Raw genomic sequence first — 144,179 nt, 5'->3', positions numbered from 1 at the left:
TCTAAATTAAAATTCAATCTTTTATCAATATTAAAAAATATTTATAGAGAAATGAAGTGAATTATTTTCAATTAAGCTACTAACGGGATTTTATAAAATTAACAAAAAATTAAAAGTACCTATACGTTTAATAGATATACTTACAAATTTAGGAATAGATCAATATGTAAATTTCATAATAATTACATATTCCATACAGTGGCTATCACCAGTTGTATGCTCGAGGCTTCGATGATACATTGGAAAAATGTACAATTATTCAATAAATTGTATATACACGTTTTGAAAATGTTTGTTGAACTCATAATGGGATTATAAAGGAACTATATTCAAAACAGTTTGAGCCATTTTGAACGTATATTTTTGTACTGAAATTACTTATATAATTTAATAGTGTTGCCAAATTAAAAATACTATTAGACAGCAAACTATACATGCCAAATTTGAGTAAACATTTTTAGAATCGTAGTACCCAAAACGTTATTCACAAATTGAGTATTTCTTTTCACGGAATATAATATACTCGACATATATATTTAGCCATAAACATACTTTTGGTACAAACTAATTAGGCAATAAGAGTACCTTCTCTAAATCAAAGTCGGCCACACGCGATACAATCGGGCAGTAACCCATTGACATTTTCTGAGGAAATGTAAGTGGAACTTGCAGGAAAAACAAGCTTAAAGCTGACATAATACGTATGCTCATGTATCCATTAATCATGTTGAAAGTTAATTACTGGAAACCCTATATCAGTGAATAGTAGAACTTACAGAGGAGGACTGGACTGAAGAGAGAATATATCATATCGGTGACACAATCAACGCGCGGTAAATAGTTCTCATCATATCTCAGTCATCAATCGCTCTGAGTGTCATCATGCCGAGATAGTATCATCATTAATCACGTTATCAATATACATCTAAGAATTTAGTACGGTTCATAATGTCAGTTACTTATCCAGGAAGCCAAATATGGAGTTCTGAACATCTTAAAATTGATTTATATAATAGTTGAACGTTTATCTGAATTTGTTAACAAACAGAACACAATCTTATGAGGTTTTAACATGTGAAATGCCTACAACACCATCTTTTGGTAACTTGGCGTGTATACTTTTATCGTATTTAAAAACTGCAATGAAGCGCAACTTAATTAATCAAATTATCAATGTACCATGTTACAAGATTTTTAGTGAAAGGCTTCGTCTGTAGACTTTCCACTTTACATAAAACCTCATTTCTACATAGACAAGAATGAGTTGTCTGTGTATCTATGATGGCGCATGCTCTGTCATGTCATTTGGCTGTGCATCATTGAAATCTATCACTAGTAAGCTGACACAATTTTTCTTTTGTCTGCCGGAAGTGTAACAATTTCTTTTCTGTATGATTGTCTGTACTGTAGGACATCTCTAGAATGAAATGATGTATACAGTTCAAATTTTACATTCAACCTCAGCGATGGCTTTTAAGCAACACGTGGTGTAGATAAAAAAAAATGTGTATAAAACAATTGATCCTTTTAACTGACTTCGAATAGAAGTTAATGTCGAATTTGTCAAGAGCAATAAAAGAGGTTCAGTGCTGAAATTTAAATTTTTGAAATCACCATTTTAAACCTCATAGTTGCTGTAAGATTTTCAGGATTCCAAATGACGTTCATATAGGAATCATTTGAATCATGGCCCGGACCAACGAGACGGTGATAACTGAAACATAGACTTACTTACTGAGATGAGACGTTGTCTTCTTAACTCACCGATGCAAGAGAATACACTTCACGTCCATACACACTAATCGTTGAAGTGAAATTTATATTGGAACGAATGGGCAATCTGTCTTATAGCAGTAAGATAGGAGGGAGTCTAGAAAGTAAAACTCTCAAATAAACATAGCTTACCCCATAGACACGGCATGTGTTTCTACTTGTATCAGGATTCCTCCAAGAGGCGTTTGAAACATGGCAAAAAGCAAAGAGATAGAATATATTGCCGACCTTTACTTTTTAAGCTATTGCCACCGATTACCTCACGGATGCCAAGAAATTAAATCAGATCGGAAGAAGTCTAGGTTCTTAGCCTTGATGAAATGAATGAATCAGTAAGCATCGGCACATTCTTTTGTAAAATAATATATTTACTAATTATTGGAGTCACTAAATAAAAAATATTACAATTTTTTAAATAAAATTAAATATACTTGCACTAAAATCAAAGAACTAAAAAGTAAAAAATAATTTTAATTTCACAAATTGAAAGTTACTCAAAGCCAATACCACAATTTTTTAACACGGCGCCAAATTTTAAATCTACTAAAAAGTAATTATGTAATAGAAAATTAATTTTCTAAACTGGTCTACGTATATACAATCAATTTTCCAAAACACTCTATTCTCTACAAGATAAAATTCCTAACGTGAACTGAGATGAAATTGAAAAACGTTCAACAATAACGCATTATTATAATATGACATATATAATGCCTTGATTACGTATACTATCTTATTATATATCCTGAGTTGCATATATAGGAACTATGACTCATACAACCTCAGCTCCTTCGATAGCTCAGTTGGTAGAGCGGTGGACTGTAGAGTGAAAGCGAAAGCAGACATCCATAGGTCGCTGGTTCAAATCCGGCTCGAAGGAATTATTTTTGTATCTCCAATGAATATTTTTATTTATTAACATACACCTCCCTTTATATTTTTTTAATGCTCTACATTTACAAAAATATAATTATTAGAACAATGTGTAACAAACCGATCAACATTTTTATCACAAAAATGTATTAACTTTTACTAAAAATTAAATTGTTATGTTATACAATTGTTTAAAAATATTTAAAAAATTAGATTTTCGTAAAGAAGTAAAGAGTTTATAACGGCAAACTTTGCATAAATATGTAATGTTATACAACTTTATTAGTTGATAACTTAAATGCTATTAGATATTTTAGTGTTATTTGTATAAAAAATTCGTTCAACAGTACAAAAGTGAAACAAACATGTCATATTATAATGAATTAAAACACCGTCATTCATTGGGCTAGTAAAAGCTGTACTAAGAGAGACATTGCATCCATATGGGGCTTGTTATAATTGAAGCTTTATCCAGTAAGACTAGTTCTATTCGGTAACGCGTACATAGCGCTGCCGTACTAAATCTTTGTTTTGAGCTGCAATCGACTTAAATTTCCTATTAATGTCTTCATTTTGATGAAGTAAATTTCAAATACTGGAAAAATTGTGTTACTGTTAGAGTTTACTCAGTGTGAGATTTTTTTATCTGTCATATATTTCTAATCAGTTTTTTTCCGCATGATAGCACGCAACCGCAACGTTTCAAGTGATAGCATATTTTATCTTCGGATGCAATATTATAGAATGTTACATAATTAAGGTGCATTGTTGTCCCAATTAAGAAAGGATACACATACGTTGGTCTTGAAAGAAAAACTATATCAGTCAAAAAGCGAGTACTTCCGGTAATTTTAATCTAGCCAGTGCAAGGTATTTCCGGTGTATATAGTCTGTTGAGTGTATAATAAACACGCGTGTCCAAATTTCACCTTTTTTGAACGTCGGGAAGTTGTAAAAACAAAAATATATTTCTTTTAGGGGTTGCAACCACATTTCAACCTCTTTGAATTGTATATATCCATGATTTTTTTTATTTGTCCGTTGAGAGTATAAGAAGTGTGTGTGTCAAACTAAGAAATTGAAATATACAGTGTGTTCCAAATTGTATCGAAATTAGGCTTTTAGTAAACTTTTTATTTAAAAATGCAATGTACTTGAATTATATATAATTCATTTTCAACTATATTTAATAAAAATACAATTTACTTTTGAAATTAATCATAAAGAAGGGAGCACTCAAATAAACACTTTTTTAAATCATGTTAAATAGTATAGAGCATTTCAATACTACGTTAAATTGCTAAATGGTAGACACAAATATGCGACCACTAATTTATAAATATATTCTTAGTAAATAAATCGAGTCTTTCGTTTGCATAAATGTTAACGGATCATTGAATGACTCTGTATTCCCTCTTACAGTAATATTAATACCCAAAGAATATTTGCTTATTGTACACGATAATGCAGTAAAGAGAGGGTTTGAAATGTATTTACACATTGTATGATAATAAGAATAATATTTAATACTATAATACTAACAAATATACAACGTTAGCAAGAATATGTGGATTACAATAATAGTAATAATATTAGCATTTTCCTTTCATACTAACATTTCCTTTAGTATTAACAAAATAGCACCTGTCAAAACATTTTAGGCTAATAACAAAAATGGCTTTAAAAATTTACTGCATACCAACTATTTAAGAATTTATATTGAAATTTCAACGGTTCTTTTTCAACGCAATCCGCCTATGTATAAGCGAGCACGTTTACTTTAAAGGCTTGCACAAACCGGGAGCATCTGTCATTAATTATAATTTGAGAGGCAACAGCTGTTATAACCATATCGTCAGGTGCAATTTTGTTAAGATTAAAACAAATCACACAATTATGATTTAAAGTTTCCATTTTTTTATCACAACCCATGTGCAAAATTTGGTATCTGAACTTTACTAGTTTTAGAGGTAATATTTTTTGTAAAAAAAATACAAAATGAAGAGTAGCGGCTAAACGACACATTTCTCGATATTTGCTTATATGACATTTTTTGTTTAAATGATAAGTAATATCAGCCACAGAAGTTTGTTACACCCTTTTCTGAACACCCTGGGTTCCCTTACTTTAGGGCTCGACCGTCTTCAGAGATTCAGTGGCAACTTTAAATCTGAGGAACTGATTCGATATAAAAAATGTAATAAAGATAGCTGAGGTTAAACAAATTATAAAATCCATGACATAAAATAGTCAACAAAAATCAAACCCACCTATACTACCTGCCTTCGATTTGTACACCTGAAGATATAAATATATATTTCTGTAATTCCTTGAATGTATTATGTATAGATTTATGTAAAAGGAAAACTAAACTAATTGGTGTTTTCCTATTTGTATTTTTGGAGATTTGTATGTGTAGAAGCTGCAATGCATATACAATTTTAATAATGTTACGGCTATTAAAATTATCACCGTACGAGTATTTACAATGTTCATTTATGTAAGAATATCGACTTACTCTACCTCAGCTCCTTCGATAGCTCAGTTGGTAGAGCGGTGGACTGTAGAGTGAAAATGAACGCTGAAATCCATAGGTCGCTGGTTCAAATCCGGCTCGAAGGAATTATTTTTGAAAGTTACATGATTATTTTAATCGACCCCCATAAATGTTCTATCCCATAAAAAAAATATTACTTTTGTTAACTATAAACACGATTTTGTTACCTTTTCAAGTAAGTAGCTACAATTAAAACTAGTTCTAATATAATTAAAGATTGTTAAATATAATTAATACGTTGTAGGTATTTAAGAAATTGGATTTTGGTAACAAAGAATAGAGATCACAACAAAGAAATAACGAACATTGTGGGCAGCCCCACACCTACAATGTACGGTATCCTGACTGATTTAAGGCTCTGTTAAATCGACTGTCCCTAACATATTCAATAGAAATCTTTGAAGTCTCTCATGGAAAAAAGTACCTCAACACAAAATTCATGACTTTACGATACAGTTTCACTTTCCGTCTTTCAGATTCTGCCTCCTTGACCTTAATTAGGTAAATTACTGAAACCCCAGGAACCACTAGGTGATAAATGGAAATAAATGGTTTGACATTTTTGGCAAACGTTTATCGGGTTACTTGAAATAAAACTCAATAGATTTGTTATTGCTCTCTAGATTTAGGGTCAGACGCACTGATTGATTTTAAGTTTGTCTGATGACATTCAACCTCCGTGTCAAAGGTAATACAGATATCTTCAAAGGCCAATTAGGAGTAACTGAGGTGCCGCTGTCGTTTCAAAAGATTTGTGTACTTATAAATACCAAGTCAGCCAATTTAAAATAAAAAGAAATTTACGACGGCTTTATTTATATTTTGTAGTTTCTAAATGACAATATTTAGTGAACTAAGAACGATTTATTATATTAATTTTTGTAGTTTTTTTTGCTGTTTACGTTGAACGGGATGTGTCAGAAGAGGAAATCATATCAGAAACAATCTCTTGTAGAGACTTTCCAATCATTAGTGCCCACAGGATTAAACACGAATAAGTGGTGATTTAACTGACACTCAGTATTTTACAACCAATTTCGTTCAGACAGTTTACCCGAATCAATATTGCTGAACTATGTTAGGATCAGAGTAGAACCATGTATGATTCCAGTCAAGCGATATTATCGATGCTTTGCTGCATCATGCAGATGCTTGTGTACTTCCAAAGAGGTACGTCCATTGTAGTGGTCCACATAGCAGCAACTGGAAACAATAATATTATACACTTGTATAGCACCAATAAGAAAAAATAAAACCAGAGTTTTTGGTTTGAAAATATATTTTATGGTGACAAGGAAAATACTATTGTTTGCGGGAATTTTAATACCCATCACCCCTTTTGGGGTTGCATTAAAGCTAACAGTAGGGGTAATGATATATAAAACTATTACAATAATTCTTTATTCATACCTGCAAACTCAAATAGCCCCACTACAATTCAAGATCTACACCAATATTGTGTTATAGACTAAATTATACAAAACCATGCTTAGTTGGTGTATAGTGCAGGACCCAATGGGAGAGTAATTATTTTCCAATTACAATGAACTTTCAAATTAATTACATATATTCTTATTAAAATCCTCAAAAGAGGTAAACTAGATATGTTAGTAAAGCTAATTGCGAAATTTATACAAAATACATACAGTCTGTTCTAATATGCTAGACCATACATCTGTACAAATAACAGAATTATACAACTTGATGAATGAGACAATAAAAATTGCAACTCTTTATATAAAGGACTCAAATATAACGAAAAAATTGAGTTTTGTTTCAAAAACGTGTTGGATCGAAAAGATCGTCTTTTAAAATAATTAAACATAGTATAACTGAACTTAATTATAGAAGTTACGAGATTGCTCAACTCAAGACTAAGGAAGTAATCCAGCGAGTAAAAAAACAAGGATTCTCTCTCTCTCTCTCTCTCTCTCTCTCTCTCTCTCTCTCTCTCTCTCTCTCTCTCTCTCTCTCTTTCTCTCTCTGTCTCGAGAATAATTTTAATATAAAAGGACTTAACAATGCTATTCTTTGTAAAAAAGATACATCCCCAGGATTAGATGGTGTCACTTAAACTAAGATTAAAAACCTCCCGTTTCGCGCACTTAACATTCTACTAAACTGCTACAATGATATATTGAAGCAGCATTTGTTGGAGTTCATTTATACGAGCCTCAGGAGAGATAAGGATGATACTTAGGTTATCGGGGTACTGGGCATTTTAAATAAAATATCATCCCTATAGTTAATAGGATTAAAGTAAAACCAGCATCAAGCCCAGTACAGCAGCGGCTCTGTTATATAATCTAGTGCGTTTGCAGACATAGGACTCAAACCGGTTTTCACTCATTGCATGTAGAAATTTAAACACAAATGGCATCCATCACGAAGATAAGATAGTAAGATAACGAATCAAATAAATTGAGTAAGATCTGTGGATTAAAGAAAATAAAGAACATCATAGTCTAACTTAAAATTGCATCATTTGCAGACCATTTTTTCAAAACAAATTTTTATTTCATCAGAATTATTGGGATGGCAGATAACATGTGCAGATAAATAGTGTTCAGTCACTCAAAAAGTTTACCGAATACATGTATAATTAATATGATACGAAGACACAAATGACGAGAAGAAAAAATATAAAACTGCCCTATCTAAACACAGGAAATTAATCAGAACTTCAAAGGCCAACTGGTATAGTAGAAAGATTGGTGAAGCTAGCAATAAGCCTAATGAAATCGAATCAAAGTAGCATTTTTTCCTAAGGGATGCAATGTGCCAATAGTTAGGCCTAACTTCGAAAAAGGATATGATGTGGAGGTGTGCAACTATCGCCCAATCTCAATATTGCCTATTTTCCCAAATTGTTAGAAAAGACATTCTGTGACCAACTTGTGGTATACCTGGAAAATGCCAGTATGGGTTCAGAAAAACCCAAAGAAAATTGACTCTCTTTGATTTCATCAATGATTGCATTGAAAAAGTTGATGCTGAAATTGAATAGCAGCATTTGCAGACTTTAGCAAGGCATTTGACTGTGTTACTGCAAATTTCTTATTCAGAGAACTTTGTGCTTAAGAAATTGTCCTTGCCTGAGTTAGTACATTTATGAGCAATCGATCATCGATCATCTACTGTGGTTGAATAAGACGTCTAAATTAAAATGGTCTAAATCACGACCATCAGATCAAATAAGATATTGACTAAATGTGGAGTTTTCACAAGGTAGGCTACTATTTTGGGGCTCCTTCTCTTTCTAGCGTACGTGTATGACATTACACGGTGTGAAGGAAATGTGTTTGTGTTTGCAGATTTACAACTGCTATCAGCAAACATACACATTGCTGTACTTGAGATGGATAGCATTGTTAAGTTAAACAATTTGGCCTTATATTTTTTGTTGTAAATATACTTAAATAGAATTCAAACATGCCAACAAAAGAATGAAAAGTATTTCCGAGAGCCAGACATTTTTTAAGGCTATTTTTCAGAGAGTTACATATTTCAACTGTTCCCAGCCTGTACACATTAGAAATATATATATATATATATATATATATATACTAATCATTGTGTTGAATAGCAGAAAACAAAAGAACCATTTTTTACTTCTATATTTCGGGGGATTTAAAACCCCCGTCTTCAGGAAGTTTGAAATAAAAATTAGTGCAAAACTATAACACGTAAACAAGAATTAAGAAAAAATAAATGTAAACACAGTGCATAACATTTGATAAAGTCCAGCTGACGTGACATTTTTCACGTTTTTAATCTTAATTTAATCTTGTTGGAACAGTTGATTTTTATAAAGGATGGAATACAACTTGTAATTTATGACAAATTTTGAATCTATTAAAATTATTTAAAACGTTATCTTAAATTTAGACCAAATGGATTTTTTCTTTAATTTTAATCTGTTGTAGTTTTCATCAGAGCATGGTGGTAGTTGTTGTATTCCTTTTAATTTAAAATACTCCTCAATTTTGTCTTGTTCATGTTCTAGACAATGTCTTGCCAATGGTTTATCTTCATCTTTATGGAATATGTCAAACTTATGCCCTGTCATACGAATTCTTAAATGGTTCGATGTTTGGCCAACATATTGTTTGGAGCAAAATTTAGAATTAATTTAGTATAATAGATTTTTTGAATTACAGTCAATGTTGCCAATTATAGGATAGGTCATTCCAGTATTACTACTATTGAATTCTCTTGAAGAACTCATAATTTTACATGTTCCACATCGTGGTTTTTTACATGGATCGCATCCATTTCTTTTATAGTTGATAGATTTTAGAACTAGTGTGTTAACAAGCTTGTTTTTAAAATTTGGAGGTCTTCTAAAAATTACTCTTGGTGCTTTTGAACTAAAATTTGAAGTGTCAGGGGAACTTTGAAGTAAATTAAATCCAATTTTTATAATAGAATTAATTTTGTGTAGACCAGCGAAGAATCGAGTAATAAATTTAGGTTCTTTTGAATAATCATATGAATTTTTTAACATTATGGTTTATTAATTTGATTTTTGACAATTTTTTCGGGGTAATCCAAATCTTAGAAGGTTTTAAACCCAATTTTTCACTGTAGTTTAAGAAATCAGATTGGCTGCTGCATAGTTTCTCTGCTGTTACTGACAAACTTTTTGGAATGGATTTTTTGACGTACCTTGGGTGACAGCTGGAGAAATGTAGGTAATTCATAGTGTTAGTCTCTTTTATGTGTAATTTAGTTTGGAGAAATCCAGATTCAATAAAAACATTTAAATCTAGAAACGTAAATTTAGATTTTGAATATATCCAAGAAAATTTTAAAGAAGAGAATTCTTGTGATAATTAAGAAATTGTGTTAATAAATCGACTCCATGATCCCAGATGAACAAAATATCATCTATATAACGTAGCCATTTCAAAGGTATTAAGCGTTGTGTATCTAAAAATTCTTTTTCAAATAAACCTATAAATAGACTTGCGTAAGATGGGGCCATTCTAGTTCCCATTGCAGTACCAGAAGTTTGTAGATAATTTTGATTATTGAATTTATAATTGTTCATAGTAAGTATCATTCTGATTGACGTAATAATAAATTGTGTTGTAGGTTTAGTATTGTTTGGTCGTGAATTTAAAAAATATTCTGCTGCTTTTACTCCATCTTCATGTGGAATGTTAGTGTATAGGAAATTGACATCCACTGTTACTAAAATAGAGTCATCAGGTTGGTTGATAGAGGAAAGTTGATCAATGAAATGCAATGAATTTGTTACAACTGATCATCAACAAAAAGACTATATTTTTTCAGTCGGTGACCAGTAACTGGATACAATGCGTCTCCCAGGGGAATTTTTGGATACTCTTATGAATTTGGGGGAGTGTATAAAAAATGGGGGTGCGAGGTTTTTTTTTGGTGAAAGCAATGCTATGTTGTTTGGAGATATATCTTTTTCTGAACCATTTTCCTCCAAATATTCTTTGATTTTATCATTAAATTTAACGGTTGGGTCTTCATCTAAGGTTTGATATGTATCATGGTCTGACAACTGCTTTTTTGCTTCTTTGATATAATCTTCTAAATTTTGAATAACAATTTTGTTCCCTTTATCGGCAGGTACAATGATGATGTCTGTATTATTTTTTAATGACTTTATTGCTTTAAATTGTTGTGGACTGAGGTGTTACTTTGTATTTAATGACTTTTTAAACTCAGGGTTGGATAAATTAAACAGAAATAGGTTGATAAACTGTTCAACAGGGTGATCCGGAGGTAGAGGAGGAGGTTCCCAACTTGATTTTGATTTGAATTTTTTCAAAAATGGAATAATATCAGAGTTTAATGTTTCTTGCTGTTTACTGAAGAAGTATTTTATTCTTACATCTCTAGCAAATGCTAAAGCATCATTCAATAAATTATTTGATTAAATTGAGGGCTCGGACAAAAAGTAAGACCCTTTGCCTTTTTTTGGAGCACAACTTGAAAGGTTTACAATTAAGTGAGATTTTTGTAGATTCGCTTGCTGCTCATCGTTGAGATTAGATGACTTAATTTGCAGTTGTTCGTAGTTAAAATATTTCGATTCAGTTTGTGACATTTTATTATTTAAATCACATTATGACATATATTTCCATTTTGTTGGTATTTCATTAACCTAATTCTATGTTTACGTGTTCTATATATATTAAATTGCACTCACCTGACTTTACAAACACATACCAAAAATACGAGCATAACATCAGGGTTGGATAAATTAAACAGAAATAGGTTGATAAACTGTTCAACAGGGTGATCCGGAGGTAGAGGAGGAGGTTCCCAACTTAATTTTGTTTTGAATTTTTTTTCAAAAATAGAATAATATCAGGGTTTAATGTTTCTTGCTGTTTACTGAAAAAGTATTTTATTCTTACATCTCTAGCAAATTCTAAAGCATCATTCAATAAATTAATTTGATTAAATTGAGGGCTCGGACAAAAAGTAAGACCCTTTACCTTTTTTGGAGCACAACTTGAAAGGTTTACAATGAAGTGAGATTTTTGTACATTCGCTTGCTGCTCATCATTTAAATTAGATGACTTTAATTTGTAGTTGTTCGTAGTTAAAAAAGATTTCGATTCAGTTTGTGACATTTTATTATTTACATCACATTGTGACATATATTTCCATTTTGTTGGTATTTCATTACCTAATTCTATGTTTACGTGTTCTATATATATATTAAATTGCACTCACCTGACTTTACAAACACATACCAAAAATACGAGCATAACATCAGGGTTGGATAAATTAAACAGAAATAGGTGTTGATAAACTGTTCAACAGGGTGATCCGGAGGTAGAGGAGGAGGTTCCCAACTTAATTTTGTTTTGAATTTTTTCAAAAATAGAATAATATCAGGGTTTAATGTTTCTTGCTGTTTACTGAAAAAAAAGTATTTTATTTCTTACATCTCTAGCAAATTCTAAAGCATCATTCAATAAATTAATTTGATTAAATTGAGGGCTCGGACAAAAAGTAAGACCCTTTACCTTTTTTGGAGCACAACTTGAAAGGTTTACAATGAAGTGAGATTTTTGTACATTTCGCTTGCTGCTCATCATTTAAATTAGATGACTTAATTTTTAGTTGTTCGTAGTTAAAAGATTTCGATTCAGTTTGTGACATTTTATTATTTACATCACATTGTGACATATATTTCCATTTTGTTGGTATTTCATTACCTAATTCTATTGTTTACGTGTTTTATATATATATATATATATATATATATATATATATATATATATATATATATTAAATTGCACTCACCTGACTTTACATACACATACCAAAAATACGAGTATAACATCAGATTTAAAAATAATTATTATGAAAGCCACAAACATACACTTTTTTGAAACTGAACCAAGTAATTTAGGACATAAGATCAGCCTCTCTTATTGTAAATAAGATCTTAGGAAACATTTGTGAAATCCGAAAATGAATTGGAAGCTTTTTTTAAATTATATTGTATGACCTTATATGACTCAAACGCTTAAGGGCCATTTGGAAGAAGCACCAAGTGCCAAATAATAGAGGACAATAGTTTTTGATTGAAGATCTCGAGAAAATTTCTCAGAGAGACAAAGTTGTTGAGATTTCATCTGTCTCAATTTACTTTGACAATGTAATATAATATGGTGAGTTCATACATTACTGTTAAATTTATTAAACTATCTAGGAATACATATGAACAATGACTCACTTAAACCCAGCTCCTTCGATAGCTCAGTTGGTAGAGCGGTGGACTGTAGAGTGAGAGTAAAAGCTGAAATCCATAGGTCGCTGGTTCAAATCCGGCTCGAAGGAAATATTTTTTAAAGTTAACTTTACTTTTATTTAATGCAAAAACATCTTCTGTACTATATTAAAACGTTAATTTACCTAAAACAACATTTTGTTCAATGTTGAAACGATTAGCTATTTTTAATTTGGCATGATATATGGCGAGTTCACTGGTGGTATTCATGAAACTGGTTATCGTCGTTAATATACAGAGGTCTTGACAAAAATTTATTCAAAAGAATACAGCTTCAGAAATTAATTTCTATAATCGAGTAGAATTTTATTTGGGGTGTACTAAAACAAAGTTGTATTATTTTGGATAACGTATTTATTATAAAAAAGGGTTCTAAGAATGCTTTCTATTCTTTCTATTACTTCCAGTTTAAACTGCTTTATCCTGCAATGTTGCTTTAAACCGAGTTTTTACAAAATGTATACTTATACTTTCACATTTTTCATTTATTCAAAATATTTAGACCATTTTCACGGGAGTATGAATAGTAAAAGATTAGATTACGATAATGGTAGTTAAACTTGTATTGAACGTAAAACTTCGCTCCATATTATTTGCCGAATTTGATACGGAAAACAAAAAAAATATATCTTTCTTTACGCACATACTTGGGACGGTTTAGGTTACATATGTCAGTGACAACTTCCAAACACTGAGAAATGAATGAGTAAACACTAAATGAATAAGTAAACATTATTATAATTACCTTAAATGTTTTAATATCCATAGTATTTTAATAAGTTAAATTAATTCCAAAGGGCAAAAATCAGAATTTTACGAAACAGATTTTATTAATTGAACAAAGAAGTATTGCATATTTAACAGCTTTACTTGTATATAATTTAAACTTATACACTAAAAACAACTATTAATATAAAACCTAAAACTTATAATCTATTTGACTGAAAATAAATATCTCACATAGAGCAATAATACACAATAAATACTAAATAATAAAATAAATAAACGTTTTACTACGCTAAATAAATAATATTTATGTACAAAAGTTTGTTAAACGGACAGTTAAGCTACTACAAACTGCTATATTCCTTCAGATCTACTACACATGTATCCTCATACAAATGTTGAAAATATCAATATGTTTAAAAAACTCGGAAATAACCAATCAAGTAACCAAATATTACAAGTAACCAATCAAGCTATGAGAGTAGATGATACAAAACACTTTGTCAATTATAATTAAATAATTTTTCTTTTGCACATTCACGTTTGCTACAGTAATTGCTACAACTAGAGTAATTAACTAGAGTACAATTAATATGCTGCACTAACACAAATTATATGTTCCTTACACTAATACTTTGTCTTGAAATATTCCTTAACACGAACACTAGAACTTGGAATAGAAATGAACATCTGGGGATATTTTATAATCGATAAACTAATTGCTGTATATAAAATAAAATTATAAAAAGTTATGAACATTCTTTACAAATGAATAAACTGTATATTTAGCCCTTCTAAAATGGATTTCTATAATTTCAGTGCACATTGATCCAGCTATCAGGGAAGTAATTTATAATTTTATCATTTTATTATTTATAATTCTCACGCAGAACTGCGTTTTAAAATAAACTGCTGCATTTTCTTACTTTATTACAGAATGTTGATACAAATATTCGTTCCGTCTTGAGCATGCCACAAATAATAAATTATGTATGAAACTGAAGGAAGATATTGAACTTCCCGAGATCACGCCGCCGAAGTGGCTGGTGCGGGAGTCTGCTGCTCGTCCGTGCCGCCGTACTCCGGACAACTACGGTCCGAGTGATCGACCCTGATAAAGTACGCCCTGCTTATGTTGTTCTTGTCTATGACGGAGTACGCCTTCTCCATCACCTCCAGCGTTGGATTTCGGGCCCTCGTCAAGATCCATGCGTTTCCTTCAACAAAACATGGTTTTGGAGCGTTTTACTCTTGAATATATTTCTGCCAACACTGATGGCGCACTAAACCGTCCGTTCAATTAAGTATTCTTGAATTAATGCCTGCTAATCGTAAAACTGTCAGTAGTGTTGGAAAATGTTTAAGGGAATTTTTTAGAAGAATTATCAATTTCCATCAAACATGTGCGCCTTCAGTTTTGGATACGTGTAATATCTGGTGCGGATGAATTCTGCCTATCGAGGAGTGAAGGCATTCGAACAATACATTTTATAATTGAAAAGTTGAAAATAGACTTTTTGAAGATTTAAAGTGGGTGAATTATTACAACACAATTTAATTCAAAACAGAATAAAGATACTATTTTGGAATGAAGTGTAATATAGATTATAAAGAAGTCCAAATGCTAGTTCATCATTAACAATAATACAAAAACTGTAAAAACTAAAAAAAATACATATGGTTTTAACAAAATATTAGTATTTTTTTAATCTGTACATATTACCAATTTCGAAATTTCTAGAAACAGAGAAGACGAAAGAAAAGTTAACTTACTTGTACTGAGAACAGAACCGATGATATCCACGCAGGAGAACACCACTGCGTAGTTGTCGTAGTCTGTATCCAGAACCCAGTGGTTTACAGTCAGATCCACTGTAACATACATGTTATGTAGACTAACATTAAACCCTTTCATATCCTCGCAGGAAGAAGAGGCCTGTAACGTTGAACAAGTAACAATTCCTGATTCCCACACTGTTACGATGAAAGTGTAACACTATGTCAAGTAGTGAATAGCCTCTGCCAGCTTCACGGTCCATCATCTTGTCAGGTTCATAACAAGTTTCTTAAAAATCTCTAAACAATTACAGTGAATAAAAAAATGAATGAAATATTTAGGTAAAATGAAGGTGTTCATTTTGGAGTAAAAAGAATGTAATTACTGTATTCTGTAATTTACTTTACATTGCATTTTTACGTAACTTTGAATTTTATGCTTTGAGCTGTAATTTTTAGATGTAACACATAGATTTTATGGTCCTTATTTACAAATATTTGACTACTTTTAGGCTCATTTAAGGAAAAATGATTGGATACAAAAGCTTTATAAAAATAATGTGATGTATGAACTACTTACACGTGTGCCTAATTTAATGAAATTTAGACTAATAAGGAAGTTTCTCACAATAAATGACCACGGATGGAAACCTCCCCCCCCAACACACACAGAAATACACAAAAAAGATAAGTTTTGCAACATCGTACGATTTTCTTCCATACCTTATATTTTTTCTACCAGTATTATGTTCAATAAAGGATAATAAAACGAAAGCCAGCTGTTTCAGTTTATTATAATATTTTGCTATGCTTATTGCACAGGATTCTAAGAGTAAGTTTAGAGTTAAGTATTTTGTTGTGTAATAATATAAAATATGATATTAATAATAAAGTATAAAATATAGAAAAGTATATTACATACAACTATTAATGGAACAAATGTAACTTATTTACTACATTGTTTCTTTTTAAATTATTAAAAAAATTAAAAAGGAATCTAAATTTTAATGAACCAACGTTTAAATAGTTTGGACATCAAATTTAAGGCAAAACGTAGTAATAATTGGTGGTGAAAGTCAATTTTCCTATTATTTTTGCCTAAAAAGAAACTGTCAAATTTAACATGATTTATTTCTTCTCTGTACTCATATACAATACTGTCTTTGCTTTGCTCAACTAAAAACAAGTAGAGCTTGAAAACTGATTTTGATGGAAATAATTTGTGGACATAATTAGTGTTAAGTTAAAAAATAATACTAGCCAGGCTATAAATTAATAGAAATTAACAGATTCTTTGCTGGTATAATATACATTTTATTATTACTATCTTACATCAATAAAGAATAAAATTTATAGATTACGCTTACTAAATAGAGAACAATAATTTAATGTGTGAAATTTACTAACAGTTATCAGCGTTACTTATCCACAAAAATGATTAACATTAACTTTCGCTCACATTTGGTATATATTATTTAAGATGTGACTGTAAATATAATATAATATAATGTTCGCAGCATCAGCATGTATGTAAGCTATGACTCATACTCATTCAGCTCCTTCGATAGCTCAGTTGGTAGAGCGGTGGACTGTAGAGTGAAAACTTAAGCTGATATCCATAGGTCGCTGGTTCAAATCCGGCTCGAAGGAATTACTTTTTGAAACGTGAATGAAGGAATTTAGTTCAATATAAAAAGTGTATTATCTTAATAAAAATCTTTTTACTGTTTCAGGAACGGCTTTTTATTTATTTATTTTTAAAAGAATAAATTAGTTAAATATAATTAAAATCGATGGCCTTACGTATTTAAAATATAAAATTGGATACAATACATAATTTAAAAAAAAAAATTTCAGCAGTATTTAGTGTCTGAATAAGTATACATATCTGTCGGCAGGAATATAAAACAACAGTGCGATGATGTGCTTCAATGTCATAACATCATTGTCAAAGTAATAATTAGAATGTTTTAACGCTGGGCTTCGCCAACTGGAATTTTCTTCAATGGATGGCCTTGATGAATGAAAGGTCTCCAAATACATATGTGTTCAAAAGTTAGGAAATTAGAGCTGTAGTTTTGACATAAAAGAGATAGATCTCAATCTACATGAGGGGTATGTGGCATAAACTTAGTGCGGTGCTTTGTAGATAGCAATCTCATGCTAAATATTTTGTTTGGAGTTGATGTAATTTATTTCAATCTTCAAGTAGTGACCACATTTAAATTTATTTTTTGGGTTTTTTTGCCAGACTGTACCCAATATAACATGTTTAATACTTCTCTGTTATATGTGTATATCCACTGTTCCTGTAGTTTTTTTCTAGATAGCGTGCATAACTTGAAAGATACCATATATTTTTTGTATACCATTTTGAACTGAAAATTTTCAGCAAATTTCTTAGTATCTTAGAGATATAAAAATTTTGAAAGTATTATTTTAGTATGAGTTTAGTTACGAGTACAAGCTACTCTATGACATAATGAGTTTCCTATTATTTTTATGCCAATATATATTTTCTCTTAAGACTTTGAAATATTAATGACATAAATTTTAATGTATTTATTTTAAAATTTAAAATTTTTTTATTTGCCGATTAGAAGATAATTCATTTGTAAGACACTTACTTGGAAGATATCGCATGTACATTTTGGAGACGTCACTCCTCTGGTCTACAGGCCGCAGTTGTCCCCTCATCGATGAGTGTATTTCAGTTCTGTCAAAACAGAAAACAAATAGTCATCATATTTATTTGAGACAAGTTCACTTCAAATTAGTTGAAACGACCATGTATGCTAACTTTCGTCTAGACGAATTAAACTTTATTTTCTCCATCGTGGTCGATAAAGAATATCCAAACAATATTGAACCAAAATTTTAAGTGTTACCAAATGATTTAAGTATCAAAACAAATAATATTACATAAATAATTCATACTGCTACCGCAAATAGCTTTTTGTAAATAATTAATTTATACGTTTATTATAGAGCATATATATATATATATATATATATATATATATATATATATATATATAATAACGACTTAAAAGTAAAAAATATTAGTTTTAACAGTGTTTAACGAATAAACCGTCAAATATATTAATTAATAAACCTCAATTCCATACGTATAGTTGACAGCTCCGTATTAAATCCTTTCTTCTAGGTGATGTAATCGTAATAACATTACCGTAAACATTTGAATATGTTTTCAGTAGTGTACAGTAATAGATAAAGAACAACGTTACACCGGCGGGCTGAATTAATACTTATTTACAGTGACCCAAACGCGTCGTTCCTCGGAACAAACTCAACATGAATCAGTCGATATTTTTAGATTTCCGTGATACAACTAAATAAATAATTTACAACCAAATATGCTTGTTATATATGTTGATAACTGTGAAAATGTATACCGAAAGTGTACCAGGAATGAAAGAGATCATTGTATGTTGTATGTATCATGTATTTTTTAAACATAACTTACAGCCAGCTCGTCTGGTCCGTGACCACTGTCAACTGAGTGGAGTTCTCCGCGCTAGAGTCTGAGATGTTTGCGACCACACACTTGCCGGCGAACTCCATCAGCGAGAAGTATCTCTCCGCCTCGAACCACTTGCCCAGGTACTACACAACAGGAACATATATAATCGGTCAAACATAGTCTGGTCAGCTGAGTAGAGTTCTCCGCGCTAGAGTCTGAGATGTTTGCGACCACACACTTGCCGGCGAACTCCATCAGCGAGAAGTATCTCTCCGCCTCGAACCACTTGCCCAGGTACTACACAACAGGAACATATATAATCGGTCAAACATAGTCTGGTCAGCTGAGTAGAGTTCTCCGCGCTAGAGTCTGAGATGTTTGCGACCACACACTTGCCGGCGAACTCCATCAGCGAGAAGTATCTCTCCGCCTCGAACCACTTGCCCAGGTACTACACAACAGGAACATATATAATCGGTCAAACATAGTCTGGTCAGCTGAGTAGAGTTCTCCGCGCTAGAGTCTGAGATGTTTGCGACCACACACTTGCCGGCGAACTCCATCAGCGAGAAGTGTCTCTCCGCCTCGAACCACTTGCCCAGATACAACGCAACATGAACATGTATAATCGGACAAACATAGTCTGGTCAGCTGAGTAGAGTTCTCCGCGCTAGAGTCTGAGATGTTTGTTTGATAGCCATCTGTAATGTTTTGTCATTACTAATGTTAAGTTTGGTATTGCCTACATTATGAACACACATTTTCTTCCAAAATGTTCAGCAGAAAAATATGTTTTTTTTTTAATTCATTGTTTAAAATGCATTGACCACAGTTATTCACAAGAATTAATTCAATATGGCACCTTGATATAATGAATTAAGTATCTCAAAGTGTAAGTATTACAAATTATGTAATAAATACATACCAGCACGATATTGTTAGAGTAAGTAAACTCACTTTGTAAACAAGACATGTTGGCACAAACTTAGTATTGAGACATGAATGTTTCTGAGATGTAACCTCTGATTATACGCTTACCCGTGTGAAGTTGAAGTCCTTTACAGTCGTGACCTGTGGACAGGGTCCAAGGAACGGCACCTGGGCGGCAGCCAAGTGTATCGTGCCCGACAAGACCGCGATTAGCACCAGCATGATGTGACTGGGACAACAGGAATCAGGTAGTGTCATTAACCACAATGTAACAACAAATAGCAACTGTTGAGCAACTGTATTGAGTAGTTTTCTGAGTTTTACAGAGTAAAATGGTTTGAGTTTCTTTTTAAAATTTACTTCAAGAATCAGATTTTGTGAAACGAACTTGAATTTCACCTTACAAGACCAATGTGAGACCTTACACAACTTTACGCGGATGTTTTTTGGCGTACAATCCTGGTTGATGTAGGCTATCATTTTAAAAATGCAAATAATATGCATCCAAATGCTTTTAAATTTTTCTTTTAAAGTATATATATATTTTAGTGTAAAAAATGCGTTTTTTAAGAGACTACTAATTAAAATATAGAAACATCTAAAACAGCGTTTGGATGCGTATTGATTTTATATCTTTAAAATGAGACATTTCTCATAACGTTACGTACGTAAAATAATATCGTAAGAGTGTTTGTGATTTTATATTGTATTGTTCTTATGGGACTAGAATTAAGATGGATGCCAGAACAGCCATTAAATGAAATATAAATATTCAACAGAGTAAATTTGAATACATATTTGACAAACTGTTATGGATTCTGTAATTGTGTTGCACCCATTTATCAATTTAATGTGTGATAATAAAAACCTCAAGTTTTATTAAATTTTCTGTTTAAAATTGAAAACTTACACTATTATAAAACTGTTACCGATAAAGAGTTGTTATTTCTAAATTTATGCTCAAGAGTATTTACAGTGTGTTTTAAAATCTTCGATGCTGTAGTTTAAGCTGTTTAAAAAATAAAAATTACGAAAACATTTGAAGAAACAGATAAAACATTTTTGAAGAAACAGATAAAACATTTTTGAAGATAATCAAGGCATTTGATTTTTCTTGTTGTGATGCCCTTACACCATTTTTAAAAAAAATATTGGTTATCCGTTACGGAACGCCCTGAAAACATTATTTAATAATAGTTACTTAGCCGTAGTTTCTTTAAAGTGTTACTAAGCATTTCAAAACAATTCTGGGTAGACATTCCTCACAACCATAAAACGTATCTTGTAAACCAAATGGGGTAGTTATGGTTGGAGCGATAACTTCGTTCCTGTTTCTTCTAGCTGCTGGAAGTGTCAGTGACCTGAGGCTACAACAGGACGAACAAGGGACATCGGATATGCGAGCGGACACCCATCATTCTTACCATCTCCTCTAGAGAAAGTGACAAAAACTTTCATCGGCCCAGTTCCGTCATTCCAATCAAGGCCAAGTTCGTTGGAACTAACGACTTGTTTAGCAGTAAAAACTTCTACAGCACTGCGATCAATTTCATAGATTAGGTTACAACTTATAATTACTTTTAAATTGTTACTAATGATTTTTATTAATTTATATTTTTAGATCAGTTTATAAGACAATTATTTTAAAAATTTTCCTACATTTTGATTTTATATAATCAAGTATCCTATATGAATCCCTGTACCAAAAGTTAATCGCAAGCCATCCATGTGGCCATAAAGATCCCTATCTATTTGGAATATTAAAGAGGAAATTTAAACTCCACATGATTTAATTGTAACAAAGTTGTAGAAAAGTGTACATAAATACCAAATGAGGTTACAAAAGAGTTGTATTATCTGTAAAAATAAGTAACTATTTACCCATAGTAAAGAAATACCAACATATTACCATTATAATAAACATAATGGTAATAATACTAATAACATAAACAAAACTATAATTTTACAGTTATTTATATTATTGTTCAAGAAAGTTTCATAACATAATTACTTGTATATTCCAATAAGAAACGTTCTTCACTGCCAAAATCTAATACACACTATTGAATAAAAATACTCAGAAACAAGACATAAGACCAAACCTAAATCCACCAAACAACCTTTACTTCTTAAGGGGATTAATAAAAATATACGACACAAAAAATATCAGTCTAATTTTTCCTACCTTTAAAATGAAATATTCCAGAGTAATCTAGAGATAAGTTAATGTTAGGGTGAGGTGATATAAGGCAAACATTAATGTTGGAATTAATGCCTCTTCTGGGAAATTTCCAACTTGGGTATTTATGTAGATTAGGTCAGGTTATTATGTAGGTTAGTTTATACCTAATACTGTATAACGGATCTTGTGAAAAGTTCAAACTAGAATATGTAGAGCGCCGTTTAAAATATTTCCGTTACATTTTATACACAGGGTGTGCCAAAACTGGAGTTCCCGTGCTCGTTGGACAACAGACTGTGTTAACCCCATTGATCTTCAGTGTTACAGGTGTCTGGATGTCTTCTCAGGGATCAACGGGACACTGATCAGCATATTCTCTAGACATTTCTGAAAAGTTTCAAATGTATACCTGTGTCACATAGTACACAGCTTAAAAATGATGGACCATAACATAAAAAAGTTGGGTTTTAGACAGTCGTTGCGTATGTTTTAGAAATAGACTAACGAATTTATTAATCTGCAAGTTACTTCAAAATGACATTCCACATAACATAATACCTAAAATTTCCTTACTTCAAAAAATAAAGGTATTTTAATTGTAAGTAAAAATGTTTAAGTAAATTTACCCTATGTGATATCCATTTCAAATTACTTTAAAACTTGTAGTTTACTTTTAAACTATGTCATTTTCTAACAGTTTGTGAGAGAAAGATCTAAAGTTGTATTTGAGTGAGTACTGAACATTAAAACTCACCAGAAATTATTTTTACAAATTGTAAGAACAAAATTTGTGACAGTATGGTTAATACTAAAAAATATTAAAATATTTGTGATATTCAAAACTAGCTGTAGATAATAATTATAGTTTTTATATTTATGAAGTATAAGCATCATTTTGGGGCGATAAAAATTCCAAATATTTTAAATTGGCATTAACGGTATCTAAAGAAAATTTCATAAATACATATAAATTTAATAAAATGGAAATCAGCCAATTTCACGGGATCGAGTCTCGGGGAGGTCAATAAAAACTTACAAATAGGTTTGGATCATTTCGCCTGAAAACCGTTTACTTAAAATGATTGAAATGCATCGAGCGTAGGTAGAACACCCGTAAATACAGTTGTAACTAATGATAAATCAATTTTTTAATAAGAAGAAAGTAATTTAAAGAGTTAATGCCTAAATACTTGTATATTATATTGTATTATTGTATAATGTAGCTAGAGTTGTGTACACGGTCGCTACCGAAAATTAACGGTATGTTGTGTTGAGTATGAAACAACGAACTGCAATTTAGCTGTTCAGTGGTTTTCGTATACAGTCCATTTAATTTTCCATACAAAATGAATAGTGACAATGGCTTAGGTGTGTTAATTTCAATTGTGTAATTTTTAATAAAGTATACCAGATGACTTCGACCCTATAAACCCAAACGTGACGTGTATATTGCAATTATTGAGATAAAAAGCGTCTGGTTACGTGAAGTAGAAAAATATTATAATGAATATTTAGTATATCTTGATCCATACGAATGCTATTAGCTGTCATTCCAAGTGATAAACATAAGCAACTTACCAGTAGTAGAGACAGAGAGTTCTCAGAGGGCAGAGGTACGCGGTGGCGCGGCAGGCGGTCTGAGGCGAGTAACGGCGGTTTGTAGGTCAGCGGAACATTCTCTCACAACACATCATGGTGGGTGTCCCCTGGTGGATCTGGATCACTCTTCAGTAGAAATATTGGTGATGGGTTTAATAAATATGCTTTCCTTACTCAGCGGAACATTCTCTCACAACACATCATGGTGGGTGTCCCCTGGCGGATCTGGATCACTCTTCAGTAGAAATATTGGTGATGGGTTTAATAAATATGCTTTCCTTACTCAGCAGAACGTTTTCTCTCACAACTAGTGGTGGGTGTCCCCTGGTGGATCTGGATCACTCTTCAGTAGAAATATTGGTGATGGGCTTGAAAAATATGCTTTCCTTACTCAGCGGAACATTCTCTCACAATACATCATGGTGGGTGTCACCTGGCGGATCTGGATCACTCTTCAGTAGAAATATTGGTGATGGGTTTAATAAATATGCTTTCCTTACTCAGCGAAACATTCTCACAACACATCATGGTGGGTGTCCCCTGGCGGATCTGGATCACTCTTCAGTAGTAATATTGGTGATAGGTTTGAGAAATATACTTTCTTACCCAGAAGTTTTGATAAACAGTTTAAATTAAAACCTACGTAACCTTTTGATGTATTTTTTTCCAACTTCTTCAATGTAGGCTGCACATAAACATTATAAATAGGTCAAATTGTAATATTTTAGCGATTATTTGTATCACTACTATTCAAGGAAATAAAGAGAGTTGTACAAGAACCAATAATTTATTAGGCGTTATCTTCATTCAAATTGTAACAAAGTGTTTTAGGGAATAATTATCTTCTGTCGTTTTTTTTTTTGTTTTTGATTTGAATAATCAGTTAATTAAACTTATTACAGAGTAATAAGAAGTATATAAAGTCAATAAATATACCGGGTGTCCCAAAAGTCCCACCCCCCCCCACCCTTCTAACTTTCGAACGGAATTAAACAAACCAATATCCTTTGGGGGGTAGTTATATATAAATGTAGTCATTATAACGACAAATGATGATTTTTGCGCTACATGAGACCTTAGCCCCTCAACCCAAAAAATGGGTGGTAGGGGGTCAAGTCAAAAGTTTTAAATGCAAATCCACATCAAATGACACTTCAATTTAAAGGTCTTTATAAAAGAAGACCAATGCCACAGACTAGAGGTCTCTATCTCAATCCAGTACGAAACAACGGCCTGTCAAAGTTTTATTGAAAAGTTACGCAAAAAAAAAAAACACTATTTTTCTTAACTCATCTGTTCAGACTTATTCTTAATACTAAGTAGTGTTAAATTAAACTTAAAATAATTAAAATTACCGTTGAAATCCTACCTCAACCTTTTTTAAGCTCAAAGTAAATGCTCAAAAATGGCCCCCATTTACTTCTTGGCCAAAATAAAGTCTTAATTCAAATACAAAACAACGACTTGTCAAAATTAATAAAAAATACAATTCAAATCACTCAATTCAATTATTTTTGCCAAGAAGTAAATGGGAGCCATTTTGAGCATTTACTTTGAGCTGAAAAAAGAATAAGTCTGAACAGATGAGTTAAGAAAAATAGTGTATTTTAGCGTAACTTTTCAATAAAACTGTAACAAGCCGTTGTTTCGTACTGGATTGAGATAGAGACCTCTAGTCTGTGGCATTGATGGGGGTTTGCATTTAAAATTTTTGACTTGACCCCCCAACCCCCCATTTTGGGTTGAGAGGCTAAGTTCTCATGTAGTGGAAAAATCATCATTTGTCATTATAAAACTACCCCCCAACGGATATTGGTTTTGTTTAATTCCGTTCGAAAGTTAGAACGGGAGGGGTGGGACTTTTGGGACACCCGGTATAGTATTGTTGAGTAAATAAAGTCAAAATTACATAAAAAAGTTTTATTAAAAAGTATGTTTTACAGCCATGAAAAATATCATTTACTTTTTAAAAAATATACAAAAAGTGAAAATTAAAAGCTCTTTTGTATGCTGCATATGTGCAACACAATATAGTAACGTGGTTCGTTAAATTTAAAATGTGATTTTATGAAGCTATCTAGAATTACAATATTGACAAATAGTAATATAGAAGAAATAATCACTGGCTTTGAGTGCAATTATTGATGACCCAATCAGGTCCATTAGCCGTGTTTGTATCTGACCGACTGTGCGATAACTCTTTATAGATACGCGATAGATGCTTTAAACTGGGTGCATAGGAAGAACTGAATTAATATTGGGATACAAGAGTCAAAATTTATGGTGGAAATAATCCTAAAATTTTACACATGTATTATACGTAGCCATAATGATAATTAGAAGAAAATTTCAAATAAACAAATTGATTAAATAAATTACATTTTTCAGTAAGATACTAGCATACAAGAAGAAATTATTTTGTTGCATTGGTTGTTAAGATATTCGTTACGTTCTATCAGGTCATTAAATATTCCGCTGAATTTATTTACATTTACGTTTATTTACATTGTATTTGGGGTTTCCAATCTTAATTTTATTTAGAAATCTGTTGTTTACCTACATAATTGCTCATTTTGGACTTCTATGTGATAATACATACGTGTCACCTACAATGATTTCTATGTTATAATGTCGGAATTGTAGGAAATCCCTTTTCTTACGATATTTCAAAAATTTCTGAGTTAATGATGGCCATTGGATGATACCGTTATGTCCGGAACCACTTCTGGATAATCGAACTTTGAAGGCCAGTGGGTCAGAGACCTGAAATTGCCAAACCTGTTTTATAGTAACAACATGAATTCTTTGCGAAATTTCACGGTATTTAGTTCAGCGATTTCTGAGATTTCAGTAATTGCAGATTTAAAAAGAATCCATAAATTTTCCTATGGTGGTTGAATCGTGAGATCGCTCCCAAACATTTCTTATTGAGTAACTTCGAGATTACGTATATTAATAATGGTATGCAAATTATAAAGCGTTTCACTGAGTAGTTTCTATGATCTTAATAGTTGCTAGTCAAGCTGAGCTGAATACAGTCATTTCTCAGTGAACAACGATGATTAACCCTTTACTTAGCATGTATCCATTTAAATACATTTTCATGCTCAGTCATGTGACTCACTCACTATGCAGGTATACTGCCAAGTAATCATTTCAACTAGTTATCATAATTAATAGTGAACATGAATATTTTTGCATAATTCAGTGTTGTTCGTTTTAGTATTTGCTGAAATTTTAATAGTCTATATTGTTAAAACCTATGAGGTCCATGAGATGAGAGTTTGCACTGTATAAGCCCACAATCTGACTTTAGTTGGAATCGATGAATTTCCTTTAAGACAGAAATCGATCTTCAGAAGCTTTAGTTTTCCTGGAGGTGTAAATGGGTATGTATTGAATTGGTTTAAAAAACAACGAAAATGTTTCTCAGATCATACTTTTACTGCTTGTCACACTTACAGCCAACCGTCAGACACCAAACGTAAACAAGCAGACTGTTTGGTGAACAGTGACAATTTTCAACCCTTTCATCAAGTTGTGTGACAGTGATATAACTATTATTTATATAGCTGACGATCGATTTTAGGTGTGTCAAGTTAAGAAACAATATGATCTGGGGAAAAAAATTATCGTTTGATATTTTTAACATTTCTTATACTCTCAAGCATAGTGCGGCTGACATTTGATTTCTTAATAGAAGAGATTTCTATACACACTTCAAGAACAACTAGATCTATGTATTTCAGAAACATCTCAGTGCTATTGTGCAAACAAATACAATTCAAATTAGCTCTCAGCTAATAGAGCATTACATATGGTTCCACGGCCTTTGTTTGAGTTTGTTTGTAATATCCAAAGAACTATGAAAGATATTAGTAAACAATGTTCACAAATTTCTTCATCTATCCTGTGTCTAATATATGTATGTGGAACTGAAATATACTTCTATTTATATCAGTAAATCCAACGAGATATTTAAGAAGATTTCAAATGTTCTGTATTTATATTCACTTTTATTTTAAAATTTTAATACAGATTTTTGAGTTTGGAACAACAGGTAAATACGCCTTTGAGTTATTCAAGAATTTGAACTGATTTCACCAAAATAGCAACTTAGTGCTGGCTGTAGTGAAACAATTGATGGGTATAAAACTAAATACATCGACGAGTGACACGACCTTAAGTTAGACCTCATAAGAACAATCTTCAAGTTAAACCACGTTTACACTCTATTTTTGTTCGTATAATAATGGGAGGTGTTTCATATTAAAGACATGAATAATATGAGTTCTTACACTTTGGAGTAAAGTGTATAATTTTGAATACTTCAAGATGAAATAAAAAGTTTCAAATAAAAAATAATCAATAGAAATATCGAAAAAAAATATATAAAACATTTTTGAAAATATATTAATGGTTTTTTTAATCAGGCACATCCCATAAATCCGCGAAGAGTTATAAGATTCTAAAAGTTTTTGAAGTTTCTACAGGGTCGACTCAACTGGAATTATTTTTTGCGCGATGGAATAGTTCATAATTTAAAACAAAATTTCACGTATTAATGGTGTAGGTTCGCACTGACTGTGTAGTTTCATCAATTATAACGGAACAATAAAGAAGGCTCGATTTGAGATGGGATGCACCGAAAAAAAAGTGCGTTTAGGTTCAGTGAAAACCTCTCCCTTCAGCAATGGATTGCAAAAAAACACCTCATAGTTTTAAAATTCTCTGTAGGATGGTCCTGGATCTTCTATTTTCTGGTAAGTATTCCACACCTCTAGACTCTGGAAGCTTTAGTTCTGACACCTCTAATTCTATAAATCAATCACTTGTTATTTCAAATAAATATTATTGATAGAAGTGATCGATAATTTATTCCTGGAATAAAACTGTTATTAAAAAATCATCACATGAGTTATAGTATACTAAGTTTTATATTGATTTGTTTCTTAAAACATTATTAACAAACCAAGATGAACGAAGTGGTTTTCAGTAAGATAACAATTAAAAAATGTAATTATAATGTTTCAAAAAGAATTATATAGAGGAAAAGGATCCTGAAAAATGAAAAAAAACAAAATTTTCCACTTTATTAAAAAAAATTGGTTCTTTAAAACCATAGTGTTTACTTAGTCGTTCAATAAGTTATAGTGAAATAACAACAAAAATATAACTTAATCTCAACAAATTAGTTGACCAATAATAATAATAAACGAACAAATGTTATAAATAACAAATATGGCATCAGTTGTTATATAGAATATAAATTTGTTTTGTACTAAACTAAAATATAAAAAAGAGGCATAGAGGTAAATCTTATACTTACACAGTCAGTTTACCTTGGTTTTAGAATTAGTGAATTTGCGATTTCAACATTATTAATTTTATTAGATTTAAGATAGGTTTGGGGTTTAGTTCTAAATAATAAACACCTTTTACGTTGAAGCAATGTTTCGCTATAATTTTGGTTTTGTTGAACTTTGCTGTGCAAATATTAGTCTCTCAGAATTTTGTTGAAAATATTTAGTCGATGATTAGTCATTTATCTCTTAAAAGAGTGTTTGTTTTGCCTATGTGGCCTCTGGAACAAAATTTACAGGTAAAATAAAAGTACAATATACTGGGACACTGCATGGCACGTTGCGTTCTGTGACTCGGTCAGCTGATATAATATTGCCTATCTAAAAAATAAATGATTTTACTTTAAATTGCTTTAAAAAATATTTATGTATTGTAAGCCTATTTCGGAATATATATATATATATATATATATATATATATATATATATATGTTTTTATTCTTCTGTCTAAGTATATGAAAATGCGTCCACATTTGTCCACTGGGTTTTGTGTGATTAAGTATAAAAATTCCAAATATCCAAGCATTTCCACAAGCTTTCGAATTTATTATGAATAGGATTACAACTGAAATATAATAAATACAACTGGTAGCTGGTAGTTGGTTTTTCGTTAAAAAAGATAAATCTTTTAACATAATTGGAGATATTTTGAAATTCAAGTAGTTTTAGAAACCTTGGATACAAGAATATGGACTGTACTTTAATATGATTTTGTATATGCTATACAAAAGTTATTATCCATATACAGTTGCTATTAAACAAGAATATGGGTATACACTACTGTACCGTTATTATAATACATATTATTTATAAAGTCTGGAGCTAATTTTCTATAAATCAGAACAACTTTTCGGAAATACTTAATTTATTCCGAAATTTAAATTTCACTCAAAATTTAACAAAGTTTTACAAAATCTTGATTTGCTTTTCTTCAAAATTTCTCTCAATCGGTCAAATCTAATTTAGAGTCTGATCAAAATTAAAAATGAAACTAAAAAGGTATACTTCACCAAAAAGGTTTAAATTAACAAAATAAAATAAAAGGTTCTTTTCTCAAAATATTCAAAATCAAAATTACACAATGCTTGATGTAAACTTTAGGATCAAAGTCTAATTTACAATACTTCAAAAGTTGAATTAATTATCAGACTCTGTTATATGGCAAAATTTAGAAAATTTAACACAACAGTATAAAACAAAAGATGTTAAACTAAACGCTGGTACGGGACTTACTACTTTGAAGACTATGGAGGCTAAAAAACTATTACGCACTAAAGGAAAAAAAGAAATTCAAAACTTGACTTAAAACACACCGGGTAAAAATTAACTCTATATCCCAAATGTATAGGAATAGAGGAAGTACTATGGCTTCTGAACTGCACGTGTAGACGCTCTGCACTCGACTTGAAGACTACTCCTCCCTCTTCAAACCAACCGGCTCGGGAACCTATCTCCGTTGACATCTCTAACAGCTGGAGAGGTCAAACCAACAAAATAATGTCCACGTACCACGTCTAGTTAACAAAGAGCGATTCAGCAGAATGTTTATAACTACGGTACACTACCATTTTACATTTTCAAACTTCGAACAAACATTTCGTACCTCTTTCCCTAATTTCTGTAATGTGTCAAGCAGATAGGAATTACTATCTCTTAAGAAAATAGGCGTCACAGTTTTTAAATACTCCGATTTGTAATAAGACCTGAAATATGACGCGAATGGAGATTATTTGTTATAGTAATCTCTATTTAACAAAAATGTCTGTTTTTATACAAATTATAGGTTACATGGATGAGTTTATATGTAAACAATACAAAAACCCAATAAAGAGTACGAATCAGTGTCCTCCTCTCAGAACGGTTCTTATTCATGCACAATCCTAAACAGCCGTTTATTTTGACATATATTTTTAAAATTTTTGCAATTTTTTTGAGATTAAGTATTTAGGCTACGATTTAAAAAATATTTACTATACGGAGAAAATTGATAAGACCATAGGAATAAAATATCTCCAAAAATAAAGAAAACTGTAACAGCTTCCAATTTAGGTTAGATGTTTTTATATTTTAGATAGGTTTAACAGTCTAGTTTTCCAATTTTATAATTGTGTTATATATTGCTTGGCGTTGATTGGAAAAGGTTAAATGACTCATACAACTATATACGAGTCGTATTTCAATAAAACTGAACGACTAAGTAATATCGTTGAAACCCAACAACACCCCGTTTGGGACAACAGCCTTATGGGATACCTACATTTCCCTTATTGTGTAAAATGTATTGGTATAATTATTAGTATTAAACAAAGAAAGAAAAACCTAAAAGAATTGTAACCTACTTTTTATATTTTATTACTCTAATGCACACGTACTGATTGGAAATAAAATAAGTAGAATACATGTTTTTGTATTTGTTATTTGTTGCTATTGTAAGTAAGTTATGTCATGGTATTATTAATTTTATGCACTGGCAATAATATTTGTTTGTAATATTCAGTTTATTATTTTGGGAAAATAAATTATTTATTATTGTATTAACAGATTGTTTTCACAGACTACTTCATCGCTTCTATTTATATAGTCGTTAACGTGTTCAACTTGGACATACGTTCTATCTGTGTTCCCTTACCGTATTCAACCCTCGATATTAAGCTCTTTATAACTTGATTTAAATAAAAGGCCATGATAAATTGTGATTTTAATTTAAAATATACGTAACAGGCTGTCTCAAAATATGTAGTACAATATGGTACGAAAATTCACATCTTTTAAATTTGGAGTAACAATGCCCATGCGTTTCAAATGTGATTTGACAAAAGTTTGTTGATTATACAGAAATTCCTAGAACAATATTATCAACAAACTGATAGACGAGTCGTATTAAATATGTGCAGTTCAGCTAACTAAAGGGCATGATATGAATGATCATTATGTAACTATCATCAATGAAACAGATGACGTTGGGAAGTGTTGGGAAATGAAAGCAACACATTTTAAAACTTAAAATCTAATTTACATTACAAAACAACTAACAATAAATAATATGCACAATAAGTTAAAATCCTGCCATTGCAAATACGACTGTCTCCTGAGGACCGCCAGGTGGGTGAGAGGGGGGGATGCCCGGAGAGAGACTATTTGCCGTCATAGAGGGTCGATCACGGACTCTTGGCAGGAACAGTCTTCAAGGGCTTTGCGGGGTCTACTTCGTTCACGGGCTGGGCTGGGGCTACCTCCACGGGCTTCTCCGCCTCGGGCACCACTCCCTCCTTCCTGACTCCATCCTCCACTTTCACGGGTTCTACGGGCTTCACCGCCTCCACAGGCTTGGCGGGCACTTCTACTTCGGGCTGAGCTTCCTCGACGACGGGGACACCCTCCGCCGACTTCTCCGACTCTTCATCCACAACGTTGTCCGCAGGCTCGGCGATCTGGCAGTCAGTCTGGTCCGTCTTCACGAAGAAGGTTCTGCCGATCTTGTATTTGTCCAGGACAGCGTAGGCCATCTGCAGCGTGGACACTGAAGGATTCCTCTCCCTCGTCATCACCCAGGCGTTTTCTAAAGAAAAGTTTCTCAGATTTATACAACGTTAACTTTACTTTATACAATATAAGTAGTTAAAAATGTTATCATAAATTGTCATACTAGTATTTAAATGAATAAGTTTATGCACGAAACCAAGATGGAAGACGAATACGTCACGGAAGATTACAATTTTATGCATAAAATAGCAAGGGTTCTAGTAGAGTGTTTATATACGTATCTCTCACTCGTATTGGGTAACGTTGGGAACAAACCTATTTAGTTTTTTATCACCTTAAACATGTGCGCCGTTAACTGAGTAATGATCTTATGCATAACTGTTACGTTATATTATAGATTTTAAAAGGTACATACATAGTACGATGCTCTAAAATCAGTCGGATAGTGATTGACTGGATGTTAATACTGACGGAAAACCGAGGTTTTATAGGTGGCGAGTCACATTTATTAAAATACTATCCTCTCACGTACCTCGAACAAAACTTTCCCTGCAATATCAAAATTTTAATCAAATAATATTTGTGAACAAATAAAATTTATTTGCAGTAGGGCACATTTTTGCAGATGTAGTTCCTGTATACTTCATACAACTTGAAATAGTTTTAACATGATAAATTTATTACCGTAGTAGTCTTCAAAAAATGTTTGTTTGCAAAGAGAGGGTGTTGCACTTACGGGTGTTGAAAAGACCGAGGCCTGAGCAGGACCAGACCACAGAGTAGGTGTCGTAATCGGTGTCCAGAACCGTGTAAGAGGTCTCCACAGGGTCTGGAACATTTCACATTATGAGTCAATTCATCTGTATTTCGTACAAAATTTATTTTACAAAATTTGCAGGATTTTTAATAAAACGCATTTTATCAACTAGCCACTCAGTGTACAAGTAAGTTCAATAACGAGAGTGGCTACCATGACTAGAAGCAGAAGTAACTCACAGGGCAGGGTCGAATACTTGACGCTCAGCTTGGAGTCTGCGCCACCCTTGGGGATGCTACGGATCTCACCGTTCAGGATTCGCTTGATACCAGTTCTGTAACAATGTCAGATTGCTGAACGTCGTTGTGGTTCTTTGTATTCTACAATTATTAACATTTAAACATTTAAATTTGATATAATACTGAAATGTGAAGGCTGCTGGAAAATAGCTTTATCGAATATATTAGATTGCCTGTAAAACTACTATTACTGTAAAACTACTGATTGACTACACTTTATCAACTATCACATTGAGTACATAACTATCGATTATCCGATTGAATGTGCAACTGTATCGACTATCGATTGACTATATAACTTAATCGACTATTCAAATGAATATACAACTTTATCGACTATCGGATTGATTATTTATCACCAATCGAGTATTGGAGTTATAAAAGGTTTAACTTCAACGAAAAAAATGTAAATATAGAAATGTGCCAATGTATTAACAACTACTTGAAGTAACAACTATTTAGCCGCTTTTATACTAACTAAATGATTTTGATGGTACAAAAAATAATTAATAAAATACAAGACATATGTGGTTTTTCGGCCTGATTCTACATGTTTTCAAATACAATTATTCAATAATAATTCCATTAATGATAAAAGTTAAATACTTTGGTATTCAGACACCTGTTTTATAAATGGATAGTTTCAATAAACACTTTATGTCTGTGAGGTAATTAAAACGCGGATTTTAACAACTAAACCTTCAATTCTAAATCAATATAGTCAAAACAATGATTTATTTATAACTAGCGGGCCCGGCGCGCTTTGCTGCGCATTTCAATAATTTTTTGCAAAAGTTGCCCGCGGCTTCGCACGCAATTTCCCGTTGAAAACAGTACACTATATTCACTTATTCTTTTTCTATCACATTCTAAACATTGCTGAGATAATTGATAGTCGTTCCATCGTGAGCCTCTTGGGCGTATTATGAAGGTATGTACCATATTCCTGCCTCTATCTAGCTGTTACCCACGGCTTCGCACGCAAATCTTAAGAACCGAAGTCCTTATATTACTTAGTAAAATTTTTTTTTACTATAATAAATTTTAGATTAAATTAGTTATATCTCCGATGCCACGATTGAGCTTGCTTTGTTGTCTCGATCGAGAGAATATGTACACACGGAGTTTTGAGAACCATACTTCTGTCAAAAAAAACAACTAAGGTTGATTTTATAACATTCTTTATATTTGTAGCCAACGTAAGATAGTAATTATGATATCTGCATTGCTCTTCTGATCAAGCATGAGCATGGTTTATATTAAATAAATATTGCAGTTAAAGGTGAATTTTTACGTCAAATTTGAATTGTATTATCTGGATAGTAAAGTCTATGTTTAACAGTGATTGCAGAAACAGTTTAAACAAAATTTGTCGTTTCTCTTAAAACTATAAGTGTAATATATGTTTACAAAGAACAGCTGATTAAAAATTTGAAAAGACGTTAACATATGTTTGCTGCAATGCATTTCTTATGGGTATTTCTGTAACCATGGGGCGGAATCCTGAATCGGGAAAGGGATGGGCATAGCTTATAAACCTTCTCTGTGGAAAAATACATATACGTACAAATTTTCATCATGATCGGTCCAATAGTTCACGATTCCATAAAGGACAAACATACAAACATTCATTTTTATATATATAGATTTCAAAATTTAAAATAATGACAACAGTATGCATCTTAAGTTTCAAATCGCGTTTTTAATTGCATGGCAGTGGTTTTTAAAGTCTGTTTATAATATAATGTTTCTTCGAACTCAATTTGTATTTTGAATAAAAAATAACTGAAGACCAGTGTTTTGTGTTTACTAAAACATTCGAGATAATTAAATGTGCTATTTAAAATACTCTTATTTAACAATGTATTATTATTGTAAAGTAAAATCTAAATTTTGAAACTAAATATGTTTTGAATTGTTGAAAAATTACTCAGTTTATTGTAGAACAGCGTTATAGTATTGTTAAGTAGTTTTGTAATACAATAATAATGTAATTTCTTTACAATTTATAATAAACATTAGTAACCGACTGTTTATTTGCGTCAACGTTTTAACATGGTGATTATAGATTTGTTATTTAAAACAATGAAATAGATTATAAAGTTTGTTATTGGCGGTTAATATTAACATTCTTGCATATTTAGTTTGACAAGTAATTATGTTAATAAAATAAAAATAACTAATATGGTTTTACTAGAATTAGTAAGACGTTAGTATAGTATATTAAATATATGGTACATATTCGTATATCTCGTTTCAAAATCATATCAATTGGCTAAATTTGTTGAAACTTGATTTGATTAGAAGTATATTGATGTTGTTGATGGACTGTCTAAATACAATTTAATCAATGCAAGGTAACCACCTTAACCATACTTAACCAGTATGGTACATAAATTCTTATACACTGTAAACATTTCTCCCTTTCCTGTTATTTGAGTTAAAATAAAAAAACCTCTAAAGTTAAATGGGAGTAATGGATGCATAAATGAATGAACAACTAATTGAAGTTAAATCGTTTAGTACTGATCGTATTATATTCTTATACGAGGTACAATATAACTGGGTACCGCCAGCCATTTTGTATTAAGCTTCATAAGGACATTATTAAACTTCAAACACGATATGCCCTTATGTTTAACCGTATAATTATTTAACATGTTTGATTTTTTTCAAGGTTTAGTTCACGTCGAAATGCTTTTTGGTTTACCAATATTTTAATTTTGTTATTCCGAAATAAAATATTAATCATTTCTGAACTTCAAGTATTCAATAAGTATAAATTGAACAAGTAAGTAATTCTGGGAAGCATTTGGTTACGTTAAACGTACCTTTAAAATGTGGCACCACCTGTGAGAGCGTAAAAGTGTTTGCAGTATAACATTGTTCTTATAGGGTGAAACTTCTGGAAAGCATTTGGTTACGTTAAACGTACCTTTAAAATGTGGCACCACCTGCGGGAGCGTAAAAGTGTTTGCAGTATAACATTGTTCTTATAGGGTGAAACTTCTGGAAAGCATTTGGTTACGTTAAACGTACCTTTAAAATGTGGCACCACCTGTGAGAGCGTAAAAGTGTTTGCAGTATAACATTGTTCTTATAGGGTGAAACTTCTGGAAAGCATTTGGTTACGTTAAACGTACCTTTAAAATGTGGCACCACCTGCGGGAGCGTAAAAGTGTTTGCAGTATAACATTGTTCTTATAGGGTGAAACTTCTGGAAAGCATTTGGTTACGTTAAACGTACCTTTAAAATGTGGCACCACCTGTGAGAGCGTAAAAGTGTTTGCAGTATAACATTGTTCTTATAGGGTGAAACTTCTGGAAAGCATTTGGTTACGTTAAACGTACCTTTAAAATGTGGCACCACCTGCGGGAGCGTAAAAGTGTTTGTAGTATAACATTGTTCTTATAGGGTGAAACTTCTGGAAAGCATTTGGTTACGTTAAACGTACCTTTAAAATGTGGCACCACCTGCGGGAGCGTAAAAGTGTTTGTAGTATAACATTGTTCTTATAGGGTGAAACTTCTGGAAAGCATTTGGTTACGTTAAACGTACCTTTAAAATGTGGCACCACCTGCGGGAGCGTAAAAGTGTTTGCAGTATAACATTGTTCTTATAGGGTAAAACTCAATGTGTATTAACTACTTAATCTGTGAGAACTCTTACACTTCCAAAAGAGTAGACGGAAAATACAAACTTACAGTCTATTCTGGATCTCGTTGGCGACCAGGATCCTGCCGTCCTTCGCTGCCGTATACTCGGTGCGGACACAGCGGCTGCCCGCCTCCAGCACGGACACGTACCTCTCTGCCTCGTACCATGTCCCCAGGTACTGGAACACGTACACCAGGCTCACTTCATGCTCTCATTATTACGTCGTTACTAATGTTATTAAACCATTCATTATGTAATAACAAGGGCAACAAAGTTGCTTTGTTAGTTACTTGTTAACTAATAAAGCAACAAAGCTTTCATTCCATACAATACGATTTGAGTTGGGATCTTACTGGAGAGTCCTATATAAGTAGCCTACATCTTGTGTTTTCAACAAGCATTACATATTCTTTTTCTTATAAATGAATTCAAATCGATATAGGTTAATACTACGATTTTTACAAATCCAATTTATCTCACCTCAAGATTGAATAATCATAAACATGGTAAAATCAACCCAAAACGTTTTCAAACTAACTACGTTTTCATCATTGTTTATGATTAATTTATAAATGTAATTAAAAATTGTTTTCGTGTTAATAACATTGTATTTAGAAAGGTAATTTAACACGTTATGTTCATAAGTCCATACAAAGTTCTTAAACACATTATATACATTAAATACATTATATTTGTTGATAATATACAGTTAATTATGTTAAACTCTTCTTGAGCTTTAAGCAAAATATATTAATAGTTTATTTTATCTTGTAACACCCAGCGGAATAAAGATTACTCTATATTATACTCTTGGAGTTCATTTGACGTATCTTGAAATTAAGGATTAAAATGTAAGAATTTAATGATAAGACTTATAAAAAATGGATGATCCTTGTATTCATATTTTGATCTGAAGAAGATGTAAACTTACTTAAACAGAATGTAGTCGCCCATTGTAACTCGTTTTCGTTATACATCACATTATTTGTTCATTTACCTCACACACACAAAAATACAAGAATATTTCTAAACTCAATTTTTGCAACAAATTAGGCTCGATATATTTTTTTAACATATGCGTACCTTGAATATTTCAAAATTAACTGTATTATACAAATTTTTAAAAGTTACAATACAACTAAAACTTGTTCACGGATCTCAGCTGCAGCGCCTGCAGTCACACAATGTCTATTACGTACAGTATCTTTATTGAGCGCTTGCACATTGCAGGCGCATTCTAAAATTAGGTTTGTTTTCAGGAGCGAAGCTATTTCCACTATATCATTGTAGACACTATTAAAATGACGAATCAACTGTTTTAGTAAAATCGGGAATAACTGGAAATTTAAATGATATATTCAACTAAATATCTTTAAAATGTAATTTATACATTTGTCAATTCAAGCTAGTTCATGTAGAAAAACAATATTATATATAGTAACTAAAAATACATACAATATAGTAGAATTCTTAAAAATTGAAAAGTAAATACAAACATGTTGGAGGATTTTTACAACAGACTAACCTCAGCATGGCATTTATCATACTCTTATAAATTCTTCATGTATCAAGAAATACTGTAGATCTGTGTGTGAATTTAATGAATTAGAGGAAATGAGAAGTCATTTATAACAATTCTAATCATCAGGTGCCAAGCTTAGGGTATAGTGGTGATGAATTCTGTTTTCCTCCAGTGCTTATTCAATGTCAGTCGTTAAAAAACGACCTACGCGTACAGTTTTCTTCTTTAAGAACAGTATTAAATCTCATTCACTTTTAAGCTTTAATTTTTGTTCGTAGCGTTATATGGTACATCCCATTTAAAAATACAATTCATAAGCATCAAAATGAGTTTTAGTTTTTGAAAATTTTGAAAATTTTAATATTTAAACTATAAAGTACAAAAGAATTTGTAATTTTGTTTACATAAAATGTTTAAAAATCTAAAAAAATACTAAAAAGCGTTTGGAAGCGTATTGATTATACAGTATATTTAAAATGAGACATCTTCCATAATTTACGACTAAAAATAAGGACGTAAAAGTGCATGAGATTTTATATTGTACTTATGAGACTACAATCAAGATGGCCGCCAGTACTACCGGCTCTTACAGTCCCCACTACCCCACAGGTGCGCGGACTTAAATGTATTTTCTCTCTAGATTACTTTAAGATATTTGAATCCAAATTTACAGTATTTTCTCATAATCTACCTTCTTAATCCATTATTTTGGAAATTATATTTGGTTTGCCTACTCTTACACTTGGTTCTTATAGCGTGTACAACTGATCAGTGCGTCTGAAGTTGTGCGAGAATGTGTCTGTTACCTTATCCATGTCAAAGTCGGCCTTAGGTAGGTAGTCCGGGCACCAGCCGAAGGCCGGGACCTGCGCCCTCACCACGGCCACAGCTCCCAGCAGCACGGTCAGTGTCCTCAGATTCGTCATCCTGAACAAACACAGGAGTCAACTCATAAGTAGCTTCTCTTCAACCCCGTTATGAGGTACGAAGTAACGCATTTTTAGAAATAATATTTTGCAATAAGGTTGCAATATAGTTTTGTTTCACAAAATATTCAAGAAAACTATTACCAAATGTTTACAAAAATATTACAGTTTATAAATTGAATTTGATAACAAAACTTACTACAATCGATTCATTATTGATAAGATGAGAAAGAGCTTTATAGACATATAGCAGAGTTCATCACCTAATAGATATAAAAACTATATAGATGGCTAAATATTATCACTATCATTAATATTGAATTTCCATTCCTTCTGTAAACGAAAAATAACAAATATTATAGTTTTATATGGCGATTTTTGTTAGTACTTGAAACTTACAAGGCAAATATAGAAGATAATCACAGTTTTAGTAAATCAAGGGATTTAGAAAACTGTTTTATATCATGAATATAAAATTTAACGATTAATTTATCATCATATAATTTGTCACACCACGCCTGGTGTGTAATATTGTCATCTTCATATTAAACAATAAGATAAAATATAAAGTTTTAGTGTTTATAGCACTAATAATATTCACTAATTTTGAAAGCAGAGCTTACAGGTGGTCTTTGCAGACTAGAGAAAACTTTTGACCTGAACTAGGATTTAGGATTTGTAAAAATATATTGAAATACAAAAGTTATCAGTTTAAATGTGTACGATTCCTAGACACGGCCAATGTATCTTGATTGTAAACACCACTCAAAAACTAACAATGGAAATTAGTTTATATATAAAAATACCAATACAATATCACTATAAACCGTACATTTTTATATTATGCTGTACGTATAGAACAAATCAATCCACTAATTTCTTTCTCTACGAATATTTTTATATTAGCACTACAGTTATTTCACATACAGGGTTGGTAAAGCTAACAATAGAAGATAGGATGGCGACCGGACGAACTAATGTACACTCACCTGAGAGCGAGACGAGTATGGCGGGGCGACCGGGTCACGGGCTTATATACCGGTCTAGCCGCCGGCTGTCACTGCAGCTCTACATGTGTCTGCACGGCCAGCCGTGGTCGTGGTACGCATGTAAACACGCAGCTCCTCAACTGTCTGGCAGAGGCCTAACAGATTTCTGGTTCACCATGTACCAAGTTAGCACATCTAAAACAGCCCCTGTGTGTTTGCTTGTCAGTACTACATGTGTCTGCACGGCTGGCACGTGGTCGTGGTACGCATGTAAACACGCAGCTCCTCAACTGTCTGGCAGAGGCCTAACAGATTTCTGGTTCACCATGTACCAAGTTATCACATCTAAAACAGCCCCTGTGTGTTTGCTTGTCAGTACTACATGTGTCTGCACGGCCAGCCGTGGTCGTGGTACGCATGTAAACACGCAGCTCCTCAACTGTCTGGCAGAGGCCTAACAGATTTCTGGTTCACCATGTACCAAGTTAGCACATCTCAAACAGCCCCTGTGTGTTTGATTGTCAGTACTACATGTGTCTGCACGGCTGGCACGTGGTCGTGGTACGCATGTAAACACGTAGCTCCTCAACTGTCTGGCAGAGGCCTAACAGATTTCTGGTTCACCATGTACCAAGTTATCACACCTGATAACAGCCCCTGTGAGTTTGCTTGTCAACATTACATGTGTCTGCACGGCTGGCACGTGGTCGTGGTACGTATGTAAACACGCAACTCCTCCACTGTCTGGCAGAGGCCTAACAGATTTCTGGTTCACCATGTACCAAGTTAGCACACCTGATAACAGCCCCTGTGAGTTTGCTGTCAGCTCTACATGTGTCTGCATAGCCGGCCGTGATCTTGGTACGCATGTAAACACGTAGCTCCTCAACTGTCTGGCAGAGGCCTAACAGATTTGTGGTTCACCATGTACCAAGTTAGCACACCTGATAACAGCCCCTGTGAGTTTGCTGTCAGCTCTACATGTGTCTGCATAGCCGGCCGTGATCTTGGTACGCATGTAAACACGTAGCTCCTCAACTGTCCTGGCAGAGGCCTAACAGATTTGTGGTTCACCATGTACCAAGTTAGCACACCTGATAACAGCCCCTGTGAGTTTGCTTGTCAGTACTACATGTGTCTGCACGGCTGGCATGTGGTCGTTGGTACGTATGTAAACACGCAACTCCTCCACTGTCTGGCAGAGGCCTAACAGATTTCTGGTTCACCATGTACCAAGTTATCACACCTGATAACAGCCCCTGTGAGTTTGCTTGTCAACATTACATGTGTCTGCATGGCTGGCACGTGGTCGTGGTACGTATGTAAACACGCAACTCCTCCACTGTCTGGCAGAGGCCTAACAGATTTCTGGTTCACCATGTACCAAGTTAGCACACCTGATAACAGCCCCTGTGAGTTTGCTGTCATCTCTACATGTGTCTGCATAGCCGGCCGTGATCTTGGTACGCATGTAAACACGTAGCTCCTCAACTGTCTGGCAGAGGCCTAACAGATTTCTGGTTCACCATGTACCAAGTTAGCACACCTGAGAACAGCCCCTGTGTGTTTGCTTGTCAGCTCTACATGTGTCTGCACGGCCGGCCGTAGTCGTGGTACACACAGCTCCTTAATTGTCTGTCAGACGTATAACAGATTACTGGTTCACAATGTACCAAGTTAGCACATCTGGGAACAGTCTCTGTGTGTTTGCTTGTCAAGGAACAATGGAATCAATTCCATTAATACCGTGAGGCTAAGGCAGAATCCGTTAGTTTCCCTTCATCATCTCTCAGTGAATCATCATAAAGCTGTGTTGACGACAGTCCTGTTTGTTACTTAATATTTATTATCTTTTGGTACAGCCTTAAACTTTGTTTCCAACACACTCAATCGCTACTATAATTTCTTTGTTTATTTTTTCTTTATGTGACTTTTCAAAATGAAGTTTGTATACTAAAGGAGCAAATGGCAGCATAAGGATAATATTAATGCTGAAATATGTTTGGTTCATTGAGAGGTGAAGTGCATGAGGTGTTTCTGCTACACTTAACATAATATTCATAGGTACTGTATAAACAAATCCCAAATGTATAGCTAATGTACTAATTTATATTTGTAAATAGCATTAAGGTGTGATTACTTAAGATAAAAATACGGTTAAAGAATTACAATTCTTGCAATAAACAGAATTTTGAAATGTTTTTGTCTCTGCTTTCTGAAGCAAAAAAGAAATGCTCCTCAATAATTGTTAGTATTTTATACTTAACAGGCCACTGTTGACAAGCTTTCAACGGGACAAAGAGCTCTTTCTTCGAGTTCAGGGTGAGAAGGATATCATTAAGTTTTCTTTCTACTGTAAATTGTACACCAAGATGTTATGGTGGTACAAATAAACATGACTCCTAAATAGAATACAAAATATATTAGTAGTATATATATTTATATATATTAGTAGTAGTATATTATGCGATGTATATATATATATATGTTTTGGTCAACAATATGACCCCAATGCTCGGGATTAAAGGTTAATCTGTGGTTGGAGTATTCTTATCGGAAGTACTTCTCTCTCTCTCTCTCTCTCTCTCTCTCTCTCTCTCTCTCTCTCTGGAAAAATGTTTAAACTTAACTCATATATAGAGAGAGAGAGAGAGAGAGAGAGAGAGAGAGAGAGAAGTACCCGATGGAGTGTGAGTTAAGTTTAAACATTTTTCTACCAGATCAGAGAGTGATGCCCGAGCATTGGGGCTCATTTGTTGACCAAACATCGCACAATGCTCAAATATGTTTATCCGTTTCTTGGTTCTTCCTGTAAGAATACTCCAACCACAGATTAACCTTTAATAAATTTCGTTACTGGCTCTGATACCCAATAGCGAATTCTGCCTTTCCATCAACTAGCATCATGTCAGCCGTCATCCGGCATCACCACAAGATCCTGACATATTTCTTAGAGAGGTGGAGTAATACACTTTTACATATACAGATTTGGTAATAACTCAAATTAAAATATTATAGTTCCAAGTGTTGCCTTGACGATCGCTGGATATCATTAATCAATAAATGTCTATTCGCAGAGTTAAAATAACCTTTTCAATAATAAATGGCTAGCCTGTATGAACATAGTTTGATAGTGTTTACAAATATAAGCGAAATATCGCAGATACATCTCAAGAAGCCGATAAGGTTAAAGGTGTAAGGCGGTTATATTTTGTCTATGAATACTGCTTTGAGGGAGAGCGTAAATTTGGACTAAGATAGAGGGTCAGGGTGTGATTTATTTGCAATTTAATGATGATTTTCTATTGTTTGGCATGCACTCTGTATCCCTGGTTTAATACTTTGCACATGCAAGCTTATGTAAGTATTCATCTCTGTAGTTACATCAAATTGAACAGAGAATGAAATGGTTCGAAATTGTCATTGCCCATTCATAATACGTAGTAGAGAGTAACTATGTACAAAATACATCGGAAGTAGTTTTGGGCAAAACAGAATTACATTTTGTGGTTTTACTCATGGGGAGCCAGAATGTCACACCGCTTTTAGTGGCACAAGATATGTTCACTCTCTTTTGAAGCCTGCACAATACAACAATTCACTCATGCGTGTTCGGACCAACTATTGCCAACAAGAGTATTCAAGACAATAAGATTTTTTAATATCTGAGACGTTTTAACAGTGTCGGATATGCAGCTCACTTAATGAAGCATCATGTGGTAGCATCAAACTAGTGACGCAATATGGGACGCGATGATTGCTATTTTATGTGACCGTGAAGTGTGGACCGTATTAGAGGAATACCGTTTATTGTTTGACACTGGAGGGATCCCGCGCCGTAGGCCCAGTATGGACTGTGACCTGTTGTCACTGTGATAGTAAATAGTAAATCCGTGAAGAATAGTTTAGTTTTCATTAAGTCTAGTTTTTTATGAACATACAGTGATGAGGAAACAACATCTAGTTGCGAATACTGCAGTCTACTAGTAACAGAAGTTATTGCAACACAACAGAGTCAAGCAACGTCGAGTGAGACTGCTCCTTAGCTGGTCTGAGCTGCGAAGACCTTAGGGGATTTGCTCGTCTGTCCACCTGTCCACGAGTTGATGTCGATAGGAATTAAAGGAGTCAGTATTTTGGGTATCGTATTTCTTTTACTCTCCTATTTATATCCCTAATTTTAAACTATGTGCTATAAATTTGCAATAAGATTGCGTTACTATAAACTTGAAGTAAAATGGACTATAATATAAATACAAGTTATTTTAGTGTGCAATACACTTTTAGAGTGAGTTAGAATTTTTGTTAAAGTTTTGTCGAATACCACAGTTTGTTTAGTATGGAATTTGTTACAACTGTTGGACAGCTACTGAGTCTTACAAATTTTGACATGAAATTTTAATAAGAATTCCTAATGTACTTTTTATATGTTTGATAAGGGATAAATATTTAATTTATTAATTTCTGATAATTTCAAAGCAAAACATAAATTATTAAACAAGTTTTTAGTAGCATTCTGTTCCCTTTTATTCACTTAATTTGAATATTTTGAAAGCAGTAGCAGATGGTATACAATTATATTTACGCAAGCAATAAAATTGTTTTAAAATTGTTTGGTATCTTGTACATTCGTTGGAGAATGTACTATATTCAAAATCATGGGGCATTCTTAAGATCCCATTAATGAAACCCAACCAAATTCCCTTAAATCCCGGTATCGTAAAAAAATTAATAAATGTATTTAAAGTCTGCAGCAGATGTTTCCATAACACATCATGAGCGATATTTAAAAATGTATTTTGGGAATTTGCTTGAACGTTTTTAAATATATTTTTGAATTTGCCAAGATTTCATTCAGTACCTGTATGCCAACAGAATGTTAAAAACTGAGACCTTGAAGAAGAAAGTGTAGTTATTCTATTAACAACTTATTTCTTTTCAGTGATTTTCAAAATCAATACATGTCATTAATCTGCATTGTTATAAAGGTGGCTGTATATTAAAGGCTGCATTTGACTCTGGGGGTGATATTATTTGCATTTGAACTTGGTCCTGGTGTTGGAGAACTGAGTGTTATTGAATCGGAACAAATATTCTATTTGAGAAGTGAACATTATACTTACTTTTGCAAGTTATTTTTATGTTGTATACACTGACTAATGGAATAACGCAGTATTTTTGGCATACAAATTTTATTGGATGTTGATACGAAAGTTTAAAGACGCATTTAAATTGAGACTAGCGTTTCACACTTAATCGAAGTGCTATAAACTCATTTTGAATAGAATGTCAAATTTCGCTTCTGCCCTAAAACATTTATTATTAGACGCTAATATTATAATTCTTTTTCTTTCTGAGGTTCTAAAGGTCTGGACTAACGGAAGTTAAAGGTGACCTGATTTCAAGATCCAGATTCCGTGAATGTTCAGATTCAGTGATCAATAAACGAGTTCAATTCACTTTAAATTTTTAAGTCAGCAGTATTTAAATTTTACAACCATAATTTACATTCAAATCAGAAATGAGTTCTTAGAGATTATGTTAACACTGGGAATTGCTGCATGTTTATGTAGCATGTAGAAAGTAGCAATTGTAGACCTCGCTTAGCATTAGCGTACCCAGCTGTTTGATGAGTTCCGTTTGGAAGTCAATTAGCATAGAGAACACAGAGTGAGCGGTTAGGCGGGGTATTGGCGCTGGAGGAGAGAGTCGAGCTGCTAATCTCGGGGTGACGACAAAGGTTTCCTCGAAAAGAAACCCTCCGGCCAACGACCAGGCTTTCAACTTGTTTTTTCTTTGCTTTCATAATAAAATTGTTTTATAACTATGTCACTTTTTAAGCCCATTTAATTTTTTAAAATTTAAATTGCCCCTTCACACAGGCTTGGCCTTGGAGGTTCAACTTGATTTTCTTTTCAAGCTTTTTTATGTTTTTATATCATTGTTACAATAGTATATTGCATTGTACTGGTCAGACTTGGCATTTAGATTAAGTTAAGTTTGTACTATTGTAATTGTTATCCAGCTCTTGTCATGCTTGTTTGGGAAAATAAATATATTATTATTATTATTAATTTGAAATTGTAACCCCATTAAATTTACGAAAAAATGTTATTACAATAGTAACTTTCACGTTTTAAATTAATCAAAAAATTTATGTATCCTATTATTAATAAGAATATTGGATTAATTTCCTTTAAAAGAAAAGAAAGTAATCCGAAAGCTGAATTGAATTTTCAGAACTCGTAACGTGTAATTGATTACGCTAAAACAAAATATTACTTGCAAGGAATGCCCATTTTTATTTGATCTGCTAAAATTGAATTTAAGGTACATAACCTGCAATTGTTTGAACCTTTTACATAGTGCATCCCCGGTAGGATCTTGTCAGTAATACTCAGATTCTGTTCACCGAGTGGAGAAAGAAGGAAATTATGTTAGGAACCTTTGCTGGCTATCATTTATTGTTTGTGAATAAAATTATAGCCCAAACTTAACTATCTTATCTAGATTTATTTCATTTTTGCTAAATTTGTTCTAATTAAATTGTACGAGTTATTAGCAGACTGTGTATGTACTAAACTTTCATAAACAAAGGTACTTAACAACAAAAATAACAATTGACAGGTGGGCCCAACGGGCTTTCTTAAAATTATGCCATTGTGTGTCCGTCTGTCTTGAGTGAAAGGTCCTGGAAACTTAAAACTTGGTACTTAGCCCTTGGTCTAAGGTAGAAGTGAAATATTGATTTTGAGTTATAAGGGTCTAAAGTATAGGTAAAATTACAATTATTGCGACATTTTTACATTTGTATTATAGGCCACCATGATATAAACGAAAAAATATTATAACAAACAAATTGGTAAACAAACCACAAACATATTTTTTCTTCTCTAATTGTTAGCTGTAGGCTAATAGGCTTTGGGAAACCCCATGCCACCTCAACGAACTATTTGATTCTTGACGTAGGAGTCTTGTAAGGATATAGTATAACTTCTCGCCAAGGGTCCATCAGGCATTCCTAATCCGAAATGGAGGACTTTGGATGAAGCACCTTATCCAGACAAATATCGCATTTCACCATGTGGCATAGTATCACATATGATGAAGTTGCTTAGTAACATAATAAATAAATCAAATTCGTTATCTATTAACTGATACTACAGAAACATTGGTGGCGCCAAAACATGATCTCTTGCATGTGAGTGTGCATCACTAAAATATGACTGACGCACAAGACATGATGGATATCCCAGTTGAACGAGTATTGTTGGATGTGATGTGACTTCACCAGCAGGACAACAATGGCCGAGTTGAGCCTAGCAATCGTGCCGATTATTACTTCGTATCTTAAACTATCGGTTCTTTTTATTGTATACATGTTTTCTTATTAGTGGGTTTGCATTGTACTGTTGCTAAAAAATAATCAATAAATTAGGTTTTGAAAGGAATACAGGCTTTTGGAAATTTGCTATAGTTAATGTTAAAAAAATAAAACACTGTGCTCTACGTATATTGATGACCATTAGATGGCAAAGTGTTCAAAAACCTGTCATCCAACCAAATCATCCAACGTCAATATCCGACATTCTGTTTAAAAAAACTTTGAACAAACAATTAGGTCTTGAAGTATAACCTAAAAAAAACCTTGAGTTACACCTTTTTTATATTGAAAAGTCTGAAAATATGTTGTTAAGATAGTCTCTTTTGTACTATATTCACTTTTTCTGAATGGCAACTTCACTGTGAGGTACTGGACAGCAAATTGTTTTCCTCAAACTCTGGAAATTAGTTTTTTTTATTCCCTACATGGATCACAAGTTTGTTTTATTCCGTGAAATACGGAATACCGGTTTACTTTTATTATATATAAGCATCGATAATTTTCTGTCTGTGTAGTGCATGTAAATTAGGTTTATTTAAAGTTAAGTATTTCAGTGGTAAATCAGGGGTCAGCGGAAAGTTAATACACAATATATGAACAGCTTGCAGGGAAAGTTATCTGCATCTGTATGTGTTGTGATGCGTCGCTCCACACCGGCACGTCAAGTATAAAAACGTGAGGTAAACAAGGAATTGGAGGAGCGGGGGGAGATTCCACGAAATGAAAAGCGAGTTTATGACGGCTATAGGCCGGGCGAGGCGAGGCGAGGCTAGTGACCGAGGTTGGCCCCTTGAACTTGCCGAGAACTGACCGGGAGAGCGAGCGGGCGAGTGGCTCTGTAGTAACGGCACCGGCGTGGGTGGGTGGGGCCACTCACTACACATAACTCGCCAACTGTGTCACCGACTGTGGGGTCTAGGCCAAGTGTACCAGGAACAACAGACCTGAGGTTGTGTCTTGACCGGCATCGGCAACTCGTATGTAAAATACTACCCGCGGTGTCAACCTCTGTGAGTTACAACACATTTGGGTCATCGGCACAATGTACTTTACACAGGCGAAACACTAAATTGACTTGTAGGCACCGTAAAAAGACTGTTGTATAATACATACATAGTCTTTTCTGCTTAGTTAGAAGAAGTACGATTTTGTGACAACTGAAATATTAATAATGCATTTCCCATTGGATTGACATGTACTTATCTTCGGGATAGAAAAAAAACGGTTTATAACAATAAGTTCAGGAAATCTTATATGCATTATAAAACAACTTTATCCATAAATAAGTGAGTTGTTTAAGTTTTTAAAGTTTGAATGTAAATCATACTGAAACAAAAAGGATATCCTAGTTGGCCAAAAAACCTAGCCGAGATATTTATAAAATAGATTGTTGTATAGAATTTCAATTTTTTTAAAATATTTTATGGGGCAGTTATCGTTTCGACAAGCCGCGTTATATATCATATATTGGGGAATCTATATACGGTACCTATACTTTGGAAAGGAGGTGGTTTTCGGCTATGTTCCGTCTCTCCACCCCCACCCCCCCCCCACCAAACAGTAATTTTGGACCACTTTCCTAAATAGAGGTACTGTATCTGTTATATTATAATACCACAAAGAACTTTGTTTTTTATAACACTAGGAAACAAAAAAATAACTTTTTTTGTTCAATTATATACAATTTTATACCGATTTACAGCAGTTTTCATCTGGATTTGGTAGATTAAAAGGTGGTTGCAGAGGATTTTGTTGAATATTTTGTTTTTGTGGGTGAGCAAATTAATAGTCAGCATGAACTCTTGAACTACATTTTCGTTTATATATTTCTCCCATACTTAAAATATTTTGGTGGAAAGTTCTCCATATTTGCCACTTACATCCCCTACGTTTTGTGGGGGAAATCCAAATGGGAATGAAAGCAATGCGTTTTGAGAGACATTCTGAAGCCAAATTCACTGCATTCTGTCAGCAGTTTGTTCACACATGCCTCACGGTTGTCGGCTTTATGGTTTCTCAAAAAATTGTTAAACCCTTTTTTCAAACATATTCAGAATTTTATCTAAATCTTTAATTTTGTTCTCGAAATTGCCATATTTAATCAACTGCCTTATCTGTGGATCTACAAAGATGTCTTATTTTATCCAGGCATTATTCTGTTTGGGAAACAAATCCTCAAAATCCCATATTCAACTTACATTGGAACCCTTATCAACTAAGTTCCAAGTTTAAGGAATGGCCACAGAAGTTCCACTTGTTTTTCCATAAGTTTAAATCACGGAAGGAGATAGTTAAGATCTTTTTTAGTTAGTAAATGAGGCTCAGTTAAATCAAAACTAGAATTTTGTATATCTTCAATTTCTTCTTGTTATTTTTCAAACATATTCTTTCCCTGGCCGTGAAGGAGAGGTTATCGGTAGATCTGAACAGTACGGGACAGGTCAATTAGCTGAGGAGAATACTATGTAACCGCAACCTCACAAAAATAAAGTGGCCAGTTTAGTAGTAGCCTATACCGAACACTGAGTATATCTGATCTTGTGAGTAAGTTGATAGGCAGGGCTCCTTATCGCCATCCCACTCAAACTATTCCTTCGTTAATTAACCAATATTGAATACATTTTCGATGTAATATGACTCAAACAAAAGCTTTCAATAGAATATTCAAATTAGTTTTACATGATTATAAATATATATGTTTAATTTACATTTTCTGAAATGACTTCAGCCTAAAAGTTACTATAACATTGTTAGATTAAATTACCCTTGCGTGATTGGAAAGTTATGATTACATTTTTGAATTCTGCTCATAAAAATACATATGATTTTGAGAAATTAATGCATAAGACGAACATGTGTCGTCCAGTGTACTTGATACTAAGAGGAAGCTAATTCTCTTGGTAAACATTTCTTATTGTGAATACACGTGATTCCGCACTAAGCCATCTTAAGTGTAAAATTAATAGCATCTAAAAAGTAAATATACGTATAAGTAAGTACACACATTTGTAACATTCAAACGTATGTCAAATTTATATTAAAGAGACAATTGTAATTTGATATGTTTTTTTATATTTTTAATTTTAATTTTTTCCAACATTTGGTTTGTTTTGTTTTTTATATTTATATTTAGAATGTATTTTATGTTTACTTTAGTGTAAACAAATATGTATAATATGTAACAATATATTTTTAGGATAAATTATTAATTATTAATACAAATAATATACGAGTGTCTAAGTATAATAATTAATTGGCCTATACTAATACATGTAAGTATAAGTGTATCAATTATATTTTCCACAGCACTCGAGGGTTCGGTAACATTCCAGTCCTGTTTGTCTGTCTGCTACACGATATACGAGTGTCTAAGTATAATAATTAATTGGCCTGTACTAATACATGTAAGTATAAGTGTATCAATTATATTTTCCCCAGCACTCGAGGGATCGGTAACATTCCAGTTCTGTTTGTCTGTCTGCTACGCGATATACGAGTGTCTAAGTATAATAATTAATTGGCCTGTACTAATACATGTAAGTATAAGTGTATCAATTATATTTTCCCCAGCACTCGAGGGATCGGTAACATCCCAGTTCTGTTTGTCTGTCTGCTACGCGATATACGAGTGTCTAAGTATAATAATTAATTGGCCTGTACTAATACATGTAAGTATAAATGTATCAATTATATTTTCCCCAGCACTCGAGGGATCGGTAACATTCCAGTTCTGTTTGTCTGTCTGCTACGCGATATACGAGTGTCTAAGTATAATAATTAATTGGCCTGTACTAATGCATGTAAGTATAAATGTATCAATTATATTTTCCCCAGCACTCGAGGGATCGGTAACATTCCAGTTCTGTTTGGCTGTCTGCAACACGATATACGAGTGTCTAAGTATAATAATTAATTGGCCTGTACTAATACATGTAAGTATAAATGTATCAATTATATTTTCCCCAGCACTCGAGGGATCGGTAACATTCCAGTTCTGTTTGTCTGTCTGCAACACGATATACGAGTGTCTAAGTATAATAATTAATTGGCCTGTACTAATACATGTAAGTATAAATGTATCAATTATATTTTCTCCAGCACTCGAGGGATCGGTAACATCCCAGTTCTGCTTGTTTGTCTGCTACACGATATACGAGTGTCTAAGTATAATAATTAATTGGCCTGTACTAATACATGTAAGTATAAATGTATCAATTATATTTTCCCCAGCACTCGAGGGATCGGTAACATTCCAGTTCTGTTTGTTTGTCTGCTACATGATATACGAGTGTCTAAGTATAATAATTATTTGGCCTGTACTAATGCATGTAAGTATAAGTGTATCAATTATATTTTCCCCAGCACTCGAGGGATCGGTAACATTCCAGTTCTGTTTGTCTGTCTGCTACACGATATACGAGTGTCTAAGTATAATAATTAATTGGCCTGTACTAATGCATATAAGTATAAATGTATCAATTATATTTTCCCCAGCACTCGAGGGATTGGTAACATTCCAGTTCTGTTTGTCTGTCTGCTACACGATATACGAGTATTGAGAAGAAACTAACCTACAGACTTGAAATTTTGTATGAACCTTAATTTCCATAGAAGAAATATTAAGTGCTACGATCGTGTCTAGGACTTGGCAATAGCAAACGTTTTAATTTCACTTTACTTCCATCGCAGGTTGGTGTTAAAGTGATCAACAGACTCCCGGAGTGCATCAAAGAATTGGCAACAAAGAAACGTTTCAAAGCTCGATTACGAGATCTTTTAGTGTCAAATGCGTTTTATTCCGTTGATGAGTTCATGGCAAATCGCTGGGAGTGCTAAAATTATTTTGTTAACTCTGTTGCCGAAATGAATAACATTTTGTGATGACAATTGTAAAAGAATGTTTAATTAAAGTTTTGAATGTTTTAACATTCAACTTGTATTAGAATAAGTTAGACGCATGCAATACAATTGTAAAAAATTGTCAAAAATGTCTTATTTTGCTAGGCGAAGTCATTTTACCAGAAACGTGTCATTATTATGAAGAACGAGATCCCAAACAGCGAAGAATCAAAAAAAATATGCTGTATAGCGAAGTAAGAAATGTCATATGGTGAGAAATATTTAACTGAAAAGGAATATTTCATATAGGGAACAATGAAATGTGTCATATAGCGAAGAATAAAATATAGCAATATATAAATCAAATGTGTCATATGGAGAATAGATAAATGTTTAATATAGATAGCGAGAAGTATGAAATGAACTAATGGCGAAAAATGAAATGAGAAATATGTAATGTGTAATATAGTGAAGAAATTTCTAGAAAAAACTAATTTTTTTCAGCAACAATCAATTTGGTTTTAGGAAAGGTTTAAATACTGAAGCAGCATTAAAAAGCTTCATGGATAATGTGTATACAGGAATAAATTCAGGGCAGAAAGTTAGTGGTTTATTTTTAGATATTAAAAAAGCGTTTGATACTGTAGATCACACAATTCTTTTACAAAAGTTATACGGATGTGGTATTCAGGGAAATATTTATTCTGGTTTGTTAGCTATTTAACAAAGAGAAAACAATGTGTCAAAATTAATAATTCTTTTATTGACTTCGGGTTTATACAATGTGGCGTACCTCAAGGGTCCGGTTTAGGCCCAGTACTTTTTATAATCTACATAAATGATCTTTGTGATTCAAATTTAAATGGAAATATTACATCTTTTGCAGACGATACAGCTTTGTCGTATGTAAAAAATAATTGGGATGATGTAGAGCAAGAGATGAATTCAGACCTTAAAGCACTGCAGTGGTGGTTTTCAAAAAATAACATGTTATTAAGCGAAGAGAAAACTAAGTACATCAATTTTAGTTTAAAACAGATCAGCAAATTTTTAGTAATTCAATTTTGTATCGATGTGTCAATTGTTTGTGTAGTAACAATCAGAGCCAACAGAACTGTGCTGTAGTATCCCAGTGCGAAAATTTAAAATATTTAGGAGTCATGCTAGATAGAGAAATCAACTGGAAGACACATATTGAAATTTTTAAACGCAAACTAAACAATATTTTTAGATTTTTTTATTTTTTACAATACATTTGCACCGAAGAAGTGTTAAGAATGCTGTACTTCTCTTTGGTCAATAGTAGGCTTGACTATGGCATATTTTGTTGGGGTGGAGCCTACGAAACAAATCTAAAGCCACTTCTAACTCAACAAAAGAAATTCATAAGGTTGATTAAACGAAAACGAAGACTGGAGAAATCGTTTCCTCTTTTTATTGATTTAAATATGCTTCCCCTTAAATATATGTTTGTTTATAAAGTTTTAAAAATATTTTATGTCATAAGTGGCAATTTACCAGAATTAAAAAATAGTTACAAAAACAAATTAAGAAACCAATACTAGTTCCAAAGCCTAACTTAGCATTTTTTTTCAAATAGTTATTGTTTTTTGGGACCTAAAATGTTTAGTATAATTTCTTCAATTATTAGTTGTGAGAATATAAAGTTATTTTCAAAAACATTAAAAAAGTGGTTATTGGGTTTTGATAAATTAGATTTTCTTCTCTGCATAGATTCCTAGTTAATTAAAGAAGGTAACAGTAAATTTTAGTTTGTATTTATTTAAGTGGATTTTCACTTGCTTTGTAACTGCAGAAGCACACTTTTAATCAATTTTTTTAGGAGCTTATAAAAAAATCAAAGTTTTGTTGAAATTTTCTTTGAGCTGAAAAAGATTTTTGTTATAAAAGGGACCTCTCCACAGGCACTTGCCTCTAGAGGCCCTAGTTATTTTTGAAAATATGTCTTTTAATTTACGAGTGTTTTTTTTAAATTTTATTTACAAGAATGTTAAATTTTTATTTAAGTTTTCTCATTGGATTTGTACATTGTGTATACATTTGGTTGTTTAGGTTACTTTATTGATTTATTACATTGGTATACCATTGTATATAATGTGTTATTGTAATATTTTCAAAAATAAATCATATTCTATTCTATTTTATTCGAATGAAATGTGTAACATATGAGACTATTTTGGCGAGCTCAATTTGATACTTTTTAAATTTAAATACATATTTAAGATACGCTTTATCCACATTCCTCGTTATTTAGCCTGAAGTGGAGGGCTTTCGGAAGAAATCTTTGCACCCTTGTTTCTCGTTGGAACAGAAAGCCTGAAACGATAAAAAAAACAGACATCCTTAACTGGACAACAAATGGTAAAGATCCACCATTGTATCATCTATGGCAGATGTATGTAAGATCCACCATGTATGGCATGTATATTGTTTTCGCATCGACGCAACAAAATGTGTTTCTGTTTCATACAACTTTAGCGTGTGAAAACTCGTATTTGTTTAATAAATTGCAGAATAATGCAATAGAGTTGAAATCTCTCTTTTGTATATTCTCTGAACCTATGTCACAGGCTCGCACATTGTCAGTAAATAAATTATATTTAATTTTTACTGTAAATGCAAAGTTCTTGCAGTGTGTTTATTTCAGCATAGACAAACTGTATACTCAAATTTAATGGTGCCATTCAATATTGTATTTACAATGACTCAGTGGGAATTAACTAACATGTAATGGACGTATGCCAAAAATCCCACACAAATCTCGACTTCCTTCTCCGTTTAACAAGAGATACGAATATCCCTAGAGCGCTCAAGATACTCTATTGTTTGTAGGTTAGATCTACCCTGGAGTACTGCTCAACTGTGGGGTCCACACACCAAGCCACGTTACAAGCAGAGCTGCAGAGTATCCAGGACCGGTTCTTCGGATGGTCGGAGTAAGACTCGGTTATTTAAATGTCCTTGATTTGATACGCCAGTCTTTGACTGTTCATCCACTTGCTATCAGAAGGAATATTCATGACGGAATCTTCTTCTTCAAATTGTTGTTCAAGGTTGTTTTCGATGCTCCGGACCTGCTTGCCTTAGCCCCTTGGGGCAAGTCCCTGGAAGGCAATTGAACTGATTGAAAAATTAAAACTGGCAATTGACATTAAAATATCGATCCGAATAAATTCCGTAGTAGCAATCGACATTTAATATCATAGATCTGACACGCACCTGTTTTGACAGTTCATATAGTGCATAAGACAACACTACTACCACCATTGATATACCATTTTAAACTGTAACACTTAATTTTACCTTTATGCTTTCTGGAATGATAAACTAAGCCAATTTCAGCAAAAGTTCAGAATAGTATTTATTTATTGTAAAGTTAATATAATCAGTGAAATATTTTCTTATCAAAATTTACATAAGAAGAAATTTACTTTTGATTTTTCGAATCCTGCCGCCCTCAACACCACTTTACGCCTGTACACTACGAGCTTACATTTTAGGACACCAAGTAATGATCATTAATTTATTTATTATTTTGCAATGCACATAATTTTCAAAGTTCTGGGTGTCTTTTGGAAACATTTAATGTAAAAATTAAATACATTTTGCTAATTTAAAAAAATGTTCGTGTCCATTATTAAAAAATTTAGTCTTTCATGTATTATTTGTGGGTTTTACAATATATTTATAATTTTGCTTCAAAAGAACTTGGACACCTTATTTGAAGAAACTAGATAACATTAAGAATAAATTGGCTATCTTAGATTCTAATATTTATTATACTATCACACTTCACCAGGTACGTTCCACCACTTAAAAATTAAAAAATAAAGAATTGGTTATTTATTTATTATTTTATAGTGTATATAATTTTGGAAACGTTTAGTGTAAGAATTATATATTGTTTTGTACATTTTTGAAAATAATAGTACCGATACCAACAGATTTAGCCTTTCGTGTACTATTTGTGGTTTGTACAATATATTACATTTTTATTCAAGAGAACCTGGATACCATTATATCGAAAACTATATAAAATGAAAAATAAATAAGCTATCTTACATTTTAATATTTTTTTATAATATTAACTTTTCAAGTTGCAGGCCCCACCACTTTTTAGAAATAAAAAATGACAAAAATGGCAGTTAAATTGTTTTAAAATTATGTATGCATAATGTTGTAAACCATGATTATCTTGTAAAATCATGTATTACACATATAGGTTTAATAATATAAATTTATTTTGTACAACATTTTTAAAGTACGGGTACAAAACAATAAACAATATCCTACCACCTGGAGGAAAAATGACCGCCAGTTCCTGGGTGAGAACCTTGTGACCGCGAAAATCTTGGTGATTGTGTGTGTCTACAATTTGATTTTTTTTGTTAAGGTCTTATAGTGTCACGAACATTTTATTAACGTTTTCCTTAAACTGTAATGTCTTAATACTTTATATATCACATATTTTGTTGTAATTATTGCTATCACTATATTTAAATATATAATATATATATATAATATATATATATATATATACTGCATGTTAAAGTTGTTGCAAATAATATATTATTCTTGCCTTTTCATGTTTATATTTTTCTTACACAAGTTTGATTATTGTTGGTCTTTATACGTTATTATTATTGCCGTTACCACTAAATATATACTCTGCTGTTTGTGGCCAGTTTATGTTATATTTATTAGTTTATTAGGTTTCATCTAACCAGTATTATTCACTGTATACCTACTTAGCTATCTTGAACGTTATTGTAATTTATTGAAAATAGTTACCGTATTCGTTGATGTATCAATAAATAATGTGTTATTACGTCGCCGTAATGGAATAAGTTAAATACAGTTAATGCGTTGTATTTAATTTGTACTTTCTAGAAAATGTAAGAGACATTCAAAATGTTATTTATGTCAAATTTAAACACACACAGAATCTGCACAATAAGGACACAGTATAAATAAATACACATAAATAACTGTAGGTAACTAATTTGGTTTTCATCCCACCACACCCATTCTTGTAAGAGCACAATAAAAATGGCTCGATCCATTACTTTACAATAATTGATGTGTTGCCATCAGTAGTGGAAGAAAGTTTTCGTCAAGCAGTGAACACAATTTGAGTTAGTTATATTTATAGATGCGAATAAAAAGGGTTTAAAATTCCCCAACCCATTTATTTATATTAAAAACGAACATTTGTAACATGCTCAGTTTTAACAGTAATGTATCCACCGAGTTTTGTTAAATTTGGTACACAAATGATAGTTTTTTTTTCTGTAAGTCCTTCCTTTGAATGTGATTGAGGAAAGGGGTCACATTATTTGTAAATAAAAAGTTGTGTTGTCATTCAGGAAACCAAAACTTTATTTGAAACATTGAACTATTTTTGCAAACAATTTTAGTTCCTAAACCGAAAACATCGGTTGGATAATTATTTACTCATAGCGTTACTTATATTGTGAACAATATAATGAATTATCAATTTACTGTATGTCATAGTAATGAGTGCAGTCTAACAGGAAGATTCCGTAGAATATGTAGGCTACCCAAGGTCGGCTAAACATCCAAAAAGGAGAGTCCAGACGCTATAAGCACACAATGCTAAGTTTATTATGTGTTGCTAAAACTGGGGTTTTTTCCTGAAAGTGGAAACGTTTTTACAGTTTCTACACAAAGGATTTTTAAATTCAACAAAAATATTTAAATACATTTGACAAAATATGTATTTTTTTTATTAAACATATAAATGTAAAACCAGGAAATTTAGAAAAATAGAGCATGAATCATGAAATCCTAGGTGGGTAGGAAGTAGACCTAGACGCAGCTAATTAAACCCGAAAATTTGGAAACTTTGGCTTTCTCACTTTTACACTTATGAGACATCAAAATTGTAAAAGTTAAAAACAATTAATATCAAACCTATTTACACACCACTTAGTATCCTCTAGTTTCACGTGAGGTATTTTCTGGATTTTAAACCTCTTACTATTCCCTAAAGTATTCTTTGTAGTGGAAATCTGCTTTACCTGATATTTTGTATGCAAAAAGCGCTGAAAACTTTTGATAAAATAAAAAATTGTGATAGTATTAGGATTTTTTATGTCATTTGTTGTATATCAATTTAAAAAGGAGATTCCAGAGATTATTATGAAAAAAGAATCACTAAAAATTACCAAAACTGTTTAACTAAATCCATTCGCACCCCCGATATTTATCCGGTGTAGTTCACAAGAGACTTGGATTTCTGAAATATCAAAACCGTGAAAGCTTCTGGATTTTGGGCGTAACCTTAGATAGCCAAATTTCTAGAAACTCCATTCTACTCTACTAACTCGCTTCGAATGGTGGCTCCTAGCTTCTTCAAGTATCTGGCCACAGAAACCGTAAAACCTCTAGCATTTAGGATGTGTGGTCTTTGGGTAAACCTTAACACTAAGAGCTTCTATGTCTAAAGCTATCAGCCTCTGGGATAAATTTATCCGTAATATTAACTTGTGAATGTTGAGTTTAGCTGCTAGTGCAGCTTCTGAAATCTGATGCTTTTAGAGAAGAGAATCCAGAAATCTGGAATCATGTCGTCTGGAGAAATCCAAAAAAGTCGACAACAAAGAAGTTTTAAATGAACTCTCTACATCATTTTGACTTCAGACACCTAGACTATAAAATATAATGTAATCTGAAATGAATAAGTGGTATCATTATCTCGTCATGTGCACAATTATAGATCTCTTCAGACGTAGATTCTACATTCCAGGAGTCAAGTCTGTGACAGCGTCGTATGTCAGACGCTGCACTCGAGGAAGGTGGACTCCAGCCCAGAAGTCCTTGTTTCTGGAACCACTTGGCCAACGAAAGCATCCTTGGGCCTTAAACCATTTGGCCTTTAAATTATTCCGTCCTTTCGACCTATTAGCTCAAGTGCTTTTTTCGAATCTCATGCGTCTCCGAAAAAGATCTTTGAACCTATATGTCTCATAATAGAAGCCGTTTGTGAATTTAGATTTACATCTTTTAGGTTGCATTTAGCATGGGAATCATGAGGCTCCGAAAGGAAACCTTTGAGCTCTAGTGGCTTAAAAAGCTGATGAACGAAGTTGTCCAGAACCACAGGAACCCATTGGCCCATGGACTCAAACAATGAGGGACCTCGCGGTTAAAGGGGCCCAGAAGAGTGCTAAAAGTAACAATTCCTTTGTTTATAATCCTTACGACAAAAAGAAATGTCCACTAAGTCTATATCTACTACAGATCTCTCAAAATCCAGAGGCTATGTCCAGGGGAGCCAATAAAAAAGGAGCAGTTTTGTTTGTGTGATGTTTGATATGCCAAATGAGTTGGAGATCTAGAGGACAAAAACAGTCCGCATATCTTAGTACCTGAGGTATATGCAATATATACATATTCAATTGTGACTAATTATACAGAAAATACAATAAATTACTAACAGTTAAACTATCGAATAATACTCAACCTATTTTCTAGAATTTTTAATATCGCTTAAAAGTCCCTTTCAAAGTTATCCTAAGGATTTGACCATACCGTCCACAATCTCAGTGAGGTGATAAATAACTGGGCTTCCAATTTCAAGAGCGTGACAGCCGAATGAGAGACCTGAATGTGCAGTGACCTTAGATCTGTGATGGATGGTGGCCGATGGCTGATATCGAGAGAGGAGAGAAGTGAGGGCAATGACTGGGAGGATAACGGGACTGCGCTAATAAGACTTGTTTATCACCGCGGGTCGGCCCGGCTCCGGCCGGCTCTCTGAGACAGGTTTAACGGAGAAGGAGAGGACTGGTCGGTCGGGCTCGCACCGTCAGCATGTACCGACTGGCTAGGACAATGGCACTCTGAGTTGTAGCATATGACGGAGATTTCCTCACAACAACACTGGTGTTATCTTTATACACAGAACTAGGATACAGTAAGTTGTTCATCCTTATTTGTACAGGATTGTTTAGTTGAAAACAACTTTGTGTCTATTAAAATAATCGTGTTTATTTTGCCACCACGGTTTATATTCGTAACAAAAATATCACTTCAAAGAGATGATAATTTATTGCTGGTACAATTTAACAGACTACGAAGATTTCCTAACAAAAAAAACTGTTGCGTTTAACTCCAGTTCACCTTCTCTTAGTGCAGAGTCTGGAATCTGACGATGTCGGACTTGACTCTTGAAATCTGGAGTCATGTTCGTCTGAAGAGATCCAAAAGAAGTCGGCGACGAAGAAGCTCAAAATGAACTCTCTACATAGTTTTGACATTAGGGACACTTAGACTACAAAACATACTATAAGTTTAGTGAAGAGGTATTCTCATTGTCTCATCAGGTGGATGGATAGTGACAAAAGCTAAATTCAACATTCACAGTGAATCAAACATCCCCAACGTTCAGCTACGTTATGGGACAAAACTGTGGTTATCTTTGCACAAAGAGTTAGAAAATAGCAAGTTGTACAAACCTTTTCCGGATGTTTTCAATCGGGAACAAATCCGTCTCTGTATTGATTGATTACTCAATCATATTCTCAACATGTTCTCAATATCGGAATGGAAAACCGTAACACGTGGTGTTCCACAGGGCTCTGTTCTTGGACCCCCTATTGTTCTCACTTTACATTAATGCCGTCACATCTGTTATAAGGCACTCTAAGTTTCATCTTTAGGCCGATGATTTACAAATTTACGTACACTGTTCGCCTGATGAACTGAACACGTTTATGGTTCTACTCAATCAAGACATTGAATCAATTGCTTGTTGGGCAAATAAACATGGGTTGAAATTAAATGAAGACAAAACGCAGGCAATGGTATTGGGAAACCCAAGATTGATCGACCGTTTGGACTTCAACGTTGCACCAAAACTTAAACTCAATAACCACGTACTAAATTTTGAAAACAAACTGAAAAACCTTGGTCTTACTATGAGCTCAAGTCTTAAGTGGAATGACCAGGTTACGGTAACGTGTAATAGAATATTTGCTGGCATTCACAGTTTAAAGCGTTTTGCTTTATATCTACCGTTCAGTGTCAAGGTTATGCTGGTTAAAACTCTCATACTGCCACACTTCAACTACTGTGACGCTGTGATCAGTGACATGACTGTTGAGCTTTCGGACAGGCTTCAACGTGCTCAAAACTATTGTATCAGATTTATTTTCAATCTCAGACGTTATGAGCATGTGACTCCATTTTTCAAACAGCTATCGCTTCTGAAACTTCAACAACTTAGCCAACTTCACATTCTTTCAACTCTACATTCAGTTATCAAAAACAAGTCACCTGTTTACCTGTCCGAACATTTCAAATTTATTTCCGATATAAGTGAGCGACCTACGAGAAGGGGATGCACCTTACTGTCAGTTCCTGTTCATCGATCGAACTTCTTCAGTAAGTCGTTCACTGTTCAGGCATGTCGCCTCTGGAACTCTCTTCCTGATGATATACATATTATAGAAGGTCGAGATCGTTTTGGGGCAAAGGTCAAGGACTTGTCGCTGGCCGGTCTGTAGGGGTGACGGGTGGCGGTGCTCGTGGCGTGCTTGTGGTCAGGCTGTGTGTTTGAGAGAATGAATGTAGTAATAACGAGAAATTCTTTAAAAAGTAATCTGTTAATTTAAGTTTTAATTTAACTTTGTTTGAATTTTTCTACATATCAAGGTGATAAGTTTTATTTTTAATTATTAAATAGTATGTATATATTTTGGTTAATTTTTAAGCATTTATTATATTTTGAAATTTGTTATTAGTTAAGATCATTCACTGTAAATATATCTGTATATTATGTGAGGTTGAGTGGTACAGAGAGCGCTAACTAGCCCTAACTCCGCCTCTTAAATAAAGGCATATATTTCATTTCATTTGATGTTTAGATTGATGACAAATTTTCACAATATTTAAATAGATATTAATTTCATTGCCGGTACGATTGAATGGGTGAATTGTATACGATATCCCCCCCCCCCACGATATAAATTTCAAACCATCCCAAAGTTACTTACAGTAATTAATACAACACTCTTGAAAATTCAGTTCACTAAATAAACTTCATAACATAACTAATCATTGTGTACAGAGTACGCAATAAGACGTAAACTATGATTGACTAAAGATTTATATTTTGGAACAAATCTAATAACATATATATAAAGCTAACGACCATTTTGTAAAAGTTTTGTAGCATTTTTCTTTTTTGTTTTTAAATTACCACTGTATTTAAATAATGAATTCAGGAAAGGGATTGAGAAATTTTCGTTCCTTCGAAGTATATAATTTTATAAAATAGATATAGATCAAAAGAAGATATAGATTAGGGAAATTTTACACATACTTTTATACTTTTTCAGGATTTCCAGGAAAATAATTTCAGTCACGTCAGGAGAAAAGGCCCATAAAAGCTGCATCTATTGGATGTAGTTCGAAGAAAGGAATGCAAGCAGTTGACATGAATATACGCAGTTTATTACCTATAAATAAACAGGTTAAGTATCTTTACCGTCATCAATCTTGTTTTAATAGACCTGATGGCCCGATTTGGAAATGGTAGAAAAGTACTTGTTATTCGTAAGAAATAGAATCGAGGACGATAAGGGTGAATGAACTGTTTATTTACAGTGAAGCATCAATCCAGGAGGCAGAACATATGTAAATTAGTTTATTAATCATCAATTATTAGTGTGTGTACTTAATATTGTTATTTAAGAACAGTATGGAGCTTCTTGTGTACATTCCTTGCGGAGAATGGACATTATTTTTTTTATATATATTATAGCGTGTAAGGTATTTAAGAATACATCAGCTTTGATTTTACGTTCTTTCATACTTTAAGAATTTTTACTGTTTGAAACACAAATCGACAACCTCTGAGATCAATGCAATTGTACGCGCCTACTCGTGAAGCCGTTATGTATACAGTAGGGAGTATAACTTAGAAATAATTTAAATGTTTGACAAAACTTGCAACTTTAGTAGTTGGTTACTACATTCTGTAAGCGTTTAAGACCAAAAATGTTTGGTAATCTTCTAGGAACAGTAAATAACCTATATTCTGTCCCTATCTATTGCACAAGATAACTAATCAGAAACCCGTTTTAAAATTAATTAAATGAGCAGTTTAAGTTCGGATACAACTATATCTTGAACATATTTAGATCCACACATTTAAAATGAAATTGGAACGGACGTTCTAGGAAACAAAAGTTAATTAAGAATAGTTCATTGGTGCCTTTTGAACCAAAAGGTTGAATTTCAGGGTACATGCTGTTTTTTGTTCTCATCTACATGGAGTTCTCATTTTCACGAATGCATTGATTTTAATTAAGAAAGGGTTATTTGAGGATTTTGTTGAATAATGTATGAAATCTACTCCAAGTTACATATTTGAGAGCTTTTGAAGCCAGGAGGCCAGAGGTTGTCATATAACTAGTGGTATTAGATATTGAGGGCTACTACAGGCTATAAGTCTTAAAAGGTCAAATGATCCATGGCGCTTACGTTTACTAGAAAGAAGATTATACATAAGATTTGAGACTCCTATATATTAGTGATCCTAGAGATAAAGGCTTGGATAGGCTCGGCTACATGTCACGGCTACACAGAGGCGGAACTTCACGTCACGTGTAACGGAGTGCTTGCTGGTTACGCAAAGGCAGAATTTCACGTTACGTCATGTAACGTAGTGCTTGCTGACTACACGGAGGCGGAACTTCACGTCATGTAACGTAGTGCTTGCTGGCTACACGGAGGCGGAACTTCACGTCATGTAACGTAGTGCTTGCTGGCTACACGGAGGCGGAACTTCACGTCATGTAACGTAGTGCTTGATGGCTACACGGAGGCGGAAAGTCACGTCACGTCAAGTAGCGGAGTGCTTGGTAGCTACACGGAGGCCGAACTTTGCATCACGTCACGGAATCGCTTCGGAGACTGCGTAGTAGAGACTGCGCTTCAACCTGATTTCATAAAACTCATATTTAAATAGTTTTTATCAATAAAAAATGCAAGTAAAAAACATCCGTCATAATAACCTTTGTGTATTTTATTAAGTATAGACCATATTTAAAAAAATCTAAGAGTGTTGAATCTAATATCCTCTGTAAAAAATAATAAATTAACGAGTAAATGTAACTAATGCATTAGATTATTTTAATATATAAATTCACATTGAAAACATTTAACGAACTACATAGTATTAGCCTAAATTATCCAAGATCAGACAACCTGCCCGAACATACCCGAAGACTGTCGGTTCTGTTCTGCTACACGCTTCTGTTATGGTGGCTTCACGGCGGTGGAACATCACTTACAATCCTGATGTAATACGTTATATCAAGTGGAGAATGCTACATGGCAGTGGAACATCACATCACGCCCCGTCCAGGTCTCGAGAGAATTCACCCAACTCCATGATGTCGCTGTATAGCCACCCCTATTTGATTTAATGTAAAGCATAACATTAGAATTTGGACGGGACTGGATGTAACGTTCTGCCACCGTGTAGGCAGGCAGGCCTGTTGGGACTAGTAAATCTACAGCATTTAAAAAGCCAGATGGGAATTCCTAGATGACAGTTGGTTTCATTTATCAGGGCTTCTAGATGCCAGGTTGTTCCAGACATGGGTGTAATATTTAAGAAATATAAGATTTCAAAAGATAAATGGTCTCTGTGACTGGTGCTCAGGCACCAGTTCCACTCAATAAAACTGGTTTCCCATAAGTAAGTAAGATGTATTTTGAACAAGTAATAAAATAATTATTATTTGTATTACAGGTAAAATAATTTAACAGCATGAAATCATATTTTTTTGTAACCCTTAAGCATGAGTGAACAATGTGATATCGTGTTTTAAAAAGAGGACAACATTTTTTTGAGATTTATTGTATAGATCAAAATATACTAGGAATCTTGATTTATGTCACAATGCTAAACCATAATCAATTTTCCCAATTTATTTTTAGTTGTGATATTTAGCAGTTTGTTTCAATCACACACATGCATATTGCTTTTGGTTATTTTTTTATATCTTTACTAAACGAAAACTATTGTTCTTAGGGAGTAAAACATAAGGTTGTTCAATACATCTGCCAATTAATTAGCAACAATGTTGCTATGGGTCAAAACACAAGATGAATATAAATGTAGGTTATATAATAACTCTTCACACCTTTAATTTCACTTCTTTACATATTACAAAAAAAATTGTACTAGTAACTGTAACAGAATAAAATTTTGTATTTTAGTGAAATACCTGTCTTAGGATTAAATTCATATGTCGTCCTGAAAAACGTTTGCCCTACAGCCATATGAGAAGCTCAAATGTTAGGTCCTGACCTTAAGCAATAACCATGCTCTGCAACAACCAAATCCCAAGCCAAATGTTTGTGTAGGATGAGAAAATGTAATTGGCCTTGTAAACTTTATTTTATGTTCTTAAGAAAATAAGAAACAATAAAATGTAAGAAATTAACAGTTGAAACTTATTAATACAAAGTTAAACTTGGTTTAACATATGGTAAGATAAAAGTTCAATTAGATAATCTGTTTAATTCAATTGGTAAAGATTAATGCAACTACTAGAAATTAATAAACCAAAAGTAAAATAAAATGAGTCATAAATTTAAAACTAAAATTGTGTCTTTTAGGCAGAAGAACCAATATTTAATTTTGAATCACAGATGCTGATGATGTGGGAGGGCTGCTCTTAGATGATGGATCCGAATCCTCAGATGGTGATATCCAATAGGGTGCAATGTGCAATGTCCTTTAGATGCAGTGGAATGATTGAAGGGAAAAACTGAATTCGTTATGATAATGGAGGTCTGGTTGATTATAATTTGTGTTATAATTAAATACTAATTTGGTTTTAATGCTTTAAAATATGCAAATTGGTTGAAAGGTAAATTCTAGAATATAAATTGGAAAAGTTGTTCAGTATATAAAGATTATATGTGTTGATCATCTATAATCAAAATGTAGAATAATTAATTGTTATCAGCTGGGTCATTGTCAACCAGTCAATTAGAAATGGATATATTATTATTTCAAGATGAATTTATATACAATATAAAAAGAGCATTCTTAAACGTAGAATACTTGTTCAGTTATTATATTAATTATTATAGTATTTATATTTTGGGTGTTATAAATCAATATTTAAATGAGAATGAAATAGTTTGAAAATAATTTTAAATATATCTTTCATCACATTTTAAAAATAAATGTATCAAGTACAAGTAAATGTGATATTACATCTGTTGTTCTTTATATAGCTGAGAGTAGAGTTGAATGTAGTAGCTATGTTCTGCGACAAGAAGTATTGCATTAATTTGAATTATACATTAGTCAGTACATATTCCGTCAAATCATGCAATTTATTTATTTTTATAATTTAGAAATTTCAAATGGAACATGACATCGGAAAGTAAGGTGAAACGAAATTTATTGAACTTTTTCATTAATTTCAGTTTTACAGTTATTCATTGTAATTATGGAGATCGTAGGCAAGTGGATAAAAATTTTCCTTTGAATATTGCAAAATCTTACGTGAAGTTGACATTTTTGGATCAACAATGTGTTTAGGCTGAAATATCAACAGTTTTTCATTAAATATCTTTCATGAAATATGGCACATCATCAATTTTAGTTCGGTTACAGTTTTAAAATTGTACGTCCGAGATAGAGCCAACCTTGAGTGGTAATTTAGTCAATAACAGCCTTCTTCAAAGGTAACATTGAGCCTAAGATGCTCTTCATCAGTGTCAAACATCTGCTTACGTATCACAGTTCAACCAAAATCATACAAAGTCTCAGCCATTTTGTCAAATACAGGATAATGCGCGACCACCTTGTATTCAGTGGCAACTTAGAACAATGTAAGTTACATTGGACATCCAAATATAGCCTTTCTATCATCATTTACCCAGGATACCACGAGATACAGAGCCCCCTCGTGAAATTGAGGCAGTGAAGTCTCAACCCTTTGTTTGTTTGTCAATCAGTGAAGTACGATAGTACACCACATCTTCCATGGATACTTTGAAAACAGTTGTTCTCCACAATCGTGAGTAAGAGCACTCATAGCCAAAGCCATCTGCTACTCAATCCATTATGAATGGAATATTATTGTAATGAAGGGGATAAAAGTGCAACTTGCCATGCATGAAACCAGGGATGTTTAAAGTATGAGAGAGAGAGAGGACGCTCAGTATATTATAGCTCAATGAAAAAGGTACATCTTTTTGCTGTCACAATCAAAGGTAAATTGAAGTATGATCGGAATAATCAAGTGATTGAAACTTATCCAACAGTTACTTGACCAAGGAAACAACTGTGATAAAGACAGCAATGAGAAAAAAAAAACTGCTAGAGTATTAAGATTTTTATTTGGTCAATATGCAATTAATTGTTACCACCCATCTTCTTCAGTACTGACTCATCTTGAAGTCCACTCTGTGGTAAACAGACATCTATAAAATAAAGATTCTTTCAAGGTGAATGTAGGATCAGAATGACCTTTGTCTTCTTAACTTACAAATGATTAGGAAGGAAATAACACAACTAAGACCAATGCAACACAAACTGGACAGGAGGAAAACTCGCTGAACCCAATCTGCCAAATGATTACTCAAAAAGTTACTGATCACAACAAATTTATAGCTTCTTTTACCAGCTCATTCTCGTCCACCAATTTGGTTTAAACTTTTGATCACCGTCGGTCACCTCCTGCATTCATATTTGTACCACAACCAGGTTTGTTTTGTGGGAGTTTCGGTTTTTGTCTAATAAGTGGGTTCTTCCCCTCCGATGCAAACAACTGTGATGTACTCATCTCTAGTATGAGAAAAACTGAGCTATGTTCAGGACTACTCTAAAACTCTGAATTGATGGAACCTATCTGGGAAAGAAGCAACCCTCCTCCTATCCTCATAATATTTGATTTAGGATAAAGTCAATGAACTGCTGTTGGACTGCAAAATGTTTCAAAACTTGTAAACATGTTATTGTCAACTAACTACTGTTCCCGCACGCGTCCTGAGAGGCGCATTGGAATCTGTGAGATTTATGTACTAAAATTTTGACTTGAATAAAGAGTTTTGAAATTGAACTTGAAAGTAATCAGGTCCAGTTAGTTCTCCTAACCCCCCAACATTTTGTCCGTCTGAACAGGATCAGGATTTTATTTGTTTGCTACCCTATAAAACACTAATTTACTATGGATCCCCAAACAAATATGACACAATAGGAAGATTTCATCCATCATTGCCATCTATAGCTCAACTTACCTGATTTTGAGCTAATGACAACTTGATCATATCAGTTAAATAGGAACAGTTAAATTTTGACCTTAACCAACCAGATATTTTTCTGTTACAAAATTGCTTATGGTACAAGATTTTTTGGCTATTATAATTTAACTGTCACAGTATTACTAATAATACAATCAATTATGAGTAGTAACATTCCATTACAAAATAAATATACCTTTAGGTATATTATGATCAGTTTCACATGGAGTGGTATGTTTAAATAACATTTGCAATTATATCACTCGTGAAAAATAAAAGTAGTACAAGGGAGATGAAGCAAGTTGTGTGGGTGTGTCTTTATTCATTATTTACAATATAAGGCAACATCGTGAATACTTAACTAAGGATGAACACATTGAAGTACGATAGTTACATTTATTTTGTACTTGTATGAATTATTTTGTATGTTTAATTTCACTGAAAATCCTACTTACATCTAAACAAGTTATTTACAACATAAATAAATTATTACAGGCGTGTTATCTTCCAAGTGTCCAAATCTCCCTTACGAAAAGAGGAGAATACTATTTAATGGACACAATCATTGAATGTTAATTGTGAAACATAAAGCTAACAAAACACAACTTTAGTAGTTGTTTATAAAACAACAATACTGTATTGATTTTCCACAAAACTAAAGCAATTCTTAACTTAGACTGGCCTACATACCCTTCTCATTAAAACTCAATTCTTTGGAAACCAGCAATAAAGAGGTATATTCCATAATACATAAATTAGATTTTGCACTATAATCTATTACAATCTTATTGTTCTTGATGCCTCATTTTCATTTCAAGTATATAATCTGCCTACAGTAAAAAATAACAATGTGTTTTAGTTTGTGTCCTGTTTTGCAATTGAAGGATACTTGGTTAATGCATTAGGATACTTTTCTTTAATCGACGTTACATTTTTCAATATGATGTTGATCATGTTTCTACATGAAATGTAAAACTAAAAGCTCCTCTCACTTCCCCACAAGAGATCATTTCCTTTCCAAAATTCAAATCGTAAATGATGGTAAAACAGTCACCACATTCAATTTCTAGCTTGCTATAGACTTAGTAAGCTACTTCTCCTGAATTGTATGTAAATAGTTTAAAAGTTACTTTATTCTATAAGCAAAAGATTTAACCATGAAACTAGTAGTTAACATTACAAATATTTAATGCTTAAAAAAACTCAGGATATTTTTGAGTTAACTTTATTTTTGTACAGCTAAAGTTAAAAGAAATGTTTATAAGTATGTAAGCTACTTATTGAAAGTGTTAGACTATTCAATTATTGTATTGGGTACAACTGGCTTCTTAGTGATTAACAATGATTGATTTGCTTTTATTGTTTAACAACTACAAAGTAACACACAAACTTTCTCCAATTTCTAAGGAAAAATATTCTTATTTTTATACAGAAAACATCTCTTCAAAATAATTTAAATTATTTTTATAGATAAGGGAATTGAAAAATTGTTATATTAACCTATATTAATGATTTTTAATAATCAATTGTATTTCGCCACGTTTGTTTAGTGTACAACTTTGTGCTTATATGCAAGTCAACATGACATGAATAGTTTAGCCAATACAAGTGGGTAAATATGGTAAGTTGTAACAAACTTACAAGTCACAACATTTCTAAAGGTGCGCCCACACAAGTGAAGACAATCGTTTCGCTCTAGATGCTTGTGACATCCCGTCTCCCTAAAAATGTATCTTCCCGTTTGAATTACGTACTATAGCTTCGTTCGGAGTGGCCACACTGATGTGGAAAGAGACTGACGTATCCTGTAGATGTAGTGCATACCACACGAGGGATGTAGCACCGCTCCGATTATTCCTTGATGCATGTGCAGAAGTTGGTTATTCCTGTGTGGGGAAATATATTTTCCTATTGTGTTGTCAATACTAGTTGACAGGTCTGTGCTGTTTTGAAGTAAATTTTTTTAATGTTGCACAAAATGGAACAGTTAATAGAATGTGTTTGAAAATGTACGTGTTTATACGAATTATCCAGTGAAGAATACCAAATATTGGTGTGGAAAGATAAAGAAAGAAATTGTTTTAATGAATGAAGAAATTAGAAGTAGCTCCTCATCACTAGAAGAATGATAAATGAAAAGAAAATATCCAAACACATATTTTATGCGATAACATCCTGGGATTTAACAGGCTAGCTATGTATCTCCAGTGTGGCCACCCGAGCAAACGGGTGTGTGCTGTACACACATTTCATCCATGGCATAGTGATCGTCTCAGCTAGTGTGGACGCACCCTACATTCCATAACTGGATTCAGACATTTAATTTAAATCCATATGTCCGTATGAAATGGTCTCATAGTTACACTAGAAGTCATAGATGATAATTATTACACACAAATTATGTTACAAGTTCTTAATTTTACAGATAAAAATAACTTTTATAAATCTTAAAAAAAAAAACACTTTAATAAATATTAGCTTGTGTTGCTCACATAATAATATCACAGTTAGGTTAAATTCATTACTACAACAGATGAAAAACAGTTTAAAACCATATATACATGAAATATATTTAAATGTTGGCAAATTTTCATACTTTAACAGTACTTTGTAAAAAATTGTAATACAAAAATATATCTATTTATTTAAGAAAATAAAATCTGAAACATTTAGTAAATATTTGTCAATAGTTTTTACACAACAGTTAATCACTGATGTAAAAGTTAGAACTACAAGCAACATTTAGTTTCATATTTTTGTCTCCATTTTGATTTTTTATGGAAGACAAATCTCTTCTCCTAAAGGTGAATGGAAATTGTAATGTCTTTAATAACAATCAAAAAAGTCAAAAGTTGTATAATTATATTTTTTAAAGATAGTCTAAATTAAAATTCTAATATCTGTGCGAAACTCTAATCATAAATTAATCACATTTATGTAAAGAAAATACATAGGTTAGCCAGTTTGAAGTGAAGTTCTCCCAACTTTTATAACACTTACTTTAAAGAATACTTTACTTTCATTTGTTTAGCCCACTCTAGTATTTCACTGTATGTACTATAACTCTACTCAGGCTTTTCCCCTTACATTTAAAATTTCTTTTCCAATCAATATTAATACATCATTCTTTTCATAAAATCAAGTATCCATACAAAATTTGAAACCTTTCATAGACACTATTAACACATCTCTAAACAAATGTTAAAAAATGTGTTTACTTTCATAAAATTAATCTACCCTAGATGATATTTTTTTAGATACATGTAATAATTTGAGTCGTACATCAAACAAAAATTTAAGAAATTATTCATAAAAGACTAGATTTGAAAACTTAAATAATCTTAGAAACATGATACTTCAAATTGCGTACTGATTTGTTGTTTATAAAAGTGTAAACTTGGAAATGAATATGATGCGTGTTAAAATGTAGTAATCAACAATTATATGTACAAATCTCTTTTTATTTTATACCATTCTGTTCATGACAATTTTAGGGCAAATGCAATAAAAAATTTGTATTTATTTGTTTAATATCTGACAATTATTTGTGAATTCTTTTTCCTTCTGAAAATTTGCTATTAAAACATGGACAAAACGCAAGTAATTTTAATAATGCATAAAAGCTAACTCATATTCTGAAGGAAATAGTGGAACAAGTATTTTTTAAGTGTAACAGAGAAAATATTAAGAAATATTTGAATTTGCATTAAGAAGGAAAATGGTTTAAGCTGGTGCCAAATGATTGGACCATTTTCATAACTTACTTTTAAATTACTTTCAGAATTCATAAACTAGGTTCCAACAACAAAATATGGGTTTTTTCCAGTGATGTGTATTTTCACAGTATTTTGAAAAGTATGCTATTGTGGAAATGTTCTTAAGAGGAAGAGGAGGTCCAGGGCATTTATTGGGAAATACTTGAAATCTATGTGCAAGATGGCGAAATTTAAAAGATGTATGGAGTCCAACTTTTTTTGTATAAATTAAAAATATAAATTTTGTAGACATGAGGAATTCTACATCTTAGCTTAAAAAAATTAATTTAACACAAATTATATGTTAAAAAGAAATATATATAATCAATTTGAAAATAATTTGTTTTCTTCCTGGACCCAAAGATGCAATACCAAAAATGTCTAGTTTTTCCTTAGTGTCATGATAAATATGAGAAAGAACAATTTTGAACTTCTTGGTCCTGTGCAATTACAATAAATAATTGTTGAAATAATAATAAATAATTAATTTTTCTATAAAAACTGAGCAAACAACTTGTTAATATTTTTCAATTTATTAAGAAATTATATTTCTCAAATACCCCATTAACATTTTTCTTCCTTGAACTTAGTTACCCTGATGACCCCGCACCCCTTTTCTTGGATTAAAAGTTCATAACAGTCAATTTCTGATAAACATTCTAGTTTTAGTAATTAAAACATTTCCCTATCGTGCTCATTAAATATAAATAATGAACACCAAAAAATGAATTAGTCTAGCTGATAATTTAAATGTACGATTCCAGGACTAAATAAAGTTGTCAGTTATGCAGTGCAAATTGTTAAGAAGTTGCTAATTTACTGATTTCATGATCTATATTAATATATGAACAAGGTACCATTTATCTTATAGCTCATTATAAATGCCCATAAATGTTCAATTTGCCAAAATGACGACTTTCCTTCTTGTGTTGAGATCCTCTAGTAAGTCATGGCTTGAGATCACATGAGAAATATACACATACTCACCTTTAATTGAGATTAAAATCCTTACAAGTCCATGAAATAGCACAGCACACTCACATTTTATTTTCTTATCTGGCATAGTATTACATGTAATGGAACTGGATTGAATATAGAATCACTTAAAACACCAAGAATTTTGAATCTAACTGAATCTAACTTTGTTATAAACTATATATTTTTGGTTTTCTTGAATTAAGTAAGTACTTTTAGAGCAAGTAAAAGATTGTGCTTTATAATACACAGATTGATCACCACTGTTTGATGTGTTTCACAAAGAAATCACACCATAACATACAAACAGTGGTGATATAAATCGTATTTGATACGTATCAATAACTTAAAAGTCAATCTTATTTTTGTTGTTGCCAGTTAAGTAAGTAAAGTGCTATTTCCTGAACTTACCACTCTTCCTGTCTTTGATTTGGTCAGTGTCATCTTGGAAAATTGAAAAAATGGAAAATTGGCTCACAGTCAATCGTGAAGGTTTTTACTAAGGAGAAGATTGTTGTGAGGTCCCGAAAGGTGTCGTATCAGTTCAGGTAATGACTCGAATGTTAATTGGCAAAAGCAACAGTTGAAATGTCCCAAATCACCGTCACTACTGGTTCCGCCACTGACCGAGATAACGTTTCTGTGCACAGAACACAAGTGTTTCAGCAAGTGTGCCTTCTGCTTGAACATGGCCACACACAACCTGCACGCGAACGGTTTCTCCCCAGTGTGCACTCTCAGGTGGGTCTTGAGGTTCCAGCTCATACCAAACTGTTTCCCGCAGTATTCACAACGGTACTCGCGTGCCGGCGCTGGTTTGCTGCCTGCCGTACCACTCGCCTCCAGCTCCTCCACTGTAAAAATACCACATACATGACCCAAATCATAAACCCAGGTTTCAAAAAAATTAAGGAGAAAAAGAAAAGCCTTATCTCTTATGTGGTTTACAAAATGATCAGTGAATCTGAAATACCATGTTATATGTCTTATTCTGAGAAAAGAACTCAACTTTTAAATACTGGTTTTACTATTCCATCTCTTTTATTGCAAGCTAAGATTAACTATGAGGTAAGAATTCATCTAAACTTTCATCTAAACATCAATAACACTCCGTGTTTTGTAACTACATATTTTATAAGTTTGAAGCAGAAGGATAACTTAACTACATACGAGATACACATAACTCGTAGATTCACTACAATATTGATATAATATTGGTATCTAGTGTACAAAAGACACATGTTATGAATAACACCAGAAACCCATTATACAAATGCATTTATCCAAATTCTGGCTTATCTGACATACATTATAAGAAATAACTTTTGTTTATTATCCAATTGTTATTGGTATAAATCTGTTCAAAATAGTTACTCACATTAAACCTTTTTTACATTACTAAAGAAAGAAACTCATATTGCCTGACTAGAACAGGTTTTTGTAGGTTTTATACCGCAGTGAACTGATGTTTAATGCTAGAAGCCACACTGTGTTGTCACCCTCATCAATGTTTTCATGCACACACTGGAATATTGATACGTTTTAACAAATGTACAAGATATTTTCTAAACTTTTAACTTTTGTACAGAATAAAGTTTAGTCTTACTACTGTATATACTATTATGCTATTAAGACTCATTCCGTTAGGAATTGAGGTACTTTGGGAACCTGTAACGCGGAGGTCATTCCATCCCTATCTACTACTTATTATTACACAACATAGTTAGGTTTAGATTAAGTTATCATAAATATGTTATGCTCACATAACCTCAGCTTGAATTTAGGTACTATCTCGAGGGATGTTTTTCTTCTTTCGCCAAAATTCTAAGGGATGGGCTGACCTCAGTTTGGGTGATGCCCAAAGAACTGGCAAAGTACCTCCCCAGGGGTGACACTCAGTTGCCACTCAAGACCAATGGGGGATCTGAATCCAACTGAAGTCCCACTGGTCGGTCCGGAATCATAACACACACTGCTTTTGCATGACTGAGGGCCCCCCAATCTCACGGTGTGAGGTGACCCATGCCAAAGAGATGCATGGCACAGTGGTAGTGTGTCACGAACACAGCCCTTGGGGGTTGGGCACTCTCCCAAGTGTAAATAGCCTTACCTGACTAGGCAGACCTTTTATTTCCTTGGTATTCTTGGGACCTATTTGGATCCTGAAATCAAGAACCCAACAGATCTTGATTTGGAAATGTTACAGCAGGCAGTTGCATGTAGCAGTTTGGCTTTGCATGTCTGTGCCTTTTCATCACGTTCAACTACCATCGACAAAGATTCAGCAGTTGGTGGTTTTGACGTAGAGGTCGAGCAGACCAGCTGAGGACACAAGGTATTTCAACTGATCATGGGAATCAAGGTCCTTCAGGTCAATCTGCAGCACAGTAAAGGTGCTTCAGCTGTGTTCTGCAGACGCTTTTTGGCAGAAGAACTTCACATGGCTCTGATACAGAAAACCTGAATTTGTAAGAATAAAATATCAGGGCTTTTCATGGCAGAGGTTACAATTGGTAGTGCCCATGTTAATAATGACAGAGCTTGTACAAGATAAACAGCATTCCTGTTTGGGGCTGGTGCTAGACGAACCCTGTTGATTACAACCACATATCTCCCGTATGATAATGTGGATTCCACGCCCTCCAGGGAGATGGCTACCTTGGTAGATCATGTTGGGAAGAGCGATTTGGAGTTGGTGGTTGACTGTGACGCTAATTCACATAATGAGGTGTGGTGCAGCATCAACACAAACAGCAGAGGCAAGTCACTTCTGGAGTATATAATGTCCCACAGTCTGGTGATTGAAAATGTGGGTTAATGTTCCTATGTTTTGCTAACTGCCACGTAGGGAGGTGAAAAATGTGATGATGATGACAGTGGTATGGTTAGTCTGATACATGGCTGGCATGTGTCTGACGAGCCTTCACTCTCTGATCTTGCTCATATCTGCTTAAAAATCAGAGACCTGGAACTTTTAAAAATTCAGTGTAGGAATCCGAGGAACACAGACTGAGTGTCATACAAGGAGAACTTAAGGGTAAAACTAGAATCTGACGCTAGTAACTAGAAAAGGATTCACAATACAGTGCAGCTGGACAAATCTGCTGATAAGCTAATATCTTCAATTGTGGCTTCATTTGATCTCAGTTGTTCTGTTATTAACAGGAGAAGACCAAACCACTTATGGATGAACCACTCAACTGTGGAGGGAGACCTGCAGGGCATGCCGTTCACTCACAATGGTTTGGCATGGAGTGAGACCTGTTTGCTTGCAGCGAGGGATATTCTCCTTCCCATGCTGTGCAGCCTATTCAGAGTCTCTGTGGCCCTCAGGTACATTCCTCTTGGGCCTCTGACCTGGGGGGGGTATCCAGGGTAGTGTTTATACCGAAGGTCTAGCATGGATCGACCTAAGTCTTTTATGATATGTCTGTCCTCCTTTCTTCTCAAAACCATGGAGAAGATGGTTGCTAGGTATTTTTAGGAGGGATTTCTCCTGGAGCGCTCTCTATATCCAAAATCAGCATACACTCCAGGAAAATCATGCGACTCAGCCCTGCATTAACTGGTATGGAGGATTGAGAAGGCGCTGGCAGTGAAAGAAGTAGCCATAGGTGTCTTTCTGGATATTGAAGGAGCTTTTTACAATATAGGCACTCAGGCGATTGTCAATGCAATCTCAAGACGTGGTATTCATGGTCAAATATGTGACTGGATAAGGACATTGCTCGAAGACAGGGTGGTTACCACCACTCTTATGGGAGCAAGCATCAGTGCAAGGACTACGAGGGGCTGTCCCTAAGGAGGCGTCGTTTCTCCTCTTCTGTGGAAACCTAGATGCGATGATCTGCTCTTGTCTTTGAATAACAGTGGTGTCTTTGCATATGAGTACATGGATGAAATTGAGATTCTTGTGAGTGGCAAGTTCAAAAACAGTCACGGAACTGACCAATGCTGCTCTGAACATGGTGGGCAATTGGTGTGAAGGGATGGGCCTTAAGTGACAACCCCACCAAGGCTGCCGTGGTTGTCTTTACTAGGAGGAGTCAGTTGGAGGGTATTGGTCCATTCTTACAGAGAGGCTTTTCCATTGAGTTGAAGTCCGAGGTTAAGTAGCTGGGTGTAAACCCTGATAGGGTTCTGAACTCGGGACCCCATCTGGAAAGGGTTATTGCCAGAGATAAATGTTCTTTAATTCAATGCAGAAGTGTAATAGGTGGGTGAGTCTTGGTGACCGAGGCTTTTGTATTGGCTTTATGTCTCCATGGTTAGATTTTCACTAATGTTTGGGGCTGTTGTCTGGTGGCCAAAATTGGAGGCCAAGATGGTGGTAGCTGGTCTGGCTAGCATCCAAAGGTTGGCTTGCTTTGCTTTCACTGGAGCTTTTCCAAATGCACTGAGCACTGCTCTCGACTGTTGCCTAGTCCTCAACCTAGCCCTCTTGGACATTGTCATTTAGGCTATGGCCGGGAGGAGTGCCTACTGTCTTCAGCAGGCAGGACATTGGTCGGCCCGGGCTGCAGCAGGGGTAGTGCAGAATTAGCATCCTGATTCAGGGAAAATCTCTGCACATGATATCGGATCAGATGCCACAAAGATTTTCCTCAACAAACCTTTCAGGATTGTCATACCTTCTAGGGAGGCTTGGTCGGAGGGAAAGAAACCTCTTCCACCAGCGGAGCTTGAATAGTTTACAGACAGCTCTAAAACAAAAAGTGGCACAGGTGCCGGAATTGTGGGGATGAGACCATGTAGGGTACTGGTTGTCCCTATTGGTCCTTATGCCATAGTCTTTCAGGCAGAAATCACAGCCATTATGGAGTGTGTTCGTGAGAATCTTTGTCTGCGGTATTAGCATTTTAACAAATAGCCAGGCAGCATTGAATGCGTTGGACTCTTGTGTGTTCAACTCCAAACTTGTCTGGGATTGCTATCAAGTACTTTCTTCCCTTGCCAGAATCAACAATGTGTCTGTTAGTTGAGTTCCTATTCATGAGAGAATCTCTGAGAATAAAAGAGCTGATGTCCTGGCTAACATGGGCTCTGAGTCCAATATGATGGGCCCTCAACCAATCTGTAGCCTCAACCATTCTGTAGCATTTCTAGGTATGAGTCCTTTGGGCTGTCTCGGAATGGGTTCACATTGAACATGAGAGAAGTTGGAGGCTACATCCGGGTCTAAGAATGAACAGAATGGTTCTACAGTTGCCTTCCCCAGGGTAGCATCTGACCTTCTCTCACTAAGTAGATCAGTGTCTTCTCAGATTATGGATATGATTACGGGACATGGTCACCTGAAGAAGCATCTTCACAGAGTCGGTATCCTTCAGGAGGATCCGCTCTGTAAAATGTGTGACGAGCAGGAGGAAACTGCTGAACACCTGTTCTTGACTGCCGTGCAATAGCAAGGGAGCGGTATACCATCTTTGGTAGTTTGAACAAGGGTGGTGAATTTCCCCAGGAGGACCTGATAGGTTGTTTTTGGCGGTTTATAGAACTGGTCAGCATCATGGTGTGCTCCCGAGGTGCAAAAAAGATCCTTGAGATTTGAGTCCATGGCAAAATAGGCTGCCCCAAAGAATAAGAAGAAGGGTGGTGCCCAAAGCCCGCACTGATGGCAGATAAAAAAAAATTCCTCGAGATAGTAGTCAATTACAAGCACAAATCACGTGAAACTTAGGTAGGCCTAGTACTAGTAACATATGATAACCTAATCTAAACCTACTTATATCGCATAATAACAAGTAGAAGATAGGGACAGAATAGACCATATAATACCAAACTACCGGAATTTATTACATTCTAAGATTACAAAGTAAGCTTGTAAATAGCCCCACTGTAGACACGTACACTTGTGTATGATGCCACTTCTCAGTTTTTAGACACCAATACTGACCAAAAGCAAGTTTAAATAGTGTCCGTCATCATAAATTTCAATCATCCAAAATAGGCATGCCCAATCAATGAATAATTGCTTCCCTAGTATATGAACTATTTAAAAGTATATATTTCAAACCACTTTATTGGGTAACAACAGCAATTGCAACAAACAGAGAAATATAACTTTCAATTTTTCAACTATTATTTCAACTTTCTTAACATTCACTTTAACAAGCACAAAAATGTGATAAAGACAAAGACGAAGAAAAGAGTACAAAATTGTCAGATGGAGTTGAGGCTTTAAAGGAGACTTTATTATCCAGCCAACGTACAAATGAATGTTTCCACCCATTTTCTTTGGTTCTAACTCAACCTTGAAACCCATTCCCAGGTAACAAATATTAAAGAAAGAAATGCACCTTCAAACTAGCTAAATTATGAGCGTTGTTTCTACCTTAAGTCTTTTTAATTTTGATGGGCAGGACAAGAAATAAAACTACACTTATAAAAATTAATAAAAACTACTGCTTGCTACTTATTTTATCAGATACAAAGTTGTATGAACTCTCTATTTTAATGTTTCATGTTAAAATTGTCAGTAATATCCAAAGAATTTATTTGCTGGATTTTAATGTTGAAAATCACTTCTTGAGATAGTGGCCTCAAAACAGAATTGACAGATCAGGTTATGGAGGATATTGGGACATGGTTCCACTAAGATGGATTACAAAAGCCATCGGAAGACAAGAGATATCTTCAACAGCTTTCTAATTTTATACTGTTCCCTCAACAAAGGCTCTATATTGAGCCATATTTTGGACATACTACATTGTGTCTAAAATAGACTAAGAAAAATGACAATAATATGTTGATTTAGAATTAAGCACCTTACTCTGTAGTCATTGACTCTTCTCTTGCCATCAAATACATTTGCCAATTTAAATAGTTTATTTAATTAATTTTTTAATTATAAATTGTTGTTGATGTTGGAGTGTTTTATATTGGATCCGACAGACTGCGCTACGACATGTAATACAAAGCCAACTGATACTTAACAGCTGTTAATACTTACAGCTGAAAGTTCAAGAAACATTTGTTTACATTTAAAATTTAGAAAATTTTTATTGTAAAGTGCTTGATCAGTAGTGTAATGCAGGTTGCATAGAAGACGTCATTGCCTAATTTTAAATTCAGACTGCACCAATGATCAATAAACTATCTAATGCAATGAAAATACTATTAAACGCTATTATGAAAACAACCTCATTGTACAAATCCGTGAATGTTTGCACATAAGGTAATCGAATTTGATTACATCGAAGGTAAATGAAAAGAGCCAAAAGAAGACACTTTATGATCGAAATTGGGTTTCTTTGATACATTTTCTTGAAGGCACACTCTTAAATAATACTGGAAATATCTTAGACAGAAAATTAATTTTAACAGACCGAATTTGGTTCTTTATAACCTAATTAGTTTACCAAGATTCATCCATATACATTAATTGTTCTGAATAACTTATCAACACCTAGCAAAAACCACGAAAGATAGAGGCAGGAATATGGTATATACCTTCATAATGTGCCCAAGAGGCTCACGAAGGAACGACTATCAATTATCTCAGCAATGTTTAGAACAGCGGTTCCCAATCTTTTTTGGCGACGTACCCCTTAGTTTGTACTATGTATTATGGCGTACCCCTTGGCCCATAACACATATGTTTTAAATTGTACATGCATTATTAGTTTGCCTTTTTTAATTTTCGTTTTATATGCAATTATAATCACTCGTATGTTATAAAATCTGAATTTCCAAGATAAAATGCAATAAGAATAACAGATCCGTAATGTATTAAAATAAAAATTTTTATATATTTAGTTTTTAGTTACCTGTGTTAAAACTTGTTAGGTTGGAATAATAAAATGCAAGAAACTGTATTAATACATATATTTAATTATAATCAAATTACAAAATATAAAATTCAGAATTGTGGATGTCACACAATGAAAATGTTCGTATAGTTATCATCAGTTATTCAATGTGAGGGATGAGCTTGAATGGAACTTGATTCCATGTCTGGCATAATTGGGCTTAACTTGAGTCTGAGATCACATTCCACTGTTTGAATTCGGTTCCTGTACTTATTTTTGATGTTCAGCAGATGTGAGAATCTCGCCTCACATAGATAGGAAGTTCGGAATGGTAGTAGAAACTGAACTGCTTTGTCAGCAATTTCACCATACTCTGAACGTTGTTTGATCCAAAAACCAATAAGAGTGGTTTTGTTAAATACTTCTTTCAGATCCGAATCGCAGTTTAACTCAAAAAGTTCCTCTTTGAGTTTCAGAGAAAAGCTGTTAGGAAGAATTTTCTCAATTTCAGCAAAGGGGTTTTTAATCCACGAGTATGAACTCAGATCATCTTGAAAGTATTTTTTGTAGCTTGGAGGGAGCTACAATGATCTGATATGTCATTCGAAATTGTTTGACTCAGGAGAAGTTCGTTCTCTTTAATAAAAGATTCAAGAGATGGGAACAATGACACTTGGCTTTTCTTTTCTTCCCCTTCTGCAAATATTAGTTTTAGTTTCACACTATTGATTTTGTCCATAACATGGAATGGGGTGTTATAGCTTCCTTGTAGTTTCCTGTTAACATCATTTAACATACTGAATATGTCTGTCAAATAACCCAATCGGCTCAACCATAATTCATCTGAAAAACGATCACGATACTGAAAGTCTGTGTCGGATAGAAAAATCAACATTTCATGTCGAGGTTCAGAAACTCAAGATATCACTCTTCCTCTCGACAACCACCTTACTTCCGTGTGCAGAAGTAATTGTTTGTGAATACTAACCATTTCGTCACATAAATTTTATTATGGAAAAGGCGTGAGTTCAGTGCTCTGACTTTAATGAAATTTACTGTCTTTACTGCTTCATTCATTCAGCTCTGCTGGACATCTCTTTGTAACCAAGGCTTCTCGGTGAAGATACAATGAATAAACTTAGCCTTTGGGCTTACTTGCTGCACTTGAGTAACAACTCCCTTATGAACTCCAACCATTGCACTTGCCTCATCTGTCCAAATTCCTACACATTTTTCCCAGTTCAACTCGTTTTCTCGAATAAATGTGTTTAATTTTCCAAGTATTTCATCTGCATTTGTGTGTGAAGGCAAGTTTTGGCAAAATAACATGTCTTCTCCGACAGTATTTCCATCTTCGTACCTAACATAACATATTAGACGAGCCATGTTAGTTACATCAGTTGTTTCATCAATTTGAATAGCAAAATATTTGCTTTTTTTATTTTCATGAGTAATGTTTCCTTTACATTAGCGGACATGTCACTTATTCTTCTTGAAACTGTATTCTTAGAAAGCGAAAGTGAATCAATCTGTTTAGCCTCGTTTTGTCTTAACATGGTTGACACAATGTATTTAGTTGCTGGCAGTATTAATGTTTCCCCAAAGGTATGTGGTTTGCCCTCTTGAGTAATTCTAAGACTAACTTTATAGGAAGCCTCAACCGCTTTTAAATTCAAACTGGTAAAAGAATTAATATTTGTTTTGCAGCCTTTTAATGAAGCTTCCTTATTTTTGAAAAAATCCAATGGTTTATCTTTGTAATTTTCATGTTTTGTTAGGAAATGATGCTTTAAGAGAGGTGGTTTCATTGCATGGTGAGAAAGTGTTTCCAAACAAATTACACATTGTGGCCTAACTTCATTGTCATGGACCTCATTATATATAAGTAAATCCATAAGAAAAGTAGCTGGTATCATATTTACGCCTTTTTGGTTTACCTAATGGCTTCTCAGAATACACAGAAGAACTTGATCTTTTGATGAAGACGTACTAGGTACAGGAGTAAAATTACCTTCTTCAAGTGATGATGAAACTCTTTGCTTTTTCTTAACGTTTGAAGACTTGCTTAACCACTTATCCATATCGCTATAACAAACACTGTCTATGAAATAATGAATAAAATTACACGAATAATTTGGCAGTATGACACACGCTTAAAACCACACACTTTGCAGACTAGCAGACGATAGACAAACTGACAAAGAAACTAGAAGGTGGAGAGCGTCAGTGATGTAGCCACTCGTCGCGCAAAACAAAACTTCTCTCGCTTTTCCCGCAACCTGAAATTTCCCTCGCATCAGCCAGAACATAATAGTAAACTGGCGTGGTCCTGCTCACGTACCCCCCTGGCAACGTCTCACGTACCACCAGGGGGTACGCGTACCACAGTTTGGGAACCCCTGGTTTAGAATGTGATAGAAAAGAATAAGTGAATATAGTGTACTGTTTTCAACGCGTGCGAAGCCACGGGCAACTGCTAGTTCATCATAAATTAATATCTTATTAATATGTTGGTAAACATATCAAAGTTCATACCTGTGTTGGGTGTTTCCTCACTCCGGGTGGGAGTCTGACCGACTTGCGCCTGACATATTGCCCATGGTCCCCACGAGCTCTCGGTGCTGTTGCCCATACCGAAGGGATAACTGTTGGAGCGAGGGGACATGGAGGGATGACCATCGCCACTGGGAGGTCGAAACTTAACCAGATCGTCCACAGCGTTCGGCAGCTGCAGGTGGAGGGATGACTTGGACGAGTTGTCCATCAGGTAAGGAGGGGCCGAGGAACTGAGGGGGTGATTATTGCGATTGGGACGGTATGAGATCTCTTCAATGTAACAGGGAGAAAAGGGAACAAAAGGTGGGTTCTGGGCAGGAGCGTTGTGGAAGCCTGGCCGTCGCTTCCTGTGGGGAGTGACCACGTAATTCTCAGGCGCAGGTTGGTTGATGACTTCATCCGGGAGCTTCCGGTTGTCATCATCCTCCAGGTGTGTCCTGTAGTCTTCCATGTATCTTGACTTCCTCTTGCGATGTTGTGATTGCTCGCTGAACAGGTGGGCTGTTGGCTTCGGTGGCAGCTCGGGCTGAGACTCCTCCCCACTTCCAGCTTCTATCACTGAAGAGGACTTTCTTCTGGGAGAGTCTGTACACTAAAATATAAGATGTTATTGTTGTGTTAAACAATAATTAAAGATGTTTAGTCCTAAAACAAGTATAAAACCATATTGTAATTTTAGCCAAACCATTCTTAGCATTATAACATTATCCTAATTAGGTGAATAATTCTATGTGATTTTTACATTTTTCTAAAACAAAGTGTATAACTGATAACATTTAATAACATAATGTGCTAAATTTCGTAATTAAATAAATAAATAAATATAACTTTTTATTAAATTTAGTAAACATCTTTATTTAATACATTTAAAAAGCCCTAGGTCAACTTTAGGGTTAACTTATAAATATTAGTTCTTTTCCACACAGTACCGGTATGATTAAATAAGGATTGTTTTAGTACAATTTTGTAATAATTGAAAAACATTATAAGTAATAATGTTCTAGAATATTGTAATATTGCAGAATATATGTTTAGAAACAACAAAATTTGTACTTTAAAATAAACAAGAGTACAAAATTTGTTATGAAATACTCATATTTTCCTGTTTTGTTTTAAGGACTTGTTTTAATAATTGAACAAGAAATTTCTTTTTTGGCTTAGTTGGAAGAAAGTTAGATTTCAGAGAAGTAGCAAACAAGTGGTTTGTAAGCTACCTGGAAGGACGACAACAAGTAGTGGAGACACAATACACATTTAACAAGTGCACCACCACATTCAGGTCTAACCCTCACCCTCATCCCATGACACGAGGTGTCCCTCAAGGATCCGTCCTTGGCCCAATCCTCTTTATCCTTTTAACAAATGACTTCCCTGACTACATCCAAAACCCATTCACCACTTGCATCATGTATGCTGATGACACTACACTGCTCCTAAACAACACGGCAGATGCCATTTATGACATCGCAACTACATCCCTAACCACGGCCCTGAAATACTGCAAAACAAATGACCTCGTAATGAACCCAAATAAAACCACCAAAATTAACTTCAGCAAAAACAACAACAAATCTTCACCCTATTCCCGACATCCCAAACATCTTGGAACAAACAAGTACAAAGTTTCTAGGAGTCACTCTAGACAAAAACCTCACGTGGAACGAACATCTCAATATAGACTCTCACGAGTAAGAGTAATCTAAATCTAAGCATTTCTCTTTTAAAACTATTTGAAATAGGAATGTGACGTAATGGCTGAGGATGACGACTTTGGTGAGGAGGGGGGTTGTACATTTCATAGAAGAAAAAGGTTAAACCATAATGAAATATGGACAGAGCAGTCCAGCAATCTTAACTTTCCAAATTGCACCAAACATAAAAGTGTGTTTAAAGACAAGGGAGAAGAATGAAGTGCAAGATTTACAACTCATAGTGTTTTAAATGAGTTTTATTTAAACAATTAAACTAGTGAATTATCACAGATCCTCTTTGACCCTGGATAGACCTTAAAGTTCCTACAAGACAACACTATTCTCCTTAATCAAATATCTGGAGAAAGCATTTACTTTCTCTAAAGATGATTACAGAAATTTTATTCTTGCTGCATTACGCCACACAGAACACAATAAATTTGCAACCTCTTGCCTGATAGTTCAAACACATGAACTCTGCTCATAGATTCTTGAAATGTGTTTGATACTAGTAACTTTGTCAAAACTAGTAACGACAAAGTGGCTAACACTAATAAACAATACTGTAACATTAGTAGTACAAAGTTCAGCTGACACAATTATAAAGGTGCAACTTTTACAATACAGCACTTAGGGCAAAGACATTATGAGCAGAGTAGTTATCATAAAAGGGATGTTGACACAAATCACTTTCTTCACAAAGGTGGTGATCTAGGTTAATATATAGATTGCTGATATAACTAAGTGATGCTGATGGGTTGAAAGTTTACTGGCTGAAAATAATATTATTTACCATAAGATTGGCAGGGAAGATCACAGATTCAGGAACGAGTTTGAACACAGTAATAGATGATGGAACTGAATTCTATTGCCAATGATTAACCCACAAACAATTTAATACAAGAGATATCTTAGCAGCACAAACTTCTTAAAGATCAAATCACCCAATACCAGACAAAGGTCAAACCTCACCTTTAAAGCCCCAGTGATCCTGTTAAAGGAAAAGGGTGTCGTGATCAGACAACAAATGGACCATAGTGTTTTACTATCATGGTTACAAGATGAATTTCTCTGGTCACACCATCTGAGACCTCTTTCCTAGTTGTTACATCTCTACATTTTTGGACTATCAGATCAAAATCTTATTTTTAGTGCACTATTAAGGCCTTTGTGATTTTAAAAACCAAATGATTTAATCGCATTCCAATATGTCATGTATTGTTTCTTTAACATTCCTTTTATTTTAATAGCCAATTGCTATTTGTGTCTTTACATGCAATTTCCGTAAATAACAGGAACTACATAACTATTTTTTTTTTTTTTTAATTTCATACACTCCTGAGATAAGTGTTGGACCTTATGTTTAAGTGACGGACTTCAGAGAGTGAAAAAGTTTTTAATAGTACCAATGAAATAACCGAATCTATATGCAACATTACGTGATATCTCACTGAATAGCTTGAAAGATTTCAGTAGCACCTGAAGAACTACTTTAAGCTAATGGAGAGGAATGAATTATAAAATGATGCAATAATATTTACGATTAGATTAAATCTGTCTAAAAAGACACATTTGCCTGTTTTATAGGCCACTCAGCTTCACTGTTTTTGTTCGTATATCTGTTTTTTTTTTTTTTTTTTTCGTGGAAAGTATGAATATATGTCAACCTGATACAATATATCCTTGCTTTTTGATCTTTACTACATAATTTCCTTGGTTCAGTTTAGGAATTAAATTTGTATATACCTTATCAGCATCATATTCCTAATCAATATAAAATGGACTTACTGCCTGTCACTAATTTTCTCAACCCCAAAAACTGCCCTTATATCTGGTGCATTGTTTAGTTATTCCTTTTGAAATTGTTATGGGATCACTGTGCACGTCTGTTCCTCAAATGTTAAATCACAAAGGGGATGGTCCATCAAGTCATATTAGTGCCTGGTACCTCTAAAACTTGCAACTGTAAATATATTCCATGCCGCAATGTGTAAGGAAACCAATTTCAAGTACTTTACATGCATATAATCACAGCTTTATTAATTAAATTGAATTTTAAATGAATTCTTGAATAGAAATGTTTAAATAGTATCCAGTATACAATAAATGATTTGAAATCATCACCAACACCATCAATAGTAAAAGTTAGATACTAATATTGTCATTACCGTTTGCAGTGCCCTTACTACCATTCAAAATGCTTGGAATTTCGGTTTCCATGAGGACTGCAGAATCTATAATATATATAAGTCCAACATTTCCAAAGTAGCTAAATTGGTCCAGCCATTCTTAATTTATGTAATTACCATTGAAGAAAATTTCTTTTTCATTTATATAAATTTGTTCAAACAAAAAATCTAGATTAGATTAATGGAATCTGTGAACCCAGCCTGCTATATCCTTCTTTTCACAATTACATATTATGAAAATCAGTTACCATGTTGACACAAGAAAGTTGAGAGGTAACATTTAGTTAATAATAAAACATTACTGACAGCAAATTGATCCTTGGTCATTGGAATTTGGCCAAATAGCTTGGCAAAGGTGGCATATGGGTAGACTACATAGAGAATGGTTGTTCCATGGTTGTAGCTCTGTTTTTATGAAGGAAGGAGAAGTAAACATTTAGAATTTTACAATGATTCTGGACAATTTTTCTCTAAATTGTTTTACAAGTTTCAATACAGTAGTAAAACAATGAACAGACTTTGAAAATAACTACTCGTAGCTCTGTGAATTTTATCTTTTACACAACTTTAAACTAATCTTTGGAAACTGTATTGTAATGAAGGTAAACAATTTACACAGGTTTACAATCCCTGATGTTTGGAATGGTGAAAGACAGAAGTGTGGAAATAAAGACACATACGATATACAATAATTTTATCTTCTCTATGTAATAATTTGAGTAACCAGTAACTGAAATGTCGATGGCCGAGTGGTCTAAGACATCAGACTATGGATCTGAGTTACAGATAACACGTATTCAAATCCGGTTTGTGACTGTAGCACTTTTTATCAGTGCCGTAAACCTTATACTCTATCAACTCTTCCCTTATTCTGTTTGATAATATCCCCACACTGGCCAGTGGCCGATGAGGATAGGTAGAGTATTGATTGTTTTTGGTGTTAAAGCAACATCACTTAAATTAAATTTTACAGTTGTATTCAGAATTTTATAGTAGTCATATTATGTTTCACAAAGATAAACATGTGAAAAGGCCACACTCCTAAGTAATCAGGAGCTCATGAATCGTGTCTGCGCTACAATTCAGGACAATCAATCACACGATGACGGAAACTTCAATACAGATTAGACATGCTGCAGTGCAACCAATCCTAGATGTCCTTTTAGTTATCAGGAAAATAATTTAATTTTAGTTAGCTTACAATCTGACAAAATAACAAAAAGCTAAGTGAGTAAGAAGAATTTGTCAACTAATCTTGCTATTAATTTTTTTATACTGTGTTTTTTACACAACCAAGAAATCAGAGAGATGTTTCAATCTCCAGACGTTGTAGGAGAAGCAAAGAGCAAGAGACTTCGGTGGGCAGGCCATGTGATGAGGAGGGAGGATGATAAATTGATTAAAGAGGTTTGGAAACACAATCCAGTTGGAAGAAGACCTCAAGGTAGACCCAAAAATCGCTGGAAGGACCAGGTGGAGAAGGACTTGCGGAAATTGAGAGCGGGTCAGGGGGATTGTGAAGACAGGGAGAGATGGAGGCAGCTGGTTGGCGAGGCCAAATACCACCTAGGGTATCCATGGCCATGGGAGTAAAGAGTAAAGTAAGTGTTTTTTACAACTGTAACTGATGGGTCATAAATACCAATGCATGACATTCCAGCTTGCTGGGAACATGTGTTTCAAGATTCTGTTGGAAAAGAAAGTAATGCCTGCTGTTCTTGTAGGAATACTGTAATAAGTAAGGTCGCTATTAGTACTACCGGCTGACATTGACAGTGGTGTCATGTGTGCTGAATCATATTGGGACTATTAAACATGGAATATTGGTTGCTTAACAAAAAACGGTTGTACAACTAGTTGACAACGGTGTTCGGATCCTGCAAAAGGGCACAATTTGATTTGCCCTAAAAACAGTCACCCACAACTCATTTTAGATTTGTTACTAAATCAGGTCTTTTACTCCAATTCAGATTTCTAAACCATTATCTGTTCAGATACTTTGGTTCAGCTTAAATGCTGCACACAAAAAATGACATATGCCATTTCTTTGGAAACATTATATGATCCATAGACCACCTTCACCTGAAATTCACTTAAAGACTCCCAGGTATGTGGTTAATCTTCAACTGAAACAATCTACTGCTCAATATCAATGGAAGCCTAGGTTGTGGTGTGGTGTTTCCCGCTGATAGGATAATCGAATGAATACAGTAATTGAGCGATCATTCGATTGTTTTCAAAATATCACTGCTCATATTTAGTTCTTCCTGAATCCTTTACCTTCACAGTTTAAATTAATAAGTGTAAAACTATGACACAGAATATGAACAAAAATAGTAATCAAAACATGCAGAATAATCGAATTCTGAAGAACAAAATGGATGTAAACAACCGAAAAGAGGCAACCCAAATGGCAAGGCTTGCAATAATATGTCTATTACAATAAACATATTGAATAGTGAAACGTTCCCTAAAATCTCTGAATTTATTAATAGGAACTGGAATAGTTAGCTATTTAATTCTTGTACTGTGTTTATTGCACAAAGCTCAAAAGCCCGTGACCTCCAAAATGGAGGGGGAGATCAGGTCATTTAGCTAGATGGTGAGATATTCCAAAATAACCTTAGGTCAGGTTCAAGGGAGATTGGTCAGGACACAACTCTGTCCATTCCACTCTCTATCCACAGAATCCTGTTAGTGTTTGGTCTCTGAAAGGGTTGAAATCAGGCATCATTACTGGCATGCTATGTCCTCAATCATCTCTGTGGTGAACCAATGATCATAACTCCAAATTTCCACCTCAAAGGTGAAATTTCTTCAAGCATCCCTGTGATAAGTTATAAATGTTATGAACATTAAAGAAAATGTTCAACTCCTCACCTTATCCAGTCTATTGGTCCAGAATATTTTCCTTTTATATCACTGTGATAAAAATTTATAATTGTCAGAGTTTGATATGCAACACACAATATAAACAGTTTTACATGTCCTGTTCTTCAATACACATAATTGTATTTAGAGATTCAATATTTTTCTATTTATCTATGGTTTTAATAAAATGCAAGTCTTATATATTTTTTGTTGTTCTGTGTAGTATACAAACTTTGTGTTTATATTAATTATATTTCAACAAAAAGTTCTATTGAGATCATGGCAAACAAGACAAAATCATTTGATAGATACTTTAAGATGTATAAAATTTGGTTCAATAGTCATTGATATCTTGTTAGAAAGATTATGCTATTGTACAGTATATAAAAGTCTAATATAATCATCTGACCATACAAATTAGGTTAATACGTATTCCCTACAGTGCATACTGTAGCCGTTTGGATACATTAGTTTCTATGGCTACTTATAAAAAAATCTGTAGCTGTTTGGCAACTATATGCATTTAAATGTGAATAATGAATACTCTTCTGTATTTTGCAGGTCTCTGACATACATTGTCCCAGCTGTTTTACTCTATGATATTTATTCCAATTGGAAGTACGCAGTGTTTATAGTCACGTGAGATTGCTTGTTTTCGATAGTTAGTTTTCAGTGATAATTTGCTCTAAATAACCAATTAAAATATACAACGTTGTTATTCAGCATCCTAAATATTAGTTTAAAAGTGATTTTCAATGACATTGTGTGGTTTACAAGTGGATTTGTGTGCAAAATGTGAGTGTAGACTTTTGGCTACAGTATGCAGTGAGCCTACTATAGGTATTCATGAACATAACCTCAATTTATACTGATGTCAACCAGTTACTGTAATTATTGTGAAAAGGTTATCTATGCAATTAATGTTTTAGTTTGTTATTATTAATTTTAATAAATAAAATGGCAAATAACGTTAGATTTATAGGTCCCAAAACGGACAAAGACCATATCAGTGAAGCCGATATTTTTGATTTCAACGAAAGTGAAGTTGAAAGCTTATCAGACGAGGAAGACAGTGATCCTAAGCTCAATACTAATAAAATATTTGAGGAACTGGATGAAATACAAAATATTTTAGAGGAACCATAGATGCTGAAAACACCAGTTGCTTGGACAATTTTATTGAAGGAGCCAGTGATAGTGAACTAATTGATATCAATAAGATCTTTTTGAATCTGATAGTGACATAGATGATATGATGACTGCTGTTTCGGCCAACAAATAACACAAACTTGACGGTGGGAATAAACAACAGCACAAGAAAACGGTATGACTATTAAAAATATTATATTAGATCATAGTTACACTTCACCATCTAAACTTAGGCCTACTCCTGACATTGACCATCCAAGTGTGTCTATAATAGCTACTGAATCCTCTACGTGCTCTACAGTTGATCATACAGCAATTCCTCTTTTAGGAAAAGGTTGTAAACGGATGAGGAGTCCTTCTACAGGTTTTCCGATACAGAAAGTGGCAAAACATATGAGACAAAAAAGAAGCTCTGTGTAAACCCAAAAACCTGGCACATCTTCAAAAGGCAGTGCCAAAAGAGTTTATACTAAGAGTGTAACATATAAACCCCCCAAAAAAGTAAGTAAAACTAAGATCTACAGTGGCATGGAAGAAAGAGGCACTTCCAAAAATTGAATGTACATTCAAAGGTGAATGTAAATTACCCAATGATGTCCAGGTCCTTGACTCACCTCTAGATTTCTTTTTGTATTTTTTCCCCAAAGAACTTATTGAACACATAGCATCACAAAGTTCTCTTTTTTCAACTCAAACAAATCCAAGCAACCCATTTGTAGTGACCGAGGAGCATGTTCGAAAGTACATTGGACTGTGTATTGCTTCGTCCATAATGCCTATTAGCAATGTGCGATTGTACTGGAACAGATCTATATCGATATCTTTGTTTGTAGAGACCCTACCACTAAATGTATTTGAGAAGATCAGACAGTTTCTGCATTTCAACGATAATTCTCTACTAGTACCAAGAAACGAACCTGGCCATGATCGGATGCACAAAATAAGACCTGTGATTGAAACCATACGGAAGAGATTCAATTCTATTCCAGTGGAGGAGAGAGTTGCATGTGAATGAACAGATGTGCTCGTCAAAAGCCCGACATTTTCTCATTCGTTACATGCCAAAAAAAACCTCATAAATATGGTTTTATTCTGTATGTACTGTCAGGTATGTCTGGATTTTCGTATAATTTTTGAGGTGTACACTGGCCAGGAAGGAGAAGAGGAAAGGCTGCCTAATGAACCCGACATCGGAGCAACCGGTAATACCGTTGTGCGTCTTACCAGAATCCTCAAACCTCACCAGAATCATAAAATATATTTTGATAATTATTACACCTCAATTAGCCTTTGTGACTACTTGTTGTCCCAGGGTGTACATTGCGTTGGAACCGTACGAACAGATCGTATACCAGACTGTCCGCTTCCTGACAAAAAAACTCAAAAAATCCATGGTAAGAGGCCAATCAGTGGAGTATGTGGGTGAAATGAAGAATGGGAAAGATAGCAGCAGTATCCTGGAAAGACAATAAGTGTGTCAACCTCCTGTCAACATTTGCAGGGGTTGAACCAGAAACAAAAAGTCAGGAGATATGATAGATCTCGAAAATTGCATGTGGAAGTGAACTGTCCTAGTATATAATATCTGAATACAACAGACATATGGGTGGAGTTGACCTCCTGGATAGTCTCCTTGGGAGATATAAGATAATCCAGAGAAGCAAGAAATGGTACATTAGACTGTTTTATCACCTGCTGGATTTAACTGTTGTAAATGCATGGTTAATTTACGTCCGGGTCCACAAAGAAAGACAAGAACCACACCTAAAACTAGCTATGTTCCGGTTACAACTAGCTCAAAGTTTTATGCAAATTCGGAATGACAACAACACCAACAAGAGGCCGCCCCTCACTTGCCAGCAAGAAACCTAAGAAAGCTGTGGCTTGTTTCTGGTCCTCCTAAAGAAGTCAGATTGGACAACATTGGACACTGGCCAGACCATACAGAAAAAAAACAGCGTTGTAAAATGGAACAGTGCAAGGGGTTTACTGTTATAAAGTGTGTTAAGTGTACAGTTCCATTGTGCTTAAACAAAAACAAATAACTGTTTTGTCAAATATCATACTCTTTGATAACTGGTCAGGCACTGAGATTGTCAGTCAGGCCCGAACATAGACAATGGCAAATGTAAGGTTGTGACATATCATATTTTGAAAGGAAATGTTAGTAATAAGAAATAAAAATGTGTTTTAAATGTAATATGTGTTGTTTTTTATATGCAACAACAAATACAATTAAAGTTGTGATGAAATATCATTCGTTGCCATATGGCTACAGCATGCATTGTGTGCATAACAAGGTATATTGTAGAGCAGCACACTGCATGTTGTTGCCCAAATGGAACATAATTTTTAATTTCCAAATTATTTGCACTCTATGAGTGGTGGGAATTTTAAAACTATTTTCTATGATGTATAAGGACCATTTTTCTAACGAAATAAATTTTTTCCAACCAATAAAAAAAAATCATGCACTGTAGGGTTTGTAAGTTTGAATTTATACTGATCTTATCGCACAATAAAACTGCAGTAATAAATGCTGGCATATCATAACCTCTGGGGCCCCTGATCTATTAGACAATAAAACTACAATGAAGCAGAACATCATTACTAACCATGAAAATACCATATAAGTCTTAATAAATAGGTAACAATTATAAAACATTTATTTTTAGTAACAATTACTTTCCTATATCATTGGGAATGGAAAGATTAAGTCTATTACCTATAGTTAACCAGACCAAGTTGCACAGTATACTAACTTAAACTACAAGTATCTTCTAGAATAATAATGATATCAAACAGATAAATTCTTGTAACAATATATCTGAAAAAAAATTACATACAGATTTTAGTATTAATTTTTGTAGTGGAAGAATTACATGTAACAAAAATGACATATGACAAACATGTGTTTTACTTGATACACACATTATTTAGTTTGCCACTTGGATTAAGTGTTATCTGTACTGGTGGTCATCTTGATTTGAGTGTAAACTTTTTATGAATTGTTTAAATATTTAAACGCTATTTACATTAGAAGAAAAACTCAAAAGCGTTTGGATTTGCATTAACAATGTTTTAGCTTTAACATTGTTATTATGGTGTAACATTCAATTTAATTTCACTGTGAAATGGCTCTTTAAAAAATAAATAGAACCAGAGACAACAATTTATGAGTACCACAATTTAAAAAAATCATTGAATTATAAATTTACCTTCTGATGTTCCTTAATAATGTGACGTTACAACGTGTTTTGTCAACATATTCAGGTTACACACATTAGTGTTATGTTGTAGGAGAATCAACAGTTTATATAAATCAAAACACACAAGTAATTCACAAATGCAATAAAAGTAGTTTAATCTCTACACTTGAAAATTACAAAATATACAAAGCAGTAAAAAGTGACCCTGACAACATACTGAATGATAAGATAAACACTTAAGCCAATTCATTGTGCGACAGACATTGCACCTGAAAATTATTGGTTGGTGAACAAAGTTCGTCTACAACAAGTTCCTTCCTCCAGTACTTGAAAACTATACGTCCAGCATGCGCGAATATGAGGCCACCACATCATAGCGATTTTTGTTTTGTTTTTTTTGTGTTTGTTAAAATTTTTACCTTACAACGAAACGCTAAAGCATAGATAACTGAAGATGTCACAATGTGGACGAAACATGTTGCAATGTCACAATATTTAGGAAAGTCAGAAGGTAAATTTATAATTCAATAATATTATGGACAATTCGGCGGTAGGATTGAACTGTAAGGAAAAAAATGTTGATACTTAATAGATTTCTAGATTGCATCACTGGGATAAACTGTAATAACTTGAATGAATAATTATTTTTTATAACTTAACATGTTCACGATGACCCCATTGGGTACACGTGATCTTTCACAACTGCCGGACTTTTGTAAAGTACGTTGTGAGCCCGATGGGATACACATTAGTATGCATTACATTATTGTAGTTTTATTGTTTTCCTGTCTTGGATTGTTAAATGTGATCCCACTATCATGTATCCTGTCGGCCCCACGATTGCTTAATTTTTAAGGTAAATTAATTTTTTAGATACCACTTTGGGTACGTGAAGAAACATTGAAAAAACCTATTGAAATAAAAGTCTTTGTGCAAAATTTAGAAGCATTGCTACAATTCTCGTTATACTTAGATGTTTGACATAAAAAAATTATTATCTTGCCATTATTATTGAAAAATTTGATGGCAAATAAAAAAGTCCTGGAATAAGCCGTCATCGTGAATGTGTTCAAATATGGTTTATGTACAAAAAGTATATGTTTAAGATTATAAAGATTCAGCAATAGTTGTAAAACTATCATTGATTTTTTTTCTTTAAATATGAAAACTTGAGAAATATCTTTTCAAATTAATAGTGTATATGTTATTAAGAGAAAAATGTGAACTTGATTTTTAAAAACATGACAATTTTTTATATTGTAACACATGTACTGGTTAATTCAAAATCAAGAAATCTGTAAAGTTTAAGTTGTGAGGTATGAGAATTATTCTCCTTTTCTACTTACAACCAAGCCTTAACTCCATTTTGCTACCATTGTCTGATAAAGTCAAGATCGTATCATGAAATGTGTGGAGATATTCTAAAACAAGGAAAACGTCAAAGAAAATACTCAAAACTTAAAGAAAAGGCTTTTTTGGCTGGTATAAAAATAAATATAAAAAACTGACAATTTATTAACCTTTACCTGGTGGTGTTGCTGCATCATGTATGAAAACGTTACCAGAATGAGTTTCGCCATTCACATATCAATTAGTCGAAAATTAATATTATAAAATTTCATTTAAAACAAACTGATATTCTATACATACTTAGTAGATGATCTCTATTTCTAGTAGATAACAGAGATGCTTAGTAGATGATATCTCTTATGTCAAGTTAAAAACTGCACATTTTTGTACCTACCCTTGAGTCTCTGTCCGATACTGGAGAATTTAAATTAGAATGTTCTTTATTGTCCGGGTTACTTAAAGATAAATTCACTGGAAATAAGGAACTACTACTCCTTCTTCTTTTTTCACTAGGTGGTTCTTCTTCGGAACAAACGTCTACGTCCACCTCAACTTCGGTTTTAACCGCCGCTGAAGCACACACTGTACTAGTACTTTCACTAGAGCTTCCACTCGCACTTACACTCTCTTTTACACTACTCGGTTCAACATTTTCTTCCGCACTTGTTTCCTCCTGTCCACTCGGTTTTGTAGCCCAACTTGTTTTGTCGTACAAATCTTTAAACACCGTCACATCCGGTTGGTCAGTGTTGGACTCCGTTGATGGTTTCCCTCCCCAAAACTCGGACTTGATTTCAAGAAGTTCAAACACCTCCACGACCCCTTGAATGTCTGTAGGCTGTAAAGTAAAAAGAGAATACAATAGTAAGATTGAACTGTCAGATTTCTGTTACATTATTACAGAGTGCACAGAAATAAGATACTTGTAGAATCTCAGTTAATTGTGTTTAAAAATAATCAATAATCAATAAATAAATTAACCATTTAGTTTTGAAATTGTTATTATTTCTGATTGGAATGACTAGAACATTATGCATACACAATAGTATGAATAAATTCATAAGATAACAGTTAAATACACTTTATGAGTTATGAGTTTCATCCCTTTTTTTTAAATACTGAAATTGTGTGACTTCAATATGGGTTTACTCTAAAACTAGTGGAGAGGATATCGTCATAAACTTTTATGATAACTTACAAAGAAATCCTGTTTGCTACTTGTATTTTTAAAATTTAATGAGTTGTAGTTTCTATATATACCATGTTCTTTATGTTTCATCAAACATTTACATTAGTCTCTAAGATTACATGTAGCCGTGTCAAAGCAAGATCACTTTTATTTGATGAATAGATGAAATTTGGCACTTTCCAAAGTCAATCAATCCAGTTAAGACATCTCTGTGCTTCAACATAAATCTGAAGCACCCAAGATGTCTGATCTTTAAATATTGACATACTGACCAATAACTAAGTGATATTGACTAAATCAAGAAGAATGCTACATTGGATGCTGCAACTTCATTGTAGTGCCTAAGAGCAACATTATCACGTTGCAGTGCAAATGACAGGGGGGCCTTATTAACCAGACATACCCAGGAGGTCCCCTAAATAGCATCTCACCTCCAAGTATTGGATAACACTGTAGGAACAGGATGGGAAGGTTGCCCAAAAATGAATTCAGACAGGGTATGGAAAATAAACAAGGCCTCACAACAATACCTGCAAACACTGGAGAGCAAAGTCAATGAGTGGTTAGTTTGATGAAATGTTGTTTTGTTGTTGTATTATTCATTTTTATTGAATACAAACTTATTAAATTTATAAAATTTAAAAGGTGGGAAACCATTTGTTGATGAATTACTCTGTATAACACACAGGCACAGGGTTGGACACATTTAATAATGGACAGATGTATTGAATACATTTAACAATTTAAAAGAACAATTTTAAAGAAATATTCTGCGCAATATAATTAAACTTTGCAGCAAAATATTTGACATTGTAACTAACAAGATGCGTTTCACTTGTTTTTTCCATCATGAGGAAATTTCAAAGGTAAGCCCATAGATTTTGTATCAGTTGAATACAACAGTTTAAAACTTGATCAGAAACTACACTCCCTCAAAGTTTTTAATTGGATGATGCTTTACTAATTAATCACCTGTAATGTAATCTAATAATAAAGTATAGGAGTTAATTTTACCTGCTTGTAAAAAAATTATATTTTTTGTGTGTGTAGTCATACAAATAATTATACTTTTACAAACTTTGAGCAAGTGCACCTCCTTACTAAATCATCTTCTTGAAGTTTGATTTATACTTTTTAAAGTGCCAAATATTTATCGAATGCCAGACTTTTTCTCAGCTCTATATAATTATGAAATTTTAATAAAAATCTTCCAGAAAAGAATGCTGCATCTTTAAATGTGCTCAATATTGAAAAGCTATTCTGATAATGCAATCAGAAGTCTGCAGATCCGAACAAAATTACTGAAGGCATACAGTATTGTGGTATGAATTTGTTACCAAAGCCAAACTTTCAACATTGTTTTGTTGATAAACTGAGATTAACTTATGTTACCTGCTCATTTACATTATATTACATTGTTCAGTTAGCCTACCAGTATCTTAATCAATTGAAATCATAATAGTTGTAATACAATTTTATTGTGTGAAAGTAATATTTTACTGTATTTTCATTTGTGTGAATGAGTGTTGATTTCATAAGCATTTTTCCAAACAGAATAAAATTCACATTCCACCAGGGGGTGTGTTTTATTTTCACAACAACATATAAATTAATTGTTTCTTTAAAGTTTATTTTTGACAATAGAGTTATTGTGAAAGAAACAGGACTTTTCCAGACAAGAAAGTTTTCAGTGATACAAGAAATCAAATGGTTTTACAGTATCCAATCCATCTCTCCATTGAGAAGTATTACTTACTATTGAAGCAACCTCACATCTCTAAACAATCTCTCTGACAACTAACCCTTTAATTTCTATGATTCTGCAGTCAGTGAACTGCCAGATGTGAGTTAGTACTACAATATTATATCACAACCACAGTTTAAATGCATTTTCACTAGCATTCTAGATGCACTTTTAGTAATAAGAATATGTATTTTTCTTCATTCCTTGTAGTAAAGAAATACTTATTATATTGGTTTACATACAGTATAACTCTGTAATTCAGGAAAAGTATAGAGATGTAAGTTCTGGTGCCACTACCTGTATGCAGGCTTGGCCGGTGTATAGGAAGTCCAGTGTGCTCTTCATATGTGCGGCAGTAATGTCCGGCAACTGGATGGTGACGGTGGGCATAGTCGTGCCGCAATCCTCCAGCAGACGCCTCAGCAGCGGGCTTGCACTGGCCAGCACAAGGCGGTGCGCCAGCAGCCCCTGGTCCCGACACAGCAGCCTCACGTCTGCAAAGCTCTCTGCGTCGAACCACTGCCGGATCTCGTTCACCAGTGACGTGTGGTGCTTGCCGTAGTGCAAGGTCAGTAGACCGCTGCAGTCACCTTCCGAGCCGAACATTATTTGTCTGTAACAAAGGCAGTCCTACAGAATATGAGCAATCATAGTGTCCCTAACATCCTTACAAAGTAAATAGCTACATTATTTCTGCAGTCACCTTCCGAGCCAAACATTATTATTTTGTCTGGAACAAAGGCAGTCCTACAGAATATGAGCAATCATAGTGTCCCTAACATCCTTACAAAGTAAATAACTACATTATTGCTGCAGTCACCTTCCGAGCCAAACATTATTATTTTGTCTGGAACAAAGGCAGTCCTACAGAATATGAGCAATCATAGTGTCCCTAACATCCTTACAAAGTAAATAACTACATTATTGCTGCAGTCACCTTCCGAGCCAAACATTATTATTTTGTCTGGAACAAAGGCAGTCCTACAGAATATGAGCAATCATAGTGTCCCTAACATCCTTACAAAGTAAATAACTACATTATTGCTGCAGTCACCTTCCGAGCCAAACATTATTATTTTGTCTGGAACAAAGGCAGTCCTACAGAATATGAGCAATCGGAGTGTCCCTAACATCCTTACAAAGTAAATAACTACATTATTGCTGCAGTCACCTTCCGAGCTGAACATTAGTTGTTTGGTTAAAATCAGTCCAACGCAATATGAGCAATCCATAGTGTCCCTAAAAAACTTACAAGTTAGTTAACCATATTATTGCGTGGTTTATAGATAATGTGAGTCTCTTCAAGACTTGTGATAATTGTATTTACTACAAATGGTTCATTTTTAAATGTTGACAATTTCTTTCATTGTTTAGTACTAGTTGAACTTTAGTACCACTACACATAGTCAAGCCATTAAAGAATTACAGGTGTGGAATTCGTTCCATGTACGATGGGATAAGCACTTTATGTTCTCTGTTACATATAAATATTTCATTGGTTGCATCATAGATATTTAAGATCATTAAAAATAATGAAAATGAGAATATCAAGTTTTTTATCCTGCTTAAATATAATCAAATTTAAACGTATTTTTAGTATTTGGTAAGAACGTATTTTTGTCAAGGAGAGATATTTTCTCAATGTTTGTTAAGAGTCAACTGTAGTTAAATGACCTTAAGTTTTACCCCATATAAAAGCAATGTTATACCTCAAATAATTTTATGCCTTTATTCACTCTACAACCATGTTTGGAACTATGAAATATGGGAGATATCTGTAAATGTTTTGTTTGAAAATATCTTAATTACGCAAATACAAACACTTTTTTGTAATGTTTATACTTTTTAAATATTCAAACTATGAAGAATAAAAACATTTTTTGAATGGCCCAAAAAATATCAAAAAACCAAAAATCATTTGGTTGTGTAATTAAATCTTTAATTAAACATAGCCATATTATGAGACTAAAATTAAGGACAAAACCTTTTTTTTTTGTATAATGCTACTGTTACAAAAATCAATACGACTGATCTTGAGTTTTACCCTATAAGAACAAAGTTAAACCTCAAACACCCTAATAAACCCTAATGGTGGTAGTAAATAATTGGGGGGGGGGGATTCTTCATTTTAGTGATGTGATTTATAGGCATCCAAACATTTATTATTATTTAGGAAATGTTTTACCTTTTAAATACTTATATGAAGAAGTACAGAAGTGTTTGAGTTTTTATTTGTGACTATCGAGTACAAGTGTAAAAACTGGGAGTGATTGGACAGATATTAATTATATCTTAAATAAGACGTCTCCTATATTTATATGACCACAAATAAGAGCATAAAAGTGTTGAAGGTTTAAAATTATTTTATGGTCGTTATCTTCTGGAACTACAAAGTTATAAGAACGCAACATGCAGCACACACTTGCGTCTCTCGATTGCCGGCAACGAAATGAAGGCGCAGGTGGTAAACCAGAAATCACGCGATAAGTCATTTATGTACGAACAGCCTCAATACCTCCACCTGTACTCAGTATAATTTAATATATTTCTTTCCTCAAAAGATTTTATTCGTTTCCGTATCAAAATAATAAACAAAGCTATACTTGTTTCGACGATTATATTATTATAACTGGACCTATTGTCCACTTCTGAGGTCTAGCAGTAAGGATAATGATATCTAATCCGGTACTTTAAGTTCAGCATAGCTAGATTTCCAGACAAGAGAAATAAAGTATTTTGCAAGGACACCTGCCAAGAAATTCGGCTTATAATCTACCCATTTTTTATGGCTTATTATCGCAAGTAAGTTGAAATTGTTGTTTTCATAAAAAAAAAACAAAAAAAACATCTAATAACCATTGATTTTGCTATCGGAATTGAGAGGACTGGCGTGCACAATTCCACTTTCACGATTTTCTAATACAGATATTTCTATTACGATTTATGACGTACTCATAAAAAGGTTACGGATTTTCAAGGATTTTTATAGAGTTAAGTAAAATATAAACTAATAACTGAAGTGAAATTTTTGAAAAACGTCTTATGTAAATTTTAGAAGAAAAACTAAAAAGTTTGTAACTGAAACAATTTTACATATTATGTTTTAAAATGTAAAAACAGTGCATCTAATTATCGTATTTGAAAGTGAAGTTCGTTGATTAATAGTGCATATTCCAATACAAATGTTAAAATTTTAAATTTAAATATGCTAGCAATCTTGAACCTATATCAGGCCTCGGCAGAAGATGTGTGAAGCCCTCCCCCCATGGACACCTTGCGTTAAAATGGTAATTGTCCAATTCACTTATCTTGTTGTTCTTATTAATAATGTCTGTTAGTTGTAACCGTCATCTTTAATTCTAAATTTAGATCAGTTAACTACATAACAATGTATATACAATAACTATTTGAGTTAGTTTATTTTCTACACAAAGAAATTTTTAACTTTCAAAGTTACCTACTTAAAAAATTGATTTTGGTTGTAAAAAATTAAAAAAAGAATTTTCACCGCAGGTGCTGCAGCTATTGGGCAGTTACTGCGGTTGCATAAATTGACGTCATGCAAAATAACCGACACAAATGGGGACTCGATGAAACATAACATAGAACTGACCGTAACCAACAGACCGTTGGGCCCTGTATATGTGCCGTGGCTCAAGTCTCCGGAATCTTTCTGTTTATAGTTATCAGAACAAAAGGACAGACAGACAACAAAATTATTTTAGGAAGGACCTTTCGGGGTCTTTAACTACATTAAAACTGCAGTAAATGGTTTTCTGGTTAAAAACAAACGCATTTTAAAGCATGGCGAGGCTTAAGTAGTCTAGGAGAAAAAGTCAAGAGCCCATCGGGTCATCCAGGGATTGGGGATACACGCATTTTAAAGCATGGCGAAGCCCACGTAGTCTAGGAGAAAAAGTCAAGAGCCCATCGGGTCATCCAGGGATTGGGGATAAACGTAAGTATACAACATTTGTCTGAACACAGAGCAGTAGTATACACAAAACAAACAATGTGAGTGTGTAATTTGGCAAGATATCTCAAGAGAGATTTCATCTGTAAACTTTACACTTTTTCAAACTTCAAACACTTCTACATAGACAAGAATAAGTTATATGATGTTTCATATCCAAGCACGGAATTTTGCTACGCGCAATTGAAGGCTATCACTTAGTAAGCTGACATAATGTATTTTTTTGTGTTCCGGGGACGTAAATACTTCTTTTCTATATGATTGTCAGCATGTCTATATATCGTATAATAAAATGAGTGATGTTTTATAGACTTGACTTTTTACATAGAACCTCAGCGAAACAGGTTACGCGACACGTGGTGTAGCGCAATCCTGTATTTTTAAGTACGACATAAACTTGCGTACAGCATAGATAAAGATGTATCTTTTACAATTTATATAAGCTATAGCACGATGCTAATTAAGCCTCACATATGAATAGCGTCGCACAGTTCAATCCGTTGTAGCCATGAGAAGTTGGAAACATGTGGTGTTGCGGATTAAAACACAAATTTTATTGAAGTATGAGAATAGATACAATACGGCCATCCAATTTTTTATGAAGATCTCACTATTGTTGTGATTGGACATCATACATTAATTGCATAGACTTAAAACCTGGTATTAAATCATGTAGATTGCTGGAGGACTGAATTGGAAATCAAATGCCCTTCACAATCTAAAAATATTAATATTAATGCCCTTCAGTAAATAGTCTTCATTACGTAATTTTCAGCCATGAAAAGATAAACTTCAAATATGAAAATAAACAGTTTATTTCTTCTCAAGTAAAAATGATAAATCTATCAGTTATTAATTTACGATTTTGTCCCGAGGGAAGACAAAACAAATAAAGGAATAAAATAAATGCAAACTATTAAATTAAAACATTTTCAATACAACTCACAGCCAATGAAGTACGATCTTGAGTTCTACTCCGTAAGAACAACATTGAACACTTTTATACCCGTATTTATAGTTGTAAACTGATTGTTATTTTATTTAAATATATATTTATACAAATATATATATATATATATATATATATATATATATATATATATATATATATAATTTTACAATATTTAATCGAGGAACTAAATGAAGTTTGAGATTTTTTTCTGAATAACCAATAAGTTTATAAAATAAAGTATAAAGCGATTGGATACATATTAATAATAATATTTTTAAACTGGGATAATTCTCCCATAAATCTACGACCAAATGAAGGGCGTAAATTGAGGCCGCCAGTACTGTACAGAGTTTTAAATTTGTCTCAATTGGTAAATAAAGGTTAGAAATAAAACTATGTTACTGCTTCTCGGATTTTGGGTTGGCGGTTTGTGATTATTTAAGAAAGAGTAATTTTAATAATTCTATCATTGTATCCTGTTTTGTAGGACTCTTAGATCAGGAATTCTTCCCGAGTATACAGGATATCGACCTAGAAATATTCTTCGATTCATTTTCCGGTTGTCAGTTCTGAGAACCGCGTAGGTAGAACAAGAACGGTGGATACCGGGGGAAATGTCAAGAACTGAACAAGGTACCGTCCTAAAAACCAATAGATGTCCTAAATATTTGTAATTGTTGAAAACGGGCCGTAGAGCCCGAGGCAGTGACAACATAAAATTTACACAGTAAAACAATCGATTGTCAACAATACGGTATATTTTGCTGAGCATCGAACAAAAAAACGAAATAGCGGAAAAGGAATATTATATTCATTTACAAACGTTTGAATGTTCTTGATTGTTCTTTCATGCCTTGTGTCGATTATTGGATTATTTTCTCTTATAAACCGATAAAGACCAACACAGACTAAGTTTTTTATATAGCTATCCACCCACACAGCCGTATTTCAGCACCACTCTCCTGGTAGTGCTGTGTTTAAAGATATGTTAAAACAGATTTTAAAAGTTTGAATAGAATTAATTTTGTAGCAAACTAAGCGCTAAGTGACTTGTGAGTTATTAGCAAAAAACTATTTTCTTTAGAGTACTTGAATTTAATGACTACGAGAGACATCTTACAACTGAGGGCTCGAATAGTTAATAGAGCAACTAAGTTAAAACTAACATACGTTTAAATTAGATCCTTTTCCTTTTAAAATTAATTTGTAAAGTTTGCCCTGTCACAGCCCAGATTAATACCGACAGTAATTATGTTCTGTGTAAGTACAATATAATCCATATAGCTTCACTAGGCTGTTAAACTTATGCTATTTATGCATGTGTTTTAAATTATTAAATTAAATTTGTTAAACAAATCAATGAGTAACTATAATTTACTATATAGTTTTATAACTTACTTCATTGTATCACAAGGACCTTCCTAGATAAGTTCAGTTTTAAAAATACTTCCAAGCACTTAGTAATTCGTGCGAGCCATGTGCTTATTTTGAACCCTATGAAAACTGGCAGTAGATTTTCCCAGCGAAAAAAACAACGTATCTTCGTTTTACTTGCGATGTATGTTTTCAAAAGCGTTTAACATCGGCTATAGACCAAATTTGGCTTTCAATTTGGATATTTTCTATCGAGTTATAAACATTGCAGTTTATTAAAATTTATCTCTGAAAAACTTTTTAAAATCAAATATGTTAGGTCAAACAAACTAACAATTTTGAGATTAGAGTAAAGCTAAAGTTTAATTTGCAGTACAGTTGTAATACAATATTATTTATAAGTTAAATAAATATTATTATTTTAGTTTATTTTGGGTTTATTTTTTCATATTTTAATTTGGGCAATGTCTATTATAAAGACATAGAATAGACACTTTGACAGAAATGGAAACGGATAAGGTTTAATGGGCGTATGTATTATGGCAGCGGATTGGCGGGAAATCTGTAAAGTAAAATTAAAGTAAAGAATGTCTTATTTACCAGACGAAGTTAGGGCAGGAAGCCCCTCCTAACACTGCTAAAGACCCAACAAAGGAATATTTATTCTTTCTAGATTAAAAATATTATCAACTTGATTAAATCTTCTTTCTATCCGCTAACTCTTCCAAATAATATCACAGTAACGTCACCTCGTCAGTCTCTAATATTTAAACCCAGGCTTTCTAGTAAGGCGCTGTTGTGATGCGGATTTGATGTGAAGAAAGAAACAGAAGGTTCAAGCATTCGGAAATACTCAATAAAATTTTGTGGCTTCAACATTTCGATTTCAACCAGAACAAAAATATGTTTTTATAGGGATTAATGTTGCTCTGTTGCTACGACAGGTTTAATAGGCGATATGAAAATCTCAACATAATTTATATGATGATGTGAACTTAAAGAGCCAAGGTTACTAGTCTCATATTGGATACAATTTTAAAGTTTTTTTCAGTTCATGTACGAGTATAATTCTTTCAGATTATTACTACATTTATAACATTACAGCCGATTTTTCTTGGAATTCTTCCATACTTGTATTGGTTACCACGTTACTAAAAATTCCATGCCATGGAAGATAAGTTTAGGCCAATTAGTACCACGATAAGGCCAAAGGAAATTTAGGCATCACCACAAGGAAGCACCGTGATCAATTTGCGTTAATGATCCAAAGAAGATGGCAATTTAAAACACATCACAGTGTTAAGTGTATAAAGACAGAAAGCCATTATCACTTCCATTTCACAAATCATACTCAGTCATGCAATTATGCTCAAGTAAGTCCGGGATGCGCATTGCAAGTTTACTGTTGGAAAGTTTGGTGGTTCTTCAGAAGTGATAATGGAAGTGGGTCCATTTGCACTACGCATTAATCTCTATAAAATCAAATGAAATTCTATAAAACACAGCAGCAGCATTAGAAGGCTACACTATTTCTTCAAATATACCTCCGATGAGCTGGATATCAGTCTTTTACATTTTCCGGTTAAGAGACTGAGGATTCGGTAATGTAATGCAGGTATAACATGTGTATAACACTGGATATAAATTTCAAGCAGTGAGTAGGAAAGCTTAATGGATGACACGTCACGAGTTACTGGCTGTTTTTATTACACAATACAGTTTCTTGAAAATTCTTGAGGCTTTCGTAATCATCCTGAAAACGTTGATTGGGAATAATAAATTAAATAAGATATTTTAAATTCCAGCTAAAACACTCCCAAATACTGATTTTATAAAGTATTGTTTACTGTATCCAACCATTCATCCTTACGGAAGAAAATGGCCACAACCCATCTGGGACACGCATTATTTCGTGTTTGGAGATGATTGCAAATTGGAACGGGACCCTTTAATTGATCTACCCGGCCTTCTTCAAATCATTAATCTGCTGATTCACTTTTTGCGAGGGCTAAAGATTGAGCGATCCATTCACGATTTTTCTAATCTTTGATGCTTGACAATTTACCTCCAGAAGCAGTTTCCAGTTTGGAGAAATTCTTCCTTTCCTGGAATATTAGAAAGTTTGAGATTTAATCAAATCTCAAGATGGAACTTTTTATCCAACTTCATCGCGGTGACTATGATGATGTCTTATTATATTAATATCTTATTATATTATATTTATGATATTAATTATGGCAATACACATTTACAGTTTTGTAGTTACTAAACAATTCCCTTGTCCTCTTAAACTGACCGCATCTACTTTATAATTTTTTCAAGTCCTGTTTATAAACACCCGATAAAAAACAAAATAACCAAGATCAATAATAAATTCAATCAGGAGAAAAGAGTGCATTTGTAAAATCTTTATATGCCTACAAGAATCTTTTAGGAACTTTTAATAAACTTTTAAAGGCATTTCTGAAAATTTTATCTTCCGCACTTTTTCCATACAATAAGAATGCAGGGATAGATCCTTTTGTCCACGAAGGGCAAACTAATGTTTTATTAGCACTGGACCCTAAGGTCGTCTATTTCGTTTCTTGCCCAATATAAAGTGGTTAAATTAACCATTTTAGTTTTGTATCATAGTAAAAAGCGTATGAATATCAATAGTCGGAATTACTAACGATGTACGTTGTTTTTTTTAATAGGGCGAAGGGTGGTCCCACCTCCATAAACGTATTCTGCACGTTCTCATAGGACCACTTGACTGCGAAATATTATTATCAATTTGGTGATTGACTTTCTGAAAAAGAAAAGTTAATGTGTAACAACTTCAAAACTACAGATTTGTATTAATAGGCTGTGCATTCTTTAGAAAAGAGTTCCAGAAAAACGGTCGGAGTTTAATTTCTTGTGCTTCTAAACTTAGTACCTAGACCCTTACTGCAGTACCTCAATAGTAACAGCAACCTTGAATACAGCCAGGGTACAGAGCGAATTTTGTAGGTAACGACCAGTAAGTTATATGTATCGTTTAGTTGGAAAGTGAAGGTGGTACTCGTTGAAATGGGCGACAAGGGGGCAATAATTTTTACCACATTTGGGAGGATTCGATAAGATGGGTTTAAACCTTTTAATGTGCAAATTCGCGAAATTAATTTAGAATTTTTGATCTATGCTAGAGATATGGAAAAGGCAAGGAAGAGTTATGTCTAAGAGGAATCAAAACACTCTCGTCCATCAAAGAAAATTTAAATTCCTAAGTTGTGATGAAGAACTACGTAAATTTCAAGATTCAATAGCACTGGACGATAAAGAAGCTACTTTTTTCTCCACTCAAGGATGGAATTGAGTGGGACTTAATTAGCAAAATTTATCATTTCACAAAAAAGTATTTTTGATAGTTTGCAAATTTAGCAATTTTTAAAGGCCGCGCTCAATACGATTCTCAAAGAAAATCATGGTCCATGACCCGATTTCAGTTTAAATCAGAAGGTACCAAAAACTATGCCTTAATCTTTGAATTAATTTCAACTCGAAATAGGCAATTTTCGGTACCTCATAACTTGTTATAGGCAACCAACAATTTTGATTTTTAATGTGAAGAAACTAAAATAATAAATTTGTCTACAGTTGGAAATTAAAATAAATTATCTATTTTCGTTATGTTAGCCTTGACATTGCAATGTTCGATCTTTTATATAGGTCTACTGGATTCTTGGTCTACAGCGCCAAGAGTGAATACATTTCCATATACATTATAGAGATATATTCCATAAATCTACATGAGCTTTGACAGTTACTTACAAAACAGTTATTTAATAAGGTGAGGGCACACGGATAAAGAACGTTTGTTTATAAATCTTGGTTAGGTAACCAAGATGAATGTATAACTCTGGTCCATATTACTGTTATATGCGACCATGTGTGATAACGTTACGACACTCGTTTTTGAAGTTGTTGTTTAAATACAACAGGACGTATTTATTTGGGAACTATGAGAATCCATGCACTGCATGTATAAATGTTTTATGTACCGCATACTTTACGTCATACATTGTGAACTTATAGCAATATTTAATCAAAGTCCAACTATATATCAAACTGATTTGGCTTAAATAGTAGACTGGAGTTAAAAAAAGCGGAACGAATAAACGTTATTTTATTGGCAAGGTGTGAAGTGACACGAGGAAAACGACTGATCAATTACAAGATTTTAAAGGCACAACAAGACGGGTGTGAAAAGATTACGCATCAACACTATTCGTGTGACAGATGCAGCAGACAGATCTGCAGGAAACTGGACTGGAGAGAAGAGAGAGGGGTCAGAGAATTGCGCAATGGCACCATTAGATAGAGCGCTAGTCGGTAGTAGCAGCAGTTGGAACTATATTGGAGCTGAATATGGTCTACTTTCTCGTGATGTATCTAGCCGTGAGTGAGGGGGGGGAGGAGGAGGCGACCTCGAACCGCGCAGTGAGAGAGAGAGAGAAAGAGAGGAGAGAGGAGCGCAGCGAGCTGGTTGCACAACCGAACCGCACACGCAACACTCCAATTCAAGGCCCTTGCGAACAAGGAAACCTTCCACAGCGTTACCTCACTTTTGCCGCAGCCACAGCCCGCAGCTTGTCTTCCTTCGTCCGCCTCGCCCGCCTGCTCGCTCTTGCTCTACAGTGCTCTCTTTCGGCTTATAGCAGCGACTTCAACACGAGAATCGTACACATTAGAACACTTATTTTGCATATAAATTACCTACGTGCTCTAAGTTTTAAGTTTAGAACACGCAAAGTACTTGTATAATTCAGACACAAACAAGTAGGAAAATCTCTTACCAATACAAGTGTACTTTGTAAACAATATTAGTAATTCGGACAGATGAAAGGTTGGATTAAGTTTTGAAACGTAGGCAAAAATTATAAGGAGAAAGAAGTAGACTCATCTAAATTTCCATCTGGAAAGTCCCGCTGAGTTAGCAGAACTTGCGATGCCCAGTTGGATGTATCTATATATCTCATTATAACTTTTGCCTTCATCTCAAAAACTTTCGGGAATTTTCACGTCCAGGTTAGACAATATGATTTGAGAATTGTCTCTTACAGAGCTGAATTAGCAGAACTTGCGATGCCCACGGTGGAGCGGAGAACTTTAAACTGAGTGAACTTTTTTATATGTTAGTAATTGTATTTATTTAAATAGGAGGGAGTGATAGGAAGTTGGATGTCTCCGTATTTCTCCTTATAACTTTTGCCTTCGTCTCAAAACGGGGTTTTTTGTGTACAGGTTGACGGTTAGACAACATGATTTGCGAAATTTTTCCAGAGCTGAGTTGACGATGCCCTCTGTGGTGCGGAGAGCAGTGAAGTGAGTGAACACCTGGCCTGTCACGCGCGCGTGTATGTGCGTACGTACGTGGGCATTGTCTCTCTCCCCTCGTCGTCGGCTTCAAAACGCCTTTGTCGCCTAACGGCAAAACCATTCATGGCTTGGCAGTTTATGGCCTAGTTATATAGAACCTTTATGTTTGGCTTTATCACGTGTAGGATCCATCGGTCCAGCCTCTCTACTCGACCAGCGCAGAGTACAAGATCTGTAACACGCGCCGCGTCTAGTAGACGCCTCTGCAAGTACTGAACCTTGTCCGATACGGTAAATTCCCTTCATACAGATTACAATTCCATTGCGAAATGGATCAATTCTCTTCTATTAAGGGCGGAGGACAGGTCCTTCTTAAAATCATGAAAGTCGTTAAATCATAAAGTATGTGTTTATGTACGATAACTCTTTTTATGAAGATCCTAGAGTCTTTGAACTTGGTACATAAATTCTTTTTGTTCTAAGAAATAACTCTTTTGATTTTGGGGTCAACAGGTCAAAAAGTAGTAAAGTTGCAAGTCTTACGATGGGTAACCATGAAAGCAACGAGAAAAAACGCAAAATAAACTAATCTATAAACCAACTTGAGATTTGAAAACATGTGATGAAGGTACTTTATTGGATTGGTTGGCAAGACTGTCCTTACATTCTGTCGGGTTCCTTCATATTCCCTTGTTTATTCTATGGGAAGCACGTGCCAATAGCCTGTGGTATCCTTATTTTGGTCTTCTTCGTGGAAACTTCAGCTATGATAATAATTAGACTGAATGTTATAGCCTACTGTGCCTTTTGTCAACTAGTTACGCCTTATAAGTGACTACTCTAATCCACATTTTTTACATTAACAGAAAAATATGAAATGAAACAGAAACATGATATGAATGGAATACAACCACTGGAATCACTACGTTCATTTCATGAGAGACAGAACTCTTTATGTGGTATAGTAGTATAAAGGTGAACGAACTCCCAGACTGCCTGAATTAGATCCCACGTAAACCCTACCTAGCGCTTATCGCGTATGTTCTACTAAACACAAAATTGTAAGCTCCAGAAAACCTTATTGCTGAACAGACTAAAGCAGAGTATCAGATAACTCCACAAGTTGTGATGTACGAATTTTCTGCTAAGTTGTCGAGTCTGACGAGTTGATACGAAATACGAGATAGTTACAATATAAGGGCTACGTATAATAAATTGTGAGTTAATATGACAACTGGACATAGACAACGGCTTAAAGACATTGTTAACTAAATTAGAACATAATCCCCACTGTGCACGATAGTTCTGTTATTTAACGGAAAACGCTTGAAGTAGAAAATGAATATTTGCGTGTGAAAACATACCGTAGCGGCAAACATACACATAGCTAAAAAGTTTCTGAACCTCGTTGCGTTAAATACATTGATGTTACTATAAGAAATACATTTCGACTATCAATGACGCTGTGGCTGATGTTAGTAGTAAGTTAAACTGAACTACAGTAATACGCGATAGTGTAAGGTGTTAAAGATTACTAAACAACCTAAAAAGTGTATGTCATAAGTTACCAGCAGTATGGAATTTCTAAATAAACTTTCAAAGATAAATTCACTTTTTATATGTAGCGTCAGTATTTAAAGAAAATTGTCATAACAAATGCATCAAGATCATAATTTTACCAATTTTCTATTGTTCCAGATTTAGTTCACTAAACAATGATACAAATAACTACCATTTTTCAGGTAAAACACGTGCCATGTTAACACTACTATGAAATCCTAAATCCAATCCTCTAAAGGTCTCAATCTCTTGTTAGATCTAATATTTATAAATACATTCCTAATGTTTGGATTGTTTTCTAATTAAACTACTTCCGTATCTCAACGTTCCGTTGTTACGGATAATGGTCATTAATGGGCCATAAAATTGGTGTTTTCTTTGAAGTCCGATGTTATTTTTTCTAACCTCTGTCATTGCAGGATATTTTTAAAACATTGTGTCTTCTAAAGAACTACGTAAAATACAAAAAAGCTTCTTAGTGTTGAGAATCGTTTACGCGGAAGGAGATATGTGTTGATATCGCGCGCAAGAACTTAAAACTCTTCATTCACATTTTCAAAAGTTCCTTTAAAAATCTAAAAAACTAGAAAGCGAGTTCTAAGAACATGGAAGTACATACAATGTTACAAGAACCGTTTAACAGTCTGTTTAAAAATAGTAAGAAATGAGGTTAACTGTTATGAGGTTGAGCTCAGATGAGTAATCGTTAGCGAAGTGACGATAATCGTAAACTCGCACGGAATTCCATCCTGTGTTCCCATATAGTCAGGTGAGTCATTAACCACGGCTAAGCATATACAAAGGTAAGACAACATTCTTCATATTGCCAACCTTCTATCTAGCGAAATTCTTCTACCTTATTGATTCTCTAGTTTTCACTTATCTGATAGGAATTTGATGTTTGGCCGCAAGAATGCTTACGAACTTTAAGAATGTTTTTTCTACGTATATGCTTTTCATACGTAGGCTTAGTATGTGTTATTTGGAATCAAAATATATGCTTTCCTTTTTATTCGTAAAATACATGTTTTAGTATTAAATCACACCACAGTTTCATTTATCGAAATGTCTTTAAAACTATAGGAATGATTAAGAAATAAAAAACGCATCTCATGATTACTGTCACGCGTTATTGTTTCACATTAGTAAAACTTGAGATACAAATAAACAATTATTAATGATAATGACAGAATGTTTTACTGTTCTATCATCTCTGATTCGAAAATTGCTGACAAAATGCAAAACCCATGAGTTTTACGAATATTATGTTTATGAACAATCACTGCAAACAGATACATTTTTCTGTGTTGTGTACTTGATGAAAGTCACCAGGATTCAATATAAAAGACATTTTAATTTCTTAACATTTCTATATTAAAACAGTTACATATCAAATAATAAAACAGTAATTTTGTGTAGGCAAGTATAGACACAAATATATTGTAACTTTAAATAAACCGATATAAAGAAGTATCAAAGGGCCTGAGAGAAACGTAACTTAGTTTAAGGGTAACACTGCTGACCTTTGACCTTCTGACCCCTAAATTAATAGAGCTTTTCTTTACACCAAGTCTTTAGGAACCTTCTATCACACAGAAGAACAGAGAGACATCAGCACGATTCGGAATTATTAGTCATTAATACTTGTCTGTAAGAGTTGTATTTTATAACACGTATAACATTGTAGTACACTCGGTTTTGAGGTATGTCAATTACAATCTGGATTTTATGGACATTTTTACGCATTTTTTTAAGTTATGCTATATTAAGATATTATTCGTAAAAACCTGAATTATCTGTTACATAGATTTATTGAAAGGACCTAACTTTTATCCTAAAGTTAACCAATTTCAACCAGGTTTTCGATTCAGTTCTCGTTTGTCATCATACGAGATTCACAACTAGATATTAGACACATTGCCCTATTTTGAGCTTAATAGGTTTTATATGTTCCTTCTTTAATTATTCACAACACTGTTGTGGTTGGTCGAGTTAAAATTAGTCTGTTAACTGCTAACGAGACTTTACGGAGAATATCGTCGAGGAAGCACAAAAAAGACAAGACTAGTAATTAATGTTACCAGCACATCGCTAGATACGATAATATTTTCACACCAAAAGTCTATGTAAACGTTTGTTTCATAGCGATAAATGCGATGGAAAAATAAGTAGCCAAATTCGAGTCAAGACACACAGATTTACTTACATACTCATTATTTGGAAGGAAAAGGTTTTTAAAAATTGTATTTTTTTAAGTAAAACGCGAATAATTGTATTGGAAATGAAAGAAATAATAAACTTGACAAATGATTCAATTGACCATAAATAATATTTTTACTTAACTAAAGTGCAGAAATGAATATTTTAAATATGCTTCAGAACTATTGTGGGGAGTTCGCCTAGAAAGCCTAACGTGCAAGGAGAGGCAAGTGTGAACCCCTACAAATCAGCAAAAGTCGAGCCCCAGGGCAAACGAACCTGCCCTGTTCTGAACAAGTCAATCAGATCAAGTCAAATACCATCCCCTGTTACCACCGAATCAAGCGCCGAGTAAAGTGTCGATACATAAATTCTACCTTACTGGTGCACAACCTTGTGAATTATTATTTGAACAACCGGGTACAACAACGATTGTCGGGTTGAGGGGGTGAGTGTTTAACGGAACACGTATCTAATATATATACAACCGCATGTGTAACTGACTGACTGACTGACTCACTCACTCACGTATACTAATTCTAACCTACTTCCAGATGAGTTAGAGACTTGAAATTTGGTACACAGATAGCTTTCCACGTGTAACCACCAGGAAAATCCCGAAAAGTGAGAATTTTTCATTTTCAACCCCTCAAAAAAATTCCCAAAAAATCGCGCATTCTTCACCCCTGCAGGCATTTTTTGTAAGCCCGATAGCGGGCGAACCGTTGGAGCTAGCTCGGATCTGACGGAAAATTCATGGTCAGGAATGAAGTGAACTACAAAAAAGGTCTAATGACTTTTTGCTCTATCTTCCATGGTTAAGCGACAAAACGCTCGAACATTTGAAATTCCAGAGATTTTTTCGATAAAAATAATGTTTCAAGCCCGATAGCGGCCGAAACCGTTGGTCGTAGCTCAAATCTGATTGACCCATCAAATTAGCAAATTGCGCGATCTACAGAAAAGGTCCAGTAATCTTTTGCCCTATCTCGATTGGTTTGGCCGAAAAACGTGATTATGTACAATTTTGTTGTAACTTTTACGCGAAACTTTTGTTTTTGGGGTCGATAGCGGCGAAAACCATTGGTCGGAGGTCAAAATAAGACTAACGTTTTATTTAGGAAATAAGATGACCTACAAAAAAGGTCAAGTGACTTTTTACTATATTTCCCTTAGTTTGACCGCAAAACGCGATTAAGTGAAAATATTGGACATTTTCGCCTAACAATTTACATTCCGGGCTTGATAGCGGCTAAACGGTTGGTCGTAACTCAAAACAAATTTTAAACGGGATTTAGGAAATCACGTGATCTACAGAAAAGGTTCAGTGACTTCGGGAGTTGGCTGAGCGTTAGCTAAGCGTCAATAGTAGATAGGGACAGAGGAATATTTATTATGTTCACAGACACAATACCCTCTAAAAAAGGCCCAAGTGTGTCATTAACCCCCGGTAATATTAACCCCCCCCCCCCGGGGATTTCCTGGTATGACCTGATAACCTCCTGTACATTCAACCCCCTGATGTGTTAACCCCCCTGGTAACATTAAACCCCCCCAGGGAATTTCCTGCCATGACCTCATGTCCGAATTTTACCAGTCACCAAATCTCTTAACCCCCCCCTGGGAAGATCCTGGTATGACCAGATAACCCCCTGGAGACTTATCCCCCGGTAACGTTAACCCCCCCTGGGAATTTGTTCATATGACCAGACAATATCCTGACGAAATTAAACCCCCTCTTGTCTTAACCTCCTTAACATTAATCACCCACCCAGGGAATTTCTCGCCTTGACTAGATAGTCTCCTGGTGATATTAAACCCCCTGTTCGACTTAAAATACTGCCTTGAGGTCGGTTTTTATTATGTTTATACTAAACAATTCAAGATAGCTGACCCGTGCAGACTTTTCTCCCGAGCTCATTTCTGGCTAAACCATAGGTCGTAGATCAGATCTGAGGGCACAATCGAAAGACAAAATTAAATTTCCAACAAGAAAGGTCCAGTCACTTTTTGTCGTATCTCTAACGGTTTAACCGCAAAATGCCCTCAAAGTCAAAAGTTTTTACGAATCCGGAAAAAAATCTATGAAAAAGGTCAATTTTTAAATCCCTTGTCATTTACTTAATGTCCGGACTTAACCAGTCACCGAATTCCGCTTATCCCCGAATTTGCAAGCGTTTACTTTGGGGGCCTGGGGGCGTAGCCCCCAGCGAGCCGAAGGCGAGTATTTTTCCTATACCGTGCTCTCCAAGATACGGCCGTAAAATTGAACTAATTATTAAAATGTAAAATTAAATATTTTTATTGATTTCAAAACTGTCCGAGCAATTAAAACAAGAAAATTGTCCAAAATCAAATAACTTTTACTGCTAAGAATTAATTTCTAGTTTTTAATAACAGAGGCTAGGGCAAACGCACGATATCCGATAGTTAGTGTGCACTAGCATGCGACAACGCGCAACTGGCAAACGCGGTCAAGGTGCGAGCTCTATCCATACAGCCACGGTGTTTGTACATGTGACCACAACACCAGTCAGCATTGCTGGTATGAAATCCATGAAATTGAGGCGAAAGTTTTACTCTCATTTTTATTGTACAACGAGTCCATTATCTTCGATATCGATTTTGCTAGTGTGTACGAAAGAATGAATAAATATAAATGTCAATTATATAACGCGTATCTATGTGTACAACTGCTTTAAACAGTAAACAAAATATAAACTATATTTAATTAACACACGTATCATTAATAATAATAATATGTTTTATTGATGTCCGACAATTACAATACATTGTTTAGCAAAGATCAATTAATAGTTTGCAATAAGCTAAAATTTATCACTTACTCATCTAGTCATTTATCACTCATTTATCACTACAATCAACATACACAGTAGCATTCATTCAGCTTCCATTTGCTCCCCAATTATTTCCCTCTTCAACACCAGGTTATTATCATTCTCCGAAATCATTAGTCTCCCGGTTATACGTATATAAACATGAAAAGAAATGTTTAAAGTGAGTTTTTACTTTTAACTTAATTTCTTGGATGCTCATTATTTTCATTACCCATGGGGGCCATTATAGAGAGTAGTGCCAATGTATTAAAACTCTTTCCTCTCCCCCGTTCAGTCTTAGCCTTGAAAACTTTGCCTCTATGCCTTTGCACAAGGAATTATTTGTACCTCTTTGTATCCCGTGTCACACAGTACGACATATGGATGACCGTGGTAGTATGTTTAGTTCTGAGCGGTTGGAGGCGGCTAAGAGCGCGTTTCCGCAACAACAAACTCAGTATTAGAGGGGAAGGCAACACCACGCCTCGCTTTCTGTATGACAACAAAACGTAAAAACAATCAACAAATCTTAATTTGTTAGATTTACTTTGGGTTTGGTCGGGAAAACTCTTAAATATAATTGTATGCAACTTCAATTGATAAATTGTATTAATTGAAGTTTCCAGTCCAAAGTAAATTCAGTCATTTAAGTGACCACTCACTAAAGGTTTTCGGGTTGAATTCCCTAGGAATACAATTGAACGTGCAGCGATGGGCACCATCTAGAAGTTTAAGGGTTGGACTGTTGAACTCAACCACTCTAGTGGTATGGAAATAATAATAACGAAATCATGTAGTTAGTCGTGTGAATATATGAACCTAATTTTTGCATAAAACGTTCCAAACAAGGATGATTTGAGCTTTCATCTAAACAATTCCATACAATTCGCTGATTGGCTCTCTTTGTTTTTACTGGTTATTATCATATGATTATTATTAGCATTGATTCTAAGAAAAAGATGATCTCGTTCAGTGTCATGACTTACAACCTCACTCATTCATTCATTTCTCGTCACAACCATTCCATTCATATTCTCCTCAAATTACATTGGTCCCTCAATATGATAATTGGAAGAATATGATGAAAGTTGAAGATGCTGCTGGTTTTGGTTTGGCATTCCAAGAAGATGTAGGGGAGACCGTCACTAGGAGCAAGAAACCTATGGTGGCAGCACGCTTTCATATGGCCTAAAAAGGTTAGACACTGATTCTTAGTAGTGAGAACTCCTTACGCCACGTCTCTAGAGAGAATGCAGATATCATTGTTTTGTATGATCTCTTGCCGACGGCGCCATGGCGGGAATGAAGAGACATATTTGCAAGGACAGGTTATGAAACCCGCGTTCAGAACAATCATCAAAGGAAGTTGAATTATTTCGCCGACTTACAGAGGGAACTTAGCGGCAAAGATCAAAAGAAATGTAACTGTCTTCTACGGGAAACAAACATTTTGGTTTGAAAGTATTTTTAAATGTGCTGTGTTTGCAACTGATTTAAAAATACTCTTTGCCAAATTAGGTAATTTTTCAAATCGTTATACAGTGAAAAATTGCGGACTATATTTCGGATATAACATGGCTTATGAAAACAATAGAACATAACTCGGCACCCAACTGTATTATTATTCTATATCGATCGTAAACGATAATCAATAGTTAGCCGCGATATGTTTTGAGTATGTCGATATGGAAAGGTTTATTAATTTAGGTTAGCTTATTATTAAACAATATTTTTATCAGGCATAAAAATTAAAATTAAATCAGCATCAGCTAACCATATAAAGACTGATTTTCGACTGAATATGATTACATCTAGTCTCTTTACGTCGAACTATGACGCTGATATAACTTTTATTTAGTTTTAAGACTGTCAAGCTAAGACAAATTTAATATAATCTGAGAAAAAATAAAATACTGTTAATCTATTTGATACATTCTCATTCCGACCCTCACCAAAATCTCTTTCTCTGAAGGAATTGCTCGTGTGCTTATACAATGCAAATGGCTCCCGGCTCCTAGACTGAAATGATCTATAGTGAATATCACTATATTATAACCAATTTGACGAAAGGAATCTACCAGTTTACAAGAACCATGATGTACCACAGCAACATTCTTTCACATCGAACAGCAATTTAAGTTGCTAGTGTTTTTCTTTTTTTTAGGGAACACCCCTGTCATTTATATTTAATTTTTGTGCATTAATATTACAACTCTGAACAGAACCTTTTTGAAGATGGTGGATCTATAACATTTTAATATTTAGAATAAATCCAAGTGATAATTCAAATAAAAAGATATTTTTTGTGTTGTTTGTCTTACGTTTCTGTAAACTTTTGAAATGCTGTTCTGTCTTACCTTTGAAATGCTTTAAAAACAGTGCATTATTTATATATAAAAAAATAAAATTAGTAACTCTTACAAAAAAACAAACAAAAAATGAAATGAAATTAATCACTGGTCATTTCTTAAAATAAAGATGTTTTAGATATGTTAACACAAATATTACGCTTGAATGATTTTTCAAACTGTCTAAACGCAAATTACCATAGGTTTCAATACATATTCCTACAATACATTTATTATGTCTTGAAGAAATTAGATTAAGGGTGTCTCGTTTGAGTGCCACGTTCTGAAAATTTACTAAAAAGACAGGCTCATCATTTCAAGATAGATGAATACATTTGAAAAATTAAATTGTGTAAGTGTAACAGAATGACAGTTTCACTATAGAAAATAAGTCTCTTGCGAACCCGGTTTAACAAGTCAATTACTAACTTCAACGATGGGTTTTAAAGAAGCCTTCTGAATCTTTATTTCGTATCGTAGAGGCTCTATTAACTGTAAGTGTTAAAATTATACGTTTGAAGTAAATAACTTGTATTCTAATACTTGTTGACAGCGGAAGAGATTTCAATAATTTGTAATGAGTATCATAGTAAACTAGCGATATGGTGTACAAGACTGGACTATATGGATTCATTCAACATATCAACGGATTACGTGCATATTCACCTTGTAATAAAAAGGAGAGGCGAGTTCTCTTAACTGCGAAATTTATTTTAATTAAACATGTTGATGACCTGTATAAAACACTTTTCACAGATACCCGAAGTACTTTCAATAGTAATAAAAGTGGATACTTCATGATTGTTATGCACTAGTTATAATACAAGTGGACATCGGTTAGTTAAATAAACTCTTTGTAACACTAAAACGTACTTTAATGTGCTATTAGGCCTAATAGTAAAAACTAATGTTAAGAAATAGTTTTAAACTCTGGGCCCACAACTGCGTGAATGACAGTACTGATGCTAATTTCTGCCCCCCCTTATTAGTGCACGTTATATTTGCTACAATAATAATAACACCAGTAATTAATGATAAAACAATCAAAACATAACAATGACCTCGACATACAAAGTATTTGTTGACCTTATTTTTTAAAGAAGGCTCTTAAGAGCATTTTAAAGTAAATGTTATTGTAGTAAAAATAATGTTTTTATCGATTTTAATTTTCAACTTTATTGCTTATTGGAATATATATATATATATATATATATATATATATATATATATATATATATATTCCAATAATATATATATATGACTAAAAAGTGAGCCTATGGTTAAATAACGTGAGTGGTTAGTACGGTTTGGTATGAAATAAGAAATTTTCAGGGAAAATATTATTTTTCAGACAAATTAACTAGAAGCGTGACAATAAATGCATTTGTATTTTACCCAGAAAACATTAGTATCCTATGTCTATCTGACTTTAACCCTCAGGAATTTTGGAGCTTAACCCCATGAATTAAGCCAATGGCTCACTTCAAATTAAACTTTAAGAAAAAGAAGAACTTTAAGATGGATATTAAATATGTTCCATGAAACATATTTTCCTGCTCCGATAGAAACCTTTTTAAAATTGTTTCCATGCATCGTAGAATATAAAAGCTGAACTGTCGAAAAGAAAACAAGCATTTAAGTAATTTAAGAAATGCAGGCTTTATATATTACATGAACAAACTTCTGTTCGGTATATCATGAGAGCCATAATTAGTATTAATATTTATTAACGTTGAGATTCCAAGTATCTATATAGTGGTATAAAAGCAACACTACATTTCGGTAACTTATATATTATTATATGAAGCCGTTTTAACTAAAAATATTCCTATTTTTATAAAATATATAAGGAAAGGGTTGTGAGAATAGAGTATTGTGAATTTTTAAAAGTATTAACCGTACATTATAGGAAACGTCACTTTTCCATACACATACAGACTGATATAAATAAGCTACATCTTATTGTAACTCACGTTAATGTAGGTCAGCCGGTTGGTTTATGGTTCATTTTTCAAGTCGGGTATTTGTAGTTTTTGATGCGGTAGTAAAGACCTTAACTCATGTATATTATCGCGTGGGTATATAGTATCAACATTCAATTTTGACAATGTATCCTCAGAGGTTGACATAATACTAAGTTTGTTGCTTCCTAAGTGATTAATGGCCATGTAAAGTAATAAGATTATAGCTAATATTATGGTTGATATATGTTGAGGATATATTTTGTAGAACTCTTATTTATACCTTCGATATAGACAATTTTAACGCACTAAAACAATTAGTTTCACAAAAAAGTGTGAATATTAAACGATAAATATAAAATATATTTTATTGTTGTGTGCAATACAAATAGTGTTGTATCAAGCTTTCCATCACAGCTCTCGCCAAGCTATGTCACTGATACGACATTCGCAGCTTTACGATGTTATTGCTATAATTTCATCGTATAATTTGACATTCATGAAGCTTGGGGCTTGGGACTTTCTATCAGAAATATCACGGGTTTGATTCACGGAGATGTCAATTAAAAATAATTTACAAATGGGTTTTCCTTCAAAAAAAAAAAAAAAAAAAAAAAAAAAAACAAAAAAACAATCAATTTAATCGATTGAAAGGCCATTAGCATAGATAGAACGTTAAAATAAGATGACAGCAATAAAATAATAATGTTTTACCACTTTTTAAGGAAGAAATTATCTCTCAATATTACATATTTTAATTAAATAAGTTATAGGGTTAAATAGTCAATATTTATTTTTTGAACATGCACGCAATCATTAAGCACAGAAAACGAATAATTAGCAACAAGAATACTGTACTCCGTCAAGCGAAGCAAAGAATTCAATTCAATTTAATATTAATAAGTAGTAGAAATAATTGATTTTTTAAACAATTTTTAGTTGGTATTTAAAACAAAACTTAAATATAAGTACTGTAAATATGAAATGATCATCTATATCCAAAATTATGATTTTTTTTATTTGTGTTGTAATCATTTTTAATTTGACGAAAACAGTGCCAAATATTTCTCAAAATTTTACATATTGAATATAACAATTGACAGTGCAAATAATGTTATTAAATATTTTGTAGATAAATTTATATTGTAATACGTATGAATAGTTTTTATTTGTGTTGAATTTTAGTAGAGTACTTATTAAGAAAACGTAAATTTTACCAAAAAATTCCAAAGTTTGAGCTTGGAGAAACAATCTTCAATTTAGCTTCAAACCGCACCCTAATTCTATGCCCGACATATAAAATATATTTCGTGTACATATCAATATACTTTTCTGGTATATAATTCACGTTTGCTAAACCGATCTCTATGCAAGCCATTATATTATATACACTGTATTTATTTGAAAGGTGTAGGTTCAAACGCGTTCTATGTTGCAGACTAATTTAATAATAAGAGTGCCTTGTATTCTTGAAGTATTTCCCACTTTCCCAGTTTGGTAAATTATGAAAACCTGCTGAGCCTCTGACTAGAACATTTTATACAAGATAAGTAATAAGCAAACTGGCCAAACCGTAGACATTGAGTATTTTTTTCAACGATTTTCCAAAACCACATTAAAGAAGCAAACTTTCCAGTGATAAAACATCAACCAAAAAAATTATAGGACAACTGGTGGGATATTAAGTATTCATTACATTTAAAAATCTGATAAAACCCCATTAAAGAGGCAAACTGCCATACATCAATTTAAAAAAATTGTTGGACAGGTTGTTGGGACATTAAGCATCGATAACTTTCAAAAATCTGACAAACCCCCATTAGAGACAAACTCTCCAGTGATAAAATATCTATTACAAAACTTTTGGATAGATGGGACATTAAGCATCACTAACATTCAAAAATCGCTCAAAACCCCATAAAAGTGGCAACATTTCCAATGCCAAAACACCAATTTTAAAAACGTTGTCGACAGATGAGGTATTAAGCATTAATTACATTCAACAATCTGCCACAAACCCCATTAAAGTGGCAAACTTTCCAGTTGTAAAACATCATTAAAGAAAAAATTGTTAGACAGATGAGATATTAAACATAAAAATCGACCTTCCCTTGGCAGATGTTGGCAAAGAGTAATGTAAGAGATGCGTGCGCGAGTAGGGCGGACCGGAGAGAGGTTCTCTCGCCTTGGACTTGGACAATGTGTCGCCTTGAATCAGTCCACCTTGGAGCCTAATCTACCCGTGACGTCATCCATGGTAATTACGTCTGGAGGCCGGGAGGAATTAGGCCCATTGTTTATCAATTTCTCAAGACCTCGTGCCAAACTTCCGCCCAAAGTGAAGGCCGCTAGTCGAGTCCATCGTCGAACCGAGTCCATCGTAAACGTCAAACATATAGGCATCGTTAAATTGAATCATGGGCACCTTACGAGCAGTCTTTCGTAATGTTTCATAAAATCCAAGAACATCAAACGTTATGGAAAGGTTGGCAACCTATTACGGTAAGGTGAGAAGTTATAGGTTTCAGTCATTAGCATTAACCAAAATGGGTTTGCCTGAGCTGATCAATACAGTATTGTAAATAGGCACTTTCCAGTTATTTGTAGCTCATTAATGACGATGGATAGTTTGAAAGGACAACAGGGAAATTTCCATGTAAAGTGTCACAATCAACACGACGTTTCGAGCGATGAAATTTGATCTCTTCTTCAGTTGTTAGTATTGAAACCAAGTTGTAATATTCCAAAAATATCAAATCACCTCTTCGCGATAAAAAAATGAAACTTGATGATAAAATATTCGTCAAGAAATCACACATCTCAACCAAGCAGTCCTGATTGAATTTTTCCTTTATGCATAAAATAAACTTTTTCGTCAACATTTTTTTTGCCTGAAGAGATTGCAGTCCTTTTGCTGCTTATGCATATTCAGGAATTTTGGATTCTACAATATTAAAGTTTTGTGCCTCATAAAATTTCATCAGTCGAAATAATATTAACTAAATTATTTGTTCAAATTCAATTTTATATAATTTTCACCAAACATGTGAAAACAATTAGATGCAAAAGCTGTAAACCATAATCAATCATAAAACTTGCGTTTAAGTTCTCGGATTATACACGTAGAATCAATTATCTCTTATAACTCTAATAGGGTTAAAACAAATTCTATGTCAAACACGTCGACAGCAAAACCACAAGATATAATGTTTTAATTTCTACTTTTGACATTTATTTCCCTTTACTTACGCCGCGACTCCGGATATATTTTTTACAGAGATTTATTCTGTTTGGAGTAAAATTTCGAGCCTGAGCGATTCACTCCTCGATTCACTTTGTTTGAGAGCTGCTGTCACATCTATAATGACTTAAACAAACGTTGAAGCATGTCAAGAATTGAAACCCAAGAAACATATAATAACTCGTTTTTATACTGTGACGATTAAACGGGGTGGGGTAATGTGAAAGGCGGAAAGAGGACGCTCCGTCACGCGTAGAAGTCCTTAGTAAAAGACTCATGGAGACAACCCTCCATATCTCTTTATCACTACAGCAGACCCATTTCATTCTGGTGCGGTCCGATAGGTTATAACCAACTGTAAATTTAAATTTAAGTGATAATATTTAACACTTAATTAAAGTCACACAATTGTTACTTCTATTATATTTTTAATGCTACAAATTTTGAATATTCACGCAATTACATCTAGCAATATCAACTCGGACCTGGAAAAATCATGTACGCTCACTTCCAGGACGTAGCCAGCGAAGGGGGTTTAACGGATCCTCCCCCAAATTGTTAGTAAACGATGATTATTATTTAAATAATTAAGCATTACTGACATGTACTGCTGAAAGATCGTTCTCAACAAAGAAACGGGTCAAGAACTGTTAAGGAACAAAATGGGGCCTTATTCTCTGTCCACTACAGAAAAATATCAGTTGTCTGGACCCCCCCCCAATTTTTTCCTAGCTACATTCCCGCTCACTTCCCAAGGACAACGGTTTGTCTAATTATGTTGATTTTAAGTATTTTTCTGTAATTTTAAAATTTTTCCTTTTTTTAAGCAATCCTTTTATAAGATTATTAATATTGTAATTTTTTTAGGGAAAATAAATTGACCCCATTTACATCCTTAAAGGCTGTCTCATTCGTTGCCGTTTTGAAGCAGGTACAACACGAGGGAAGGTTTTCACCTTTTTTATGTTACTTTATCAAAATCAAATTTGTGATAAGTAAATAAGAGAATGAGAAAGGAGCCTGACATTTTCAAGCAATGTTGTTTCGAATGAAACTTCGCAATTTCATGAAGATACAAACGTAACTATTCAATTAGCACATACAATCCAGTCTAAAAATAGCGACATTTTAATAAACCAATTATGATAGATTATTAAAATAATCCGCGATAACATAATCACTAAGGATCCCACTTCCTACTTTTTATGTTGCCGAGTTAATTAGCATCACTTCCGGTACAGGTAAGGATATCCGCTAGACAGAAAATTGGCCATTGTCTTAGCCACACGTCTATGACCTTTTACATTACTCTGACCTTATATATTCAGTTTTTGTGACAACCATGACAACTAAGGTGGTCTCGAACTGTAAATAAGTTTAAAGGTTTGTTGCACTTACCTTCAACTAGTTGTTGGATAGTCCAGTTCTATTTGAATTACTTTGGACATGCTTAATCCTTCGCTTTATGGGGGTTTTTCACTTAAAATATCAATATGTGGATGTCTTGGGGTCTGTTATACACCCTTAGATATAAGGGATTGTTTGTCCAAAAATGTTTGCTAGGATTGTCGTAGAGATGTTTTGTTAATTTCATAGTGTTTATTTTAAATTTACCTTTCAAATAACATGTCACAAGATAGGGATTGTAATTTGAAAATGTTAAGTGGCCCCTCAACCCCCCTTTGAAAAAAGGGGAAAATATTTTTATCCTTCAAAAAGTCCAAAAAAGTATTTTAATAAGTATGGTGAAGATTGTACACCGATATCTCAATCCGTTTGGAAGATATCCAGGCGTGTCAGGACTTAATTTACACCCTGCATGTTTGACAGCGAATACTGATGTGTTCCTCATTCTTCATGTGTCTATTTTGTTCGTCGTGAATCAAAAATGCAGCACTTTTTTGAGATTTAGAAAAGTGAAGAAAATAGAAAAGTCTGTGTTCGGAAATTAAATGGATGCAATTAATGATAAATTTTTGTCATCTGCGAAGTTAATATTAAAGTCTCCGCTTAATATCAATGTTTAAAAATATATTCGTTGTTTTCATTATTCATTTATCTGTATAAAAATATTAATATGTTTCATACTCACTTTTATACTGAAGTCAATGAATTTAAATTCAATAAATAAACAGTAATCCTTCAATTAAATAATTACAATAATAGTCAAATTAAAAATTCACTTAAATAAACAAAATCCAGTACACACAAGTTGAACTTCCCACGTGGTCAATTTAACTTTACTTATGTATTCTACACTCTAATACTTAATGTACAACGCGTCACATTTACAATTACAGATGTACTGCTACTATAACGTATTGTTGACGTGACTCACAAAATTATATTTATCCAAAAAGCGTCCAACGCGCACATAATACAGTCAGAAATAGTCGATGTATTAGTGTATACGTGTACACAGGCTACTGCGCGTGCGCTAGTCTGGCTCTCCATAGCTATAGATATACTATTATCATTAGCATATTACATTGCGTAGATTTAGTATTAGGCGTTTAATATATCATAAATAGCACAAAGTGACTAAAATAGAATAAACAAATTTTCCAAAGATTATTAACGTTTCCATGGAAACCACTTTAGCATGTCGGTGACGCGAACCGAGGATTTTTACTCTCTACCAAAACGCTCAACGCGCCTAAAGAAGTTTTCACTTCAATAAAATAATGTTTTTATAATCTGTTTTTACTATACACTACATTTCACAGTGAAAATTGTGATAACATAGTGTAAATGGTTAATCATTGGAAATCATTAAATCACTTACAAACCACTTTCGCGGTATTTAATAACGTTTAAATTGAGATATCAAGTTTGCACAAATATTTGAGTAAAGTTCAAATGTACGAAACAGTATGCAAGGATTTATGAGGTTATAAATTAAACATTTTAACCCTCGGTGTATACTAACAGGAGACGAATCAAAAGATCTAGGTTCAAAAGGTAAAGTTTATATTTTATTTCAGTTGGGTAGATTTATAATTTCAAATCGTATAGTTTCAAAACGTTCAGATTTTATATATATATATATATATATATATATATATATAATGTTGTAAAAAGAGTGAGATTTACTATGTAAATATTCAAACTTAAAATGTGTCTAATATTATATATTTAATAAAGACCCGTATCAAAACGTAAAGTTTGACGACGTTCAGTAAAGTCTGTTCCAGGCTCCAGCTCTATCCAGTTGTAATGGGCGAAAGTCTTTGAAAATAGCCAGATAATAATAACCACTAGTTTTAGTTTAGATGAGTTGAAACGTCAAGTTTCACAACGCCAAGCACAGTCTGTTTGTGGATCTTGCCTCACGAAAATTGCAGGCGTTTCATTCAACAGTTGTGGCCACGCTTAGGGAAAGATCTAAACTACAAATATTTACGTAGATTAAATCAAAGAATGTTTGGTAATTGAATTACATGAAAGCTTGTACAAATACTGTCAATATTCAAAATACCAATGAAATAAAATGAAACTAGTAATAAATACCTAGCAAACTTTTGAATACAGACAAAACTACTTTAATTTCAAAATCTATTAACTCTTTTGAATGTAACCAAACATGTGATCAAATATTAATATAAGAAGTTTTAAGTCACCTTTAATTTAATGTAAATTAATATACAATAAAATTATAGATTCAATAACTTCGCCATCCGTAATGATGTTTAAATATTGTTGTATTGGCGTCACTGTTTCAATGTTATATTAATAACTTACAGGATATTTACATTGTATATCCTTAAATATATTTATCGACGAGATAATAATAAATAGTTATTACTATTGTATTGTATTATAGTGGTGATACAGCTTCTTGTAAAAATACGAACAGTTTTACCATTAATTTTATCATATTACTCAATAAAAACAAAAGTTGATCAATTAAACCTATATGCAGTTCTTTGATATCTTAATAATACGTTATAATACCATAAGTCTTCACTAAATACCGTACCGGGACTTAAATAGTTTAGCACTTCATTATGGCGCAGTTTCCTTCATCTCCTTACATAGTATGTATGTACATAGTAGAGTATGATTTGTATCTGAGTATCTGATTTTTTTAATACTTCTACGCAAAAATGCCGGGTACTCAGAGAATCTCTGCGAGTGGATATTACTCCTACCTTTTTCATTACAATGCCAATTATTTCATATACAACTTTTCCCATTCTGTAAACAATCTATAGACCGTATTTTATGTCGGATTTTATCAAATTTTGTAAAGTTTGTTTAGGTTGTTCCAAAAATCACGGCTTGTTCAATCTAATGTGACTGGAGGTTGCGAACTCCATACTCAAGCTGTTTCTGCGCGCAAGGTATGTGTAATGTGATTGTAACTAAAATTACGTTAAAGTTTGTACAGCTTGGGCCGTAAAACAAGCAGTGAAGATGTGAGGTGTGACTAATTAGTATCTATTGGACTGGTATTAATCAAATTTGGCATAAATATATGGCTTATTTGTTAACCAGGATATATAATAAACACATCCAGAGACAAGGGGGTAAAGCCACAAGGTAAAACCCATTGTCTAAAGTACTGTTGTGGGCGCTTTGTTAGCTAAGAAAAAGATTTAAACATTTAGTACGGTGGTTATATTGATTTGATCCCTAAGTCACGGCCTTATTTCAATTAAATATAGCCAAAAGGTGGCTAAAGTGAAAGTGGTGGTTTCAGTCTAGGCTTTAACCATCCAAATAAAATTAAATTGAGGGAAAATTAGATTTTATAAGTTTTTGTTTTAAGCCATTTTGGGAAAATAAAAGAGTTTACCTAAAATCTAATGAAAGTTTGAAAATCTAAAATAAATATTGTCATATGACAATTTGCGATATTTCTCACCGTTACGCCACAAGATTGGAATTTCTGTCAGTATTCGCAAATATGGTTCGGGATGGCCAACCTGAATACCATATACTAAAATTTAAGTAATTTATAATGACAGGATATTATATAATATCCTGTCATATTATTAATAGTTTTAGGTGTATTTCATATAAATCTGCTTATTGAAAACCCACCAATGATGACATTTCCGGATGATCTATCTTATTATCTCCGATTATGGTTACCAGACCCTAAAACTATCATAACCCAAAGTTAGGAAACACTTAAATATTTTGTTTATGAATACACGTAGGCAAATGAAACTAGGTTTACCTCCAAAGTGTAGTTATTTACCCGTACATTGTTATCAGTTTAGGTGTTATGTTTGCTATGAAGGGATATCCTGTCAAGGAAGTCGTAAAAATCTTAAATGTAAGCATACACCCTATTAAACTTCATTTTACAGGTATGTTTTAGAGACAGCACATAGCCACAAATCCGACTGTAAAGGAACTATGCGCTTGGAAATTGCAGCCTCTTAAAGTTTGATTGACTAATGATGGGGCAATGAAAGCCAAAAAGGGACTTAGTCTTAATCATGACGGTTTACACATGATAATAGCCTACTGTTATCCTCCTACTATTGGAATTTTATTATGAAATGGAAAGTAGATTAGAGGGGGAAATGAGCAGATTAAACTTAATTAAAGTAATTAATTTTACTATTAAAAAAGTAAGGAACGCAGAGTTTTAACTAATGCACACTATCATTATAAATAAAGTCTTTTTAAGTACCGAATATGTTTGAAAAGTTTACGTTGAGAATACAACAGTTCATTACAATGTCACAGTGTTTGAGCCTTCTGTCTGGATTATCCTCATTTAGTTCTTGGTTAAGCTGTATCTTAAATGGATTAAATTTATTTTCATTCAGTAAGTTACGGACGCTACTCTTACTTATTTTTATACACTGCGCTGATTTTCTAGTGAAGTAGTGAGGATTTTCCACAATACACTGGAAGTGTATCTTCGATGGTTGCTAATTTCGACCATCCGAATCTCGATTGATCTGTAACTTAACCACTTTCTCGAATACGATTTACCGATTTAGGCATTATTGATCTGTTACTTGGTGATCTATTGGGTTGGTGTCATTGAATAGTAATTTACTTCCTCATATGTAAGAGCTCTGTCCCATTCGGGATTGTTATTCGCTCTGTCTCACTAAGCGACTTGTAACCGAATTGAATAACTGACTAAAGATTATTACGAGAGGTTAATACACGTGCAAACTAATGAACAGCTCAGATTACAGACCCTGAAGAACTCTAAGAGAGATAAGATAAGATAAAACTATCCACACATAGCAGACAGTTGGAAAGCCTTTCACTTTCATAATATCAATGTTTCCATGTTGATTGGTATTTAATACACAAAAAGAACAAACTCAATCTAATGTTTCCTAGATTAAATCATTTAAGAAAGTCGGACATATAATGCAACTTACCGTACGTTAGATGTACGGTAAGTTGTTATGTCATAATGTACATAACAACATTATAACTTATGTACAGATGAAATAACTTATGTAGATGTACATAAGTTGTTATGTTGTGTTTTGATACTTACAAAACATACTTGTGTAAGTATCTAACTGGACTGTTATTTAGCAGATTGTATTTACATCAAAAGCAATCAGACTTTGAGAGGCTGCAATTTCCAAACGAATAATCCTTTTTTTCAGTCGGGTTTATGGCAATGTGTTCTCTTAAGAAAGCCCTTTAAAATGAGGCATAGTTGGATTTATGCTTACATTAAAGATGTTCACAACATCTCTCCCCAAAACTGGCTAAACTGTAAGTAACTACAGTGAGGAAGTAACCTAGAGTGTCGTCCTTCATTTATCTATGCCTTTTCATAAACACAATATATAAGTGTTTCCAGACATTTAGGGCACCCGGTATATACTCGTACATGGTGTTTACAGACCTTCAAGTAATATTTTAGTATTTTGTTCTTCGTGCCAAGAAAAACAAATAAATGGCTATGAATGTATCATACATATTTTCGTACTCCTAAATCGATTTTAACATCACAAGTTTCATGTCCAATTATTCTAAAATGGACCATAAGATTGAAATATTTTCCTGTAACAATCACTTATCTCAGTGTTTCATGCCATTAAAAATACCTATGACATCCCTAACATTCAACAGGAAATTGATAGCGAAGCCGAGGCAAATTACTAATGTAGGGTGACAGTCAAAATCGCCCGTGAATTTAATTGCAAGGTATCAGGATTCTTCAATGCCGAAACGATTATAATTACTATATAACTTACAATACATTATTCTCGAAGAAATTGGTTTATGATTTATTTATTGGCAACGGTCCTGACTTAAATTTTAAACCAAATATAAAAATACCAAAGTTGGAAAATTTCTCTGAACTAATATGATCTCAATTTAAAAAAATTAGTTTTAACTAAAATATCATGTTAGTTTTTAATTTAGTAACGTTTATGCTTAGTAATTTTCTGCACTTATTTAAACACTGAAAGAACTAAGGGTGCAGTCTTCCCGGAGTGAAGTTCTCGACAGATTGTGTCTATCATGTGCGCAATGCAACAATGACCAGTTTTATGTGGACCGTACTTACAGTTTAAAACTTTAGCTCTGAGACAGGTCAGTAATTTTAAAAGCCTTGTACATATGATTTTTGTGGTATATATCACAATGTTCCTGACCGAAGAGGAGTGACATTACATAAGTACTTACAGGACTGTATTTGACCATTTGAAACTTTACGTTAGAAAACAGCCTCGTATTTATTCGCTTAAAATAACAACTTTACGATTTGAAGCGGGAGATTATGAAAACGCTTCTCCTTTATTGTAAACAACAATAAATCTTGACGTTATGAATCTACGGACCCATCATCATGAAATATAATACAAATTATGGTACTTCATTATTGTTACTAAAAATATTCTAACCTCATAAAGAGTACAACTGATATATATGTTTTTCGTTTTATGTTGAATTATGTATATAAATTTGATATATATGCTAGTCTTGAAAACAAAATTAAAAATTAATTAATTGAGATTTCAAATAAAATTAAAGCTTTACAATTCATCGGCGTTGTTTTAAACTCGCTGTCAAATTTGTTGAAAGTTCTTGAATAAAATAAAACAAAAACAGAGGGACTTTAACCTTAAGAACTTATTTTGGTGCCATTTTTTTTATTACTTCTAGGTTTTACTATGAAACCTGAAGTTGAAACCCGAGGATGTCAAAAAATTGAAATAGTCGGACTAAAAAGCACCTTAATGTTTTTTCAGCAATAAAATAACATAAACTATTTTGGTTTAGTATTTTGGAAATGTAAATTAATCTTTACAACTTAGTATTAATTACAGGGATGTAATTAGAGCCTTACTAATATACTTGAAATACATAATTATAATGCGATAACTAATTCTTAGAAACCCCGGTTTTATTATAGTGTAATGTGCGAAGATTATTAGGCCCCCCATCCACTTACAGTTCTAACTGCAGTCCTGGACTGAGACAGTCCGGGACTGCAGTTAGAACTGTAAGTGGATGGGGAATCCGGCAGGCGAATCGTTGGACTGTCAACTGTCGCACGGTGCGACAGTTCAACGATCGGACTGCAGGCGGAACTGCTAGTTAGTGGAGGCTCCCGTGACAGGCCACAGTCGACAGTCCAAGCTGCGAGATATGCGCATGCGCTAGCTCAAGCTGCTCCGTGTCGGCCTCATGCGTCATTGAGTGGTGAGCGTTTGGTGGTTGCGCATTGTTTTGTTTGTGACGCGGCAATCATGGCCAGTTGGTCGAAGGATAATCTTTTACAGTTTATAGAGGAGTTTAGGAAACATGAATGTGTATGGAAGGTTAAGTCAAAAGACTATCACAATAGGGAAAAGAAGGAAGCAGCCCACCGTAGTTTACTATTAGTAGTGAAAGGGTTTGACAGTACTGCAACAAAAAAGCGATGTGTTGAAGAAGATAAACAATATCAGAAGTGCATTTCGTAAGGAACAAAGAAAGGTAACAGCCTCTCAACGTTCTGGCAGTGGTACAGACGATATATATGTACCAAAGCTGTGGTACTACAGAGAACTTTTGTTTCTTATTGACCAGGAAGAATGTCTAGGAGGGACTTCCAACTTAGGAGAAGGAAGAGTCAGTGAAGACGAGGTAAGAGAATTAAATTACTAGTTTTGCGGTTAAATAATGTATTCACAATGCTACAACTAACTTACAGTTTGTCATCGGAGGTATTTTGTTTTCAAATAATCATTATAAACTAAGAGATGTATCTGTCTTGCCATTCCACTTTTCCTTTGTTGCTAAAATAATGAACAAATTTATTTCTTACTTCTTTTGCACTAGCCATTGGGCGATCGGTTTGTCTTACTTGTAATGCCATGTGATCGCTGGTTCTTGGTCCAGGCTTAGACACACCAAACTTCGTCGTCATCTAAATCCAACCAGTCTTTAGGTGAGTACCTTTGAGGGATTGTCCTACGCAAATAGTTGTGCAGGTAGCAGCACGCAACAACAACACTATTCACCTTTCTTCAAGTCAATGAAGGTGATTGGTTTTTGTAGAACCTGAAATCTCTCAGCGAGAATCCCAAAAACACTTTCGACCATTCGGCGTGCTCTTGAGAGTCGGTAGTTATATACCTTTCTAGGTTTGTTTGCAACCCTATAGGAAAAGGGTTTCATTATGACCTCAGTTAGGGGGAAGGCGTCATCTGCAATGAATACGTATGGAAGAGCTTCGCCGTCTACAATGCCCTCTTCAGGTAAATTGAGGCTTTTATCTGTTAGTTTCTTGTTGAAGTCTGTCTCTTTCAGAACTCCTCCATCAGATACCCGGCCATTAACACCAAAATGAAAATAAATTATTTCATAGTTTGCACTAGCAATGCAGAAAAGTACCTGACTATGGAAACCCTTATAGTTATAGAAGTAAGAACCACTTCCAGGTGGTGGTGTTAATGGCTATATGCTTTCCATCCATGCTGCCTAGGCAGTTGGGGAAATTCCATTTTTCCCCCGTACTCCTGTGCAATTTGTTTCCACTCCTCGGCTGTATTCGGTACCTGAAAACAATTCTAAACTGTCAGCTGTCATATTTCAGACCAGCGTTTTGTACGGAACAAATTTTAATGAAATCAAACCCATCGAGAACCGTATCACCCCTCGTTTTCCGTTCGCCACCCCCTCTGTAATTTTTTTCAATATAATATTTTGAGAAAGTAATAAATAAGTAGTTAAGAATGTACTGTGGTGATTAACTGAATCATTATTGATATTGTGGTTCATTATTAAGTAATGACAGGGTGTCTACCGGGCACGGAAATAAAGGAAATCCGCGAAAAGTCAGGATTTTGACATTTTTTCAAACATTTTTTTTTTACAGGAGATGCTGGACGATTCACAAAAAGAACCATTAGATGCTGAGGAAAATGTACCAGCGCCCCAATCTCTACAGAATCCTCCTCAAGTTGCTCGAACCGCTTCCAATATTACCTCTGCAACACCTGAACCTAAAGATTCTTTTAAAACGGCAAAAAAAAATTGTCCCCGTGTGATCAAGTCTTGGTTAATATTGGACAACGACTGGCAACAACAAAAGAAGAAGATCACTACGACGCCTTTTGGGAAGAACGTTGCTCAAAAGCTGAGATTGCTGAACAATGAGCAAAGGATTTATGCGCAGAAAAATCATTAATTGATGCCCTGTTTGAAGCAGAACTAGGTGGACTAACACGAATTTGCTACAGTTAACCCAGGTATTCTTTACTCAAGTTCCACAACACCATCGGCAGCTAGTGTTACCCCAAGTTCTGGAGGTAGATCAACCTATGAACCAATGTATGATGATACAGCAATGTCTGGCTTCAGTGTCAACTATTACAAATCTAAATTAAGTGTTCTATTATTAACAAGTAGGCTTAAACCTGTAAACTTTTCACAACCCAAGCTGTGCGGTTTTTTTAGTAGGCCTACTCCCAGTAGTTGAGTACATTGAGAGTTATATGTTGAACAAATTACATTTATTATTTTTTTTTTGTTTGTGGTGAAAATATTTTGCACTCAATTAAAATTACACTTTAATCTTTATTCATATGCGGTACTGTTGTGAGCTGCCATGTGTTTGTAATACTAGATTGCAATGTTATGTTTGGACAGTGTCATAGTTTTTATAATTATTACTTTACTCATTTGTGGTTAAACATACACCATAGGTACGTATTACTTTTTATCTTTATACTTACATTAATTAAATTGATTTTTTACTTTTTCTTCCTTAGTTATAAAAAGTAAATGTGTTGTTTGTACAACGCAACAAATACAAGTATGGATAATATAATGTTTACAATAATTTTGTATGAGTTTCATTACCTTTTACTACTTTATAAAAATGGTTAAATGTTGTGTGCACACAGAAATGAACTCGTAATCGTTAGAGATACTGGAGTTGTAATTTAAAATTAGCAAAAAGTAGTGACATAATACAATGTGTAGGCTATGTACCTTAACAAATCCATAAGCAGATTAAAAATATTGTAATTTCTTAACAGTATGTTGGCATTCGAAAACAACAAAGACCCTACTTTATTTCTTTTTCTAACTTTTATCTGGTTTCATATTTTGGATTTTTCAAAAAACTACTTGAAACACACATTAGGCTACTAACCTTGCAATAGTCATTCAAGGCCTTGACAATAGCTGAGCAGGTCTCTGGAATTATTCTTCCTAATGTTTGGGGGGAAATTCTCGTTGAAAACTTTAAATCTTCCATTGTTCTGCCAGTGCTTAGATACCGCAATTGTCGCAGTCAGTTTTTCATGTGGTGTAATGGCTTCCCTCATTTTTGTATCTTGTTTGGTAATCAATGGTGTTACTATACGTAATAAATCAAAGTACGTTTTCTCGTCCATTCTTAAGTAGTTTTTCCAGTCTCTAGGATATGCTTCAAGCTCCCTAAGAAGGTGAACGTGGTTTAAATCTCTTCCTCTGAAGCCATTCTTTTTTTTCCACATTTGATGCCTTCGTTTCTTGCGTTTTTTAATAGCTACCGCTATTACAGCGTATGCTGCCAAATCTTCAAACGTAGACATTGCACTTTAACTTCACATACGATAAGAACTTAGAATGCAACTTTTCCTACAGCCACAAAACGAATAATATAACTAAAAATATAATAAATAATATAACGAATAATAACTACAAAGTACACACCTACGGCAAAAACACCGGAAAGACTGACCACGACAAACACGCCACCGAACGGACTGCGGTCCGCGACTGCAGTCCGTACTGACGTGAACATTTTTCAACAGTCCACAGTCCACCGTTCACAGTTCTGACTGCAGTCAAGAACTGCAGTTCGAACTGTAAGTGGATGGGGGGCCTTATAAGGGTGAAAGGTTTGTTTAAAATCAGACTTCCAATGTAATGATTATGAGTCGGTGTGCACCAGCGTCACGACCTTAGGTCTGTAGCACAGATGCAAGTCCTGTCTGTGACTCTACTTTTTCTCAGTACTGACACTTGGTCTGTACCGACTCTCCCTTTACCTCTCTGTGTTTGATAACATCCCTGCACTGGGCAGTGGCTCATCATGAGGCCTGGTTACTCCATAAAAAGTGGTAATCTTAGATATCGCGTTCTTTTCTCAGTTGTACATAAAAAATTGAAGGGGTGCTTCTAAGCAGCTTTTTAGAGCAACAATTATACAGTAGTCAAGTTTAACTGTCAGCACTCAAGGATTGAATGAGTTTTTAACTTAGGTTTTCTATGTTTTCGCAACTTTCTAGTAATAAATTTGTGTAACATTTCTAAGAAATACGCGACTGTATTCTCTCAGCGAAGTATTTTTCATAAAACCGAATAATTCATTTACACCTCAGCAGACCAACCCACAATTGATTACGAAGATACAGTAATGAATGTTATTGCATTTTAATAATTATCATGGTCATAGATGTTCCGATAGAATCTAATAGAAGTATTTTAATCCAAAACCAGGTATCTTAATCTAGTGTTAAAACGTTCAAACTTCACTCAACGCAAAAGTAGCAGCGTTGGTTAATACCAAACGTCAAATTCTATTTTGAGTAAAGTAATAACATTAATATTCAAGATAGGAAATATGTGGATATGTGTTCATAAGAATAAGTAAAGGAATAGATTGTATAGTTTCTTTAAACAGTTAGAGGTACAGAATTTTGGACTTTAGGACTCTGATTCAAATAGAGATCTTTCAATATCTTCCGTTGCGGCGTGACTCCAAAAACTGACATAATATATGTTTGTTATTTTAATTTGGTATTCTTCGTTAAAGGCCAATCGCAGGAACATTTCGAAGGTTAAAATTCATCCTTCCTCTTTTCATTGAGAATAAGGGCTATTTAAAATAAATACAGAAGAGTTATAATTGAATGAACTAAATGTACACAGCTTACCAGGACGTAACACCTTGTAGCCTTCTAAGTCCTGGTTTACATTATTACATTTCATATCAAAGTGATAACGAATAAACTACTTTCTAATTGGGTTTAAACAAAAACGTAATTGTTCAATAACTTCATAACTTGAAAAATAGTAAAATACCATGTAAATGTAATTTCATTCAAACAGACAGAGCGATTAATACAATAATAACTTACACACTACTATGTTCTGGTAAATAGCGTACAATATTTCGATAACGTAAACCTACGATTTGTAATTAGAACCAATTGATATAGTTGTAATAAAATAACGTTTCTTCTATGGTGAGTAAAATTTACTGTTATCACTGAACTTAAAATATATGAGAACCGTTATTAGACTTAGGTAAGTAACCGTACAAAATTATACATTCTGAATAAAATTAATGCAGAACGTAGCCCAGTTTGCCTGAGAATGTATAGGGGTTTTAGTGTACTTATAAGAGCTGTGAGCTCATTGTAATAACTTTTCTGAACCTTTTGGAATAAAACCAGTTTTAGAACAACGCATTTTACTACAAATTCAAGGGTAAACGTAAACATGTTTTAGAATTAGAAAATCATATATTCAACTATTTTCGTCTCGTTACTTTTTAAATAATAATTTTTCATTTTCTGTTTACATATTTAGAACATGATACACATAACACTTATGTAACACATAAAACAAATGTTATGATATTTCAAACGCATCTTTCGAGACTTTTAGTTTAGCCTTTTTTACAAAGAAAAATCATGAGATACAACAATAGGATTTTTTGTTTGTCACATTATTTTACAAATTTTAACGTTGCTATTAAAATGAGTAATTGTTTTTACTGAAACAATGTATTCTGATTTTACTTCATTAAAGTGGGATCGAAGCAAGATTTAACTAGTTATTAATAAAACAGGTGGATGGGAAAACAGTAATAACCACCGAAAAATAATTAATATAAAAACACTATTATTAAAAACAATTTTGGCAACTCTGAGGAAATAAAATGACACTTCTTTACAATAGAACATTCTAAATTCAAGCCCATTTTTACAATTTTAACTTTTTGCACTTCTAAATAATCTTTGTCCAAGCCCAAATGCAACGCTAAGAGATCTATGTTTCAAAACTGATTATAGCTTATGCAGTAAAGAAGTAGATTATACTATTATAGTTCATTAGCCAATCGCTTGGTTGGCTGATATTTATCAGTTCATCGATGTAGTATAGGGCGAATAGGGCGCAATAGACAGGTGACAGTTGAACGATTCAAATAGTGGATTATAATTATAATTCATTCTTTTACATTATTGTGTCTATAGGGAGCGGCGCGAACCCAGAGCAGCTGTGTTAACAACCACGCGCAATGGTTACGTCCATATTTCGAACATTTGAAAATTAAGGTAATCTGGAACGCCCCATGAAAATATCTTGGAGGAGTATATCCATTAACTGATGTCATTCGTTGTAACGTTTGAAATAAATGATAATATTCTGTAAACAACGCATTAAAACTCCATTGAGAGGATAATAGGATTTCGGACATTTGCCATCGTCATATGTTACAAAAAAGTATAACATTACGTATCTAGGATTGAAATATTGCCGCATTATTGCATTTTTTTAGTTTTATTTCTTAATGTCTTGCGGTTTCATGTACATATGAAGAAGAGGGTAGATTTACAAACCTAGAAACGTAGTGTTACAAAGATGGCAAATGTCCAAAATCCTATCCTTTCAAAATTTCCATCGTCGATAGCAAACTTTAATGGAAAGGTCCATTGTTATTATGTATATTGGTTTTTACGACTTGTTTACCAGTTTAGACATTACTGGAGACAATAATCCGAACATTTGCTTGCAGCCTAAGATGTGACGCGAGTTGTCAATTATTCCTATAAATGGCTTTAACCATTCATATCTTGTTGCCTATTTTCAACTTTACCGGTTGCGTTGGGCCTGATTCACAACTTTACTATCAATCAGAGTAAAACTTAGATTAACTTCCAATTTTTAGTTGTCACGTGACCATGTGTTGCTGATACGGTAAAGGAAGAAAATAGATTGATTTGAATATATACAACAATGAAACGAAAAACATTAGATTCGCATTATTATTGCCTACTGAAAGCACAACAACCCAGAAACAACATGACTGAAATAAAAAATAAAAAAATGTAAAGTTATAATGTTGAATAAAAATACTGAATGTATTATTAGATAATGTGAGCGCAATAAAAATTTAGTAACTGTATATTATTTTTTACTTATTCATAATAAAACAATTTAGTAACTGTATTTAATTTTTAACTTATAATAGTAAAAATTATTCGTGAAAGAAAGCAAAACAACCATGTAAAAGATAAACGATGCATCAGGTATAACTTCAAGTTAATTTTTGTTTACATTTCCTGAATTATTGACAACTTTAACAGGTTTCAAGAAAAACTTGTGTGTTATGTTTTGAATTAGACCTACTTTTATGTAAGTGAAATTTCATTGGGCTTTTATCTAGAAATTTAAAAACTTAAAAGTGGTGTTAATACAGCTTTTACCAAGTTTATATGTCATTGAATTATATTTGTTTCGTTCCGATGTCCTATGGTGTTTTTTAACCTGTTCTGAATTTAAAATACGTCACATATAAATAATTGTAAAGCATGCCAAAAGGTATAGTATAATTTAGTCAGTTGTTCACACATTATCTATGAAGTCTTCATTCTGTTAAGATGAATATGCCTCAGAGCTAGTGTAAACGTGACCCAACACAACCCACAGTTCGGTTGGTGTTTACATTAATAATTAAGCACCTCTGGGAAGACCAGAGAATTAACGATATTTTTAAGATCTCGCTCAACACGTGTAGCAGACGAGATGAGAGAATCAGGCAGAACTTTCCCCTATCGCCTTCGCCTTGTAGACTATCTGTCCCTCTCACCCCTAGCGGGAGGGGGAGTTGTTTAGTCTGCAACGCTGCTTTTAGTCGAACAAAACACCATTTTCTACTTTCAGCCTCATAGTGAGTCACAAATAACGTGCCAATCACAACACCTACTTCCTATTTACGCCTTTTCTAATCGCCTAATCTATGGCATATTATGTCACACTAATATACCTGCGAACGTAAACAAGTTTGTATTTAGCTATATTTACCCCCAGGCGTAAGATTGTTTAAAATTATTTGACTTGCAAACGTACTACCATACAATATATTATGTAATTGTATGTATTATATGTAAATTATAAATTCAAACAGAATGCTCGTAATAGGCAAATTTAATAAACACACAAAACTAAAAAAAAAAAAAAACATGCACATATCCACAGAAAATAACAAAATACGCAACAGAGAGGACAAACGTGTAATCATCTAAAGTTTTACGCTGTATTAATACAAAAATCTAAATATCACTAACAAACACCTCGCGGCAAAACATGATGAAAAAAGAAAGTGGGCGTTATATTGGCTACAAGCGCCAAATACCCAATCAAAACAATAACACAGTGGCGGCAACCGAATGAAAACAAGAGTTTGTTTACTCACCAATCAAAGTGATAGTAATCCAAAAGATAAAATCCCATAATGGTCACTGCACTACACACTACACTGACAGTACACAGTCACAGTCACAGTCACAGTTACTAGTGATATGTGTCGGTGAGGAGGGTACCCATGCCGTGCCAGCCTGCCCTCTGCTGGTGCTGCTGCTACGGTTGCACAACTCCTACTCTGTCTACGCTCTATTCCTTTCCCTTTCTTTGGCTCCCCTCCCGCCTCGCCGCACAGGCCCCCGGCCCCACTCTCTTTCACTCACCTCACTTTCCCCCTCTACCGCTTCCCCTTACACCAACGTCTTTTTTCAAGGTCAAATACTATTAGAGCTGCGCAACGCCGCCTTACCTTTTGGCAAACAAGAATAAAACACTTTTCCCTTTCCTTTGTCAGACGGCTGTGGCCATGAGATGATTTTTGAGGCCTTCGGCCGGTGGCGCGGTGGCGGGCGTGGTGCCGCCGACTGTCGGTTTCCATTGTGCGACCGTCTGCGCATTTCAATAACTCGCCCTGTCGTCCTCTTCTCGTCCTGAATTCTAACCGATCGCGGATGGTCGATCACTTTCTAATCAAGGCTCGGGGTTCGCTAAAACGCTTCCACTGTGGTCCAAAAGAAATTGTTCTGGAGAGTAAATCTGCAACCAACAAATGTAACATTAGAAAATGCGTAAATACTTTTTAAAGCTTTTCATTTAGGTCACATTATTCTTACTAGAACAATAATAATAACGCAGCCACTTCCTATTTGTACATTAGAAGTAAGAAACATATTTGAAGTATGAAGACACACCGTAAGCTAAGTAACAATCATGCATCTTCTCACGATTCTAGTTACCTTGATAAATTAAATTTTTGGAGAACCAAAATTTTACGTACGGTCGATTCATTATTTTGATTGGTGTGAGACATGGTTGAAATTTACATCAAATTTCGATCATGACACTGTAGATATAACAGTTTTTAAAATTAGAACAAGTTCGTAAGTAGATCACAATAACAAGATATTTAATTTTTAATAGTTGGAAATATCCCAAAGCTGTATGCTTCTTTAGTTTCTGTCTTCACATGTCTTTTCTAGCGTTTTGTAACGCCAGTCTTGAGATGACTCTAAATGTTGAGTCTCATTGGGTTTTTGCTGCAGATTAACACGGGCTCTCTTATGGTGTAATGACTGCGATCCTATTCAATGTTTCACTCCACTTTCGGCAGTAACGAGTGCGATCCTGTTCAATGTTTCACTCCACTTTCGGCAGTAACGAGTGCTATCCTATTCAATGTCTCACTTCACTTTCTGCAGGATCGAGTACGATCCTATTGAACGTTTCACTTCACTTTCGTCAGTAACTAATGTGATTCTATTCAATGTTTCACTTCACTTTCGTCAGTAACTAATGTGATCTTATTCAATGTTTCACTCCACTTTCGTCAGTAACTAATGTGATCTTATTCAATGTTTCACTTCACTTTCGTCAGTAACGAGTTCGATCCTATTCGATGTTTCACTCCACTTTCGGCAGAAATGAGTGCGATCCTATTCAATGTCTCACTTCACTTTCTGCAGGATCGAGTACGATCCTATTCAATGTTTCACTTCACTTTCGTCAGTAACTAATGTGATCTTATTCAATGTTTCACTCAACTTTCGTCAGTAATTAATGTGATCTTATTCAATGTTTCACTCCACTTTCGTCAGTAACTAATGTGATCCTACTCAATGTTTCACTTCACTTTCGTCAGTAACTAGTGAGATCTTATTCAATGTTTCACTCCACTGTCGGCAGGAACGAGTTCGACTCCTGTAATGTTTTACTTTAC

At 33.8% G+C, this 144,179-nt stretch overlaps 4 protein-coding genes, 1 long non-coding RNA gene and 4 other non-coding genes across 12 annotated transcripts in view; 4 read left to right on the top strand and 5 right to left on the bottom strand.

Moving 5' to 3' along the window:
• LOC124362839 overlaps positions 1–864 on the bottom strand; it is a 4,928-nt gene extending 4,064 nt beyond the window's left edge. For 3 of the 4 annotated variants that reach the window (XM_046817684.1, XM_046817685.1, XM_046817686.1), the window contains exon 1: positions 586–852. In XM_046817684.1, the coding sequence (XP_046673640.1) occupies positions 586–726 (141 nt within the window). In that variant the 5' untranslated portion in view covers positions 727–852. Of the gene's footprint in view, positions 1–585 lie in introns of all 4 variants that reach the window. The other variant, XM_046817688.1, reaches the window with a different exon arrangement.
• A 1,697-nt stretch (positions 865–2,561) lies between these two features.
• Positions 2,562–2,653, top strand: Trnay-gua. The gene is given in 2 exon segments: positions 2,562–2,598; positions 2,618–2,653. It is a non-coding gene; the product is annotated as a tRNA-Tyr (tRNA).
• Positions 2,654–5,176: 2,523 nt separating this feature from the next.
• Trnay-gua lies at positions 5,177–5,268 on the top strand. Its single transcript is given in 2 exon segments — positions 5,177–5,213; positions 5,233–5,268. It is a non-coding gene; the product is annotated as a tRNA-Tyr (tRNA).
• Positions 5,269–12,947: 7,679 nt separating this feature from the next.
• On the top strand, positions 12,948–13,039 carry Trnay-gua. The gene is given in 2 exon segments: positions 12,948–12,984; positions 13,004–13,039. It is a non-coding gene; the product is annotated as a tRNA-Tyr (tRNA).
• Positions 13,040–13,800: 761 nt separating this feature from the next.
• LOC124363910 (apolipoprotein D-like) lies at positions 13,801–23,959 on the bottom strand. The gene is made up of 6 exons (XM_046819179.1): positions 23,666–23,959; positions 20,014–20,134; positions 18,979–19,118; positions 18,119–18,207; positions 15,489–15,587; positions 13,801–14,932 (listed from the first exon to the last, which is right to left on the bottom strand). The coding sequence occupies exons 2-6, from the start codon at positions 20,125–20,127 to the stop codon at positions 14,742–14,744; spliced, it is 633 nt and encodes a 210-aa protein (XP_046675135.1). The 5' UTR covers positions 20,128–20,134; positions 23,666–23,959; the 3' UTR covers positions 13,801–14,741.
• On the top strand, positions 17,050–17,141 carry Trnay-gua. Its single transcript is given in 2 exon segments — positions 17,050–17,086; positions 17,106–17,141. It is a non-coding gene; the product is annotated as a tRNA-Tyr (tRNA).
• Positions 23,960–32,040: 8,081 nt separating the features above from the next.
• Positions 32,041–39,723, bottom strand: LOC124362838 (apolipoprotein D-like). Its single transcript, XM_046817683.1, has 5 exons — positions 39,575–39,723; positions 37,294–37,424; positions 33,529–33,623; positions 33,269–33,361; positions 32,041–32,608 (listed from the first exon to the last, which is right to left on the bottom strand). Exons 1-5 carry the CDS (start codon positions 39,692–39,694, stop codon positions 32,208–32,210), a joined length of 840 nt encoding a protein of 279 aa, XP_046673639.1. The 5' UTR covers positions 39,695–39,723; the 3' UTR covers positions 32,041–32,207.
• A 29,808-nt stretch (positions 39,724–69,531) lies between these two features.
• LOC124362835 (transcription factor Ken) lies at positions 69,532–142,559 on the bottom strand. The gene is made up of 5 exons (XM_046817682.1): positions 142,356–142,559; positions 99,956–100,271; positions 97,120–97,563; positions 84,246–84,858; positions 69,532–74,813 (listed from the first exon to the last, which is right to left on the bottom strand). Exons 2-5 carry the CDS (start codon positions 100,262–100,264, stop codon positions 74,440–74,442), a joined length of 1,740 nt encoding a protein of 579 aa, XP_046673638.1. The 5' UTR covers positions 100,265–100,271; positions 142,356–142,559; the 3' UTR covers positions 69,532–74,439.
• LOC124362836 lies at positions 81,770–84,199 on the bottom strand. The gene is made up of 2 exons (XR_006922505.1): positions 83,722–84,199; positions 81,770–82,382 (listed from the first exon to the last, which is right to left on the bottom strand). It is a non-coding gene; the product is annotated as an uncharacterized LOC124362836 (long non-coding RNA).
• Positions 142,560–144,179: the final 1,620 nt, after the last annotated feature.

Source organism: Homalodisca vitripennis, chromosome 5 (genome assembly GCF_021130785.1).
Source record: "Homalodisca vitripennis isolate AUS2020 chromosome 5, UT_GWSS_2.1, whole genome shotgun sequence".
NCBI classification, from domain to species: Eukaryota; Metazoa; Arthropoda; class Insecta; order Hemiptera; family Cicadellidae; genus Homalodisca; species Homalodisca vitripennis.
The sequence above is the reverse complement of the archived record's forward strand: the minus strand, read 5'-3'. Positions and strand labels throughout refer to the sequence as shown.

Coding starts and splice junctions, on each gene's coding strand:
- LOC124363910 (XM_046819179.1), bottom strand. CDS start 20,127: ATGCTGGTGCTAATCGCGGTCTTGTCGGGCACGATACACTTGGCTGCC. Junction 19,119..20,013: donor AGGACTTCAACTTCACACGG/GTAAGCGTATAA, acceptor CCTGTTGTGTAG/TACCTGGGCAAGTGGTTCGA. Junction 18,208..18,978: donor ACGGACCAGACGAGCTGGCT/GTAAGTTATGTT, acceptor CTGTTTTGACAG/AACTGAAATACACTCATCGA.
- LOC124362838 (XM_046817683.1), bottom strand. CDS start 39,694: ATGACGAATCTGAGGACACTGACCGTGCTGCTGGGAGCTGTGGCCGTG. Junction 37,425..39,574: donor CCGACTTTGACATGGATAAG/GTAACAGACACA, acceptor TACGTGTTCCAG/TACCTGGGGACATGGTACGA. Junction 33,624..37,293: donor AACGAGATCCAGAATAGACT/GTAAGTTTGTAT, acceptor ACATTGTTACAG/AACTGGTATCAAGCGAATCC.
- LOC124362835 (XM_046817682.1), bottom strand. CDS start 100,264: ATGTTCGGCTCGGAAGGTGACTGCAGCGGTCTACTGACCTTGCACTAC. Junction 84,859..97,119: donor TATCGGACAGAGACTCAAGG/GTAGGTACAAAA, acceptor CTTATATTTTAG/TGTACAGACTCTCCCAGAAG. Junction 74,814..84,245: donor TGAGGAAACACCCAACACAG/GTATGAACTTTG, acceptor GTATTTTTACAG/TGGAGGAGCTGGAGGCGAGT.